At 40.4% G+C, this 144179-nt stretch overlaps 2 protein-coding genes across 2 annotated transcripts; one reads left to right on the top strand and one right to left on the bottom strand.

Moving 5' to 3' along the window:
- Positions 1-55869: 55869 nt before the first annotated feature.
- Positions 55870-58410, top strand: SAYSD1 (SAYSVFN motif domain containing 1). Its single transcript, XM_053973008.1, has 2 exons — positions 55870-56256; positions 56336-58410. The coding sequence occupies exons 1-2, from the start codon at positions 56098-56100 to the stop codon at positions 56624-56626; spliced, it is 450 nt and encodes a 149-aa protein (XP_053828983.1). The 5' UTR covers positions 55870-56097; the 3' UTR covers positions 56627-58410.
- GLP1R (glucagon like peptide 1 receptor) lies at positions 57015-143891 on the bottom strand. The gene is given in 16 exon segments (XM_053972437.1): positions 57015-57054; positions 61323-61501; positions 66483-66524; positions 67372-67510; positions 69988-70076; positions 70776-70845; positions 74987-75047; positions 83347-83506; positions 84969-85122; positions 88528-88634; positions 91081-91190; positions 112928-113038; positions 114272-114368; positions 142057-142362; positions 142364-142516; positions 143859-143891. Coding segments are annotated over 15 exon segments (1800 nt in total). The 3' UTR covers positions 57015-57054; positions 61323-61333.
- Between the last annotated feature and the right edge of the window lie 288 nt (positions 143892-144179).

Below are 144179 nucleotides of genomic sequence, written 5' to 3'. Positions count from 1 at the left end.
GCCAGGCCTGTCCCTCTCCTAGGCTTGGAGGGGACCGACAACACCTCAGGCAGGCAGGGCCACGTCTGTCCCACTGAGGACAGACAGACTCCTGTGCCTGAGTCCTGCAAGGCTCCTGTTGCAATATGGGCTCACCACCATGATCCACAGCACTTGCCTGTCTCACAAGATGGGAGAAGGAGCTAAGAGAGAGGTCCTGGGGCATTCTTTTCATTGGAGTCCCATTCATTTTTGCCTTTTCCCTTAGCTCATGTAATTTTTCTGCTTTGCTGGGCAACCTGTGTGATTGCTCACATCAAGCCATCCTTGCCCTCTACTGGCTCCCTGTAGAAACACAGGAACACATCAGGCAACAGCTCCATCTCTTCACCTAGTCAAAATCCCTGGACAGAAGTAGAGGGTACAATGACTCCCTGCAGTCTCTCATGGGGTGGGGAGCAAACCTGTGCAAACACTCTGTAAGCAGCTTCCTACAGCATCTGTAGCAGTAGCGTCCTGGTGAGACAGAGCACAGCAACCCCTTCTGCTCATTCTGTTGTGATGTTTGCAAGGGGAAAATCTGTTCATTATTAAAGTGGAATCTGATTTCAAGCTATTTATGAACAAACCAATTTTTTTATGAACAAAGCTCTGCCAATTGCTGTTCACTGTGTTTCTTTCCTTCATTTCCAAGGAAATTACAGTCCAATTGGTTTGTAAGCTCAAGGAACATAGGCAAGAGTGGTCAAAGAAAATTGCTTGAATGGCTACCATGGGCGTGCAAGCAGGCTGGTAATATTAGGTGTTACTTTTAACTCTGAAGGGTCACACAGTACATGAACACACTGTAGGCTTGCAATGTTGCACTGAATCCTGCTGGAAAACCAGTGTTGGGGTTGGATGCAGTGGTTGCACCAATGGTATGTAGAAATCTGAGACAGTGTAGAAAAATAATTGTATTAATTTGAAGGACATGTGTGTGACACATTAGCTTGGCGGCAGATTACTGGATAAATGGAGTAGCACACCAACACCACTGAAAATGTAGACCACAGTTTCAGTGTTCAGGCTGACATATTCACAGAATCACAGAAGCATAGAATGGTTTGGGTTGGAAGGGTCCTTAAAGATTTATTTAGTTCCAACCCATCCTGCCATGGGCAGTGACAACTCCCCCTAGACAAGCTTGCTCAATGCCCCATCCAACCTGGCCTTGAACGCTGTCAGGGACGAAGCACTCATAACACAGTCCTGTCTTGCAAGGTTTGGATGGATCTTTCATATCAACCGCAGCTGTAAAATCCAATAGATTTGACTCCTGGTAAAATACACTATGAAAAGACTCACAGACTTGCAATAGTCATCTAACTACTGCAAACTGCTCTATATTAACTTGTTAAATAAGCTACTGTTGGTCATTTTAATCTTCTAAAATTGAAAGTATTGAAAATAAATATGAAACTATATACAAGTAATAATTTTCAGAAAATAATTGTTCTCTTCTCTTAGTTTGTTTGTCCATAATACCAAATAGCAATGTACACCTCCAGCAATGGCACAAATAAATAGAAAGCAACAATTCTTTTATGGGAGAAGAAATGTTCAAATGGCAACTGTAATTCAAAACTTGTGATGCCATTTGTTCTCTTTAACTGTCTATGTTTAGATCAACTTTATCAAAATAACTTACTTTTATAAATTTTGATCTTGTCTTAGAACAGCAATTGGAAAACCTGGATTATTCTTTGAGATAGTGTCAATGTGCACATTGCTGGGGGTATATGTGCATGTCATCTGCCAAGATCAGACATTTTGCCTTGCCCAAATCCATACAGCAGTGCCATTGGGGCTATAGTCTCCTTAACCACTCCAAGTTTCTCTTCTAGTGCGCTTTTCTGCAAGCCACTTTGATCAGTCTCCGGCCTCCACATTTAAGATTGAATTCCCCTCCACCTGTTTGAATCTGCTTCTGTTTTTTGTAACCTCAGAATCTCAAAACCAACTAAACATCTGTCAGCACCTTGAAGTTAGCAAGGTCTTCAAGATGAGCTTTCTTCTTTGGTCTTTGTCTGAAGAAGTTGCCATTGTGGTAGTATATCACCCTTGAGCCATAGACAGGGAGCCTCAATGTTGCTGTTGGATCATGCTTCAGCACTAAGTCAACTTGATTTTTTTCTCTGCTCCACCTGGAAAGACATCTCTGTCCTGCTCATGACTTACTGCCATACAAGCATTTACCTTGAAACTACCTGATCTATCAACATCTAATTTACAGTAGCAAACCTGTCCCATGATCTTGCCACACAAATTTATGTCTGAGACAGATGTGACCAGGACTTCACCAGATCCTCTCAGCACCTAATGCAAATCATTTTGCATTCCACATACTCCTTTGGTCCTGCATAAGTCTTTGCAGTAATATATACTGTCCTCTGGAACATGTTTTGGCAGAGCAGCATGATAACTTTGCATCCCAGACATCATTCCCATGAGGCATTGTCCTTGGATGCTCTGGTGGCTCACAGAAAGCTTATATACCTCTAAAAGAAATTAAGACCTTGGTATAACTTTCAAGATCTGTTTATTTTCTGTCATTGCTTTTCATATGGATTATAAGGAATTTGTGGAACTGATTTACTACCACAATCAAACCACAGTGCCCTTGCGTCCTGTAGAAGTGTTTTCTCCTCTGAACTAAAAAGACAAATGTAACTATCTGAGATATTCCATCCAGTTACCCAAAAGGCCAGACCTTCCTTGTACTTTTGAAGACCTTCAGAAATGTTCCGTACTATCACTGGTGAATGAATGCAAGTGCTCAGCTATTTACTTCATGTTGATCCTTACCTCCAGCTTCTGGTCTCCCACCCTTTTCAACTAAAGATGTTTCTCTCAATATTGTGCTGCACAGAGATGTTTCTTTGCTACTGTCTTGTCTGCAGCATGGAAGAAGCAGTAGAGAATTTGTTTTGGGATGTGAATATTCACATTACCATAAAGCTTCACTACAGAAAAGATTTTGGTTTTGGCTTGAAAAGATTTGGCTTTTGGTGAGTTTGCATTAATTATCAGAACTTTCATGGGAGAGGCAGCCCACTGGCCAATGAATTACATAGCTCAAAAGACATATTAAAAAATGAGTCAAAATATTATCTTATCTATCAAATAAACATCTCCTGGATTTCTTGTTTTCTTGCCTGTAATAAGCTCCAAATGTACCCTGCTTTCACAGGATCTAAGAAGTGACATCTTAGGTAATTTAATTTTAATAACAGTTGAGAAACTGCATTTTTCGCCCAGTTTTTGTATTCAAATTGACCCTTTGGTTACTAATTTCTTCAATTACAAAGGAAGAGAACTGATTTTCCTCTGTAATTCACAAATGAGGCATTTATTCACCAGTAGCAAGGGTTCCTGAGATGAAAGCAAAAGGCATCTGGTCTATTGAAGTCAGCAGAACTCCCACTGCCTACAGCATTGTCAGAATTTCACACTAAGGATCAAGCATATCCTAATCTGTCCTGATCTTTTATGCAAAAGACTGGTAAAACAGCATTTAAAGTTTTATCAGATTAGACACATACATACTCAACAAATCAAAGGCCTTTTAAAGATAAAACTTGTGCCTCTATGAGGCCTGAGTCATAATGTCTGAATGTTTGGAGACTCTGACTGAATTCTGCTGAGAGGGATACCTTGTTCAGGCTTATGATCTGACTGGAGCTGATGTCTGAGGAATCATTCTGGCAGCAGGAAAGCACAAGAGGCAGTTTACCTCAACATCTGATGTAGCAAAAGTTTGGCAGGTCTGATTCCCCACTGACTCCTCAGATTCACCAACTCCAATTAAATTAGGTATTTTGTTCCCTCTCTTGTTGCTGTCTAGGTATAGTAGGGAGATTTGCTTATGTGTTCTATAAACATGTATTAATAACTTAATCTTTGCACTTGCTAGATATAAAACCATCAGTTGCTTGGAGCAACTCAACAAGGTCATTTCCAAAGCAAGAAAGTTTCTCCCTTTTATCCTTCCTACCAAGGCAGTACATTCCTGGTTTCTTTCCTTTGGGAACAAAATACAGCATGGAGAGAAACAAATAACTAAAATACAGTGTGGGGAGAAAACAAGTAACTTTTTTTTACTTGTTGAAAATTTGTTTTTGCTAAGTTTGACTGATAACAGCTCTGAACTTGAGAAAGGCCATGTTTCAGCTCCCACTGTCAGATGCATAAGAGGTGCACACTTACCACCCCGTAATTGTACAGTGAAGATATGTCTGGCCTGCATACTTTCTAAATTTTTTTTTCTCATCCTACATCCAAAAGAAAGGGCTGAAAATAAAAATGTCAGAGCAGAGAGTATCTTCTTGTTCTGCACAATCAGGCATATTCCATGGGCATCACAGGTACCATTTTCACAAATACATCCAGCTTCCCTTTAAAACTAATGAGGGATTTCAGCTCTAGAAGAAGGCTGTTCCAAATTCTCATTCCTTTGGGGTCTGGAAATCTGTTTTCCGACAGAGATCTATTCTTGACCTGTTCTTACCTATTTTTAGTATGCTAACCTTATCCTTTAGCTTAAGTATTCTCTTCCTTTCGAAATGTTATGGCCCAGTGTATTTACTTACAGTAAATGTAACCCCACTTCACTATTTTTTGCTTATTTTGTTAGACTAAACAAGCTGATGTCCTTCATCTTCTCCTTAACCTGCATATTTGCCTTTCTCTGCTCCACTCCAGTGTGCACAGCAGTAGTCAGGAATTTTTACAGATTAAAGCTCATCAAATAAAAGTGCCTTTTTCACACCAGGAAATTCAACAAGGAATACTTTATTACAGCAATAAACTCTAGGTGCTATTGTTATCGATGCTATTGCTATTTTATCAAGAGCAATAAATTGTACTGTATCTACTTTTCATATTCAGATCAACAGATGCATTTAGTTATTTCTTCTCCCCTTTCAAGGGAAATGCATCAAAGTCAAAGCATCATTTTGTGTCTTCAGTTTACTGATTCTCATTTTTTCCAGCTAGAATCATAATCCTGGAATCAAAATCACTTGGTTTTTTATGATTCACACTGTGTTTTCATATTTTTAACAAACTTCAGTGTATGAGAGCTGACATCACATTTCAGGTCAGACTTAAATCTGGCTGAAATTTCCTGAGCTTCTCTAGGGGAACAAAACCAAACCCTAGATATTCCAGGAAACACTCCCACAAGCAGCAGAATGGAGACTAAAAGCAAGAGTTGATTTCATCTGAAAAACAATTTGTTTTGTGTCTCAATTAAGAAGGCAGGAGAGAAAACCACAGTAACTACAGCTGCAAAACTCTTGATGCAAGCAAAATAATAGCAAAGAAGTGTATTTTGTTCTGGTATGCTTTACACTGAATGGGGATTGACTGGAACTATGTTACCAAAGAGCTGCAGCGTTGTGCCTCGTCTGGGAGGTGCTGACAATACTCCATGTCTGGAGAAGAGCCCTAAAGTAGGGGACTGCAGCTGGGGCTGGGAACACAGGCTGAGCACTGAAGGCAGGCCCAGAGAGACTCTACACATCTGAAATGTTTTTTCTAAGAGGCTCTGAAGACACCCTAAAAACAGGGATACTTTCACCGGAGGGGTGAGAGGAGCTGCGTTACCTGCAGTACCTCGTGCCACTGATGCACAGACACTGGTGATCCTCCTCTCATCCCAGATCCTGAGATCAGCTTTCACAATGGGGAAGGCTGTAATCCCCAAAACACTTGGAGACAAAGCAGCCAAGCTTCTTATGTCAGTCCTGTACGTGCTGCATGACTTCCGTGAGCCAGGAATATGGCATTTACCTTTGGTGTGAAATCTCTTCAGATCTGCCTTCACTTACCAAAACGTCAGTTTCCAACCCCTGTGATTGCAAGGGAAACCTGAACACAGACTGATGCATTGGTATTTGCTACCTGAAAAAATGGCTCTCTAAGCTACTCTGCTCACCTTAGCAGGTATCTGAGTGTTAGCGCCTCATGGTGACAATGAAATACTGATGAATTTTAGGAAGAAGAACCAACTAACTTGTTTATCATCCTCATCCCACACTGTCTGTCCCTCCCTCACAGCTGCTTAAATAAGCAGCTGTCCTCATTCCAGCTCTATCTCCTTTTGATAATTCTGCAATACTGTCATATTTTTTTCAACCTAGTTTTGCAGCACACTGAAGTATTCAAAGTATAGAGAATTGATAAATCAAATTGCACTTCCGCATAGAAATATTATTTTACCACCTTTCTCAAATTTATGCTTAGTTCAGTAAATAAATACACATTTAAACAGAACAGCAGCTGTGTTTTCTCTTTCAATTTGATATGTTTCCAAATCTAAACACCTTGCTGTAAAAGTGGATCTAATTTGCTAAAACAATAGCTGATTTAAGTAAACATCAAGCATGGCTGCACTGCCAGGATCTTTCTGCTGATGACTTTTGTTAATGGAACATCATTTTCCTGTCATGAAGTGCTTCAAGTGACAAGGACAACAAATCTCTGACACCTCAGTGTGAGAAACAAAAACTGAATTTCACTGGCAAACAGATGAAAGCTACTTCTTTCTTTTTTTCTTTAACCCCACTCAGTGAATGTCCTGTAAGGAAATCTTAAGGCTATACACTGAAAAATATTGATAACACCAGGAACTTCTTTCCACCAAAATGTTCACCCTGTAAACCTCTGCAAAAATAAAAAAGTATTTAAAGATGTATCTGGTTATGATATTATCCAACATTTTTCTTTATGCCTAAAACTCAAGACAAATGAAAATATTTGGGAGTGCTTTGGGAAGAAGGGAACATCAGAATCAGGGAATGATTTGCTTAGGGGAATCTGTTCTTCCAACAGCTCCCAATACCTCCAAGTGAAACTTAGAGGCCTCCTTTACTTCTATACCTAGCACAAGGATAATCTGAGTGTTGATATTAACCCACATTAGATCATCCTTCTAGTCCCGTGGGGATAGATTTTTGATCTTGGTTGTGAGAGAGGTTTTGATAGGTTTTGATTGTGAGAGATCCTTATTCCTACAAGGAATTTCAGGTCTCAAAAAGACTTTTAGAAGTGAGGATTTGGCTTTGAGTCTTGTAATAACTACTGAGCCTCCATCATGAAGATACTCATCAGGAATTTTTTAAGATATGTATATTTCAAAACATCTGCAGGAAGAGAATGCAACAGACAGAAGAAATATTGGGAGAGACTCTAATGGAGCTTGAAAGGAGACACCAGCTCTTGCTGAGTCCTTCCCATGGCATGTGTGACTCCTGCAAAGACTGTGTTTGTTTCCTTACATGTCCCACCTGGCTTGAGTTGCCCACCCTACATTATTTTAATTATGCAAGGCCTAATTAAGTTAGAGCAAGGCCTCTTTGGAGTGTCAGGTGCAGTGAGTCCTTGCTCACTGGGTAATTTAGAACACATTCTAGTACATCTCTGTGCCTCAGTGGTCCCAGCTGAAAAAAAAGCAGCAGAGCACTTGAACTTTGCCCTGTTGTGAAGTGCTTTGAAATCCACTAGATTAAAAGAGCTTTGAAGCAAAGAGCAATGATATGAATGTTATCTCTTTACTATGTTGGCAAACTCTTCATATGCATTGCTAATTTCTGATTGCTTCTTGTCCCCACCTCCCCCGAGTGACAACCATGGAAAAGGCAGGCAGGGACCACATATCTTATCTGCAGTTTCGGGTAAAGACAGATGGAAACAGAAGGGGGAGAGCTAGAGACAAAGCAGGGAAAATCACCCATTGGTTTGCATCTCCCTATGAGATGACTCTTCACTGGCTCCTGATGCCCATCTACCCTGGACATCACCTGAAGGTTAATTTCAAGCTGAGAGAGCACCACAGCCCTTAGTACTACAGCTAAACTTCCATGTAGTTGTCAGTGTAACTGATAGAGACAGTAAATTATGGCTCCCCAATTTAGATTGAACTTGCTGGTTCTTGCCATCTGCAGGAACATGTCCTGAGCATCAAGTGATTTAGAGCAATGCTCTGAATAATCAAAGGAATAATATGTGCACCCAGTGCTATATTATACTGATGCATATGATAAATGAATTGACCTGTAATTTCCTGCAGCACTAGCTACAGCAAGTATTTCTTTTTGTAGATTGTATTTATGGAAACCTGACTGTAGCAGGTCAGAGTGACTTGATACATGGCTGATGTAAGCAAAGATCTTTTTAAGGTCAGACAGGCTGGGAAGAAGCTTTCCTCCCATCAGGCTCAAACATTGTTCTGTCACTTCATCTTCTGCAACTATGAGAAATCCAGGTGGCTGGTCACTGTCAGTTCACACCACAGTCATGCAGGGATAGTCACAGCTGAATTATTTGCATCAGTCAAGATTTATCTATTCAGAAGTGCCTTTGAAAGGATCATCCTAGGTCAGTGATGGTAAAGAAGTAGCACTGGTACTCAGTTGAACACAGGCAAAATTTGGACCAGCTATAAGATTCTATAATTTTTAAGAGCAATCTGATAGTGAAAATTAGAATAATTTCCTGACATTGCTCTAAATAATTTCTTTTTTTTTTTTTTTTTTGAGATAGACAGTACAGAGATGTATCTGTGTATAAGGAGACTCATACTTTTATCCATTTGGGAAAGAAGAGCAAAAATATATATAAGAAAAAATAATAGGCTAAAGGCAAGTATCATCTACCAGCTGCTGTCTCTGTGAGGCTAAAATAAATTAATAATATTTTTGATTGCAGACAACCTTTTAAAAAACATAGGTGCTCAGTATTAGTTGTCATAATTCATAAGATAGCTTACATAAAATCCCCAAAGTCCTTACTGAGCCCAAGCTCAGGCTCCCAGCCACACTCCTGTGCTGCTTCTGTGCCCCACCAGGACCCAGCTGTGCTATCAGGTACCTGCTGTGGACAGTCTCTAGAAAACAGGCAGCAAGATGAAGTATTACCTGAGTAAACTTCAGTGCAACTATCTTTATTTAAATAGTTCACTGCAGTAATTTCCCCTACCCACCCATTTTTCCATTTGTCTCACAAGCAGAGGCTGGGGAAAACATTCCCCGCCCTCAGACAGAAGTCATTTTTTGAGTGTGAGTTGTACATATTTTGAAACTTTGTATTATGAGTAACTCTCTAGAGCCCCGTCATGGTCCAGCCCAAATGTCCAATTCCAGCAAATTTCTGATATGCCACCCTACATCTCCCTGCACTTCCCTTTAACTGCTCTTCTATTCCCTTCTGCCCCTGAACAGACTGCTGGGAGGGTTATGGTAGTAATGGGAGACAAATGGAGATACCCTGATGGGTTGGTTTTGTCATGTGCCCGGCTCTGAACCCTGCCCTTCCTCCCCTTCCTTCCTCCCTCCTGCTTTTCATCTTGGTGCAAAAGGAAGTGGCATTTGGCTGCAAAGTCTTCTGTTTTCCCTCCTCTAGGGCAGGATTAACCAGTCTTCCTCACACTCCAATCCATCCTCGAGCACATGACAGGCAGCTTCATCACTCTCCACCTCCCACCATTTCCCTCTGCTACCACATCCTCCTGCCCACAGCAAGCAAACAGTCACCATCAGGGTGTATCCTGATGTGTTGTGACGTTGCTGCATCTTGTTAACCATAAAAAGCCAAACCCAGTGATTCCACAGAAGAATGTCTCCATTAGAAACTGAGAAAGTGCACCAGGCAGGGTGTCTGAAAAAAAAAAAAAAATTGAGAGATGTTTCTGTTCCTTTGCTACAGCCAGGATCTGCCAGATGTTTTTGCAAAGTTCACAGCACCACCTATACAGATGCTCCTTCCCTCTCCCTCTTTAACTGTGCCCAAAAGAAACCAGACACGAGGCTGCTGCCATAGTCTCAGCACTGCAATGATAAAAGCTTACCAGCATGTATGCAATAAGCCGTCTTTCTTCTACCACCTCAATATAAAATAGCCCCCTTCTTGTTAGTAAGGATTATCAAGAAATTTTGGACTGAGATCACCACTGCCTTACTAAGAAATATACAATCTCCACCCAAATGGAAAGAAAGGGTGATTGTTCCTTGGGGGAGGTGACTCAAGGTTTGGTGGCAATGCAATGTGCCTTTTGATCACTACGTTAAACAAAGTCTACAACAGAGAAAGCCAGCGTTCCTTCTGCAGAAGAGGATATTAACAGTGTTGCAAAACACTTGCACAACATTTTTGACTGACAGATGACCAAATGCTGTGTAGGAATAAGGACCAAAAAAAAAAAATAATCATTAGCAAATATTTGAAATATGTCTGTATTATTAATCCTGCCTTAGTGATTGTTAGATAGTGGTATGCAAAATCAAGGAATCAGTCCTGCTGTGGAGAGAAATTCAACAACACAATCACAAATAAATGTCACATAAACACCCAGTCCACTGATGTACAACTTAGACATATTGGAAACATTATTCTGTGATATATCTCCATTGAAGTATTTTAAACCTGAAGTAACGCAAGCGACTATAATGTTATAATGAAGCTGAAATGTTCAGTTAAAGGGGAAGGACCTTTCCTGGTCTATGTACAGAACATCCCAAAATTTCAGTATCTCAAATTTACCCGAAATTAAGACAATGTAAAAGTGTATCCCTGGTGACATAGATCTTCCAAATCTTTTGACAAAGGCACTACAATTCACAATTGATATCAAAAGTTGCAGTCATCAGGAAGTATGATAAGAACTGTGAGGAAGGTGGAAGAAAAAGGAAGGAAATTTGAAGGGAAGTATTTATTCCAGATGAAAGTCATCAGCTTGTCTGATAATAGATTTCAAACATAAAAAATGTCATCAAGTGCTCTCCATGTCCAGTACAGGCAGGACATAAAAGTAAAGACATCAGTACCCATCTGAAGGACTGAAAAGAACTTTCTAAGTCTAGGAATGAGCTACAGAGCCCATTTTGGAGACACTGATTTTGGAGTTTTTTAAAAGATCCCTGTGCCCAGAAACATCTAAGTTCAGACATTTCTATCTGGATCAAACAAGCTGTAGGTGACACCTTGAGGTCCTTATAGATTTAAACTTCTGTGATTCCAAAATATTCTTCTGAAGTTTCAGATTTGAACATTTACCATTTTTTGACCTTTTTTCCCCCAAAAGAAATCAAATATTTTAAAAAGGCTATTTCATGCTGTCTTGGCTTGACAGAAGCTCAGAAAATACTGCTGTGAGGCTTTTCCATAATCAGGAAGATCTCTTAGGTTATTTATGGTTGCTGTTCCCCAGGCTGAAGGCTGCAGACCATGGGATGACTTCTCAACAGAAGCAGCTGCAGCAGCTGCTCTTCTTCCTGGACTCCATCTGTAGCTCCTGTCTCCCAGGATACAACTAATATATATATATTAGTTATTTATTTAATCTAGTCATCACAGCTGGTACAAGCAACATATATGAAATGTGCTCCAAAGTAATAATCTAAAACCAAGTAGAATTTAAGCCTCACAGATTATATTGTTGCAGTAAATTCTTTTTCAGTCCCCAAAATTGCACAGTGTCTGAGTGACTTCAAAACTTGAAGGATTGGGAGGGTGTGATAAAAGAATTACATTTACTGAAGGTGAAGTACCTGTCTAGCACTAGAGAGGGCTGATGAAATCTGACAGGAGGTAGGAGTGGTCATTCTGTCCTTAGTTGCCGTGTTTTTTAAGTTCAAGTCACACCAAAAAGAATGGGCAGTGCTTCTCAAAATTCTGAGGAGCTAAAGTCTGTTTCCCCAGTCAACAAAATGACTCCCAGGAAAGTACATCTCATGTACACATACATCATCATCTCAAAAATATATGTGTTTGTGGAGGAGACTCAGTGATCCAGCTGACAGCTGATCTAAAGATGTGGGATTACAAGGTGTGTTGACCTGATTGAAGAAACTCACCACCGAGGAAATCTTGGAATAGAAAATGTCAAATTACATCATTAAATCTTTAATTAAAAAACAGAGATCCAAGAATGTTTTACATCTGCTATTCTCAGCCTCTGGAGCATCCAAATATCTTCTATAGATGGTAAAGCTCATGTCCGTGCCAAGCCGTGTGTGCTCTGTTCCTCATGCTCCCAGCCCAGCCTTGTGAACACTGCAAGCATTTGCCATAAAGTTGGTGAGAACAGAGCAAGGAGCCACGCCAGCTGATGAGCACCATGGTCTAGGAGAGGGGCTAATTACTCAGGAGAAGTAGTACTTGGTCGGGGTGTTGTTTGGATAAGGGAGCTTGAGTCAAATCCTGTGCAAGGAGTGCACCATATCCTGCATTCATATTGCTCTTACATCTGGCAAAACTACAGCACCAGTACAAAGGCTGGGAGAGGAATGTTTGGTCACTTCAGTCCTGATAGCTCACAAAGATGCTAGCACAGCTCCAATGTACAAGACCAGGGCCAAACACTTAGCACAATGGTTCCCATCAGTCAGCAATGCTGGATGCAACAATGTCTGTAATGCCAATGTCTGGCTTTCAGGTCTACATACAGTAGCAGGATCTGAACTGTTTCTGCTGTCTTTCCTGTCTTGTACTGAATGCATCAATGGGAGAGACCACAAAGAATTTGGAAAATAAGCTAAGAATTATTCTCCACTGAGTCATGGTACTGAAGCAACAAGGACCTAAGTGAAAATCCAAGCATGCAATAATGTGGTTAAGTAATTAATGCAGCTGTTAAATAACACTTATTAATGGCATTTCTATATTATGATTAGCCACCATAATACAGTAGTCTTTAAGCTGCTTTACTCCAGGTTCAGGCAACTTTAAGCTCCACAAAAGATGCAGCCCAAGGAATGAGGAACAGAATTGTTTTGTGATACCTGTTCCCTTAGCTCCCTGTGGACTCCCTCACCCACTCATTCTTGTGTAAATGGTGGTAACTCTGGAAGGGTTGTTTTAATTTCTAAGAGGCTCATCAGTGTGTTGGTAAGGAAGATGCTGCCCATGCTCAGGTCTCTGTACCCAGAGCTCCGTGGCTGAGCAAATTCTCTGTGTTCATTACAGCCTCTGCCACACCAGAGCTGGATTTGAATGGAGGGTAAAGGACTCTGAACTGGTACCCTAAATGAGCACTCAAGCAATTCCAAATCAGGTCATAGTAAAAAAAAAAAAACAAACCCAAAAAAACCAGACTATTTCAATTATGCACTTTCATTTTTGGCAAGAACAGGAATGAATAGACTCTTACAGCAGTTTGAAAATCACAGAGATAATTGTGTAGTACAAATATTGTTTCAAACGCCTCCTCCTGCTTTTCAGTAAAGATTTAAAATTTATTAGTTTTTCTTTCCAAGAAGGTTTAGGTGATATACATCTTTTAATGGAGGCTTCATTATTTTCAATGCACACTGTATATACTCTGCAACCATTTTTTTTCCCCCAGACTTTAATGCTCTTGTTCCCCATACTGTGTTTTCTTTTTCACTGATTTTATCCATTATATTATATTTTAGCCTATCGTGGAACCATAATTTTCTGATTCCCTCCTTGATAGCTGTGGAAAGCAATTCTTCCCATCAACTACGTTATCATGACTTTCTGCATAATGCTGAGAAGGACTAAGCATGATGCCCTTTCAGAAGAGGGGGTATGTGTCATTCATTGGCATATAATAGCAGAATTTTTATGTGAAGTCTGTGGTGTCTCCTCAAATCATAGGTAGTTAATATTTAAGCAAACTGTATTAAATCTTTCTTTGTTGCACGTAATTACGACATTCCTAAGGAAGGAGGAAAAAAACCCAGGCCATCAAGATGACTGAGGGATTTTATGACTAAAGTTACCTCTTTGTGTTGACTTTGGCCACAGCTCTTGTCTAGACCAGACATAAAGAACATTTTTTTTTCATTTTGTGTTTACCTGCTCTTCTCATGCACATTTCTGTGCAATTTACCAGACTTGAAAAAGAGCAAGTAAAACCCCCAGTCCAGTGAGTTTCCTGCCCTGTTCTCATCATAGACAGCATTTGCAGCTGCTCTTTTTTGCAAAGAGTTTTATCTGATTTTGTTACCTCCAAGAGCAAGTTCTCTCAGAGTGATGCAAGTTACCTCTTCATATACTTCAGCTTTTGGTGAGAGCAATGTCCCTCAGGATGAGTTGGCTCAGCATCTAGCAGTCTGTTATTTCCTGAGATTGTGTACATCCTCACATTTCTGCAGGGGCTTTCTCCTCTGTCAAAATATTGTCAGCTTCACTTCAGGAAAAAAAAAAAAAACAAACTACAAAATCCCCACCTTGTTCCTCTTTGCACTGCAGAAGAACAAGGTCTGAAATGCAGCATATTTTGGAAACTGGACACTAATATTGCCTGTCCCACATATAGCAAGTTTGAAATGGCTGGTGTGCTCAGTCTCTTCTACTTACAGAGCAACTCTAGTTTTAGTGAGACTTAAATTAAAACTTTTATCGTAAAGACTCAGCAGAGGAAGTTAGCATTAGTTTATACTTCTTAAGTAGTCTGATGCTATAAACCACTCCTCATTAGCTCCTATGTCATCCAAGTCCTCACCACTTGGATCCAAGCTTCATGGGGAAAAAGAGCAATGAGAGCTTCACGGTTTTAACAGCTGCCTCTTAAGTGAGTCACAGGGTGACAAGAAATAACATTTGGTGACAGTCTTGTGGTTGGGACACTGTCTCAGATTGCTCAAGTAGTTTTCATCCACTACTAAGGAAGTTATCATTGAACTTGCTTATTCCTTTAGAAGTTGTTTTTCCGGCCATTTGTGAGCTCTGAGTCAAGAAGTGGAATAATTTCTAAAGCTATGACAGCATCAGAGTACCATTGTTTGATAAAAAAGTCATGTTACTTTTACACCACAAAACCGCAAATGGTTTTCTGAGCACTTATGTGCTGTGAGTCTGACCTTTATCCTTTCCCAACTCAGTGCTTTGCCCCTTCTCCATCAGGAATTTTTGTGTGTGTAGGTGGTTTGTGGGGAATCTTCTTTTCCCAATGCAGAAGCAGCATTAGGAATGTTGGTCATATGTCAGGTCAGCTTACAGTTTTAGAAATGGCACCATCCAACCGTAGTAAACAATGATTTGTAAAAGTTCCAAAACTATGTATTTTGGAAATATGTGAGTATAATGAGAGTAAAAGGTGGGAAAAGTAGGGGGAAAAAAACTTGTTCAGTTCCTCGGGACCATTTCCTTTGTATACCATGGCACAGGTAAGTGTTATTAAAATATGGTGTGCATTTTATTGTTCTGAGCTAGAAAAAGAACTTAGCTGAATTTTCAAAACAAGACCAGATCAAAAAAGGGTGTTTGGGCACCGTAAGAGGTTCCACAGGGAAGTGATCACATCTGACAGAGTTCCAGAAGCATTTGGACAATGCTCTCAGGCACATGGTGTGACTTGTGGGTCTGTCCTTTGCAGGGCCAGGAGTTGGACTTCAATGATCCTTGTGGGTCCCTTCTAATTCAGGGTATTTATTGATTCTATAAGTAAGCTGGGAAGAATATTACCAATTATTTAATAATAAACATGATAGGAAGCAAGCCGTTCCCACAAAACCTTAAAGACGTGGTGATAAGAGGAGAAAAAGTGCATGCATTACTTTCTGTATTATCAACTCTACAAAAATTCCAATAGCATGTTCCAGTGCTTCCTACTTTTACCTCCTGAGGAAACTCTACAGTAGCAAATAGCACTGTGCTACCTCTAATACTGCATTTGCAAATCCACCTGGTGTCTGATCAACCCTGCATTTTCATAAAAGTTGTTATGAAGAGGCTTAGTGAATAAATTACACTCAAATATAGATTGCATTATAAATTTTACCTTATGGTGTGGACAGAGGAGGAGCACTACTTTAAAAACCACTGAGTGTGAGTTGTTTGCTGGATAAGTGGGTGTGGGTTTAGGGTAAGGTTTTAGCATATGTTGCAATCTCTTTTGTCAGTTGTGTGGGCTGAGCAGATGAAGTGGCTGGTCTGAAAGCCACAAACATCATCTGTGGAGAGAGTTTAAACATCCTCACCCAACACACGCTGATATCTGAGCAGCAGAGACCAGTGGTGCTGTCAAAAGAAGAGATAATGAAAAGAATAAAAGACCTAAAATGTGTATTGGTTGGTATACTGGCATCCTAAAGATTTTTGTTGCCTTTGTATTCCCTTATATGAATTCAGAGCCACATCCTCTGGACCAAACTTTTCTGGTAGCTCCAAGAATAGCATGTGTTCTTTAATTTTCATCAAATCCATGCACAGCTATCCCTGCATTCCTTCAAAGAAAGCCCTTCCCAGTACTTTAATGCTTCTTAAAATATCCCTATGTAAGGTCAGAATTAGCTAGTTTGAAAGAGATGGGAATTGAAGGTGAGAGGGTGAAGGTTTTGTCAAGAGATGCCTTCTCTTTTCTTCATTGCCATGATCTGGACCTTTTAGAAGGGAGCACAAATGCACAAAGGAATCTGCAATAAAAAGCTGTAAGGAGCTTTTCCTCCTCAGGTTTCTTTTCACCTGGTAAAGCCATATAGTCTCAAGTTCATGTGGCTTATGAAATCTCTGCCACAACTAACACAGAAAACACAAAAGAGAAGACTGATACCTGGCAGCCACCTTTAATTACAGTAGATTCAACAAACTGGTAGCAACATCTGAATTATTCTAAATACATGCCCCAATCATATATATATCTCATTTTTCTGCAGAGGCAGAAAAACCCTACAGTGTTATCTTGGATTGTAGGATTCAGAAAACAAGAGTAGCCAAAGAAGAAAACATGAATGGATTTTTTTTTTTTAATCCCTTCACCTATGTACAGATGAGCAGCTTTTGGTTTTTAGTATTTGCTGTTAAATTCAAAGGAAGATATGGTGCCCATCTCTTGACTTCCTAAAAATATCCAGCATTATCAGGTATTGACCACAGTTAAGGAAAGATGTGCTGCTTTGCTCTCTGCTGCAATTGAATAATATAGGTGAGGTTTTCTTTCACTTGAAAATTTACGTTATTAATGATGTTACACACTGAAACTGTGTGTAAGGCTGTCAAGTTTGAGAAGACAAGGAGACTTGAAAGAAAAGTATGCAAACATGATGGAAGGAAGAAATAACAAAACCTCTCAGTGCTATTGTGGCAATAGTTCATTAAGACAGTACAAACATCTGAAGGATATCAGATCTCAGAAGCAGACAGATAAGAAGAAGGTTAGCTCACATGCACCTTGTGACTTTGCTAGAGCCAGAACAGAACACGCATATGGCTGGGTAAGGCAGTCTGGAAGCAGAAAGAGCATCTTTTGGGGCACACAAAAGCATAGAGGAGCTTTACCATAGCTTGATAAAATCTGAGTCTGGAGAGAAAATGGGCAACTGGTTCTTAAATACATGAGTATGGAGACTGGTCAATGGGAATGACAGCTTGGGGAAATAAGATTGTTTCCTGCTGCTGTGACACTTACAAGCAAAATTGGACCTTTCTGTCCTTTTATAAAGCCATCCAAATCAAACATGGAAGATAAAGTATTTTCCCAGCCCTAAAGTAGCTCAAGCTTCAGCTGGTTGAAATGCTTCCCCCAACTTCAGACCATCTATAAAATTTTGCAGTTAAAATAAACAAATTCTTCCCTGTCTGTCTCTCATATAGGAGATAAAAATCCTTTGTCTGCTTGTTTTAAAATGCATGTAAAGCTGCAAATATGCCTTTCCTCTGAAATAGGCAAAACATTCTTTTATATTCATTAGTTCATGGCCAGGTTTCATTAATTTGTGTCCTTCTCAGTAACATTCACCCTGAGAATAGAACAGAGGCTCTTCTTACTGTGAAGTGTTCCTGAGAATGACAATCTCCTTTTCCCTGGGAGTTACACAATGTCTGTACCAATACAAATACCCTGAATGGATGAAGATAGGAGTACTGTCCTTTTCCTCTCTGAGCAACATTAATCTTTCCTGGTCTGCTCCTGGCACTGCTGGTTTGGTCATTTTCAGGAGTGATTGATCATGAGATGGTAGAGCTCAGAGGGTCTTTTACTGTCTGGCCTAAGGCTGGATGTCTGATACCTGAAGCTAGAAGGGCTACATGGGCTCAGTTGGGATTTGTACTTTGACTCCTGCTCATTGCGCACTTAGTTGCTTGTAAGAGTAAACATGGCAGGGACTTCTGCTGCCCCTTGCCAGGACAGTCCCTCTGCCGCAGTCTGGACCTTCAGGAATGAAAAGGAGCAATATTTCCTTGGAATCACCAGTCATATCTATGACCCATGCTTTCCTGCACATGCTGTGCAAGCTAGGTAGGATTCATCCTAGTTGAGGCTGTTTTGCAAAGATATCTTTGCTCTCCTATAAAAACTGAGCAGAGGAACGAGCTCCTCAGGACCTGTTTGGACAGTTGGAATGGGAGGAGTTGCATAAGGACATCTTCAGCTAAGCTGGTCCCAATCTGCAGCCATTCTGCTACAATGGAGAGATGTGGACATGTGGGGATGTAGGAAGCATGCCCTGCTGAGAACTGGGGAACAGAGCAGTTAGAAAATAACCCTTGCCATGAACCCTCTGACTCTGGGGATGTGTGGCAAAAATGTACCAGAGGTGAGAACAAAGCACAGATGTGGGGGTTTGCTGTCGTTGTTGTTGTTGATCGTAGAACTGGTCATTGAGTTACTGAGTTCATCTACTCCTGCTTTCAGACACAAGGTTGTGAAACCCAAAAGTCAGTGGGAGTCTGCATAGGCAGAAGCTGTACTGCAGCAGTGTGAGGTGAGGGAGACAACTGAGAATGGCAGATCAGTGCCAGGGTTGTTCCCTATATGGCTACTAAATGTCTGTAGTGTGTTTCTTGGTATATGGTTTACGGTAAGAAGCTTCAGGTGCTGTGTTCCTGCTCTGCTGTGTATCAAATGCTATTGCTGAGGCTGCACTGAGCTGCACTGGGACTGGGCCAGAAGGAGGTAACTAGCTGGGATTCATTCAAATGCTAAGCATTTGACTAGCCAACCCTGATATGGTCTGCAAAACTGCTGTCAAAATTCCCTCCCTTTCCAGTGACTGGCAAAGGTGGCAAACATCACGCAGGAAGCCTCATCCTGCCACTGGCAGCACATGCCCTCCACAGTGGGAGTAAACAGGGCAGGGTCCTCTCAGGATGGGGTCCCCAAAAGAGATTTATCTTAGCCAAGGACAGACAACTTTTTATATCAGGCCCTAATTTAGTTTTTGTTTTTAGGCTGGGAATATCTAATGGGAAAGCTCCTGTTTGCCAGAACGAAACCTAAACTGCATCTGGACTAAAATGCTGGCTGCCTGTCTGTGAGTGGTACCTGTGCACAGCTTGTTTTAAACAGCACCTATTTACGTTTTCACTGGTTGTTTTTTCTATTTCTAGAACACACTACCACTGGCAATCATCCACTAGCACTGCTTCTTTGGGGGCTTTGCTACAGTGAATCATGCTGGGAGAACATGTCATGTTTTTGATTGCTGGAACATTGCTCTTCTGCACTATGGGATTTTTAAAGTGAAAATATTTTCAGCTTTCCCAAGCCCACAAAAATACTGTTTGTCAGTGCCCGAGAGAGTGTTTAAACCAAACAATTTAGTGCAACGAGGAGGGTGTTTTGACTTATGGGAAACAAATTTTAAAGGCAAACAAATTTTAAAGGCAAACAAATTTTTATAAATACACATATGCCTAGACACACACCCATACATATATACATATATACATATATACATATATATAGATGAAAGACAGAAATATACATGGTTCAGGCAAATCTAAAACTCTAAAGCTGTGTCTTAAAATATCCATTTATAGATGTGATAGCACTAGGTTTTCATGGTTGACTACTATGAGCTGAATTTTTATAAATAATGTTTGAGGCCTAAATAAAACTTATTTCTCTCCTGTTTCAAGCATATGCCAAATACTTCTGATTCTTGGGAGACTACAAAAGGGATAGGCTTCATCTAGACCTTCAGAAATCCTGCTACCAGACTGCAGAGTTGCATTAAATGTTGGGGGTTTTATGTTTCTCACTTTTAAACACTGAATTATCTCCTTCATATTTTTTGAGCTTTACATATGCGATTCTTATGGGGTTTTTTACCACTCTAAATTATTCTATAGATCATCCTTAAAAAATGCCAAAGCTGTCTCAGCATTAGTTTTGAACAGCTGTCTTTTACTTCTTGGTACAGCTCAAGTTGCCTTTGTTTTACTTAGACCTCCAGGATCTTATGATGAGAGTAGTGCAGTCTCTGGTCTTTTCATGCAATTTCAAAATTATAAATATCTGCATCTTTTGGGACCATTGTAAGGAAGAAAAAGAAGGTGGCACATGACACAGTCAGACATGAACTCACCTAGGGATATGCAATGAGCACACAGCCCTCTGCACCAATGACCACAGCTTTAAGTTGTGGTAATAAAGCATGTTCAAATTACTTTTTAAATTCTTGAATTCTCAAACTAAGAGACATTAATTAAAACATCATAAACCATGGTTCTTGAAAAGGAAATGGAGAAGGCACTCACTTCTTGTTTTTACAGCAAATGTAGTACAGTGCATTTGTGATGAAGCTTCCTGACCGCAACAAATTCCCAGAGGGAAGATTCTTTAAACACAGCAACCACAAAATGACAGAAAGTAGGGATTTTCTAGTCTGCATTGTAAAGAAGTCTCCAAAAGTTAATGGCCACATTTAAAACTAATGTTATTGGAAATGCCTAATATTGTATGCATGAGCCTGGATGAATGTATAGACTTGTTTGGAAGATGTTGAAGAAAAATGGATGCTCTGTGGTGTGAGGTTTGGTTAATACAGGAGAATTACTTCAATGTAGCTATTAAATGGCAGGTTATTTGTTCATTTGTTTTTACTTTTATTGGATTTTTGTGATGTTCTAGTGAGAGGTGCATGGACTGATACAAGCTCTTCTAAAATACTCTGATGTTCACCCGATGGAGGTTGGCTAGGATGTTGTGAGAATTATGCAGCATCTACAATTAAGCTGTGATCTAAAATCTTTCTCTTGTCATGTCATTCCCCCATTCTGCAAAATTAAAGCAATTTTATGTAATTCCCCATTTTGTGAGGAATCACCATGTAGGACTTGCCTTTCCTTAACAGCAATTTAAAAATTGCTTTGCCCACTGTCATAAATTATGTGTCTCTGCATAGATATGAAGGCACTCCTGTGTGGAGTGGAACAGTTGTACAAAGTCACTTCAACAAGCCTGACTTCCCTTTCTGTGTGGTAACAATTCTGCATATATCACAAACCTAACCATATTTTAAGCAACCTGTATATCCCATAGGTTGCAGGTGAAATATCTTAGGGTCAGTGGTAAATTAATTTTTTTATTTTATTTTTATGGTCCTCTGAGGTTTCTCTACTTTTCAGGGAGGCTTTGGTATTGCTTGTTGTTGCTGTTGTTCCTATTTGTTTTTTTTTTTTTTTTTTTTTTGCCTTAATCCCTGTCCTCCATATTAGCTCTTCTTCCTTAACAGAAAAAATAAGACTGTTTACTAAATGCACTGATTTCTCCCCATGACAACTCTTATTATTGTTTTAAATCACTTGTTATTGTTTTAAATCACTTGGAACATTCTCAAATTAGATCAGACAATATATTAGACAAAATTTAGGATAGGTAGTGCTCTTGCACTTTTCCAAAAGAAAATAACTAGACAGAATTGAGGTACTTTGTTATGCTTGATAAAAGTGATGTGTATACATGCCAATGCATCCCAGTAGCATTGCAAAGGATCAAAAAGGAGGCTGAAGGCAGCTGCTTCAAAGGGTATGCATGCATTTTTAAAAGAGACAAACTGGACTTCTGTTCTGCCAGAAAAATCAACAGCTGAAATTATTTTCATCTCTTGTTCTGAACTTTTCAGCTGTATTTTGAGTCTTTTCACTGTTTCCTTCTTGAACATGGCATTTTTTGTTCCTGCTTGCTTCCTATTCAAGTCCAAGCAATCTGTACTCCAGGCCACATCTCTATTAGCAGCTTTCCTGAGAACTCACATTTAATGAGAAATGACCCAATGCAGGGAAGAAATGGTAAAAATGTTTTGATTCCCTGATTCTTATATAGTGCTATTCCTAGAGCTCTGGCTAATGGATGGTATGGAAACACCTTGATTTGTAGACTACTATTCTTAGCTGACTTTTGGAATATGAGTATGATTTTTAAAATAAACTTTCAGCTAAGCACATGTGCCTATTACAACACAGAGCAAGATAACGTTGCATGGAGTTGCTATGTCACCCTGGTCTTAAGCTGTAAATTCTTTTGATATGATCAGTTATTTCTCCCAGTCATCATGAGGACTTATTTATCATTGGTATTTCCTAATAGAACTTATTTATGTGTGATACTGTGGATTGAGAATAAATAATTGCAACTTTTCCAAATCTATCCATTTACTTCTGGTGTGAGATTAACAATTTCAAGGCACATTCAAAGGTTATAGAGCAGTTCTTGGCTTTACAAGAACAAAATGTCATGGAAATGCCACCTCTCAGCTCCCTCTCCATCAGCAATAGCAAATATTTGATCAGTGTGTACTTTCCATTCAGCTCAGCATCCTTGGGCTGGTTTGGCACATATGCTCTTTTGGAGAATTCTTACATTTGTGATAACGTGATCAGAGAAGGGTCAAGGGGACCCTGCCTTAGTATTTCAGTGAGATTGGTTTAGATAACAAAACAAGGGGAAGACACTGGTAGACTTTAATGAAACCCACTACAGGCCATTGTTATTTAATAGAAGTTAAAAGAAGTATTTTTAAAGAAGTTTTTTACAGTGAGAGTGGTAAAACACTGGAAAAACAGGTTGCCCAGAGAGGTGGTGGATGCCCCATCCCTAGAAACATTCAAGGCCAGGCCTTGAAGGTGTCCCTGGTCACTGCAGGGAGGCTGGACAAGATGACCTTCAAATATCCTATCAAACTCTAAAGTCATCTTGACTCACCCCACCCTAAGTTGGGGCAAGTCATCCTTGCTTTCTGTGATTTCTTCTGGATTTGTATAAAAAGAGAGAAATCTCAAGTCCTGATCCTCATTTTCCCCCATATTTTTCCCCACTTTATCTTTGGAGCAGCCAAGCCACAGCTCCTTAGTAATGTTGGTGTTGTCCCCATGTCGGTGCTCTGGCATCTGACCAGCCAAGGGGTGCCAGAGGAATGTAGAGCTGTAGGTTCTGCAGGTCCTCAGCTGTGAGGTATGGCACAGCAAGAACCACTGGACATGAATTTGCCCATTTGCTCTTGAACACAGCTGTTCAAGACTCACCAGGAAACCCCATCACCTTTTGCCTGTGAACTACCCTGAGCTCCCTTCCACCAGCTACCAAAGATACAGGGCATGCATCTAATGGCTCCCCACTAAAATCTGCACAGAAGAGCAAGAGAAGAAAATAATACTTAGTGGGAAGCCTTCTATAGGAATTCTGCAGGCTCTTCTTGCTGGAAAGCCAAAGGAAACAAAAGCATAAGCAAAAATAAAGCCAGTTGCTGTTCACCCCAAATATGGGCAAAAAGTAGGAGCAGCTATATTACATGCTATTGCCTTGAAGGAAGAGAAAAAGACTTATTCTTTTAAATCTGTGCAGAGAAACTGAATTCCAGGGAGAAAGCACTGATAACAATCTGCTACAAATCCAAGATTAGAGTCCAGACAAAGTAGACTTGTTCTCTAACAAGAAATTTATTATCTCACACCACCCATTCAAAAGAGCTTCTGACCAGGTAATTAGAGTCCAAAATTCCGCTTTCAAGGTTTTGTCATATATTACTCCCTGTTTGTTTTTTATCGTGCAAGCTCAGACACTCCAGTGATAAACTGTTTGCTCTGTGGCCTTGCTGTGGTACATGGAAAACTTTCCATGACTGTACTGCTGTGGAACAGAAATAGCTAGGCATGTTTCAAAAGCAGCTTTTGAAACTCAGTTTGGATCCTGATGAAAAGAGGGATTGTTCAGAGGCTCATCACTGTCCCATACAATTTATTTGTTTCTCTTTAAATGTGTTATGTGAAAGAGCGTGAAACGTTGGGAAGAGATATTATTTTGTATTCTCTCAATAGCTTTTAGAGGTGCAGAAAGCTGTGCATTTCTTGAAAAACATTTATTTCAGAATTTTTCTTTTTTTTTTTTTTTCCCAATGCAGTACTGAATTGGATAGAGATATCTTCCCATTTTTCAGGAATTATAGTAATATTTATCCATTAATTTTACCATTATGTAGTAAGAAATCGAGTGTTTACCTGATTTTCCTTCTGGAGTTTTCTATAGGCAAAATTTCCTGCTGGTCCATAGTGAGTCTGGGTGCTGGTATTTCAGATACAGACAGCTGAGAGGAGAAATCACTATTTTCTGCCTCAGTTGCTACTGTTGTAATGATCTGACTGTATTCTTCCCTTCTGTTCAAAATTTCTTGTGTGAGCCACCTCACTGCTTCATGTTTCTTCCCCTTCTTTGAATGACTCCTTCAATTTCCACCATATCCCCTTTTTTGTTTCACTGGGGCATGACCTGTAGTGCTAAAAAAGTAACAAGTGGCTACAGCTAATGGATAGCTGATTCTATCCAACTTGAGATTGTATAAAGTTACTCCTTGTTCTCCAGGCAACTAAAATTTGCACTAAAATAGTTATTTTTGTGAGTTTTTTATTTAAGAAATAATCCTTTGTGTTTTATATGGGAGGGCAAGAACATTCATTACTTAAATTTTCTTCTTCCAAATCATGTTGAAATTTCTCAGGCCTTTCTTGTCATTTAAAAAAGCTTATTGGGCTGATTAATCCTAGCTGGGCCAGCAAGCCATACAGGAAATTCTGATTATCTTTGGAAGATGTTTCTAAGTGGTTTTGTTTGTTTGATTATTAAAGTTAGTAACTTAATTTTCTCCTCTCTGCAGATGTATCTTAGTGAGTTTCAAGAAAATCCTAATTTTAGAAATGAACTGTAGTCACTAAAAGGGCTTAGGGGAAAAACTGAACCATTCTGTGGTTGGTGAGAAAATGTGGAAATTTGCACCTTCAAGGAGTGGTCATAAAAATCCTGCTGGATTTGGGTTTCCACATGAGCTAGATGCTAGTTTTGTAGTAAATCTACTAATAGAAATATGGTCCCCACCAGCAGCCTCAGTAGGTACAAGACTATTTAGACAATAGACACTAGACAGTAGAAACTTCCTTCCCTGCAGATGACTTCACACAGAAGCATTTGCAGAAATTGTCTGCATCGTGATTCAAGATTACTGTCAGATAAATTTGAAGGCTTGAAATTTGAGTGCTTACTTATGTCTATCCAAATTACTTCAGCATTACTCTTCTATCACTCCTGTTGTCTGTAACGTCATAGAGATGTAAGAACATTGAATTCCACTGGTCAAACAGGAAAAAGCTGAACATAGGTTATTCCTTTATAAGGGACCTCTTCCATGCATTTGTGCATATGTCTGTGTCCTCTGCCTTGATGCATATCTTTTTCACATAGATCATCTTCTCTTGTTCTGCTGTACATGCACAATGCCTGTATTCCCTTACTTAGGCCTGAATGTATCTCTCATCCAGCTTGGACTGTTTACCTGTATTTCATACAGTTCTGAAGCTTGTAGGCACCTCACAGTAACCCTGCCTTCAGGGCTGGAAGGACTCTGCCTCAGAGTCTGGCTTCTGTGCTTTTCCATACACATGCTCTCACAGCCAGAGTTTCCAGAGATACCCTATCAATAGCTCAGTACCAAGTCCTATTCACAATGAACCATGGAAAGCAGAGTCCTCAGCTAATACCCTTAGGGGGGAAAAATACTTGAGTTCTCCAGAGCTTTTGAATTGGAAACTTGAAGGTCTTGTTATGATGGATTCAAGGTTTCCAGCTGTGACACTGTGACCCTCTGTTTCATTTCAGTGATGTCACTTCATAGGATATAAGCAACTTAAAAAGTTTCCCAGGACATCATTACGCTGTTTAATAAACAAATGAACTATGTCTTAAGATTGTGGCTCTGAACTCAGAACAGTTAAAATTATTTTAACTGTGTACATATCCTGGTTTTGTGAGCAACTCAATCAAATCTGAGAAAACATGAGGATGCTGGTCAGGTGTCTTCCCCACTAGCTCCTGTGGGCTTTACCAGATGGTTAGAGAAGACATGAACAAAACACTTAAGTTTAGCAGTAGTTGAAACAGATTTGGGGACATCAGGAGGAAAAATGTGTTGGAGGATACGAAGCCTCTGCAAGGATGAGGAGAAAATCTTGCCAAAGAGATTCCAACAGAATTTCTGAGTTCTGATTTTGGCAAACACTTTCCCTGCACAGGAGGTGCAGACACAAGTCTCCCTTTGAATCTGGTTGTGCCCAATATAGATAAATAAAGTAAAGCAGGAAATGGAGTGGATTTGAGATTGAAATAAGCTTTATGTACGGCTCTTGCCCTTGTCCAGAGGAGATGTCACATGTTGCTTTTTGGAAGGTGGAGAGATTCCTAGGAAACCCAGGCCGCTGTCTCTGCACAGGGTTCAGTCGATGGCACCAGTGCTCCCTCAGGAGCTGCTGGCTGTTGTTTTGCAGCTGTTTGGAATTAATGTAAACAGTACAGGTAGATGGCAATGATACCCAAGGTCATCTATGTACCTGCAAGTCTTGCTGTTAGGACAGTAGTTAGGCATGTTTTGAGTTTGTTTCTTCCACCTGTGGCCATGATCAGGAAAAAAGGGTGCAGCTGGTAGTAACATTTCATGGTCCAGCAGAGAAGCTGTGCTGAAGGAGAGAGGAAAGTGGGGCTGGAAAGAGGTAATGGTGTAAGGATTGGATTGGAAGAAAGACCTGAAATGGGGTGCGTTTGCTTTGCTTTTGTAAGAGCAAGTTGCATTTCTAGAACATGCTAAAGGGCTAGTGAGGGAAGAGAAAGGCAAGGATAGGGAGGACAAGGCTGCATGGTGAGAGCCTCTACCTAAAAACAATTACTCCTCACTTATTTCACCATGTTCTCTAAAATATTTTTCTTTTCCTTCCTACATGCAATCAAAAAGCAGTGTTTTGTGAGAAGAATTCAGCTGAATATGAAAAAAATACTACTGGGAGAAAGGGTGCTATTTTAATAACTTATTAATAACTAACTTCCTTGAAACAAATGAAACAAACAGGTAGGGTTTATTTTCAGACATTACTTCCTCTGAGGAGGGCAGAGTTTTAAGCGTGGTGCATCATGGAGAAATGGATTGTCTGGTTAGAAAATCTTGATCCACGTAGCCAAGACACCTGACAAACATCAGAGACTGTGTAGTACAGAGAGTGGAAAATCACCAGCGTGTTCCAGAGCAAGACCAGGTTTGGGGTGAGGAGGGGTGAGGGATGTTAGTTAACCTTGGATGAAATTATAACTGAATGTGCTGGAGACTTTCTGCGACAGAAACTGATTGTATCTTGTGTATAGCTAAAAATGGATGGTCAGAAATGTTTCTCTTCTGCTGAAGTTTTTGCCTGGAGCTGTAATTTACTGCAAATCAGGGGAGTAGCATTTTTTCCCCCACTAAAAATGTAAGAAGAAATACAGAGACGTTTTTATTGTAGGACAAATTTCCAGGGATAACCATGGAGTCATGTGCTCTGGTGCTGTCATGATTAAAATTTTCACTGCTGTCAAAAAGCACATTGTACTCTGGCAACATATTTCTCCTGACACTATTCCCTCTTTTAGGGATTACTGCTTTGGTTCTCTGTCACATTCATATGCTGAAAACCAGATGGAGCATCCTGCAGGAAAATGTTCTGTATAAGGGTTTTTTTAAGGCCTGCTGTGACCACAGCTCATTGTGGAAAGAAAAGTGATACCAGAAGAGACATCATAAATAATATGAACTAAGTTTGGAGAGGTAATACACTTCATACTGCAGGATTTATACCAGTCCCTAGAAGCTAGAGATTGGATTATGATTTAAAGTATGTGGGATAAGAAGTGAAGTTCTCTTACACTTGCGTACTGTCAGTTTTATTATTGTTTTTTTTTTTTTTTTAATTTATTAATCCATAAAATGAATTCCTAAAGGAGGAGAATTTTCTTTTCAAACACTTTTAAATGCCTTTTGATTCTCTGCTGTGTTCAGAGATCCAGACGATGCTTTTGTTGATCCAGTTTTAGGTTTAATTTTGTTTTTAAATTCAGTGAAATTACAGATATGACTCAGGTACAGACCTGTCTAAATGTGAACAAAACTTGGCCCATAAACTGCAAAATTTGCTACATTTATTTTCAGCTGCCTGTATTCTGAGGTACCATGTATGCAAGCCTGTAGATGTATCAGCAAGGAAATGTCTTCTTTTCTGAGAAAGTGAATGTCTCTTTGTGAATGGCTTCACATTCTTGCTTACAAAGCTCCTTTGCTGGAGTTGCTGTGAAAGGGTCACTGAACTGAAAAAAAACGTAATTGCCCAGACTTTTATTTACTGATTGTCAGCTGATAGAATGCAGTTCATTCAATCCCAGGCTAATCAAGTCCTGAAGAAACACTGCTATGAACAAGTTCTGACCCAAGTGTTTTCTCATTTCATTTAAGCTTTTATAAAATCCTGTTCAAAGGACATTCTAATGGAAATAAAGCTTAATTCCTAGTGGAAGTTACCCAAACAAAACATTTCGTAGAAGCAGACTGCTTTCAAACTGCTTTCACTGATGGGCCAAGATCAGAAAATTTTTCAGTATTTCAGTTTCTCTTCACCCTGGGAATAACATTTTCTGATATTTAAAACAAAATGTACTATAATAAAAACACAACAACTAGAAACACTCTGAAAAGAGAAGGAAATGCTTTTTCCTCCCTAATACTATTTCAGGGTAAATTCACCTGTGTTTTCCTTCCTTGCTTTCATGTAGAGTGAAAGGGCTTCTTCCAATCATCATGTTTTGTAATTCCTAATGAGGCTGTTATGCTGGCAGAGGCATGCAGGGTGGATGAGAGCCTCTTTTGGCTCTCCATGACCATTTTGTAAAACACAGTCAGTAAATCTGATTAAAAGTAGCACTGGAATTGCAGAAGCATTCAGTTACTGAAAATATTATAACATCTCCTGACTACAGATCAAGTTTTCTGCTTGTAAGCACATTTTACAGTGGTGATTTGTTCAGACAAACAGCTGAGTTTTTATTTCCATGTAACATTTTTGCATTTGTCAAAGGTTGTGGGGCTTCTTTCTGTATTTATGAGTTTGGAAGAGCCTGGCCTCTTCTCCTGGTACTTGGCAGTACTGCCAAGGTTTATACTCAGTCTCATTACTTATACCTCATCCTGAGTGAAGAGGGATTATAGCTGAAGTGGGTGATGCTAATGTGTTTGTTCTTTCAGAAAATACCAGCTTGCACCATCCAAACTTCAAATTACATTTAGGCTCTCCTTATATTAGCCACTGCCCTTTCCTGTACCTTTCTGATCTAACTGCAGACTGTAAAAAGCTTTCAGCTGGAGCAATTTTGGCTTAAAAGAAGACAATTTGTGAGTCCACAGCTGATGCATACAGCTTGGTCTGGAAACGTGCTAAGAAAGATTTTCTTCTCTTTTCCATTTTTTCTTTTGTGGTGTTTAGTGGTAATGAAAATAAGAATAAAAGATGCTGTGATAGTCTACGGTTTTAGCTGCATATTTTAGGGTTTCTTGAATAGATTTAATTTTTAGGTTTCTCTCTAAAGAAATGGGTTGGGGTTTTTTGGTCCTGAAGCCCTCAGAACATACTGAAGAGATATTTCTTATTTAAACTTTTGCATAGAAATTGTTTATACATAAAAGTTAGTCTTTTTATATTGCTGGAGTTCAAACCTAATGCTGTGTGTCCACCAGTCATTCTATTCCAAAAAAATAACTGTGCTTTTCATTTGATCTGAATTTCTGGGTGACTGGTTTTTTTCTGAGGCTGACTCTCAAGCGTACAGCATGCCATCATCTTGCAGTGAAGCTTGGTATGGAGTTAAATGTTATACTGGTCACTGAATTAACCAAGCTTTTCCTGACAATTATTTTCTTCCCCTGGTAATCACTAGTGACTTTAAAAAAACAATCTATGTTTGGATTCAAAAGACCATCTCTCAGAGGAGTTAATGTAATGGCTGTGTTGTAGAAGGCCAAGTGTTCTTTCCTAGTTTAGTCCTTGCTTAAATACTTTCTTCAAAGCTGAGTATGCTTGGATGTATTCTTTGGTATTTGAATGTTAGGAAATGGAAAATTAAAAATAATAATGTAGGAAATTCCCATCTGGGAAATCTGTTGTGTATTCAAAGCACCTTTAGTTGCAAGCTTGCACTTTGTGGCCTTGACACATATTGTACCTAAAGATCAAGCCTGGATTTGAGCTTTCCCAAGGTTTTTAGTGAGGGGGTAGGAGGCCTGGGAGAGGATTAATTCAGCTTTGCCTAATTCCATTGCTCTCAGTATTTCTGGTGCCTAATGCATGGCCTTTTCCAAAGATGTTCCCTTTTCAAAAGGAGCACAGAGCTTGTCTTGGGTCTAGATTCAGGCCCAAGACCACGACTGTCCATTTGACTCCTGTGCAGAAATTAACATAGAAGTGAGCAAAGGTGCAAAAGGGATGGTACTCTGCCTTGTCTTCAAGAGCATCAGAAATGCTCAGTGTCTGGGGCAGGGAATGTGCAGCCTGTGGAAAAAGCAGTGGTAGAAGAGTTTGGTGAAACTTTCACAACAAGTGTAAGAAAGTTATTTGGCTCTTTTCTGGCACAGATAAAATAATCTTCACTGTTCAAAGTGCAAGTCTTACAGAAATTTCAATGTTGTGAGCTGTGTAGGCAGGATTTACGAGCAGCCGAACAAAACCCTAAGATCGTGATGATCTTCCTATGGAAGTGTGGGTCTGGGAGAGCTGCAGCCAAGGAAAGTTTGCAAAAACATCACACAGATTTATTTGAAGCATGAAGCCAAGAGGGAGAAGGAGCTCTCAGGGCTCAGCTACTGGCTGGAAGGAGACTTGGCATCATAAGCAAAGGAAGTGCTTCCTTGAATGCTCAGTAGGGCTTTGCTTATGTATTTTGTAAATAAATGCAAATGTCAGAAAGAGAGGAAATCAGTAGTTGATATAAAATTTGTAAACTTGTACTTTTCCCTGAGACCATTGTGAGTGAGTGCATGTGTTTGAAGCTAATTAACTAATTAAAATGTTTTACAGGAAATGTGTAATTTCTATCTCATGTATGTGAAACTTAAAAAAAAAAATGGTGCAATTGGTCTTGTTCTTACATCTGTAGTGTTGATCATGGCTCTGAGCTTTCTGGTGGCATTCAGCAGCCACAAAAGGACAGTGCAGCTGGATGACCAATTTGCAATACGAGTGCTTTGCTCCTTTCTTGCTCATTCACTTGCATTGCATTCAGGACTAGTAAACATCTTTTTGGAAAACGTTCCTAGAGTTTTGCTTTCACATTTCTGTAAATGCCTGTGACACTTAGTGTTACTGATTCTCCTGCTTTTCAGGTCTCCATTCCTCTGAGCATTTTTGTGGCCCTCCTCTGGACTCAGTCCAGCAAATCTCTGCCATGCCGAGAGCTCCGGAGCTGGACTCAGTACTTCAGGTGGGGGCTCATTTATCTGTATGCAAAAGTTACACCCTCTTGGCTATTTTGCATTAAAAACTATGTGATTTTTTTTCCTTCTCAATTTACATGTAACCTCAAGTATCTGTTGATGTAGGAATATTGAGAAAGTTAATTCCTTATTGCAGAGGAGAACTATATTTCTGCAATACCTAAATCTTGCAAAATAATCCATACGCCTTGTGTGCTAACCCTGCCACTGATTTAAGAAAGTGGCCCAGAATACAACATGCATTCCACAAACCCCGTGGCAGGGCAGAAGCAGCACAGCAGCCATCTCTGAAGTGAACTGTGTTCCTTGTACTTGCTGCTGGGTCTTTGAAGCAAATAAAAGCATAGAAGAAAAAAAAAAAAACCCAGACCAAAAAAGAAAAAAAAAAAAAAAAAAAAAAAAAAAAAAACCTAGAAGAATATGATGGTTAATCGACTTTGTGGGTGTCTATGAGCAACTAGTGTGAAGCAGAAGTAAAAAACATTATGTACTTTTTGGGCATGTTAAGCAAGGTGATTTTTGTAGAAATACCCAAGTAAGTGACCATGATAAAGTTTTTTGTACAGCTGAGATCACCTAACTTTAACAAAGCCTTTTGAATTTAGACAGGTAGCAACAAGGATTAATAGGTTGGTTAGAAGAATTGAATGGATTAAACATTTCCCTGTTATTCCTTACAAAGAGATAAAAATATCTTGATTTCTACAGCCTGGTTGGCAAATGCTTATAAGGGAATTGGAAAGCTATTGTAAATGGATTGAAGGGTTATATATCAGGAAGAAAAAGAAATTATATAAAAGGCTAATATTAATCCCAGATTGAGTGTTTATTGTCTAGTTAATTTAGGCCAGAAACTGGAAGGTTCCTGAATACTCATAGAGTGAAGCTCTTAACAGGACTGGAAGGAAAGAGGAGTTTAAATTGTTGGGAGATTGAGCATGATAAGCCCCATGGAAGGGATTGTGTAACTAATTTGGAGAATTCCTGAAGATAAGAATCCATGTGTAACTGCTATGTTCAAAAGGAAACCAGATCAGTGCTTGCACTGTATTTATTTTTTGGTAATCCTGTGCTAAGACTTCTGCCCCTTTCTTGTAGGGATCAGCAGAGATTTGTCCCCCTAAACTATGTAACAAACTTTGTTTAAAAGTTTTCCTGCTTATTGAAGGGATCTAGGACAGCAGCAGTGCCTTCAGTCTCTCTTTTGCTGCCTTCTGTCTGTTTTGTCTACAGCTGTTTCTTAGCTCCTCATTTGGTTATCAATATTGGGTGGGTATTGTGTGGAAAGTGGGCACCTGCGCATCTGTTGTGTGATTTCCTGGGACTGCAGGAAGCCTTGCTGCAGGATCTGTATCCCAGTTCTCCTTTCCTGCCAAAGAGACAGTTCCTAATTTCTTTTTCCATCAAAAGGTGTTGGTACTCAAGTAGTGTTCCCCCATCCTGTGTTTATACAGACACTTTGTGACTTTAAAGGCTATTTATTTTTTTGTTTTGAACATTTCACAGGCACACTGCTGTTTACTCAAGCAAAGTTCTGGAGTACAACTGAGTACTTTTCATGCTGTACTGATTGAATCCAAGTTTGTTTTGTCTCTGTTATTCCTCCTTTCTGGTGCATAAAAAAATGTCATGGGAGACATGCATTTTCTGGATTCCTTGAATTTCCTTGTGCTGCCATGTTATGGCAGAGCTCTGTATATAAGAGACATGACAGCAGGAGAGATCCTCCTGCTTAGGTTGTCTAGAAGTGCTATTTACTTTTTTTTCCCTGATGACTTCAGCACAGGTAAAATAGCAATGAAATTTCAGAGGGTAGCAGTCATACGTTTATCTATCAGTTTACCTTGCTCAACAGTGCATAGTTAATTCCTTTTTTTTTGTCCTGTAGATTGCTGTTTAAAAGCACTCACTTTGTAGCCAGCTACTGTGTGTGCTTTAAGCTGAGAAATAAAAACATGCTGCCAGCTACAAGGTCTTGTTGCTGTACTTTTCCTTGTGACCTTTAACAAATTCAAACCATTGTTATTGTGCACAGAATCCAGCAAGGCTATAATCACCATTAAGAGGGTGGTTGGTTTATGTTTACTTTGGGTTTCACTATTTTAGGGCAGACGGGAAAAATATTTATGGTGGGGTGTTTTCTTTTTATTTTTTGGGGTTTTTTTTTGCTTGTTTGGTGGGGTTTTATTTTTGTTTTTTTGTTTTTTTTTTTTTTTGTTTTTTTGTGGGTTTTTTTTTTGTTTGTTTGTTTTTTGGTGGGTTTTTTTTTTTGGTTTTTGGTGGGTTTTTGGTGTTTTGTTTTGTTTTTTTTTAGGACAGAAATAATCTTTTCTGTTTACATTTGTGGAGTAAACACAGCCAGGTCCATGCAGCAACTGGGACTCCTGTGCCACAGTACATGACTATGGTGTACTTTCTCATCCCACATCTAATTGACCTGTGGATCAGTGGATAAACAGGTTCCATCTGATTGAGTGAGATGTCTAAACAGTTGGTAACTATTGCTGTAGAAAAAAAAAAAATTTCTGAAGTGCAGAAAGAATTCTAGTTCACTCATATCTTGTACCCTACATCCCAACTTTCTGCCGGTAAAAATAAATAAATAAAATACATTTTAAAAATCTCTCCAGATTTAACATTTGCATCTTTTCTGAGGTCTCCACTAGTAGGTTTTCCCCCCTTTTTGCTGTTTCCTGCCTTTATTTGCCCAGCAGACATTGTCATCTTCCTGCAAACTTGTGCATGGGCAAAAGGTATTGTGTGGAATGCCCAGTTCTGAGCACTGTGTCCTCCAAGACCCAACTCAGCAAGGAGCTCCTGATTCCCTGTCACAGCCTTTGCCTTCACAGGGAAATTTGCTGGTGTCTTCTATCACCATGCAGATCTTGCATTGTAGGAATTTCAAACCTTGATCCATCTGTCAAATGCGGCCAAAACTGCTCGTTGTGTTTGGAAACCATGAGAAATGTAAAGCTGGACCAACCTACATCACAATGGTATAAAGCCCATTTAATTAGCAAAGTAGCCTAAGAAGACTGGATTTTCAATTGTAATGCATACAGGCAGGTATGTATTCATACCCCAGCTCATAGAACATTAGCTCTGAAGATGTGCTGTTACATGCATTCTGCAAATAGATAATTGGGGAGAAGGAGGAAGGAGAGAGATGTTTGTATCATTTCATGGCAAGTAACCATGTCATTCATACCATACCTGGGTGTTTCTGACTTTGTTTTTCACACGAGTGCTAATGAAATACTTTGTGGTAAAAAAAAAAAAAAAAAAAAAAAAGAAAGAGCTTGGAAACCCAGTATCCAAAGGGTTTCAAAACTTTATTGTATGTGCCAAATATTTCCAGCTGTTATTGCCTTCCACTTATTTCCCACAGCATCTTGGCCTGGGTCTGCTAGTGATCTTTCTTCGCTGATGGCATGAGATGTTAGCTGAGCCAATGTTTATGCTGCTCAGAAAGATAGTCCTAAAGCCTTACTTCATTAATGATTTTAAAGCCTGTTAACCTGTTTATCTTCAAAGGATAGAAGCTTTTAATGCTAAATAAAGTGGCTGGCATTTATAATGATTTTGATAATGAGTACAATTGGATATCAGACTCCAGTGTGTGTTATAGACCAGAAGCCATCACACATTCTTCAGTTGCTTCTCCCTGAGAGGAGGGAGATTAGACTACAAACATGGGTCTCTGAAGCAGCATTACATCTGCTCACTTCAACCCATTGAGAATTTCCAATGTACAGCTCCTTCAAAAGAAAACAGTTGCTAAGATATTCAGTAGTGGAGAATTTGGTGATGGTTTGCTATAGCTTCTGTGATCACTCACAGATTGCCTTGTGGCATAGCATAATTTTGTGAGTGGCTTAATTTAACTAAATCTAGATCAGCAAGGGATATCTTGGATACTGTGGAATCAGCTGCTTTCTATCATGAGATATTAGAAAGTCTTATAGGCAAAGCAATTGCAAAATCTGTTTAATTTTTCTGTGCCTTTCAGAAAGCCTACTGCGCTTTCTGAAAGACTTGATGTCAAGTTACTTAGGTTACTCAAAACCACTGCCTGGTTGATTGACTGTTCTTTGTTGTTTTGGCTTTGAAACATTCATTAGAATGGAAGGAAGTTTTTTCCACCATTCACATTGGTGTTGCTTGCATGTTATATTTCTTTCTGTTTTGGTGATGAAAACATCCTGCTGGTTAATTGTTGTAAACATTTACCTAGCACTTTGCAGTCACTAATGAATTAATCTCTGTAATGCTGGGTAAGTGTTATGTGTATTTTAGAGCTCAAGAGTGTTGATGAGACGTACCTAAGGCCCTAAAGTGTGCCAGTAGTGTAGATGAGGATTTAATTTGAGAACATTACTGTGACTCACTGTAGTTAATGTGCAAGCAGTGTCAGTCTGTGGGTTTGTGTATGAGCCAGGATTTGCAGCATTACAGAGATTACATCTTTCTCATTGTTCTAAAGCAGCTCTTTCAGGTTGTGTTCATTTTCCTTTGAGAAGTGGACATTTTTTAAATCTTGCTTCTATATCACAGAAAAGTTAAGTTTAATTTAAAGGAAGTTTGATTTGCAGCTAAAGCAAACCATTAACTGTTTCAATATCAGTCCTAGAAGTTAGATTGGAAAAGGTGAAAATCCCCACTCCCTCTCCCACTGATGGGACACAGAGAGATAACATGTTCTCTTTCCCACTTCCCTGTCTGCAGGGACCTCCAGAACCAACATGTGCCCCCACTCTGGGGGCCTCAGAGGGGCTCCCCAGTCTCACACAGCAGAGCTACCGGAGCTATGGGTAGCACAGCCAGGAGGAATCCCACATCCCATCCTGTGTGTGATAAAGCAGCCTGAGAGCGAATGGACCAGGGCCTGAGCAGCACAGGCAGATTCTGCTCTAAAGGTCTCTTTGCACTCTAACTCACAAAGGTATCACCCCACTTTGTCTGGAAATATGAGAAAAACACCCTTGTTTCATTCCATGACTGACAGATCGCCATGCAGAAAAGCTGGCACTTGCTCAGTTACCAGCAGCTCAGAGCATAAGGCACCATTAAAAGCTCTGGTGTTACAGAAAGAGCAGCTCATGGGGTATAAAGTTATTTTATTTTATGTTTGCAGTCAACAGTTGTATTTCTGTTATTTAAGTTTCCTGGCCCAGGAATACTACTACACTCACAGCCTGGACTGTACCAGTTAAGTGTGCATGACTATGGCTGTGGTTTGGTTTGGTTTTTTTTTCCCTTCACAGATATACTTTACATTGCTTCACTCTTTCAGAATTTAAGGTAGAACTAAAAGTTTGCTGCAAGAGATACACAGGGTGGGGAAGGGGAAATAATTTTCCAATCACATATTACTTGTTCTTTCCCTTTTCCCTCATCACCATGTCCAGATGTTACAAAATGAAACTTAGAGCTCAAAAATGTAGATGTCGGGGTTTGTAGCTCAACGCCTCGTTTAAGGGCTATTTATCTGAGTGAAGTAACAACGCCAACTAGTGATCAGATCCCTCATTGAGAAGAGATTTGGTATTCTAGCAAAGAAAAAAATAATAAAAATGTATGTAAATCACAACAGCTTTTGTGACAATCGCACTACTCAACTAAGGAAAAGACTGTAAGTATTGATTTTTGTTTAATAGGACATTTCAATTAGTAACATAACAAGCGTATCATTAGGTTAATGACATGCTGTCCTTGGACAATGCATTAGTACACTGTTATGCTTTTCTTTTTTTCAAAATTAATTCATCCCACTCATAATTTGATCACCTGTGCAAATGACACCAAAAACTAAAAAAAGGAGTATGTATTATCTCTGTCTTGTTTCACAATAGTATCTGGGTTCTTCTTTTCTAAAACATAAATGTGCTTTTGGGCTTAAATAACCCACTCTGGCTCCTGTTTGAAAGTCCATGGATATTCTAATAACAAGGGATAATCTTCCAACATCACTAAAGGCTTTCTTCTTTCTCTTCTTCAGTCTTAAGTTTAAGTGTATATCAATATTGATGAGGTGCTCTGCCAGAGTTGTTCTTTATTTTTGTTGTTTCTTAAGGACTCCTTTTGCATCAAGATAACTAGGTTTTGGGATACATATGTAAATATTACTGGCTGTAATCTGGATGCCAATATCTAAATTGGCATCTAAATCATCTTTATATATTAAAGACATAAAACTGTAAAGCAGCTATTTGGAATTTTCATTTCTTTTAGGTTTTTGGTGTGGTTGTTTGCCTGGGGTTTTTTCCCCTTTCAAAACTGTGTCCTTTCTATAGTGTTCACCTAGCCCTCAATTGTTTTACAAAACTCATGTGCTGATTGACAAGATTTCAGTAGATGATGCAGGGAAAGGTACTAATTGGGAAGACAGCTCTCTGGGATCTACACAGCGGTTAAAATTACAGTATCTTTTTACTCTGCCTTTGCTAGATATTTTCAGAGTCTGCAGTATGCAGGTGCTGTGTCTTCAGAATCTCCATCTTGCACATCTCTTGATGTGCCTGATGTTGAGGTGCACTATTCTTTCAATATGCAGTGTTTTTTAGACATTCCCTGGACTTTCTCCTAGAAATTGGTGTGACTACCTACCTACCTGACTTTTGAAAAGCTAGATTTGCCTGTGTTATCAGGTACTTATAATTATTAATTTTGCATTCACAACAATTTTGAGCATACCTATGCCATTCATCATGTTTCATGGTTTCTTCAGATAGTAGTTACCCTGTATTTTTGGTGAAATCAGCCAGTTTGTGTATAGTTCTTAATCCTTTTAATACAACACCTGTATTTCATTTTATCCAAAGGCAAGCCAGGTTCATTTCTCTGATGCTTAGTGAATTTTGGATCAATTCCTTGATCTCACCTGTTTCACTGCAATGCTGAGATTAGGAGCTCTGATTCGCTTTGCCCTGCAGAAGAATGTGGGTCACGCTTAAAGAAAATATTTTGGGGGCTAGTTTTGATTTGTGCTAGAGCTCCAAATCCTTCTTCCCCTTCTGGCAAGCTTCTGTACACACTGTCCCCTTTCACCATGGAATAAGCCAGACAGAAAGCTCCCTTCTCCTTCCTGCAACATCAGGAGTTAAAGCCTGCTGCCTTTGTCTCTGATGTTGTCCAGTGCCTGTTTATGGCACTTCTGAGTGTTGGATTTGTATAAGCATCCTTATCCAACATGGTACTTCACCTCTGCTTTCACCTCCCTAACAGATACCTTCTGACCTTTGATCTTCAGAGCACCATATACTCCAAGGCAATTCTGAAATTTCCCATGTGTTTTGGAGGAGTGTGAGGATGAATCCCATTCTTTGGCTCCTCTGTATCCCTACAGGGTTTTTGAGTTTCTCAGTCACTGCTCTGGCTCCAGACCCTGGGGTCTTGGTTTTTCTCCTCCTACCTTGCTTGTTCAGTGCTGGCAAACCCAGAGGGCACACCTATATAAGCCAAAGTGTGTTAATTTATTTTTTCATCTGGGACTACTTCGAAGATCATTTACTAACAACCTACACAGAAACAGCTTTCTAGCACTACTGCTGAATTTGGAAGTCCTTCATGTTGCTCAGTTATCTCAGACCTGTTTTTTTTGCTTTTTCTCCATTTGACTCCAAGCTCCATGGTTTGCATATTGCTTTTATTTGCCACTTCAATTTTATTTAATTTCAGCTCAGAGACATCAAACACTGGCTGCATTTCTGGATATATGTATTTCCTGCTTTCTTGCCCTTTGTAGCCTGAAGGCAGTCTAACTTCATAATTGAACTACAGGCGAGATGGGAAAAGAGAACTGTTTGTTCCATGAACTCAGCAGCATTAACCATTAACTATGCCTCTGTTTATTTTTAATGAAGGAAGAAGTGGAAAAAGTAATAGCATCTGTTTCTCACCTGTATTGATACATGGCTTTTAAGGAAGTGGGAAGCTTGAGAAGAGAGACAGAAAGATGCCAGTGTTGCTTTATGTGATCTTTTCCACTTCTACTCCTGGAAAAAGGATTCCAAAATTTATTTCCCCCACCCCAGTTTTTGTCTCTTTCTTTCTTCCCTTTCCCATTACATTGAATTACCAGCAAATTTTAAAAGAAGAGGAGGGAATAGAAAGATGAAGCAGTGTTCAATCCACCATTCTGCTCCCCACTGCAGCCTTTCTTCTTCCCTTCCTGGCAGAAGAATGCAGCTTTCTTGCTTTTGGGGTTTTTCAGTTGCTAGGAATTCAAAATATTTGTGGCTTTTTAAAAAATAATTTTGGAAATTGCGTCAGTGCTGAGGCCCCGGGGCTGGAAATGCCAAGTGTTACCTAAGTGGAATAGTTGGCAGCCCAGCGTGGCACTGTGTGATAGGAGATGAACCTGGGGCAAGAGGAACCAAGCACCAAGGGTAGAAGGACCCCAGCTGTTTCTGAGTCACAGTCAGGCAGAGTAGCAGCGCCCTGATTGCAGAGGGCTGCTGGCTGAGCATGAGAAGCAGCCCACACACAGATCTTGGTGGCAGAGGGAAACCAGGCACTAAATGGAGAGGTGAGCAGATGAGGATCAGGAACTTTTGGCTGTCAGGAAGCAATGGGTTTTCTGAAGAAGGACCAAAATTGAAGGAGATTCAACCAGCCTTAACCTGTCATGCTTCCTCCTCTCAAATCTGCTGCTTGCCACAGGAGTCTGGGCAAAAACCCTTATACTTTTTTTCCCCCCCCTGCACAAAACTGTCCTGCCTGGTGGATTCAAAAATGAATGATGAGCAAAGTCAGGAAACAAGAAGACTTGTCACAGGACTCTGGAGAAGAAGAGCTCCTCACTGTGAAGTTAGTGGAAAAAAACAGAGCAGACGCCCCTCCCTCCCACTGGCATAACATGCAGTTCTGTGGAGTAACACACAAACCAAGGGAATCCTGCCATCTCTAGGGAAGGCTTTAAGATGTTCAAATTCATGTTTTCCTTGGCACGTGAGGAAATGTTGTTTGTTGTTTTAAAATGAATATTTCAGTAGTTCCAGCAGAAGAATTTATAAATCTCATGTACAATAATGAAGAGGGTAGTGTCTGTGCAAGTGTCATCTATGAAAAAAGAGTCTGGAGTGTCCAAATATGTCCCATTTACTGTAAAGAGTTAAGTTTGATAGTTTAGTGCTCTTTTCAATATATTTTAAATATATTTATGTATTAAATATATTCATGTATTATTTTAAAATATATACAATATATTTTTATATATGTAAATATGTAATATATAATTTATAATATATTTGTCTGCTTTGTTTCTTATTCAGAATTTGGAAACCTATTGTCAGTAGAAATGACCCTTCTTCCTTGAAAAGGCCCTTTGTTCTCTAAGAAAATAATTTGGTATTGTCAAGAAATTCTACTCAAGCAGAAGGGAAACTGGGTTTTAAATTTTTTTTTTCCTGTGCCAGGTGTCCTTGCTAAAAGCTTCACTGCCGTTCGTGCAATGGTCCGGCTGCATTGCTCCTTGGCACTGCCTGACATTCTGATAAACTTTCGGTAAATCTGCACAGGATTAGTCACTTCCAGGGTGAAAATATGTTCAAGAATATACTCATAAATATTGCTCAGTACCATTTTGCAACAATATACATAAAGGAATTCTCCAGTTGCCATTATAATGTCCTACAACAAACACTAGGCTGCTTGTTCATACTTACCTCTGGGGAAATTTTTATGGCCTGTGTTGCAATCTTCTCAAAATCCAAACTAGAAATTTCCCCTTTTGGTTCAGTGAGGTCCCCAATGGCTTGCCGCATTCTGTTACCAAGGGGTTTTGGGGTCCAGGGCCCCATTTCCCTCTGCTCAGAGATGGAACTCAAATGTGATGCACATAGAACAGTTGGTCTGTGTTTTTCCAGATGCCTTGGAGAATACAAGTGTAAGGCAGACTTGAGGGAGATGGTAGATGTACTGCTCTGACCCCTTCTACCTTTCCAGGGATTTGCAGAGGGGAATGCTAACCTGGCTAAAGTTTTCTGCCCTATTTCTTCTTCTAGGCAAATTCCCTTCTCCACTCTTCTCCTATGATGAATTAGAGACAGATATCTGGATTGCAGAGACTTTTATGAATAAATGTGGCTATCCATACTATGTGGCTACATACTCTTCCTCTACTATATTGCTATTTTCTTTCGACAACACTTTTTTCTTGTTGACATCTGGTAAGTGCAGACTGACCTTTTGAAATCCTGGATAAAGGAGGAGCTCTGATTCTTAGAGAAGACTTTGGTTGACCACCAAGCTACAGGGAAGGAATATGGCAGATTGGAATATCACCAAAGCAGAGCAGGTAGATCTAAAAAAGCACAGCAGATTTGGTGATCTGAGGCAAGGTGGGAAAGGTTTGCAGGTAGGTGAATGCTCAAAGTAGGGGTCTTGAGAGCCCTAGAAAAACACTTCATGACATCATATTCCTAAGCTCCTGAGAAACACCCATCTGGATCTTTTGGGATAGTGGGTAGAAATGAAAACCTGCATCACTAAGGTAAGAAATATCTCTGCTTTAGTGAGAAATGTGGATTGGGAAAAGAACCTTCACTTCTTTCCATATTTCTATTTTTAAGGGTTTTTTTTCAAAGTAACACATAGAAAAACTGAAGCTTTTGATACCACATTCTGTCCTGATATGCACAAACATGACTTTCATTGACCTTTTGAGGGAGGGCTATGGACTTCACTGATTATAGAAGAGAATTGCATAGGCTTGGACTAGGAATGGTAAGTAGCCATGAGGGACTTCAAGAAATTTGTTACCTAGCCAAATGAGCTAGGTAATGATGAGCAAAAAATGATTAGTTATCTCAAGGTTGGGGTGTGGAATAAATAAAGACACAGTAAAAATATATAAATCAGTAGGATCAAGACAACATCCCAGAGCCAAAGAAATAGCAAAATGCCGGGAAAAAAGTCAACAAAACCAGAAACGTCAGAAGGACAACAAAAGGTGTGAGAAAAAAAGGATTGAAGATTGTGAAGTCAAAGTAGGACATTTATAATTGTGTCAGGGACAAAAGGTCTGTCAGAGACTACTTTAGCCAAGGGGAAGTTGTTCATGGATGCCCTAGATAGTGCTGGGAAACACTGCAGTTTCTTCACCTCAGCATGCACCAGGAAGAAAAGGAAGAGACCTGCCAGAACCAAAAGGACTGTTTTATAGCCAAAAAAATTGGAAAATTCCTGAACACTGTGTCTACCCAGCGCTGACAGAAAAGTATAATGGCTCACCAGGGCAGTGCCAGGGCAGCTGGAATCCACTTCACTTTACTATCCCCAAAAGGTGAAGATGGGAAGCAACAACAGGAGGACTGGCAAGAGCCAACTGCAATATCTTTATTGTCCCAGCACCATATGGGTCAGGGTAGCTCCTTCTTCCTTGTCTCCATGCTTTATGCAGAGTGTATAGGAGTTCTGGAGTTTTGGTTTTGGTTTTGTATTTTTTTAATGTAAGTGAATTTAATTTTGTGCATGTGTATGTGTGTAAAATCTTTGGATTTGAGTCCTGCTTCTGCTTGCTCTCCTTATGGTCTCTCATTTGTTTAGGATGACTACCTGCTCTTACAAAGGCAGCACAGAGTGCTCAGAAAAGGCTGAACTTTATGCTCAGCCCCAGCATCCCCATTTGTTCAGGCTCTGTGTTTACCCAAAATCTCTGGGGCTCAAATAAACAAGGTGATATTATATTTATAAATAAAACTGTGCATGATGAACTCATGCATCTGATGGCAGAAAATAAGGTGACATTTGAGGTTGCAAAGCTCATAAGCACAAAATGAGAAAGGTTAATGAAATTGCACGGGGCAAGAGGGTTCATTATTACTGCGTGTCCTGGACCATTATCCGTGAAGAACCTGATAGCAGAACACTCTGTTTAACCACAGGGTAGGTAAGGTTCAGGCATGCAAAAAGGAAACCTATGCTTTTTCTGCTTGTACACAAGCCCTGGTTTGGGGAAAGCACTGGTAGGCACCAAAAAGTCACTAGGTGTGCTGGGGATGCTGCTGTCACCAGACCCTTCTTTATGGTGGCGGTAAAGCAAAGGCATTAAAGCTTCCATTAGCATGGCATGTACAGCACAAGCTTCTGCTTGCTGGATACCCTCTTTCTGACCCTGAAGCCTGCTAAATCTGTAAGCTACTTAATTGCATGACTTACTGAGAATGTCCACTTTATTTCATAACTGAGCTGGTCTAACTTTAGTTTCTCATTATTAACTCTTCAGTGAGCAAGGCCAGTCTCAGAAGAAAGGGACTTCTATGCTTTCTGAACATCTTTTCCCTGGAAATTACATCAAGATTCTTCAAGTCTTGCAATCCAAATTGCTGCTCTTTGACACTTGTTTGGCAATTGAGAAGGTCAGGATTCAAAACAGCATCTTAGAGGTGAAAGGCTACATATCCTGTTAGTGGGAAAAATCATCTACAAAAGCAATGGTATTTGTCAAGAAACTAGAGAAGATCTGACATCAGGAAAAGCCTTTGTGAAGTCCACCACATTAACAGAAATGTATTCACCTTGATTTAAATCATTCTTTTTACAGTGAAATCTAAAAATGGAGCAAGACAGGGTTATAACTTAAATGCAGGAACTGTGACAAATAACAATTTATATGAGGAAATGGAAGTGCTACAGGGATTGGGTTCCAGGGCAAACTTGTCTTGTGAAAAGGATATGAAGTTAAGTAATGGTCAAATAAACCAGGGCTTTTGTTTTGGTTTGTTTTCAATATTGCTTAAAAAAAAAGAAAATATAGTGACAAAAAGGAGAGCAGAAGTAAAGGTCTGACATTCAAGAAAGGCTTGCTTGTGGTTAATATACCACAGAAATTGCTGAACAGTTTATCCCTGTGAAATTATTTCCTCTGGGTTATTGATAACATGATGAAAATATGCAAATTATTGATACTTTGCCTCTGAATCAAACCTGCAGGAATGCAGGAATGAAAGGCTAATATAAATAATCCAGCTTGATGGGGAACATTTTCTGAATTTTTGCTCTTGAACCATTTCACTTTTAATAGTTACTGGGATTGTTCTGTTTGTTTGTTTCTTTTTCTTTGCTTGCTCTGCTTTTTTCATGCAGAACAATAAGAACTCAACTAAATTGCACTCTGGTGAGGATTTCTCCAAAGATATCTGAACTGTTGCAGCTTAAACACTGAGGAGCAGGAGAAGAGAAGCAAACTGCATTTTTCCCAGTGGTACTTGGTTGGTACCAAATGACTCCACAGTCATTCTGCCACTCTTTTATTAGGCTTCAGCAGCTGGGAAGTTGTATGTGCATGAGAGGTCAGGCAGTTTGCTGAGCTTGCTGTTTTTACTCTGAAATCATGGCCCTCCTGCTCCATTGAACAAAGATGGTCAGGAGTTCCTGGAGGAATTTTCCAAATAAAATATGCTTTTTTTGTTAGCCAAATATATTGCAACAATGTTTCAGCAGAAGATGTTTCCTGTAGCGTAATTTTGATTAACATGTTGAGAGAGACCTTCAAAGAGGCAGAGGCTGGGTAGGCACAGACTGCATCACTGTGTCCCATGAGGTGGCCCAGTAGAACTAATGTAGAGACCCCAGTCTCTGGTAAAGCTGCCCACTAAAATCAAGGCTTACCTTGAATCAAGCAGAGCTATAATTTGAATGAGAGATTTTTCTTTATTTTCTTTCCTTTCCCATGTAAACGCTCCAATTACTTTAAGGCATTTCTTTTTTTCTTTTTTTTCTTCCTTCACCAAAAATAATCTCATCTTCCATTCAAAAAATACTGAGTTTGTCCCCATATAGAAAAGGAAAACTATAAGATCAGAAGTTTCATAGTTTTTTACTAGGTTTTAGTGCTAGTTATGTTACAGGTGTGGACCAGAAGGAGACCCATGTTTGGGTCTTCAAGCTTCTACCTGAATTTTCATCCCAACAGACAGCTCAGTTAATTTATTAAATGTAGGTATTTTTAAATGAAGGAATAATGTCATCAGCATGATATGAGCTGCCTTTACCTCGCTGCAGTCTTTGACCTCTAGCACTTTCCCTAGGGATGCTTTTGCTATATGTAGCATACCCTGATGGAATGAGCTGAACATGGAAATCTCCACACATTTGACAACAAGTGTGTGGGACAGCAATGCCCAGGAACATTCCTTTGCAGGTTTTGGAAATGCTTTCGAGGAGAAAATCCCCAAGAACTCCCTACTACCCATTTTGTGGCTTTGACAAAACAACTTGCCTTCCTTACATGTTCCTAGAGTTCGAGAAGGATTTACTCTTTAGCAAGCTTGTGGTTTCGGATTTGTACAACTGAAGGTCTTCAGGGTTTCCCCCACCTGGTCAGCAGCAGCAGCGGCCTGACTCCGGCTCTGTCCTGCAGATTCCCGGGAGAAGGATGGAAGAGCCCTGCAAACCCCTCCGCTCCCAACAACGCCTTTTTGCTACCACCTAGTGGGCATGGAGAGGTGTGAGAACACGGACTCGTACAGAGGTGGATGTCACGAACAGGGAAAGAACGTGCAGAGCTGCGTACAGATATTCCCCCTAATTTCGATTTGCTGTTCCAGGGACCTGAGCCTGCATTAACAGACACAGTTATAATGAAGCACCTAAGCACTGTCAGGTGGAAGTGGCCTCCGAAGCCTTATGGCCCTAATAAAAGCTGAGGAGGGGATGGGAGGACCGAGGCTGTGGCCAGGGAACGTGGATTTCATTTTTCTTCAATCAGACAAGACTGGAGAACAAGAAAACACAACAGGAAAAGGAATCAACTCACTTGTGAAGTGAGGCTGAGATGGCAACTAAAAACAGACCCAAACTGTGATAGGTCTGGTGACAGGGTTCATTTGGCTGTAAATCCTACAGGTAGTGATGCACAGTAAATACAACTTTAGTGCAGAGGCCATTCTGTTCAATCTCCTAGGAATTTTTCCCAGAAATAGAAACAAATACTGAACTGAGCCAACCATATGAGACTTAGCACTGGGCCTGTACCTTCCATGAGGAATCCTGGGCCAGATACTAGCTAATTTATGCATATGCAGCACTAGTGATTTTCATGTACCAGCTGATGCCTACTGAGAACCTGATCAGTTCTGTCCTGCTGATTCCCTATTGGTTTTGTTGGTTTACTGCATGCTAAAAAATTTGGGAAATTGCATGAAGCAAAAGTAATCCTGGGATAATTATGTGTTTGTTCTCCCCAACAAAATCCTAGCATTTCATGTACGTTATCTGTATTTACATCACATTTTTCTCCTGAAAATCACTTTTATTCAAGAACATGAATGAATATTAATACCCAATGTTTTAAATCCACAGCCAGCAGAACAGTTTCTTTTAATTAATACAGAAGAATTTTTCCTAGCACTTCAATTTAAAATGTTGATACTGAACATTAAAAAACAAGAAGAAGGCAAGAAAGAGGACAGAATACTTAGTAAATTTCCTCTGGAAAGAAAACGCAGTAGCTGGAAAACCTGAAACTGAACTCTGAAGTTCATTTAATGAAACAGACCTTACATATAAACAAAGACTTAATCAGTTTTTGTCTTAATACCTCACATGAAGTTTTAAGTAAAGGATTTTCTTGGAATTGGTCCAGAGCTCCATTTTCAGTATCCCACAGGCTAGAGACAGATATGCCTTTGTGTAAATCACAATATTATAAATCCAATATATTTCACTCTCTTCATGCTTGTGAAGGAATTAAAAGCAACTATCAAATCAGGTCTACAGCAAATAAATTGACTTCCATAAGTACATAAATAAAGTTCCTGCAATTTTACTTTTATTTTATAACTTATTTAACTCAGAACCAAAACCATATGTCCATCACAGAAGGGAAGTGGAAATTAGAGAGGGAGTATATATTCATTTAATAGAATTCAAATTTTACCTCAGTCCCTAATCATGGAAATAAATCCCTTCAGGTCTCTGTAGTCAATCCACCACTACATCCTTGGGAGCTCAGTGTCAGAATCACCTGTGTGCAGCAGGCAAAAGGGAGATGTAATCCTAATTGTGCAGCTCCACAGTGTCAGCTGTATGAAGTGGAGATGAAACCTGTTGGGCTCTTTGGCTCATCAGTCAGAAAGTGGGTTTTAGAAAATATATATTGAAAATATACGTACACATGTGTACATGTGATAAAAACCATGTTTATTGAAAGCAAGGTGTATTTGGAAAGGTGAACCTTATCTCACATAAGCAGAAGTCACAGATTTAAAATTTCACTTCCTTTTACACTCCAAAGGACAAATTAGTCTGAATTGAAGAATACAATAGTCACTTGCAAAGAAACAAAATAGAAATAAAGCATAAGGCAGTCACAATCCTCCTAAAATGAAATAAAAATTATGAGCCAAAGATTCTGTCAGTTTTTTCGCAGGAAAGATAAAACCAGTGAGATTAACGGAGAAATCTTTAAGGTAATAATCTAAAATGGCAGCAGAGGGTGCTGTCATTTCTCCTTCGGTTCATGGTGTCGAGTGACTCCGCAGCTCTCTTGCCCCCCGATTCGCTACTCAAAAGAATCTTAAAAAAAAACAAACCCAAACAACCTAGCAAATTTTGAAATTCAGTGGAATATTTCTGGAAGGGAATTAGACACCACGAATAGAGGAAGAAAATATACACTGTTATGGATTTAAGGCCAGAATTCAACAGTGTATATTTTCTTCCTCTATTCGTGGTGTCTAATTCCCTTCCAGAAATATACTTCCAGTATACTTCCCTTCCAGAAATATACTTCCAGTACTCTCCTGCAAGTACTTTGATTGTACAAAACTGTGGAAAATTTTGTTGCTGTCTGTTTATATTTAATTTAGGAACCTAAATGTTAGACCTTTTAATCTGTAAATATTTCTCTCTCACGAATTCATGCCTTGTCTGCTGCATATTGTTGTCATTACTAGACTGCTAAAACAGAAATGATAGGATAGTATTGTTAAAATGTTTGCAATATCCTGCCTATGAAAGCCACTTAGTCATCCTTTGGAAGAGCTGACAAAAGAATGTACTGCATCCTTTCCTGCCCTCCGAGATTAATAAATGATCTAGAAATGGTCCTCAGTCTTTTCTACCATCTGAAATTTCTGCTTAGCCACTACATACAAAGCATGCTTTTCTTGTTTTTTTCCCCTTCCTTTCATAGCTTCGTTGCTCAAATCATGACCTATGAAGCCACAGTCAAGACAAATACTGAAACTCTGGTCAAGTTTGACTGCAGAGAGAACCCAGACAGGAGGTTAGATGCTGAACTTGCTGCAATGCTGAGTGTCCCTCAGGGTCAGGACAAAAATGCTGAAACACAGTTTACAGTTTCTAAACCTACCAGAGACAGGATGAACACTCCACATTTCTTACTGTGCTGCAAGAGCCAGACCCAGTTCTGAGCTTTACTTGCCATAAATTCAGAGACAGCCCCATTCCAGGTTGTCTTTCCAATCTAAATTATAAGAAGTTAATCTTGCTTGGGTATTAATTGTCCTCATGCAATTTATGTTATTTTAGAAAGCATAAGGCACAAGATTTGTGAGGCATGCTTGCAGCCTAATAAAGGGAATAAATTGGATAGGTTTGTCATGGTTAAAAAAAAAAGTTGCAAGGTTTTCATTGCTGTGTCAGTTTATTTTTAAGGGAAGTAACATGAAGATCTTTTATATGAAGCCCACAGGTCTCACCAAGCAGATAGCAAGGTATGAGCTCAGTTTGGTCCACCAGGAATGTAATACCAACTCCAGTAGAGTCCTGGCAAAGTCGTCACTGACTTCAGTGGGGTCAGGTTTTAACCCTACAGGGTCACATCATTTCAGGAAAACTGAGGATCTGGTTTGGTGTCTCGGTTTCCTTTGGACCCACCAGATTGTCTCCAGCTTCATCTCTGCTACTCTTACATGAGTTCCCTTGTTCTTATCTCCTCCCTGTACTCCTCCAGTCCCACCCACTGGTCTTCACACTCCTGATACTGTATCTCAGCCTCTAATGAGAGGAGACTGTTGCTGAGTCTCTGCTTGATGTGCTGCTTGATATGTGTTTCTTCAGATCTCACAGTCAGACCCAAGCCAGGAAAGTAAGTTCAAGACAAAGTGGTAACTAGTGGAAAACTAAGGATTTTCCACTTTTTGAGGATGTCAGAGGAAGGTATTATGTATTGGATTTTGGAGTATTGAACTTGTGAGTTTTTTGCAAGTCAGGGCTGGCAGTGTGTTTAAATCAAAGATTTATTAATCTGTTCCAAAACCCCAAGTTACCATTTAATAGCTTTCAGCAGTTAGCAAAGGCTGTATTTCTGCAAGTCCTTTTTGGATTCAAGACTTTCTTACATCTTTCTTCTCTTTGCATTTTGTTTTACATAGGTTTTTCTTCCAGATCTTTATTCCATTTATTAGAACAAATACTGGCATGAAAAATACTCTCTCTGTGAATTATACCCTATTAAATTTAAATTTAAAAGCAAGGAATTCTGATCTGAACTACGATTGCACTTTTTACATTGGTTGTTATCCAATTGGGTTCCTGTGTTTTCTATACAATCAACAAGATAAATTTGTTGGTATTTATTAATAAATTAAAAGTCATCATTTGGGGATAAGATCTAAAATAGCATGTAATCTCCTAGAGCAGAGCTGAAATTTAATTAGACCATTACACATAGATCAGATGCAGTCTGGAGTCTGACCCAATTCAAAATTGATGTGACATAAATAGAGCAGGTACAGTCACCTAAACAGGGGTGAGGGACTGGGACAGAATTTAGATTGCATGATTGCAATCCAAGACAGGCACACACAAGATCTTTACTCTAGGGATTGGAACTCTTTTTTCGTGGGTGCTTCTGTGTGCTACAAAAGTGCTGACATACTAACTGAGCAGAACATCCTCATGTCCTATTTTCTATGAAATTAATAAGGGATTCTCAAACCACTCATCCCTAGGGGTGCTAAACTGCTCTGGTACCTGGCCGAGATATCTGATAACTCTGGATTTAGCACAGAGCATTAAAAAATAATGACCACTTCCATTAGAAAATGAATGGGTGCTTGGGGAACTTTGTACTTGTGGTGATGCCCATACTGTGTGATGCATCACCACAGGTGCACCTCCTCCATGGACACCAGGTTTTTCACAGGTGATTCTGGTGATGCCCCAGCCTTATTACATGAGTGTGATATAAAGCTTATTGCTCCTGCCTTTCCCTCAGGATTCTCAAACCCATAAAATTCTTTCCATTACTGGAAAATGAATTTAGGGATTAAGTTCATTACCAGTGTACCCATTTTATATTTATGTGTGCCATCCACTAATTTTCAGGGGTGAGCCCCAGCACAACCTTTGTGTATTACTGAAGGGAGCTTGAAGCTCAAAACCTCTATAACAAATGACAATCAGTTATTTTTAATATTCTGTATCAGATTGGAAAGAAGCACTTGGTATATCACATGTTCAAATATCAATTTGGAAAAGCCTTTTTCCCACTCATGCTGAATGGCTCATTCTCTTGGTGCACTGTCCAGTTTATTCTTTTTGTTGAAAGCATTAGGGAAGGCCTTATCCCTAAAGCTTGTAATCTATCACTCCTGGTGGTAAACATCATAAATATTCCAAAATCCAGTGTAGGTGTTGAGACAAAAGGAGATAATGAAGAGAAGAAATTGCCAGAAAAAGCAAACTGATAATATTTCTATACAATCTAACAGCTTGCCAGAAGTAATAGTTTGGACTTCTTTCATTTAGAGCCCAGGAGGAAGAGGAACGCCACGATATCTCCCTCCTTCATCTTGTAATCTGCTGAATAATTTGTGGTAATTCAGAAATAGCTCCAAGCCCTTACACCTGGTATACCTATTGCAGGGGCGCAGTTGAAGTCTCAGCCCTTGAAACATTTATAGGGAAATTATATTTATCAGCAAGAGCCTGAGGTTCCAACCAGCTGGCTGGAATTCACACTAACAACTGCAATGATAGAGCAGCTCTTCTGCATGATGATTTGTCCTACACAGGGCAGAGGATTGAAGGCATGAGCAAAGGTTGCTGCAACACCTTTCTAGGGCATTCTGCTCCTCTAAAAATGAAACCTGTCAGTGTTCTTCTCCCTCTTGTTTTTTTTGGTAGATGTGGATGTGTAAAACTGACAGCCAACATGAGCATTAAAGTTTACAGTGCACTCTCAATGAAAGGCTTCTGAAGACTGTGTACGTGTGTAAGGGGGTAATGTAGCCCATTTCTGTCTTCTCACTCTTTATTCACTGTCTAGCATCTAGAATTTTCTGTATTTTAAACTACAGTGGATTAAAGGAAATAGATGTGGAACAAGAACTCAGATCTGCAATTGGTTTTAAGATCTTATCTGACATTGTTTTTGCTTCATATTTCCTGTCTGGGACAATGCTATTACAGCATCTAGGTGCATTCAAGAGCTGTTATGTCTAAGTGCTATACAAACCTAGTATAAAAAATATTCACACCAAGCCCAAAGAGCTGTATTTCCAACTTCACAGTATTTGATAATAAAGTTACAATTTTTTTTTTCCAAATAAAGGTTTGAGAAGAGGAGACTGATTAAATCCAGCAGTATGTTGGCAGACAGGAGAGACAAAACATGTTTCTTTTCATTTGAGTTATGAGGAATATCAAGTGGCAAATGGCTTTTTTCCTACCATAGCTATATGATAAAAGTCAAAAGACAGTATTCTTAATTTTTTAAGTTTTAAAACAGTTCCCAAAACTTTGACTTTGGAATCAGATCAAAGTTATGAACATGGCAAAACAATCCCACCTAGAGTGCTCATTGGGTGTTATCTTCCAAAAGTAGTAAAATAGCTCATCTCCCGTTTCCGTTACAATGATTTCACTAAATATCTGACACTTACTTCTGAGACTGAACTAGTGAGGGAGATTTTCTCTGTTTTCCCTCAAATGGAAGTTTCTCATTAAATGATGAGGAACATTTCAGAGTTGTGACAAAAATATTAATAACTCTGCTTTGTCCAATTTTAAATATGCTTGAATATAAAGCACTTCAGCATATAAAGCAGGAACATAAGTGCTAGTGTCTGAGAACTCTTTAGCATGCACTGCTGAATATACAAATGCACATGTTTCAAAACCACACAGACCTGAAAATTTGCAATTGAGAAGCTAAACGAGTTCAATAAAAAGACAGAAAAAAATTCTTTATGTCTAATGGCAAAGTACCCCGATGCTGCTATTTTAAGAAGGAAAATTAATGACCATTTTTTACAAAGAAAGCAGTTCTTCTCTGTAGTTTAGAACTGATTAGTAAATGGATATGCAGAAAGCTCTCTATGGAATTAGAGAAATATGAATCTGTGCACTTCAATCTATTTTATACATGTTCTGCAAGACCTCAACAACTAGAGTTAATGCTCCCTTAGCTACATTGAACTAATTAAGCTAGGTCATTTTATTAATAATGGGTTGCCCTTCTGTCTGCATTTATGGCACTTAGCAAGTCAGTGTGAGTGTGAACGCTTATCTCATCAAGGAGAGAGCTCCTGACAATGAATTAGATTAATCCATCAAGAGAATTAATGTGACTTGATTACTGTTGATATCTGAAGAAGCTGGCATACACAAACAGGTATCTGCAGCTGTAGGAGGCAAGCAACAACACTGCAAACAACTGGGCAAGGCCCCAAGCCTGTACTATTGAGCAAGGAGGTGGCTGACACCAAGACCTGGTGACAGGCGGCTGATGTGGCACATGCAAAGGGCGCCACAGGATCTGAATGTTGCTATCAATGCTTAGGTTAACTCACCTGTGTTGGTATTTTACCACAAATAGTTCTAATGTCATCTGTCATGTAAAAATACCTAATCTAATTAGTTTTCACTTCTCTTCCTTTCTTAAGGGGCATGAAAGAGTGAACATATTTGAAAATTAATTAGGAAAAACTCTGCAGTCACTGCCCCAAAAGTATAAAGTCAACTGCACTTTGGGTATGGCTTTGCCATCTTTCTTGTTCTGTCAATTCTTTCACCTCCTTCATTTCACTTGCTGATAGAGTTCCATAGACAAAGTTCCTAATGGCTTGGAACCTTCGTTCCTTAAGCTGATGATACTTGGCTGACAACAGAATGCAATGATTCTTCTCTGTCATAAATATTAAAATATAACAAAAAGTTGATTACTGGGATAGAGGAAAAGGTTTTAAAATCACTGAAGTGGAAATGTATGAAGAAAAAAGGCTCTCTTGGCAGAGAGAAATACGCATGTGAACTGATTTGTATTATGATTTAGTATGAAACAAGTTTAAAAAAAAGAAGTTTTTAAAGTGATCTTAATGCTGCCTCCTAGAAGTTGATGGGCAGTTCCAGAACTTCCTTCATAAAGAAAGCAGCTTTAGAGATCTATCAATAGCACCCAACATTCACCATTGGCTGTGGCACAAGGGAAGAAATACTTTAGTCTCACACCTACAAACCCACTATACTCAATTTGTTTTTCTCATATATAGAGGAAGGCATAAAGTGATTCAAGTCCCACAGAAGTGTTCTTCAGCCTTTCCACATCCCCTCTGCCCTTCTAACCACTGAGGATCCAAAGATTAAGCTTGGTGAACTGCCAAGTTCTTCTGTAAGCACTGGAGTAGGGAACAAATTGTTCATATGGTTTGTTAAACAAACAAACAAACAAAATGAAATGTCTATACAATTCAGCTGTTTGTTTAAAACAGGATATATTGAAGTAATTCAAGGCTTTATGGATAAAAAATTGTTTAGGTATTTATCCACAGTGTAACATTCATTTAGAGATTAGTTACTGGAATGCTCTTAAGCTTCAAAGGCATGATTCATCCACTCTTCTATGTATCCTAACTACACATAGCAATACAGGTAGCCCTATAAAATAGCCATAAAATAGCTATATGGATGCATAATAGCAAATACATACTAAACCTGGTAAATCTTGAGTAAAATCTGACTACATAAGTATCACCAGGTGCAGCTTGCAAAGGTGATATTTTATATATTATTCACATAAAACTATTACTTTGACTAATGAAGTCTATAGAACAAGGAGCTATTTCCATGAACAGTAGAACAAGAGGAAGAAAAATAAAATAAAATAAAATAAAATAAAATAAAATAAAATAAAATAAAATAAAATAATAAAATAAAATAAAATAAAATAAAATAAAATAAAATAAAATAAAATAAAATAAAATAAAATAAAATAAAATAAAATAATGTCCTGTGCAGGCTATCTTAAAATATTTTTGACTGTTATTTCAAAATCAAATTTCCACAAATAAAGAGAAAAATTTTATCCATTGCGTCACTCTCTGCAAAATCGGAAGGTTAAAAGAAAGTCATTTTGTAACCAAGCATAAAATAGGCATTTGAAAAATTATTTTGCTGGGAAAAAACACCATTTTTTCCACATTAAGATAACTTAAGAACACCCAAATTGATTTTTATTAGACTTCTCATATTCACTTCTGAGCTGACACATGCATGAGACATTCAGCCCCAAAGGTCACTTCTGAGAAGGCTATAAGTAACTGGAAACAGCACTGCAGGATGAAATGATGGTTCATTGCTGACTATTACTGCTAGAGAGTGATAGATATTTTACTCCTGAGGCTAAGAGACAGATTCTGTAAATAAATTTTTATTTCTTGGCAGTGCCGATAGCCGGAACATGATGTGATAGAGCTGTTTTTCCCAATGTTATTAGCTGACTTAAAGAGAGTGTGGGATGGATGCTGGCAAGGCCCGTGGGCCTGCATTGGAGGGAGCCCACCACAGGCTTTTCTCCAGGGCCAGCAGAGAAGGGCACAGGGCGAGCCCGGGCTCCTGGCACCACATGGTGAGCGGCCAAGCCCAGCGCGGTGCTCTCCTCCTCCTGCTCGCTGCCCTGCCCCAGCTGCTCAGCGCTCTACTAAAACCTCTGCTCGAACTCCCAAGGCAAATGGGGCTGGTCAGCCTGGCTCTGAACACCTCTTTCTCCCTCCCCGGGCTTTGGTCACTCCATGCTTTATTCTCTCCATCCCCTCTTCCTTTTGGTGCCAACATTAGTCCCTGAGGTTGTTCAGCCCAGAGAAGAGGTGGCTTGCGGGAAGTTGTAGCCAGGTGAGCGTCAGCCTCTTCTCCCAGGCAACCAACGACAGCGTAAGGGCATACAGCCTCAGCTGCGCCAGACGAGGCTTAGGTTGGATGGGAGGAACTTCTTCACAAAAGAAGCTGGATTAGACGCTGGAATGGCCTACCCAGGAAGGAGGTGAAGTCACCATATCTACAGGCGTTCAAGAAATGGCTGGACATGGCATTTAATGCAATAATCTATTTGATTTGGTGTTTGGTCAAGGGCGAACTATAATTCAGACGCCTTTTCCAGCACAATGATTGTGTGAAAACAAAACACGAGAGGTCTCTGGTGAATTACAGCTTTTCTGCAGAGCGAATCGCCGGCTCTGTTGTCCATCGCGGACGGCGAGGAGAGGCTGCCCAGCTGCCTGCGGCTCCCCGCGGTGGGACCCCAGCCCCTTTCGCAGCTCCCCGTTCTCCGGCCCCGCCTCTCCCCGGGCCGTCACGGGCCTGGCGCAGGCGCGGCTCGGCCATGGCGGCGGCCGTGGAGCGGCGCCTCGCGCAGTTCCGCGCCGCCCGTAGTAGCTCTGCCGCCGCTCCGCGCCCCGCCGAGCCGCCGGGAAAGGCCGTGGCTCCGGAGGCCACCGAAGGACCGCGGGCAGCCGCGGAGGGCGCGGGGGGCGGCGCTCAGGTGAGCGCCGAGGCGGGCGGGGCGGGGAGTGCGGCGGCCGGCCGGTGCCTGACGCCGCGTCTCCCCGCCGCCTCCGCAGGTCCGGCCCGGCGCTGCGGCGGCTCCGGTGTGGGCGCGCCCGCTGCTGCTGAAGGTGCTGCTGTGGGCCGTGCTGCTGGCGCTGTTCGCAGAGCTGGAGCTCGGGCTGCCGTACTTCGTCCTCTCCCTGCTCTACTGGATGTACGCCGGCACCCGCGGCCCCGCCGAGCGGCGGCCCGGCGAGCTCAGCGCCTACTCCGTCTTCAACCCCGGCTGCGCCGCCATCGCCGGGACGCTGACGGCCGAGCAGCTGGAGCGGGAGCTGCACTACCGGCCCGCCGCGGGCACGTAGCGCCGGGCCCGGCGGGGACTGCGCTGTGCTGGGCCGGCACAGCAGCCGCGCCGGGCCGGCCCCGCTGCCGCCGCCCCGAGGAAGGGCCGGGGCTTGGGGGAATGAAAGGGGGTTTGTTCCTGTGCAAAAAAACACCTAAGCCTTACTGCTGGCCCCGTGTCCCACGGCGCCGGCCGGTACCGAATAAAGCCGTAGCAAAGCCTGCGCTCTGGTCTCGTTTCCTGGGGCCGGGCAGCTGTTTCGGCCGCTGTGGAACTGCCCCGAGAGGCACGGCCGTGTCACAGCTGCGGCTGCCAGCGTGTCACCGGGAGGGCTTCAGCTCCCGAGAGCTTTGCCACAGGTGACAGGCACAAAGGCTGGCGTTTTGACGACACCTGCAGTAGAAGGGCCTGCTGCTGCTCTTCCCTGCACCGGCTGGAAACCTCATTCTGAAGCAACGACAAGAAGCAATAGTTATACACCTAAAACAGGCTGCTGCTTTGGTTTGCAGTGGTGCCTTTCATCTAACAGAAACATCAGATTAAAATCCCCTTTTTGCTTCATATTACAGTTTTCATAATTGTAAGCTGAAAAATACTTATTCCTGGCAAGTGTATTTGTATGATCCACTGCTGTTTTTAATATTTAGATCATTTCATTGAGCCAGACCTGCTTACAGCATGGAAAAAACATGGGTGTGGCATTTGAGAACATGTTTTAGTGTTCTAAAACATGTTCTATGATGGTGATGCTACATAGACAGTTGGACTTGATGATCTGTAAGGTCTTTTCCAACCATAACAATTTTATGATTAAGTCATCGTTTTGAAGAGCAGCTGCTAGAACTTGTGTCTCTGAGGACAGAGTTAAGAAAAAAAGTCACAAATTGGTCTTTCAAATTCTTGAATTGGTCATTCAAATATCTTTTCTAATTTAATGCATTGTTAAACACATTGTTAAGGCTTGACTCAACACAAGTTTGATCACTGGTTGTAGAAACAAAAGAAAGTGGTGCTTTGAATTTAACTGACTAGTAAGAGAGTAATACATTAAAGCACATGTAGTATGTTAACACTGATAAGCATCTCTCAGTTGCTCTCCATAGTATTCTCACAGTTTCTGTCTTGGCCTGTTATGTATATTCCAAGTCCTGTTATTTGAAGGCAAAAAATTCTGTCATTTGCACATATTCTGTCTCCTCCAGTAAAACCCCCCCAGAGTTTTCATTATTCTTACTGATTCCTTTTGACTCTATAACATGCTGCATTTTGTATTTGATTAACATAGGCTCAGCAGGGTCAAACACCTTTAAAGTAGTGGACACACAGTTGAACATATAAAGCATTGTTTCCTTGAAAGAACCACAGACTGTGAATCTTTCCATTCTTAAAAAGTATTCTAGTAACAGGGTAAGAAGTGGCTAAGATGATACTCAAAACACCTGTAAGCAATGGAATTTTGTGAGTTAAAACTTTATTCACAACAATAAAAATAGACATCAGTATAATATTTATGGGGAGTTAATAATCTGACATCTTGTACAGTTCAGTTCTGTGGATATTTTTTAAAACAAGGAAATACATGCAAATAAATATTAAATATATGGTAAGATCAATGAAATTATAAAAATTCATAGCAGCAATGCTGGAAATAAAGTTTTCACTTGGTATACACTCTAGCTGCATTATACCCAGGTGGATTTATAGACTCTTGTATTTAATGCTTCATGAAACAAGTTACCACAGTAAGTGAGCATGAAGCCAAAAGGCACAAGAAATAAAAATTGACACAATTCGTCTCTTCCAGTGCTTTGTGTTGGTTTGCTTATTTCATGCTACTCAAATAAATGTACATTACACATTGTGAAATAGAGATGGCATGAATAACAAAGGTTTGTAAAAGGTTTTACTGAAGTAGATAAAGTATGATGGAGAAATTGGCATTGAGGCCTTGCTCAGTCTCTAAGTACACAAATGCTGTAATTCTGCTTGGTGTTAGTTACTTCCACTGAGTTGTTTTGAGAGGGGATTTAAAAAGATTTGAACTAGTGAGAGCTTAATTAGAGGGGTGAAAAATTTCCTCTACAGCCTTCTGCTTGGCTAAGAACTCACTTTGTTAACTTACTTTTTTCTTGTGTTCTAACAAAGCAGAAGCTACCAAGATAAGTTAACTGTTATTTCTGTGGGCCCAAGAGCCCTCAGTTCACAAATGAGTAGGAGGGACAAGAACAGCTTACTAACTCAAAAGCACATCAAGCTGTTGAATCTTGCTTATGACAGCAACTAAGTACAGGTTTGTTACCACACATGGAATTGCTCTCTATTCCCATGTCTGTCCTCTTTAATTTGTTACACACACTTGTTTGGCCAGCACTGCAGTGAGTTAGGAACACTTCTATAACTTCCTGTTTTCACAGCAAAACTATCATCTTGCCAACAGCTGCACAAGCAGCAGAAACCTTTTTTCCCAGGTTTGCACACAACTAAGCAGGACCAGCATCCACTCTAGAATATTAATGAGTGAAATTATTCCCACCAGTGTACATTAAGCCACAGCTGTAAATTACATCTGTCACCATGCTGTCCTTTCACCTGCCAGTGACAATCTTTAGTACTTTTTTCCTATTCTTAGCACTTCAGGGTAAACATTAGATAGAAACATCAAGCATACTCTGTAAACTAATTAATTAACTGGTAGGACAGCAGTTAACACCTGCATGTAGTAGACAAGTATTGTACTGATGGTCACACAACACAGAAGCTAGTTATTAAATATACAGAAGAACCTGAAGTGCTTCATTCTAAAGTCAGCTTTGCAACTGATGTTAAGAGAGGGAAGGCCTGAAAGCAGCCTGCAGAGAAGCCAGCGTGCTGAAGACACTTAAGCCAGCTTGAGAACTGTGGTGGATTTCTGCAAACGTCTTTCTCCCTGGAGCTCAATTACAAGCATTAGAGCAGAAGGTGGTAACACATCCTCTTTAATTCAATTCTAACCTTATGATTGCAAAACTAATCCATGCTGTTGGCAATCAGGATTCTAATACAGTGATTAAATAATCTCATGCAAAGCAATCTAGCTTCAGGCAGGAAAGATGCTGAGTTACATCCCAGAATATCCAGTCCACTTTCTTGGCAATAGGGGCTGTGAATGCAAGTGCAAAGAGACTTGAAAATAGGGAGTGTTATTTCTGCTGAGTCTTTGTAACTGCTTTGCCATGGAAGTTACTTTTTATTACAAGAAATCTGTGAGCAGGGAGATTTTCAGAGCTCCTCTTTGGCACTTTGCCTCTTTGTTGTAAAGGGAGCCCAAGTAAGAGTAAAGCTGTGCAAAGCTTGTTATTAAGTGATGCAACCTATCACATCCTGCTTCTAGAGGTACTTCTGCTTGTCTCCAGCAATCTTGTCAACGTCAGGGACAAAACATTGTCACACACTATGTGCTGTGTCATACACTACACAGTGCAGATGCAGCCACTGCACGAGACCTTGTTGTTTTAAACAGACAGAAAAAAAAGCTCATGGAGTTCAGGATTTTTTGTTCGGAGTTGTTGGTTTTGTTTGGGTTTTTTTTTTTTTTTTTTTTTTGGAATGTCGCCGATGGGAAGCTGGCAGGCTCTGAAGGATAGCAGCCCACCCCGGGAAGGGGGGCGGGAGCTGTCCTTCGTCCTGAAACCGCGCCCTGCACCGGGGCCACCTCCCCCTCCGTGCTCGAAGGTAATTTGTGTCACAGGCGAGAAGGACCAAGGCCGGAGGGGAAACAAAAGTGAGTACACACTGCCAACTACTCAATCTTTGCAATGAGGAGAGGTCTGCTGAGACCAGCAGTGGCCGCAAGCTGACTTCTTTCTGTGTGTTTGCACCCACAAGAAACAGAGTAAAGCTCAGACAGGAAAGGTTCCCTTGAAAGACAAGTCATCACTCCATCACTGTGAATGCCTGTGTGCCCACCAGGTGGGCAGCCTAGCACTGACAATGGAAGGGCTGTGCATGCAGGGCACATTTCCATCCATGTCAACAGAGATAACGTGCACCTATTTCTAGCAGAGGAGGTACCTAACAGATACTGTATTTTTGTTTTGTTTGGGTTTTTTATACTTTAAGTGAAGCTTGAAGATAGCATTCAGAAGTGCTCACTACACTACCTGCTGTATATTTATAGACCTTCAGGATGCTGTTCTTCACCTACCCAGAAAACAGATTCGCATATTTTCAACTTTAACTTTGGGAAACCCCTGCTACAAAACTGATTCTTCCCTGAAACGCAAGTTGTGTCACACTAAATTATTTTTTTCTAAAAATGGCAATGGTACCTTACCCTCTCCCCAGAAAAGTCTAAATGTATTTTTTGGCAATAATCATATTCTATATCCTTGTAATTTAATCAGTCGATCACTCAGCTCACCCACTCAACAGTAATAAGCCATTGACCCTATGGTCTCAGACTGGATCAATGCAATGCTTAAGTTTTGGACCCCCAGAGGCCTTGTGTGCAAATAGGAAGAAACTCCTTTAACTTACTTTAGATGTGACCAATTTTTCCTCTGATGTGTTGATTACATTAGCAGATTGCTTTCCCTAGAAACCTGTCCAACAACCTGCAGGCAATGAGCAGCACATGCTTAAGTTTCTTTCTGGAGATGGCAAACGTAAGCCACTTGCTTAGGTATTTAAGGGTTTTCAGGTACATTATACAGTTCATTGTTCTCAGTCTGATTCACCTGCAGAAATCTCAGCTGAATGTGGCCTGACAAGTGGCAGCATAGACACTGCTGCCTACTGTGCCCCCACTGCTGATGCTGTTGGCCGGACACTTCAGAGGTTTCATACTGCTGTCTCTCTGGACATACAAGTGTTCCAATCTCCAGCGCTCCCAGCTTTTCCGAAACTCCATCTGAACCTAACAGAAGCAAAGAAGGAAACAAAAGGAATGAATCAGCTGTTTAAATTACTCCATCAGAAAATAGCAAGGATACCACACTATTGAGAAATACTGGAAGTGCTTTAAACCTGCAATATTATTGCTTCCAATTATCCAGTTATCTCATTAATCCATTGTAGGCCATTCCACATTTAAAGTAATGATGAAATTCATTTTTACTTGTAGAATAAAAGCTCTTTTATGCACCAGAAAATCTTACCTTCATTATTTTGCTCTAAATTTTATTCACCTGCAATACTGATTGGACTCTATGCCCTACCATTACTAACAATTAAGCTGACTTTGCTTATCAGCCATGAAACAGCTGAAAAGACTGACTTTCTGCTCAATATTGCACCACAGGTATTCTTAAGAGGTCTAACTTCTGGTTTGATTTAAACATAATTATGTCCTGGATTACTTTTGTTCTTTGAATATTTATGTGGGTTCTTTTTATTTCATACAAAACCAAATGTTTATTCAGAATTGAAAACAACAATTAAGCAAGTTAGAGACTGTACTTGTTCCCCTTTTAAATAGCAATTACAGTATTTCATTCCAGATACTAGCTTTTCTTAAAGCTACAAAGTATGCTCATCTAGTCACAGGTTCTGGGTTCAACTGTGTAACCTCTGCACAGGTTTGGAAGTTTATCCAGGATTTTGTAACTGCTAAAGAAGAACAGAATTAGATCTTCCTGTTCCATGGGCAAAGTTCTTGCCACTTGACTGAAGTAAGAACCTCCATTAGCTTTTAACACATAAGGCAGAGGACATAAAATTTCACACTTGTTACTCTAGATAAAGGCAGGAGTGCAACCACAGTAATAACTTCATTATAGTGTGTACTTCAGCCTGGAAATAAGTTCGCTGTAGGTGGGTCACTTAAGGGAGCCATCTCTGGAGAGATGCTTTTTCTTTTATCTTAGGATCTCATACTGAGTACCAAGAGACTAAGCAGGTTGATGGCAGTTTCAGCACAGGTTTGTCATCATGGCCAGGCTGTTGAAAGCTTCTTTTTCTGAGGGAAACTTCCTAGGGAACCAGCTGCTATATGTCGGCTTTCTTTGCTTGTTCACTGTGAAATACTGAATTTGAGAGGCAGTCCTAAAATAGGAGCAAAGCCTTACAAAACTAATTGTCTTCCCCCGGTGGGTGCCTCTATCAGTGCTTGTCAGCTCTGGCCTACAGCCCTTGTATTGAATGTCCTGGTGGAACCAGATGCGTCTCTGTGCTTCTGACAATCTGTCAGAATCCAGAATCTGACCTCCACTGTCACAACCAAATGGGTGAGAAGGAAAGATGCTGAGACAGATGCTTGTATGTTAGCATGGTAAGGGGGCTTGTTATGTCAAAAGGTGCACAAACACACCAGAGAAAGACAGTGTGTCTTGGCACAGAACAATGAGGGAGAATGGTCAGACAAAGGCAGAAATGCAGGAACCATAGAGTCTACAGGAAAAGAATTGACCATATTACCATTCCAGTACTTGGCACCTTTTGTGGGCATGGAAGCATAAGGCAGCACTGGGAAAAAGCTGTTGTAGGCATTTACTGGCAAATCCTGAATGAAAGCATGACTGTAGTGACTGACTAAGTCAATGAGCAATAGAAATAGGTACCTTTAGGTCAGTCAAAGGGAGGAAATGATTCTTTACTCCAGCTGGACATGACAGGCTTCAGCTATGATACAAATGGCCTGTAAAACTGAGATAAAGTGAATGGAAGACCTGAACAAAAGACTGTAGGAATGGGTCTTAGGATCAGATATGACTGGCATAATATCAGTTTTCTCTCCAGGGGTTAGGAAGAGGGTAGGGAGCAGGTCTTGCCTGTATGGAATTGAGTTTTTGCCTAAATGCCTTTGAATGTATAAGCAAGGGAATTGGTTAAGATTTATTTTTCAGAGGCCGTTTCTGAGCACAGAAGTAGATCTAGAGATCCTTATCCTAGTAACTTCCCTGTGTTGATAAGATTCCCCAGAAATAAGCTATGCAGGAAAATGATACCAAAAACAAAGCTCCCATTATGTGCTGACTTTGGCTGGGGTAGAGTTAATTTTCTTCACAGCACCTAGTATTGGGCTGTGTTTTGTATTTGTGCTGGAAACAGTGTTGGTAATATAGAGATGCTTTTGTTATTGCTGAGCAGGGCTTGCACATTGCCAAGGCCTTTTCAGCTTCTCATCCCACCCTGACAGCAGGCAGGCTGGAGGTGTGCAAGAAGGTGGGAGGACATCTGCCTGCCAGTGGGAAGTAGTAAATGGATTCCACATTTTGCTTTGCTTTACCTATTTAGTTGTCTTTATCTTGACCCAAGAGTTTCCCCACTTTTATTCCTTCAATTCTCTTCCCCATCTCACCAAACTGGAGTGAGCGAGTGGCTGCATGGTGTGTAGTTGCTGTCTGAGGTTAAAACAAGCCATGTGAGAAAGGGGAAGAAAAATTTTTATGTAGGGTATTTTTTCTTTTAAAAGAAAAAAGGAAAGGGGGGGAACTTGAAAACAGTGGTCATGGAGGCTAAAGCTGGAGAAGATCTCTCACAGAGAGCTCTTGATTGAGCTTTATGTAGCTAATGGGGAAGGAAGCTGACAGTGTGGCAATAAATCTGGAATCTAATTATAAAGAAGCCCTAAATTTTGGCAAAAAAATCTCAGCAAGTGATAGTGAAAGGAAAGTAGGTCCAAAATGGGACAGAATTGAGCTGATGGAAGAGTTGAATTAATAGTCTGTATAGAGAATGAAGAGAAATTAAAAGCAAAAGAGAGGATTGGCCAGTATTTCAAGAACTCAGAAGTCCTGGCAACAAGACAGATTTTTTAAAGTAGAAGAGACTAAATCACACTTCCATTGTGACAAGAAGGCAAAAAGGAGAACCAAGGCTACAGAGAATGAAATCTGAACCATCTTTAACTAAGTGATGGAAAAAGGCAGCATCTCTGTGGTTTAAAGTATTTCTTATAGAAACAGCACTAACTGCAGAAAAACTGGCCATGTTAAGCCTAGCTCATTTTGCAAAGAACATTGGTGGTAACAGGCAGTCTCATGAGACCCTACTGTTGGCTTCAGAGCAAGTTCAGACAAAATCCAGAATCTTTCAGGCAAAATAAGACTGAAGTATGAATAAATTCCATTTTTTCAGAAGTAGATATTAGAAAAGGACATTGATATCACTTCTATCTTCATTTCTACTATTGATCTGGGCACCAGGACTTGCAAAGAACTTTCATTCTGTATGGTTAAAAAAAAAAAAGAGTCACTGAGTCAAAGACAAAAATAAACCATAGACCACACTGCAAACAAGGATAGTCTTTGGACACACACAGTGTGTCAGAAGATAGTTTCTCATTTAGCTTAGGAAAAGAATTCTCATATAGTTTAGAAGAGACTTTACTTAAACTCTTTGTAAGGGCTTTTTTTATGGATGCTGATGACCAGGCTTGACAAAATCCTACTCCCCTCTTTGAACAAGAGTTGGAACAAGCTAAATAATTCATTCTGAACTGCCAGTGAAGCTGAACTCATTGTATTTAGATTTTATGAACTACATTACAAAGGCAAGAAAATTATAGTAACGAGATTTGGAGCATTTCTTAGAAACATAGGTAAGCTATTACACAGTAAGCTCCCTCAAATGAAACAAGCATGCCTGTTTGAGGGCTTGTAATAAAGTTTGGGTTATGATGTAACTTTGTGAAATTATTGAGCATTACACATGAGAGGTCTGGCTGCAGCTGCACAAGGGATGTATGAGCAAATGCCAAGGTGAATCAAAAGAAATACATCATCCACCAGCAGACAGTGCTGCATCTCAGGATTGAAGTACACCTGTAAAGCCATACAAGAAATTTGAAACAAATATTCTCTAATTAATGACACGCAGCAAATGACATTCATTCCCAACAGCCAAGCCTGCTGCTACTCACCTCCGATTTTGGTAAGCAGTACAATTAATAGATTCACTTCAATAAAATCTTACCCACAACCTACTAAAGTGAGCAGACTCCTGCAAGGCTTAATTCAGGATGCCTGCTGCTTTCCTCTTGACTCCAGCCTGGCCATAATGATAGAAGTAGCACATTTTTCTATTGATTCCAATTCCTTGATGAGGCCTCTCTATCAATAAATGATCTTGAATTATCATGTCATAGTTAAAAGTAGATTTATTGTGAGTGTAAAACATATTGATGTGCACTTAACTTAATAATGTAGTGACTAAATGAGTAGTGTTTGCTTCCCTTACAAACCTGGCTGCCAAATGAATGAATAATAATCACTTAGAAGGTAACATGAGAGATTCCTGCAATACTGAAACAGAACAATATCTTTTCCCACTACAGGACTGGGATTCAGCAGAAGCCACAGAAGATGGAACTTGCAATCAATTAACTCAAAGCCAAAGGTACACTTCTTCTGGGTCTGTGAGTTTATCCCTCTGTGAAGTTCAGTTTTAATGAGAGAGTGATGCAGATTTAATGAGAGAGTTCAAGCAGCTGGGTCACAGGGAAACCAAATGAAATCAAACTGTACAGCAATAGCCATGAGGATTCTCCAACTTCACCAGCAAGCTGAGCTGAATTAATAGAATAAAATGGGCTCCACTCCCACATTCACAAAAACAAGCAAATAAAAAGCAAGTAAAAGCAAAACAAGCACATAAAATAAGACACATTAAGAAGAGCAGCTGTAATTCTTAATTAAAGAATCCACCAGTGCAAACTACACAATTGTAAGAAAGACTGTGAGATTCCACATCTACAAATAGTGACCATAAATTATACTGCCTGAATTCCTTCCAAACACATTTGTCTGATGACTTATCCCACAGAGCTCTGCAGGGAAGGATCTGTTTAAAAAAAAAGTCCTGAACAAGGACAATTTAGCAGTTCAAGATCATTTTCAATTTCCTTTTCCTATAGTGTATGCTGATAAGGCAAATTGGAACAAAATAGTATCTCTTACCTCATTATTGATGAAACAGTAAAGAATTGCAACCATCAGCCCCTGAAATCAACAAAAACCAGAACAGTGAGCAGAGCAGTTTCCTCACTTTGCCAAACTCAGCTGCAAAGGGCTAGAGGCTCCACACTGACATGTCTCCGATAAGACTGAAAGGTGGAGAATCCTTGGTCCCTGTCAACTCTGAAGGCAGAGTAGAGGTTTGACCAAACTTTGTCTCAAAGCACATGGTCTTAGGAAAAAGGAGTTGATGTTTTCTTCAATCTGTTATTTTTGCCTAGTGATTTCTTTCCCCTTCTTCCTTACAAAGCAAAGGTTTCAAGTCTTAAACACTTCATAAGAGAGTAATTCACAGTGGCCTTAAACACAGCTCAGTGCTTGATAAACAGGGAACAACTGAGTGTGCAGGGAAACAGAATAATGATTTCCTTACACAAGGATATTAATTTGAAATGGCTTTACCTAAGGCAACAGTTAAATAAAAAATCACAATAAGCCTACGCCCCCCTCACATGCAGTTACAACTGGAGACAGCTACCTTTCCCAGCAAGATTTTCCAAGGAGTATCAGAAACACTGAAGAAAGCACAAAATGTGCTTTCAGCAATGCCACTGTACAGTTACAGGAAATCACAGACAATTTTGTTATTGCCCTGAGGTGAACCATAGGAAGTAAATATTAATATGTGGACAGGAATACCAGATTATTGTAGTAAAGTTGGCTGTTAAAAATTGGTCCTTACACTTTCCCTTCCACTGTCATAATCCTGTAACATCCAGTGCTAAACTGAGAAATATAAGGAACATAAGCATGCAATGAATGAAAGAGAAAGCAGGTCCTCAAATAGAAGTTAAAAAATATCTTAAGCCCATGGACACACTGTGAGTGCTACCTGGAACGAAGCAAAGGAGAGCTCAGTAAAAAGCTTCACAAAGCGCAGCATCCCTCTGGCATGCTCGTCAGTAATAAAGGCAAAGATGACCTCATGGGTCCCCAGCAGTGGGATCAGAGTCAGCGTAGACTTGGCCAATCTAAGAACACAAGGAAATTAAAAATCTATCAGTGCCACTGAATAGACCATTGTTGATCCAAATGATCACTGGGAGTCACTCTTTCTGCGTTCTGTTTCTGACACAGTTTCAACTTTCATAAATCACTGCACCACTTTGTGATGCAAGGTTCTCTTCCAGAGGCTGCAGGATAAAAACCTCCTTAGTTCCTACAAGTTTTAACCTCCCCTACCACTTCATTGCAGACCATTTATTGGTGAGAGCAAAGCTCTGTATCCAGCTACTGGCTGTATTTCACCTGGAAAATCTTCCAAACTCAGTAAGAAGCCATGTGCTTTCTTGTACCTGTGATGTCTTTCCACTGTATTCTTTTCTCCACCTGTAATTGGAAAAGACAACCAAAACCTACCTTCTTGATGATATGAGACATAATCTATCAATAACTGGAATATTTTAAAAATATCTTGGCAAAGGGAGGAGTACTTGGTATTCCTTCCCACTTCTGTGGTGTGTTAAATCTTCTAAACATTATAACTATCTGTAACTGCAGAACACTTTGTCAAAGCAATTAAACTGTCTTAAAATGAATGATGGCAAGTTCAAAGACACAGCTAGCAAAGGATGAAAGACAAACTAATCTGAAAGAAATGATTCTTCACCTGTGAGAAAGTTCAAGATACACAACCACAGGAAAAGATTCACAAGAATGATCCTTAACTCTCTTTCAATGGACATACATGCCAGCCACCCAACAGGATACTGAGAGATGCCTGGGGATCATGTGGGAGCTTCCTGGGCCACAAAACTCGCCAACATCTCACAACAACCTGTCTTGAGTCAAGTCAGTAGGTGCAAAATCACTCAATTAGCAGGGCTGTCAGACCTTTGTAGATCTTGTGTGCCTGAGGGCTATTGGCTGCTATTCTGAATCAAGTAACCATTCCAATTGGAAGACACCTCTGGAAGTCTCTAGCCCAACTCCAGTTCACAGCAGGTTACTCAAGGCTGTGTCCAGCCAAGTTCTGAGTATCTCCAAGGTCCTCCAAAGCCCCTCTGGGCCTCTCTTTCAGAATCAGACCACTCTGACTGTAAATTTATTTTCACCTGACATGCAAGGGGAATTTCTCTTGCTGTAACTTGTGACCTTTGCCCTTGTCCTTTCACTGTGACTCTCTGTAAATACTCAATTTTCTGTACAAGTAGGCTTGGAATCAAAGCCTCCAGCTCAGACAAGTCCTCATCTTTGCTTTGAGCTCTCAAGACACATTAGGATTTCCAAAATTTCATGTGAGGCAACATACACGACAACTCTACACTCATAAGAAATCGCCAAAATATGTGCTGTGTCTTGTTTAGAAGACTGCAGCATTGAAATACCCAATGTAAAATAACTAAGTCCAGTGACAGCAGCAGTCGAGCTACCACAGCATGTAGCTCCACACTTCAAGAGCTAACTTGTTATTCTTACATTGTTTTTTAGACTGCAATATGGAAGTTAAGATGGAGAAATGAAGGATGCAACCATGAATCTTAGCAAGGTGATTAAGTAACAGGGAGAATACAGACAAGGATAGATTGACTACAAACCAAAAATTTGAAAGCCCTGACATTTCTCTTGAAACATGTCATACATTCAAGATTGAAAGTTTTGCCAATAACAGCTGGCAAATAGAACAAGGAGCAAAACTCAAGAAGATCCCATCTTGTCTTACTTGAAATGAAAGCTTTTATTTCTATCAACTCATATTTTTATGTTCAAATTGGAATAAGATAGAATATTTCAGCTGGGAGGAACCTATGACAACCACCTGTTCAAAATTTAAAGCAAGTTCTTAAGGGCACTGTCCAAATGCCTCTTAAACACTGACAGGCTTTGGGGCATTGACCACCTCTCTAGGAAGCCTGTTCCAGGGTTTGACCATCCTCTCAGTAAAGAAATGTTTCCTGATGTCCAATCTGAACCTCTCTTGGTGCAGCTGTGAACCATTCCTGTATGTCCTATCACTGGATACCCTGGAGAAGAGCTCAGCACCTCCCTCTCTACTTCAACTCCTCAGAAGGCTGTAGAAGGGAACAAGGTCATCCCTCAGAGGCCTTTGCTCCAAACTAGACAAGTCAGAAGTCCTCAGCCACTCTTCACAGGACATTCCTTCCAGCCCTTACACCAGCTTTGCTGCCCTCCTCTGGGTGATTTCAAGGACTCTAACATTCAGTACTTGCATGTGCTGCAGATATTCATCCAGTCTAATGAAAGACTGTAGAGTGACAGACATCTAGCCTTCTATTTATAGCACAGATGGAATACCTGCCCTGGTTTCCCTGAGACTTTTCTGTGGACTGACTGTCCAAGCATTTACACCAATGCGTGACACCATACCTGTGCATTACTCAAGGGCTGTGGTTTTTAATCACCTTTGTCAACGCACTCCTTTCACATATGTCCTTGACTGCTTTTATTCTGATGAGCACAAAAAGCGTCAGATTACCCTAAGACATACCTGCATTTTATGTCAGTTTTGCACATCAAATTAGCCTGCAGTTTGGAGATGATGATGCATATAACTCTGATGAAGATGAGGAAGTTCACCTGGAGAAATGGAAGAAGAATGAATCACCATCAATAAACTCATGTGCATAAGTACTCAAAAAGGCTGGTTTGTGTATGCATGTGTAGCTCTCTGTGCATCCTGCTATGCAGCAGCTGCAGTATTTGCCACAGAACTCAACTCCTTGCTAAGGAATTGTGGTCTAAATGTGAATGCACAAGCCACCCTTGAAAACACAGGCACTTCATTACACAAAGCAGGGGACCCCACTTACTCTCTGGGGAGTGAGACACCGTAAAGGTATGGGTTAGCCCATTTGCCTTGTCTGGAGGTCTGAGCCTGACACAGTATTGTGCCTGCAGAACATTTTGACACAATGCCACACATTTTGCAGCTCTTTTGTAGCCCAGTATCTGAAATAGTATCTTTGGTCTCCCTGAACTACCTTCTATACCTCCTGCTCACAGGGGAGTTAATGGGACTACAGCAGCATGCTGTTCTGTTATCATGTCCTACCACCACAACATGACAGCTTGTGGCCAAATTAAAGAAAATGCTAGTCTGGAATTTCAGTGACAGAAACCAACTTGGCTTCATAAAATCACATTTCTGAATGAAAATGTCAGTAGCCTCAAAGGTTATTAGCCTTTGGACATGCACAATGGCCACATGTGCAACTTTGTACCATATTGTGCTGTTCTCAGGGAAATATGCCACCTCACAGCACACGTCTCACTCACCCCAATGGCGATGAGGATGGGCAGTCTGATGATCAGCCAGTAATTCATGTTATAGTTTCTGGTCCAGCAACTAGTAGGAGGACAAAAAGGAGATGAAGGAAAAGTTTCAGTACATTACTAAAATCTCTTGCTTTTCATTCTGTTCCAGCAATGCAGATGGAAAATAATATTAAGGACTAGATACGAGGAAAGCACATCATGCTGACATGGAAACAGATGCAGCTGCTTCTGAGAAACACTGAACGCTTTGTACTATTGCAGCTATCATAATCCAACTGGATACTACTCACCAGCCTTTCTTGCCCACTAATGGCTAGCTCTCCTCCACAATTTGCTATGAATTATCATCCATTAATTGTGAAGATTTACTCCATTAAAACCAAGGTCAAATTTGTCATTTGGCTGAAAGAAGAAGGGGGGGAATCTGTTTGAGTCTGATCTTTCCACTGTCATTCTTAGCTTCCTCATCCGGCACTATTTTTTATTATTCTTCAGTCTCCAATGTCAGATCATCTTATTTAATTGCTTGTTAGTTTTTATCCCATTACTTACCATCATTTTTGTCATAACAATATTGAGATCAGTCATCTATTTTATCTGTCCTTATTTTCAAAAAGGAGTTACTAATTTCAACCATTGGAAAGCAATTGCAGCTGCAAACTCCAGCTCCTTCAGTGCATATGCACAAGGTTTCAGGCCCACTGGGAGTTTTAAAAATTATAAACAAGTAAAATAAAAAATGGGAGCAACAGTTCCTAACTTTTGCTGACCTGAGCCCTCTGCCAAGTAAGTAGCATGCGGCAGCAATGCAAAATAAATACTTCATTTACCGCATGAGTCTCATTTTAGCTTTCAAAATTCCTGTCTCCTTGAGCAATATGGAAGAAAAATGACAAGAAAAGTCATGGCAGCCACAGTTTGGGATCGCTGGTCTGAAGTGAACCTTAAACTGAGGGTTTGTACATCTAGTTCCTTTCCTCTGGCCACAGCCAGCCACCACCGCTGCCTGATGGGCCATGTCTGTGAAGGATGGCCCAGATGTTAGGGCAGTGCTCATGTGCCACTTTGCTTGTTGCTGCAGTGACAGCATTCTTAATATTTCTGGGAAATCACTTTGTTAGCCTCCTGCTCAGCATTACTCAGAAGCAACAGACACCAGTAAAGCCAGCAGGTTTCTGAGCTACACGGGCTGGGAAACAAACTAGGAAACAGCACTACATAAAACATAGATTCCTTCCCAAAAAAAAAGGTTTCTCTTATTTTCTAAATCTGTTCTGCCAAAACATACATATGCACAATTTTCCCTAAGGCTTCTTAACAGACCTATGAAAGTTCAGCTTGGGTGATGCTGCTGGAGCTGAAACCCTCCCCAGCCTTGTAGTGGGACAGTCTAAGAGAAAAGAGCAAACCATACAGCACCTGGGAGAGATCCATGATACAAGCACACACCCACATGTGCTCACTTACTAGAGAGGAAAGTGACACAGCTTGGCTGTGACAATTCCACATTCTCTTGCAGGGACTGCATGTCCAAGAAGGGCTCGGGATATTGTTTTTCCTTCAATTTCAGTTTAATGCATACAAAAAGCATATTATTGCCACCAGTAGCTCTACAGCTTCCAATTCAATTGCATTTTAGGTACTGGACCATAAAGGTGTGCAGACTATGTGCAGTCAATGTGCCAGAGCCAGAATCTCAGTTATAGAGCTTCTTAATTGGTACACATGAGTGGGAGCCAGCTTCATGGAGCCTTTGAAATTAATTTTATTTGAACACCTCAAAACTGATGGGATAATAGGCATAGCTGGAAGTGGAGTTCTAATTTTCTCACTAGCTGCAGTAGATGCAGAGGAAATTAAAAAAAATTCTTATATTAACAGAGGCTGAGACACAATTCTTTACATTAACTCTTGTACATTTCTGTGTTAATTTGCTTCCTGTGGCACACATCAATTTTAGCTACCTTTAAATTCATACAAATATGGGCAATAAAAAAACCATTACAGGTCAATTAAGGTGCCATGGCTATTGAAGCATCCAGAAAATAAAACTGCTAGATCTCTACATGATTTCTTGCCCATCTGTGCTTTCTGTGATTGCCACACTGATAAATACACCAGTATCTATTGTGCTTGGGATCTATCCCTACAGTTCGCTCAGCACCTCTCCGAAGATGCTTGGCAACTAATAGCTTCAGACCCATGAATGAAGAATTTATCCAGTGAAAAAAATGCTAGTGGAATGTTTCTGCCTTTGCTTATCAATCCAGTATTCATCTTCTAAAAGCGAAAACACTGAATTTTTACATTGAATTGCTACAGGTGAATGGGGAAAAAAAAAGGATTGAAGGCTGTTTTGCTCCCATACTTAATTGCAGACAGAAGCAAAAATGTGTAAGTATCAGCTTTTTAGGCACAGTCTAATAACTAAGAACAACAGCTTGCCTTTAATTGTATTTGTTATCTAGACAAAATATTTTTGAATAACTCACTTTTTAAAACACTAATTGCATTCTAAAGGAGTTTATACTTGCACATGTAAGGAAAGAAGAAACTGGTGTGCAACTAACCAAGTCTTGCAGGCTTCAGTCCTTTACTCCAATGGCTACATTCACAGGACTGCCTCAGATTCCTAGCCCTGACCACATTTGTTTCCTGTTATTCTTCATAGCCAGGGAAGTAGTTAAATCACAAATGAAATTTACAGCCCGCTGCACGGTGACAGAGCTATGGCAAACAGCATGAAAGATATCCCTGGCTACTCCAGCAAATGCTTGCCTAAGGCACAGAAATCTTGCCTTTCAGAGCAGCTGCTGCACATAGTTATTTATTGCTGTATTTTACAAATATTTAGACAAGATTTAGAAAATTCAATAATGTGCAAAATTGCCCCTTTTAAGGTCTGCTGAAGGCAGTGAGTGACAGTTTTCCTTAATAGAAAATATAAATCAGCTCTGAGCACCACATAATGTGGGAGGCTCAGCATGAGCACTTTGAATACATTTTCTACATCAATGAGAAGATATGCCCATGGAACATCACCTGTTCAGAGACTGCATGGTCTCTACACCTATTCTGATAATTTCAACAAAACTTGCAGTACATCAGTACAGCCACAATCCCGCTACAGAATATCATCACGTCAACATTGAAAAGGAAAGTCAAAAATCCTAGCATTGCTTAAGCCAGAAAAGGCAGATTTATCTGAACTGGTTCAGTATGATGAGGAACACAAAAAAGCTGGGTTTTAATACTCAGAAGCACCAGAAAACAGTTTGGGGGTGGCTCTGGCTAAACTGAATTTTCACACTGAAGCAACTCTCCAGCAATAATTGTGTCTGGGAAAGAAAAAAAGAAGAAAAGGATCCTCTACACAAGTGTTGGCCAAGTAGCTTGGAAACTAAGAGGAAAACCCATTAAATAAAAAATTAAAATAAAAATAAAAGAGCATAGATTTACTTCTTTTCACAAAGAAAACAACCCAAATATTTCTAGGCAGCCACTATCTCTAAAAAGAAGAAGCCAATTTCTTCCCTGAAAAAAAAAAAACAAACAACAAACAAACAAAAAAAACCCAACAAGCTAGTGCTATTTGTAAAATAGCTATTTATAAAGCATATACAAAGGAAATTTTTCCAGAACAGCCAGCATTGTAAAAATGCACAAAAAGTATTTTGTGTTTCACAGCAGTCTTGTGCGTGACATAGTTGACTTCAGCAAGACTAACTTAAGCAGACAGAGAATGTGCCTTTATTTTAGGAAAACCTAAATAATGGGAGCTTAAACAAGAAAAGGCAATCACTTCTCTGCTGCTAGGCATAGGCTAATCACTACAAATTGCAGGCAGAATCCTGTGGGAGGTTGCTGTCTTCTTCTGAAACAACTGTAAAGGCTATTGCCAAAGGCACAGTATCAGGAGTGGTCTTGGCTGGGTAGGATGACTGCTATTGTTGATACTATAAGTACAGAAAAACAAAACATACCTTTCCTTGACCTGAAAAAGAATAGATTTATCCAGACATGCAGAAAATTCTGATCAGAAGAAACATATTCTCCTTTCTGCAATGTTATGCAAGACCTTCAGACAAAACAAGCAATTACGTGAGCTTTCAGTACATTGCCAAAGCAAGCCACGCTGAACAGAAAGCAAACAGTGACCTGCTGGTGCATACATACAGCACAAATGAGATAAAAATCAGAACTAAACCAACCCCTCATCTTCATAAAGGTACTTGACAGTTCCCCAGAGGATAACAAACAGCATTGGCACACCTGAAAAGAGAGGAGACAAGGCTGACATTGACATTGAGACTAAGAAAAGCAGAGAGAAGGACAACTCCCTCTGCCTCCCCAAATAATGATGAGCAACATAATTAACTGGTGTCAGGGTTGCAGCTCCTATCCAACACAGACTGCCATGAACAGTGGGCTCCCACCTAATTTTCAACAGGCATGAAAAATGAACAACACAAGTGCCCCATAACAGGCATTCACCACTTCTGTGGATATTTTCACAGACAGGCCAAGGGAATTAAAAATTTAGGAAGCTCTACTAGCCTCTGTACTCATTCTAGAGAAGGGTGCAGTGTGCTCTGACCAAAACCTTTGTGTCTAAATTTCTGCTTGGGTGTCACTGTATTCAAGCAGGTCCAAGTTCAGGCTGTCTACTAGTGTCGAGGCTGGAGCACACTCAGCCCCACATGCTACCCCATGGCAGAGGGAGGGTGGGCACACCCAGCAAGTGTCCTCCCCCACAGAGAAGACCCAGTTCTGGCTGTGGTACTGTGGTACTGGAGTGGCTGCAGCAAAGACAGCAGAGGAAGCTGGCAGCGAGGAGAGGCTTGGCCCTACCCTCACCTGACAGCGCATGGGCTGCGGCTCGTCAGCTCATCTGGTGTGCAAAGGGCAGAGACAAGCCAAGTACGCCAGCACTCATTATCTGCTTTACAGTATCAAAGGCTCTCTAATTAATTTCTTTCATTTATGAAGAGCCTAGGTCATTAAGAATAATTTTAAAGTCCATCTACCAACCAACACTCAGTACAGAGAATGACAAAAATGAACACAAGCAAGGAAAACAGGTTGTGACTCAAAAGGCAGGATGAGGAATTTCTGCTTAAGGACAGATCAAGATGGTCTAATTCCTCCTTGGACAGTGTCTGATGCTGCATGTGCATTGTACAGAAAGAGCAACATTTAGCATACTTTGTTACTTTATTCTTAAGAACCGGTAAAGTAAGGGACCATAAGAACATCAGGCGGCAGCAGTAAGTTCTGCACAGGGCAAATCCACAGTTCATGGCAGCAGAAGCCATAGGGAAATTGGTCATCCTCCACAGTCTGAATACCTCAAGCAGTATCTTTATTGGGTATTATCAGTAAAAAACCTTCACTTTTGTACTGTAGAATCCTCTGCTATCAGAACAGCTTAATACTACAGACACAGAATAATAATATTCTCCTCAATCAGTTACTTTAAAAACAACACGAAAAGAACATATAGCAGCATGGAAAAAATACCAATAATTAGAATATTAGCAAAGATAATGAATTGAGTAGAGATTATTTGGGCAAACAGCTACCATGTTCCATGGATTTACTTGATACTGAGAATACACAGTATTTTGGGAGCAAAGTTAACAAAAACTCTATGCTGCTTTGATAGTCATATAAAGAGATTAAGAACAAGCTCACTGCACATCACTTCCAAACCAAATGAGACTTTGATTCACAGAAACAAATTATAGTTTGAATTATTCCTTTCTTGATTTTGCTGAGCATTAAGACATCTTAATATGAAACTTACAGGATAAGACACAAACACTGAGAGCACAAAGGCTGTATGTCAGTGGATATATCATTTGATACATCAAGTGATAATAATGATTTCTGGATATCTCAGTCTTCTGGCTACATCAGAAATCTCTCCATGTTTAATCAAATCACTTGACATTTGAATTGAGAACCTATTATTAAGACTATATTTCAAAAGAGCCTAACTAGAAGGAGGCTGATATAATAGAATTGCATTAGCTATGCAAATATTATACAGATAATAGGCAGCAAGTATAAAGTAAGTTGTTCAACATTCTCTGCTCACTCCCACTTGTGATGCACACCTGGTGTCTTGGTATTGCAGCACCATCAGTCACAATGTTTTTCATGCTGGCAATGCACATTTTAGTCTAAGACACCAAGACTTAACAGTGCACACATGAATTTGCACTGATGTTTAAACTTTACTGCATGGATACTACCTACTATCCCCATTTGGACATCTGCCAAATTCACAAAGCCTTGTCCTGAGAAATGGATTGCTCTGGAAACTTGTCTGGGACACAGTCTCAGCAGATGGGAACACATGCAGTTTTCCAAAGCCCTAGTGAAGATCTAAAGAGGAGACTGCCCCAAGAACATTCCCTTATTCACTTCAAGCCTGTAGAAGTCATTCCATCACAGCAAAAGAGCAAATCTGAAGCATCTCTGCAATAGCTACAGTTTGCAAGGATCACTGAGACTCTCCAAAGACTAATTAGCAGTCTTGATATCTAATTAGCTTGCTTTAACTGGCAAAAAAAAAAAAAAAAACAACATATATTATTCTAGTTACTTCACTCAGTCAAGAGAATTCTGTATGATTTGAGCAGGCAGTAGAAATAAATGGAATACAACTCATAGAATAAACACCACAGATGACTATGTTTCATTAACAGCATCAGTGGTGTATTCCACTCCTGGGCTTCCAACATAACACTTGATGCATTTGAGTTTCAGTTTCACCTTTCTCCTGCTGCTGCTATTCAAAGCACATCAGATACCCAAGAAAAAAACTGCACTCATTTATAGGAGGCATTTATTTAAGGTGTTGGCTGAACTCTTCCTGGTTTTGCTTTTTTGTCATACATAAAGCTCTGAGATGGATCTTTTCCGAGATTAACTGACCAGAGAAAAGCCTCTGAATTCTGGAAATGGCAATGTGTACTTTTTTTTTCTGTACTGCATCACTGCTGAAGATGCCAGAAATTAATTAATTAATTAAAATTAATCATAATTCTTGCAGGTTGATAGGTGACCCAAAATCTTTGAACACTACATGGTGATTATCAAATCTGTCAAGTGTACTAGAAAGTAAGCCTACTGACAGCTCAGCTAATAAAGTTCAACTTCAAATGACTGGGCATCTGAATTATAGGCTGCAATAATAATATATATTATGGATGATGAGAAAGTAATGGAACTGTCAAATCAACATCTTAACATCCCACTGCATAAATAAGCAGCACAACCTACTTAGTTTCACTCTAGCTTATATATTCTACACCATGTCCTGACAGCAGCATGCAAAAATCAGTCTCTTAATTTAACAGGTCTGAGATATTTTGATAACAGAACAGAAAAGCTTGGGTTTGTTCTGGAACCCACAGTGTCCCAATTACCACAAGAGGTGTCACCAGGTGGTGCTATTCCATGCCATCATCTTTCCCTTACTTCCACATGCAAGCAAGTTTCCATTCTTACAGACACACCGTATTTGTATCCTTTTATTGTACCTCACTTTACATGGAGGCAATTTCAGGAAAAAACACATGAGGAGCAAGGAGGCTCCCCTCATCCTCACGTGCTGATTAGAGATTCTTCCTGAAGTAGATTTGTCTCTGAAGGACCAGAGCACTGCCATCCTCCTGAAACCCTTAAAGAAGGATGTATTCTAAATACAGCATTTTAGGGCTGTTTTCAGTACTTTAGCCATAACCTGACATCCCTTGTTTCCACGTGTGATAACTTCAACCTCTGAGAATATCAAGCACATAAACTAGAAGAACAAGCCCATTCTTCTTTCTCTCAGAAAGCATCCAAGATGCTCTGACTTGATTAGCTGATTGATGAAGGAATGCAAGAACAATGCCATGAGGAACTGAGAGAAATGATAAACAAGTATGACTACATGTAAAAAGAGTAAAAGGATCGATGATGTGAAAAGATTATTTTTTTTTCTTCCTAAAAAAGGGAAAGCATGAAAAAGTTTAATTTAGAAAACCAAAGAGGGAAGAGGATTAAGAGGAATTCCTGACATGCATTTCTTACCAAGATCAGTCTGGACACAAAATCTATTTTTACATCCTTGAGTGAAGCAGAGTTTTCATTTGAAAATAGAAAAGAAGTGGTCAGAGCAATGAATGCATCCTCCTGCCACAGTGAGTTCATACAGGGTTTCTAAAGGAAGGTTTCTTACTGGCTCTGTTCCAGTCATATATTCCTTGCAATCAGGATGTAGATTTTGTAGCCCCAGCCAGGCTTCCTGCTTTTAATAGCTTCATTCCTCAAAGTATTCTTCCTTAGAGCAAGTTTGGATTGCCAAGGCTTGGAAGGAAGCAGATTATTTATTTTTTATGGTGATTTTCCTGCTGCAAGTGCAACTGGGTGTAAAATAACCACAGAAGCTCAGAGAATATTTAGCTGTTTATTAACATTTTCTTCTTAGCTTTTACTGCTGAAAATGGTCTCCTTGTCTGGACATCACTCAGAGTCACAGTGGGATGTTTTTGTTGTTTCCCCATTCTTCCCTCCTCTTTACTCTTAAATGTGGACCGGTCCCTTTTCCATTAAAATCTGCTGATACAACAGCTTTACAGTATAAACTGCTCTTCTCCAGAGACTACTCAGTACAGTACTGATAGCTGTAAGTCAATGTCAGGCTCAGCAACTCCTGCCTTGGGCTCAGACATGATGAACACTGGGTTGGTGTCCTAGACACTGATTCAGACCAGCCTACACATACTGAGAAACAAAACAAAAAAGTAATGACCTTGACCTCTGTAGTTAGGTTGCATTTTTTTTTTTCCACCCCTTAGGTATAAATGTTTTCTCTTCTCTCTAGAAAGTGAGATCCATGGGCAAGGATTTCTCAAGGAAGCACCAGGTACCAGCAGTGCATAGCAACAGATTTTCTTTTCTGCAAGTGCAAATGACTATGTGAATCAACAGCTGTTGTAGCTGCTGCTGTGCTGACCATCACAGTGAAGGAAACCTCTCACCTACCTGCTCTTCCATTAGCCTATTAAAATGTTGGGGTTTTGATGCTGCAAAGTGTTTCTGCCTTCTTTTTCTCCATCAGCATTGAAAATGGAATATACAATTGTTTTTGCAGTAAGGTATGTGGAACTTAAGGTTGACATAAATGTATGGAAGTCTGCTTTGACAAAGAAATAGAAGACATAAGCAAGACATATTCCACATTAAATGAAATAGGAAAAATGTAACACTGCCACCTCAAAGCCTGGGATGGCATGAAATCTCAGCAATGAAGTGGCCATTAGAAATACAGTTACCATACAAGTAATAGGGAAATATTAGAGAATCCTATTAATATACATGATGTTAGTATAAATCTCCCAATTTATGAGACTACATTAGTTTTCATAGGTCTATCAAGATTTTATGACTTTTCTAGGTTTTTTAAAGTACAATAATGCAAGACAGACTTTTCCCTTTATAAACACTTCAACAACAAAGGCTAATTAGTCATTTGAACTGATAATACATGGACTACTGTCTAATAACTGACTTTAGAATTGACCTGATATTATCATGTAACAAAAATATATTTGGAATATCTTGGAACAACTAGTCTACTATGGGCTGAATCTGACAGAGAAGGGAAAGAAAATCTTTAGTCATAGGCTTGCCAAGCCTGGAAAGAGTGCTTTAAACTGAAGTTACTGGGGAATGTGATCCTTAATCCATCCCACTCCTACCACCAGCATGCCAGTGCCAGTACCTGCAGGGCTATGATATCACTGGCATCACAGAGACATGGTGGGATAGCTCCTCACTGGAGTGTTGGAACAGATTGCCACAGGCTCTTCAGGAAGGCCAGGCTGGAGAGAGCAGGAGGGGTGTCACCACATCAATGGTAGCTGGAGTGCATGGAGTTCCACCTGGGGATGGGTGAGGAGCTGACTAGGAGCTTATGGGTCAGGTTAAAGGGAGGACAGGGACAAGTGGCATTACAAGGGAGTCTGCTGTAGGCTGCCTGACCAGGAAGCCTTTCTGTAGACAGACAGGAGCAGCATCACAGTGGCAAACCCTGGTCCTCCTGGGGGACTTCAACCACTCCCATATCTGCTGGAGGGATAGCACAGCAGAGCATAAGCAATCCAGAAGTTTCCTGCATCACACTGATAAACTCCTTCTCCAAGTGACAGAGGAGCCAATGAGGAGAGGTGCCATGCTGGACCTTGCTCTCACCAACGAGGAGCTAGTGGGGAACATGAGCTCCAGGGCAGCCTTGGCTGCAGTGACCATGAAATGGTGGAATTCAAGGACCTTAGGGCAGTGAGGAGGGTGCACATCAAGCTCAGTACCCTGGGCTCCAGGAGAGCAGACTCCAGCATGTCTGAGAGTGATCACAATCTGCAGTTATAATAGTAAGAAATAACAACATGAAGTGACTATGGTTTTGAGCAACACAAACATGAAATTTTCATACATAAATATTAATCAAATTATGAGAAATGAACAAGTTAAAAAAATGTCCTGTAAGAGGACAATTCATTAATAGAAAAAAGGGTCAAAGTATCAAATTAGCTCTGGCAATCAAATAAATATTTTTTTTTTCCAGCTTTATTTTTACAGTTGATTAACTATTTCAAAGAGCGGGACAACAGTTCAAACAGGAACCTGCTGTCTCTCTCTCTGAAGTCTCAGCATTACACTGAGGCTATCATGCAGCTCAAAAATCAAATTAAATAAAAATTTTCTAAGCATTGCATACAGCAGAAAGTCACCTGGTGAGGGACTTGAGCATCCAAAAAATGGAATCACCAATGAAGAAGCAGAAAGAACGGGAAAAATTTTGGTACCTTTCCACTGGTTAGAGATGAAACTGTTATCTGGTATAACTAATCTGGGAGCACTGAAATAGCAGATGCTTCTGCATTTGAAGGTGGAGAATCACTGGCAAGGTTTGCACATGCAGACACATATGGAAGAGCAAGAAACCGTACAGGTAACTGCTGAATGGCACAGACAGAGCTTTTCTAGAAAGCTTGAATGAAATCCATGTATCTAGTGCCAAGTTCTTGCATTGCTGCTCATTTCCACAAACTCATTTAGAAATTCAATATACAATAGCAAAACCACCTTTGTAAAGGAAGAATAAAACCAAAATAACATCATCTCTTTCTGCCTTCTGCATTTGCAGGAGACAAACTCTAAACAGAAGTGATTCAGACCAAAAGCAGCCTAACCCTTTCTTATAAGACAACACAATCCCCATAGGATTTGACTAGATATAATTTTGTTGTAATTTCTTTTCCATTTCCTTCCATGACCTCAGTCAGTGCTTCAGGATAGCTCCCCCTCCCCTTTCTTTTAAATTAAATTGAGGATCTAATTAAAACATATAGTTGAAATGTTAAACAAAAAGGTGCTGCTTTTGCTGCATGGCTGACATGAAAGAATATGGAAGAAAGAGAACTTTAAATAAAACTCTCCTGCAGGAAACTGCTATTATTTGCATTTATTTATTCCTATCAATATGTCAGAAAACCTTTTCTCCTTATATATCACAATTTTGTAGAATTGGGTAATTCACAATAATATGCCATTTATGCGCATTTTTCCAGTGAACTATTTTGCTAAAATATTCACAACTGAAATCCATAGAGAGAGGAGGAGAGTCAAAGCCATTTAAATGTTCAAACTACTGTCTGTGGTACTATATCTGCTAGAGGGATACACTTCTAGTATTTACTTGGATTTACTTTCATCTTTCCAAAAGTGGCATGATTCCACCAAAAGGGGAGGGTAGAGAAGAGGAAGGGAGAGAATGCAATAAAAGTACATGCAAGATCACTTCAAAAATAGGATTAATCCCAAACTGTAATGTGTTTTCACTGTATAGGTGAACTATACAGTGAAAGAATCAAAGCTTTACCCTTTCTACAGAAGGTGACCCTTACTCAGCCAGCTGATTTCAAGGCATCACAACCCTTGATTTCAAGCACACACATGCCCATGGCACATGCACCCCGACCTTTTTTCCCAAACAATCCCTATTTGACCTGCTCTGCCCACTTAGCCAACCTGACACCTCTCAGCTAGCAGCCCCTTGGTCATAAGCCTTTTTGCATCACCTCCTCTCATGCTGTCACCATACTGTTGTCCTCACACAGATGCAAAACATCATTGCTATTTTGCAGCACAAGTCGTTCATATGTCTTTAAATGCAATGGGAAACTTTCAGGAGATGAAGCAGGGCAGTCCAGAGAAGTCCACACCCAGCTGGAACCACCCACACATAATTTGTCCTGGGAAGCTAATGTCCTGAAGGAAAAGTAGTTTGCCACTGGTTTGGTGAGTTTCTGCAGTGTCCCACAGCCTCTGTGTCACGAGCATGCAGGAGGTGTGACCACACCCTTCAGCCCAAACAAGGTAAGGGATTGGGAACAAAAAGGGAATGCAGAGTGCAGGACTTGAAATGGGCAGCACTAGGACAGACACACAAGTTTTCCTGTTATCCCCTCTGCCAGTGCAGCCACAGGAGGACAAATGGAAAAAATCAACTCACCCCAACCAATGCAGAGATAGAGGCGGAAAATCCTCTGCTCAGAGAAGACCGACAGTACCAGCAGTGTGTACAGGTACATGCCTTCCACCAGCAGCCAGTAGTAGTTTGCAGCCACACAATACTGCATCATCACAAAGACCAAACGGCAGCTGAGTGATTCCTGTGACAGAAAAAAGCACAGCCCAAAGTAACCCAAAAGGGACTGAGAATAAAAGGATACTAACTCAAAAGACTGCTTCTCTTTACTATTCTTGCTCCTCAAAAAGAGAGCTTGTTAAACTAACCATGTATTTTATAGCTGAATGGACAGATGCCAGTAATAGGTGCTATGCACAGCAGACAGATGCTTTCAACAACACTACTCCTTAAAATAAGGGTACATGGTCTGTATTTTCCCCTCAATAAGCTATGGATTTTATTTTGAAAAGTATGAATAAAGATGAAAAGAACAGTTGAAAGATACTGTATCAACAACAGTCAGTGAATCTTTCACTTTCCGGATACTCTATTTTGCAGTTGAGAATTTCTCTATTAAAAAGAGTGGATGCTGTAAGGTTAACTATTTGCCAAAGCAAAAGGTATTTTCATAGAATAGCAATGTTGCCCAGCGCACCCCATTTAAGTGCAAATTCTCTCATAGCTGGTAAAATACAGAGATGATCAGTAGGACTTTAGATAAGTATGAAACCTGATTACCTAATTAATCTATCCATCAGACCTGATGAAACCACTATTTGAGTAAACAGTGTGTAAAATCAAAGTCTACACTTTTTGGAAAGAGGAAATAACTGACAATACAATACAAACATTTCCAAACCATTTAAGATGTGATGTTATTTTCTGGCAACTGATAAACTGCAGATGAGAAAAAAAAAATCAACCATCATATGAGATTCACTAAGTTGTTTTAGCACTTCTGCCTTAGGCAGTGTCAGAAAAGGATGGGCACTAAGGATGCATCAGGAGAGTTTCCCTTACCACTCCAACCCTGTACTGGAGCAGCAAATGCCATACCCATGTTTTAGTCTCAAGAGCTATACAGATAATAAAGCTACTTTTCTTTGAGGTTTCAAGTACATTTTGCATTCCAAATCCAAATGGGGAAGGGCACACTTTCATCATTATTTACAAAAGAGTTGTATATCCTCTCTCATCAGTTAGAAGTATTTAATTGGCCTATTCCTCCAAAGCTTTTCTAAATATTTTCAAATTTGCATTTTAATCAGATGCTTCCTTTTTTTCCTGTCATCAAGAGATTATATAGAGATGACCAAGAACAACCAACTTAGCTGATGGTCAACCAACTTACCAGATGGACAGTTCTATCACAAAAAGTGCTGGCTTAGGAAAATAAATGCCTTCTTTTCACTGCTAGAAAGAAATTAAATTGCAGCTTAGAAAGAAGATACGGGCATTGGTGTACATATATATATATATGTGTGTGTGTGTGTGTGTGTATGCAAGTGTGCAAAAAGATCAGCTTCTTGTTCCTCTGTCTGGTGGAGGGGCAAACTTCCCACAGGTAGAAAAACATGTTATGCCATCAACTAAAGAATTCAATTACCTGCTGTCATGCAGGCACACTCCAATATCCTATGAATGACCACAGTGTCTGCCCTTACCTGGAAGGCTATAAGTCCTTCCCACTGGTACTCTTGTGTGGCTGTGCTGTACATCCACTTCACCACTGAGTCTTTAATGAAAACAGATATAGCCCGGAGGATAAAAGAGGTGAAGAGGTTCAGGTGAATGTAATTCCTCGTGCAATGCAGATGTCTGCAAAAAGAAAAATCTAGTCACGATCCACTACCTACATAAAAGATGCAACATCAGACACAGGACTGAGAAAGGGAACAACGAGCCCTGTAAGAAATCAGGAGGCACCAGAGGAAACCCCATAACTTGAGAATGGCTGTAGGGATTTCAAACTGTCTTTGGGAAGAAAATACTATCAAGGAAAATACATTAAAAATTCAGCCCTTAAAGACAATGTCTGGGGAGAGGAAGAAGATAGGTGCGTTAAGAAAAAAAAATGTCAAAAGCTTAAAAAGTGTAAAAATAAAGTTATTTTCAGAAGCCTTGTCTGAAAGGACTGAAAAAGTCAAGTTCCACATAATACTGAAGCTAATTGCTTTGAATTGACCCCATTGTCACTGTGCAAGTTTACCTTGGCAAAGCTCAGGACTGGTATGCAGCGCAGCTTCTGGCTGTGCTCAAGCCCACAATGAAAAAACATCCACCTGCAAATTACCATTTGACAACAAGAGAAAAATCTATATTCAAACTGCCTTCTGGGAGAATTGTAGATACTTTCTGTAGAAGTAAAAGGAACAGATTTTTCACCTCTGCATTCAGACTTGAAAACAAAAAAACAAAGGAAAAATCCTCTTGAATTTCAGCAGCCTGCTGCAAAGACAATAAAACTGCTACTTGTCAAAAAAAAAGAAAAAAAAAGAAAAAAAAAGCATGTTAAGGAATAGCAAAAGAAACTGCAGTCATGTAAATGGCATCTACTTGCAGAGTGCTGCCAATATTTTACCAGCCTTATTCACAAACATTTTTCTCCCAGCTCTGCAAGGGTACACACTTTACCAAAAAGGAAGTTACACTGGGTATGATTTTTAAGATGCTAAAAGACAAATGTAACATATGGTAATTGGCAATTATTCCAGCAAGACTTTCAGTGAACTTATACTTCATATGTCTGGTTTTTACAGCTCTATAAATTTTGGTAGAAAAACTGACTTGGTCTGAAAGTTAGAGGTTTGCACTGAAGAACAACTTGTTTGTCATAGGTCAGGTAGAATTTTTGTATCACTTTTAAGTCACAATTTATTTCAAAACTTACCTATCAATAATATTTACGTTCCTTAAACTCAAAATTCATTTGTTGCTACCCTTCAGAACTGCTACACATTTCTATCTGATTGAAAAAGTTATGTAAATTAGGCAATTGAAGAAAATAGGTTGCAAGTAGTTACTGAGTATTTTTGCTACAGGCAATGCAAGTTATTCAAATTGTTTCAGTCATGAAGTTATGGGCCTAATTCAGCTTCCACCACTGAAATTACAGACTTTCCTTCCATTTTTTTCAGAGGATCCAAAATAGGACTCTAGAGAGATACTGTTTCCTATGCTGTATCACCTTTAAAGACAAATATAAAGGTTATTCTGTAGTCTAAGAACTCTAAGAGGCACATCAGTATTTGCAAGTCATTGAATTAGATTTTGATCCCCATTTGTTGAGGCTGAGCAGCTCCAGGGAAACGAGCAGAGATTCCAGTCAGAATCCAGAAACTGCAATTCACATAGGGGTAGGTCTCATATTTCATGAGATCCAAGATGACGTTGTCTCCCGGTAAACAACTGAGACAGGAGAACACAAAATGGATTGATAGCGTAGTTTTAACAAGACTCTTGGTACCTCTGATGTCCCTAGAACCTCACTTTCAAAATGAGAAGCACACACTTGTGTACAGTTCTCCAGTCACTGCTTCACAGTTGAAGGAAAAATGCTAAAGCGTCACTCCACACTCCAATTCCCTCTCTCCTACCAGTCGTTGGTGACAAACTTGCTCTTTGTTCCCTGCCAGAAAACATGCTTTCTTCCTTCCTTCAAAAAGTACATGGTTGTGCTCTGTGACCTTTACATTTGGGCTGCTAAGATTACTCAAGAAGTGTCATTGATAGGTGAAATGAGGAGAAAACAGTTATCCTGGGAGACATTTGGAGACTTCAAGACCATCTGGTGCTTCTTCAGAAAGGTCCCAAAGTTGCACAGGTACAACACATACAAATCATAATTATCAAATGGTATTCACAGAGAGTGAGCATTTCTCTGGATTTCTGCAGTCATTTTAAAACTTCCTTGATATTGCCCACTTATGCTTCTCCATTAGAAGAAGAAGGGACAATATAATGCTAAAAAAGTATGGTTCAATGTGAGAAGGCTTGCATCACTTCAGTTTTGGAAATCAGAAGTTAAAAGACATGACTGACCTTTTTAAATATATAAGGGAAGAAAGGAAAGGGACTGCTTGCTAAAAGTGTAGTGCAGGCACCAGAGGAAATGACCAATAACTAGCAAAGGTAATTCTTCAGTCAGGGAAGGAAGTTTAAGGATCAGAGGATCACTGAAGGTTCCTGACTTGACTTCAAATAAGAGTACCAGGACATGGAACATTAAACTTTTTTAGGAGGCAGCCTCATCAGGACATAAGAGGGATGGGACCTGGCTGTAGGGATCAGCTTCAAGGTAGAGAGACTTCCTTCCCACAACAGAACAGGATCTCGTCTTTGTTTTCTAAATATCAGTCTCCTGTGCTCAGCACCCCCAAACTGAAGGAAAGTCTGGCTGGAATCAAAACATTTCTTGCATTTACAGAGGGAAAAAAAAAAAAAAAAAAAAAGATCCGTATTAGAATCCAAAGTTGTGTTTTGGTCTGGTGGGTTTTTTTTTTCTTTTATTCATTTTTTAACCTAATACACACAGTTATCTTTGGCATGGGCAACCAAGAGTGTCTCAATTTTTATATGTTCTGTTGAATTTGTAGGTGCAAACCTGGATGAACTCAGTATGTCACTATGGCCAGCTGTCAGCAATTTATTTCACAAACATTTCAAGTTTCAAACTGGACTCTCTTCCATATTGTGAACAAAATAAGAATTTCTGAAAGTTCTTCAAAATTATAAATTTTGTCAAAAATCCATTTCTGCACATCTTGCATGTGAAGGCTGGGACATAGGCCAGAGTGAGATGTATGCTCTGGTTAATTCCAAGCAAAGCAAGATGAAAATTTTTCTCTTAAATGTCCTCGCCCATCTCAGACGTGTGCCTCATCTTCAAGGTGAGACCATGAAGAAATGCTTGCATCTCTCTCTTTTACCACCTCTTCCAATAGAAATTTCATTGAAATAAAAACTTGCCAAATAAAATATTCCAATTGATAAAAAGTACCTATTCTACATGTTCATATGGGTAACTGCAAAAATTTGGCAATTTTACTTGCATTTTGAGAAGGAATTATTTTAGGAAGGAACACAGAAGTGACAAAAGATAGAGAAATAATGAGGTGATGGAAGGAGGGAAAAAGTAATCAAATGTTTCTGTTAAAGTCTGATACTGTCACATAGAAAAACATAAAATCTTTAGTCCACTCTCTTCAAAGCTTCACCAGTTACCTGAATCCAAGAAGAATGGCAGTTGCTATTACAAGGGCAGAGAAGGAAAGAGCATATCCAATGGTGTATATGATGGACAAATTCAGGAGCTGTTCTTCTGGTGCATCCTGAGAGCATATAAAGAAGAAAAGAAAAACAAAAAAGTGGAGGGGGAAAAGAGAGAGCTCATGGCCTTCAGTTCTTTTCTCCCAGCTACTTTCTAGCTTTCTTAATCATTCTCCTTCTTTCAAGTTTAAATGAACATGTCATATCAGTCTTCCACTTTCCATATGCTCTAAAAAAATAAAAATTTAATCTTAATTCCTCAGCTACTCCCAGGTATTGGCTCAAATAGTTGGGTTTTGCAGCCTGGCTAGAAAAATAGATAATCTGACATTATTTCATAATAAAGTTGGAGAGACATGAATTACCACACAAGCAAGTCTTAAAACTGATGGCAGGAACAACAGACACAACTCAGACCCACAGTAAAAATGGAAGACCTAATATTTTCAGACTTGAGCACTTCAAGCAAGTCTCCTTACTGTGATAATGGGGGGGGGTCCTCATCTACACTTCGAAGTGCTACATCTACATTTCAAAGTGCAACAAGCCAGGTCCTGTTTGATGATTTGGAGGCAAAGCATGCCTTGCATTCATATAGCTAAACCCTTTTCTGCCCCCAAATAATCTGTGTTCTGCCTCAACTATTCTACCTCCTGGTTACAAACCACAGCCCAACAGCATCTGATGACCTAGGTGTTACCACACTGCTTGAGAGGGAGCAACCTGCTGCAGACAAGAGCAGCAGGGGCTCTCTTCAGATTCACTGAAAACATGGTTATTGAGACCCTTGCTTGAAAATTCTGGCCAAAATCCTTATTGAGAAGAGAATTACTTGAAAAGGTACAGGCAGCTCTGAATTTTAACACAGTCTTACTGCTTAGCCTCCAAGGCACATTCATATTCACTGCTCTAGTTCATCTCTAAGCACTTATCTTTGTCTAAATAGACTCAGGGATTTTATTTCCCTTCTTCAAGCTGCTAAGTCTGCAATTGACTCCTGAGACCTGTGCTGTACAAAGGAATACATTCCTTGTACTTCATAAATTCAGTACAGTTATTCAGATGCATTTTGCACAGCCAGGAGGATTTAAGGTGAACACACAGGCTGTACCTCAGATTTGCTAGCTTAATGCTTTAAAGAGAATGCTATGAAAGTTGCCTTATGAAAAGCAAAATCTCTTCAGTATCAAAGCTTAAGCAAACAACTGAAACCTGACAATTTAAAACACATACACAGATGAAAATGACATCATACACCTAAATTTATAAAGATTCACTAACACTTTGGAATTTGTTTTAGTTACCTTTGTAATATAACACATGGAAAACTCAGAAAAACAACTTCTTGTTCCTACATGCCAGATACATAAACCGAAGTTACTATGGGGCTCTATATACATTAGCTGGAAATTGGCTGGAACAATAGCCAAACACGGCTGTTCATATTTCAGGGAGTGACACCATGTACAAAGGGTTTCAGAATCCAGATCAGTTAATGAAAAATTGGAGGCAGGTGCCAAATTGAACAAGTGTTACCATTAGGTATCTCACTCATTGGCATGTCCCGGCACAGCTCTGGAAGAAATCATAAGGGCCAACAAGGAAAAGTCAAACAACCAGGCTTATACACAGTGTTAAGACAATGTGTTCTGCTGATATAGCACAGAACACAAAAGGGAAACCACAGAGGGCATAGATCCTGCAGCTCTTGGGACTTTCATAAACTTGAACTGTTTTGACTAGGTAATGCACTAGTTCCCAGTACTCCAGGATAGAGAGAGTGCACTCAATTTCTGTGAGGAAAAGCATCACCCTGGGAGGTTCACAGTAGTAGTGGTATCACGTGTCATGGGAACGCACACAGTGCACTGGCTGACGCCAATGGCGGTCAAAAATCCTCTGAAAATCCCTGTGCTCTCCTTCATTTAGTGCCAGGCATCTCAGCTCCCTGCAGAGTAAAAAGCACGAGGGCAAGAAAATAACACTGACAAGCCTAATTCCATCACGCACAGAAAATGAAGGTATAAAGACAAAAAAAAACCTTGAACAAAAAAAAAGGGCAGGTATTGCCCCATGCCCAAAGGTGAAAAAGCAAATATCCTTCAATTCAGTTCATCTTAATCACCTTAATAGCTGCTAACAAGACAGACAGAACAAACGGTCACTATTACAATGACGTGAGAATGGAAAAAAGGCAAAGGAATAACAGTAGGTCACTCCTGCAGCTGAGCTCCTTGCTCAACTTGCACCACAGCTGGGATGACCTGAGTCACTTCTCTGGCTCTCACGTACATTTAAACGTGCTCTCATCTACCCTTCATGTTCCCTTTGTTAAAGAGGAGAGACCTGATGTCCCTTAGCATTAGGCTCACTGAGGTGAGTCAGTCAGGATTACTCTGACAGGAGAAAAACGCGTGGGCATCAACAACTATTTTGTCCCTCTCTTCTGCTTTGTCCTAAACAACAGCAGCAAGAGAGAGGGGGAGGGGAAATGGGCAAAATTCTTACCTGGTCAGAGGGCTCACACTCAGACAGGTTCCTCCAGGGCAGGGTTGAATTCTCCTTCAGCAGCCAGGTCCCCTCCAAGGTGCAGAAGCGGTACACCTGCCCATGCAGCACTGCCAGGAGCAAAATGAGCCATAGGGTCAGTGGAAGAGAGCCTACTCGACCAAGGGGCAAGGCTCACATAGCATCTCCATGCAACCCTCCTTCCTCACCCACGCTCTCCTGGCTGGAGGGGGAAGCTGCAGCATGGCAGGGGAAGTGCTGCACCTGCTCCCTGCCTGCCCCCAACACTCTGCTGCTTGTCTTCAGGGCCCTGGAGCAGCTGTCAAGGTATCAGATGGCACCAGGACATGTTCCAGGACAGTTGCTGACCATTCCACGCTAACAAGAGACTGAAATATTTGCTGCCATCTTTGTGTGGATTTTACAACATGCATAAATTCCAGCTCACTAAAATACTAGATTTTGAAACAAAGAAATTCTAGGAATGTTAAGCTTCAGCTACAGATTCTACATGGAAAAGAAGGTGCACAAAGACTAAAACTGCTTTTTCTTTTCTGAAAGCATGCAGACCCAGAGAAACCTCAGAACAGGTATGCTAACACAAGCTTCCCAAAATGTAAATGCTTATACAAACATTTGTGCTACAAAATGAAGCCATAAATCTTTTCCTAAACTACCTATGTACTCTTTCTATTCCCTCTGTCTACATCTTTGAATAACAAAATTAGCAATAAATTAAACATCTTTCTCAAGCAGTAAGCTGCTTGATCTTGTAAAAGCAAGTGCATTGAAATGGCTCCTAATAATTTATGTCAGACTGAAGCACCAAAAGAAAAAGTGCAAAGGGAAAGCAGCACTCACTTATAGTGTACGAAAAGAAACTCCTTCTCTAGTGTCTGGAGTACTGGGAAAATCTAACAACTTAGACAGTTGTACACACAAGCAACTGGAAGCGTCCTTGTATGAGCTGCTTTGCAAATGAAGTGTCTCACTAATCACATTTTTGACCTATTAGTAAACTGACCTATTCTGTATAAATGAATCTACCCCTTAAAAAGCGATGCTGGGTCAATCCCTCAACCAGGGTTAGTCTCTACCCAGATAATGTTTGGAAAAATACACTTACAATACTCTGGGGTATAAGAAGATGAGTTAGGAAGATTCAGTTCTACATGGGCATCAATATACCTCCCAATTACAGCTTTTGCTCAAACCCAGCCTTGCCTGCTTCAACCTCATCCTGTTGTCAGCTCCCTCATTACTGCAAACTAGAATCTTTAGAATTTGGCATTTCTGTTCAATGGGAAAATTTTAAAACTTATTTGAAATTCTAAGAACCCAGTAGGCTATTTACATGTTAGCTGACAACAGGTAATCTGTTTGATAATTGTCAGTAGCAGACAACTAATAGGTACTCTAAGTAATAAATGTTAAAAAAATATAAACATTAATATTCTAATAAGCAATTTTTAATGAGTATGCTAAATAATAGCTGATAATGGTTCTGGTATTATAGTCTATTTGTTTTTGTAATTGCTATACTGAATACATCAGTAAGAGGTAATATAAAGATGATACAAAAATTAAGCTATGCTCGTGGAGGTTTTTTTCTTACTATTAAGGGTATGTGTTCACATGAAAACAGAAGGAGAGATTAGGTACAGCATCTGCAACACACACAGTCACAGCCACTAACTGCACCTGCTCTCATTTACCTGCTGCCAGTGACAACCACTTCCTTCGGTCAGCGCATTGCTATGGTGTCACTCAAGGGTAATAAGAATGCTTATTTAGGAGCATCAGGAATAAAAGAAAGACTAGGGAAAATATGGGTCTTCTCAGGAAGGATAGGGGAGACCTGGCTGCAAAGGACAGGCAGAGGACTGTGAGGCTCTCAATGGCTTTTATGCTTCAGCCTGGAGAAGGCTCCAGGGAAACCCTACAACAGCCTTCCAGTTCCTGAAGAAGAAAAGCTCGAGTGTAAATTTAGATTAGATATTAGAAAGAAATTCTTTATTGTAAAGGTGGTGAGTCACTGCAACAGGTTATGTTGAGAGGCTGAGGGTGCCACATCCCTGGAAGAGTTCAAGACCAGGCTGGATGGGACTTTGAACAACCTGGCCTAGTGGAAGACATTCCAGTCCAGGGCATGGTGGTTGGAACTAGATGATCTTTCAGGTCCCTCCCAACCCAACCATTCCATGATTCTATGAATATACTAAGGATCTCACACATCATTCCCCCTCTCATCCACCCCCCTCACAATTAGTGGTCAGCAACCTGAAGTAAGCCATTCAAAATACCTGTGCAAAAGCAGCCCTGGGAATCAGTAAATATTGTATATTTGGAGCCAATGAATGTGAAATCCAGGAGGTTTAAGTTCAGAGGGTCATAGGACTAGAAAATTTTGTCTGTCTGCCATTAGATGAGCTATAACCAAGCATTACAAGACAATAAAAAAGTTATTATGAGGCATAATCTCAGAAAACAAGAAATTTGACTATATTCCTGGGGTGAAAAAAAAAAAAAACACAAGGGAAAAAAAAACCCCACCCTGCTAAAGGAGAATTAATTAAAAAAACAAGTGAACAAAAAAACCCCAAACCCCAACATTATTTCACATTCTCTAAAACCCTTTGTGAATTCACCCCCTCTGCCAGTATTTCTTAGTGCAAGGTCTAACTGGAATGAATGTTTAGCTTCAATATATTTATTTTCTCTCCCAATCATCATGACACACTTTAATTTTCTTTTTTATTGATAACACTTTTTAAATAATGAAGAGGAAAATCTAGCGTATCCTGAAGGCTGGCATATATTAGAGAACTGAAAGGTTTCCTGTAAATGAAACATGGAATTTGCTATCAGACAGAAAGACAAGGCAATTCATTTAAATATGAAGAAAAAATAATATAATGCTATTACACTGGACAGGAACATTCCTGCCACATCTAGGACTCACAAACTCTCAAACTAAATGGCTCTCACAGACTTCTAGGGTCACATGCCAGCTGTGTCAGGTTGTCATAGACTCACTGATTGCCGAAACAGGGGTGACCAGTGCAGGACTCAGAGGCAACTGAAGACAAGCTGGGCTATTTGTACCCAAAAAGAGCCTTAAAATGTAAAAGAATAAATCAAACAAATTCAAAATAGATGAGACTGCACATCACAATGTGAGAGCCTAAATACCTGATCTATGGAATAATTTAATAGCCAAAATGCTTATGAGATAGAAAATGTTATTAATGTTTTAATGTTTGTTTTAATGTTTTAAAGAGCATTTATAAAAATGTTATAAAAATTTCCACTTTGACGTACCATTAAGATTCTAGTTGATACATGGGACAACACTCATGAAAGAGCTGAGAGAGTGCAGAATGCAGGACATGAAAATAACACAGGGCTGATGCACTGCAGGCAGCCAGTTACTCTCAGAAATGTGAAAACAAGTCTCACTGTTGTGGAAATGGAATGCTTTCAGTAATGTGTCAGACTCCCCATTACCCACACAGCATCACTCTGTGGAGCTGTGAAGGGCTCAGAAATTAATAAACACCACACACGAGACCCTTCATGCCTTGCAGCTTGGCCCATCCAACACCAGCACCATGCAGGGTCTCCCAGGCAAACCCAGCCCAGGGGTGCGGCCACCTTCGAGCGCTGTGTGATCGGTCAGAGAAGCTGCCTGGAGGAGACTGCCCAGAGCCCAGACTTCACACAGCATGCCCACAGAAAGGTGTACCTCTGAAACAGAACCCTCCCAAATTGCATCAGCCCACAGTCATTCCTACTTTCTCCATTTCCCAGAAGCAGAAGGCGAACAGCTTCCATCTACTCCTCCTGTGGACAACAAGCTCAGTCACAGGCAGCCACATGCTACTGCCCAAACACAGAAAAAGCTGTTAATGTCCAGCAACTCAGAAGAGATGAGCTGAATGCTCTTCCCCAGTCTTGTCTCAGTGATGTGAGGGACAGAGTAAAACACCAGCAACTCTGCTTTGGTGTGTCTCCAAAATAACCTATAAAACCCTGGAGACTTTAAATCTTCTCATATACAAAATTCCCATCTTTGTTGCAGGTCCAACAAAATTCAAGGAATCCACTAGCTTTCAATCAGTAATGTTTTGACTCAAGAATTGCAAGTGTCTTACCATTCTTTCTGCTCAGAGGAAAGCATGTGGCTTGCAATAAAGCTACCTAAAAATGTTTCAAAACTACTTTTTCACATGTACTTTTTATGACTCTCTCTGCACAGGTGGTCATGGCTTAAGATAGAGATCTTCAACCTTCTAAAACAGATAAAGGGATAGTATATGTACACATTCTGTCTTTGCTGAGGGCCTGGTCCAAAGCTCACTAGGAACCTAATTTCCTGCAACTTTCATGTGGTGCCATTGCTGAAAAGAAAATCAGTTATTAATAGACACTGAGACAAACTAACAGTGACATGCTAGGAGGTGGCGTGTATGCCATGACAGAAAGAAGGCACCAATACAGATTCCCCCACAACTGCTGAGCAATTTCAGCTTCTTGCTTGCAGGTGGTTTACTCAGAGGCAAATCACATTTGTCCATGCCTGAATTCTGCAGTGACTCAGGCCCTCTTACCTTTAATGCAGTCAAAACACCAAGCATACAAAGACCAGCAGCAGTTCTAACAGACCAGAATGAAGAACAATATTTTTTTTAAAGGTTCAAGGTGGCTCTTGCCTCCTTGCTATCCTGCAATACCTTTTTCCTGTCCTGTTATGTTTCCTCCTATATAGAGTCAACGTTTCAAATCATTCCACTATATTCTAGAATTGGCTATCATCCTCTGCAAATAAACAAATCCACACCCAGTGCATAGGGAATCTGATTTTATTTACTTTTTAAGCTAAGTGCAAAAAATTGCAAAACCTTTGGAACAGCAGCTTAATGGCACAAGTTTATTTAAACAGTATCAATCACACCTCATTAGAATTACATGCTAAAACACAGACTGATGCCCAAAACTCTCTCTAAGCTGATAAAAGGTAAAGAGCCAGCATTGAAGCTAATAACATCTAGCTACTGAACCTGTAAATCAAATCAAATTCCAGAAATAGCTGAATACTTTTACGTATGGAGAGCATGGGCAAAAAACAACTTTTCCTTATTAGTCCCATTTTTACTAGAAATAAAAACAAATTGAGTATCTTCTCTATTTGAAACAGCCAACCTCATCTGCATTTTACAACATCAGGGTGTCAAGGTCAGTGTGACATTACTCACCCAACTGTCCCTGAGGATAAACTGGAACATTATTCATTGTAAAAATAAATTACAGCGTGTCCTAGCCAATCAATTCTATTCAGGCAGAGAGATGAGAGAATGAGAAGAACAAGAGACTGCAGTTTTGTCTGTCTGCTCTGTGTCAAGTGTTATAGACTTGTCTTCTGTTAACATCCATTCTCTACTTCCAGCAGGGAAATTGTTTTGGAAAAGGTAACAATTTTCTCTATAAAGCAGGGTCTCTGCAGTATGAGAGCATCACTACAGTCTTCAAGACAGACTGGTTTGTTCCTGAAACGAGCAAACTGCCATTTGATGGGGACAACAACTTACCAGAATTCAGGAGATTGCGCCCCCATCAGCAGCTCTGTTCAGCTATCACTTGCTGTTACTTGGGCAATGCTCTCCTGAAAGGAATCGCTCCTGGCTGTAAAAGCTGCTGCTAAGTGTCACTCAGCCCCAACCCCCATGCTGCTTTCTGCAAAGACATCCTAAACCCAGGACTCATGCCTAGGAGTATGCAGCTAAAAGCATGACATAAGAGAACAGCCTGATCCTGAAGCCTCCAGGGAGCTGGAAGAGCCCCAGCTTGCACCACTGTCCAAGAATCACATTTATCAAAGTGCTCCTTTGTGCTGGGCTTACCACCACATCATCTGAAATTATATTACCTCAACAGGCAGTTTAACTACAGGTACTTTATTTAGTATTCTTTCCCACCATTCCTCTTCCCTCATAATGTATTAGTCATCTCAACTCCTTTGCTTTTGTAATAACAAAAAGAAAAAAAACCAAGCCTGTGCTTGCTTACTTACATGCTCCCTTGCACCATGGGGTGGCTGTTAGGTGTGCAAGCTCACATCTGTCCCTTGGTAGGAGTGTGAATGCATTTACTTTTCTTTTTCCTCTTGTTACTCTTCTTCCTTGCTGGAGGGATTCTCTGATCTTTCAAGCTAGGAGCTAGTGATGAGGAACATTCACAATAAGGATGTTTGAGTCTGTTTCCCTACCTCTCACCCAAACTATACACACTACTGAAAATTATTTTCTTCCTGCAGCAAGAACTTGAAGTGACCACCTGACATGACCTCATGCAGACCTAACAGACACCTTTACATGGTGCAAGGGAAGATCCAACCAAGCACAGGCCACACTGCAGGCTGCACAGACACCCCTGCATGTCCTGGAAATTCTCAGTGCCAGAATCCTCTGCTGTGCTATCAAAAGCACAAAGTCACAGACACTGCAGATGGAGATGATGTTTGGCATCACACATGGAATATTGCCTGCATATAAATTCTTATTTAAAAGCATTTCTTTTGAAATTACATTAACACAACAGCACTAAAGATTCAAGAATCAGGAAGTGTTAAACTAAAGCTACTTAGACGAGTTCTAGTTCCACCCAGTAACAATATTTCTACATACACAGTCATACATTTTTTCCAACAGAATCCACGGTTTTATTCAGGACGCAGAACAGAGGGAGATAATTTAATGTGAAATTACTCATTCTTACTACTGTGAGATGCAAGCCATATTTAAGCAGAATGAATCTAGTCTATATCAAATACTGCATCTTCTTATTTGTATGGTCCATTCAAAGACCACCAACAATTCAGCTCCCCAATGAACACTAAAGGCTATTAGTTCATATCCATAAAGAGATGATCAAAAATAAAGACCATATTTTGGTAACATAATAAAGTCACATTTATACAAAAAGAAAATTTGTTCTGAATGGGCATATTCAGTTCTCTTAGTGCAGAGATCATGCTTGCCAGGTCTGCAATATCTTGCCTCACTCAACACAACTTTCTCAGTTAATGAGGCAATGATCCTGCAGAGAAGAACCCCCTTTACTACATCTCACATGCAAATCCATTCCTCATACTGAAGGTATAAGATCTGTGAAAAAGAAAACAATCACAGAACACGGCTTCATAATTAAAAACTACTTGCATAATGGTGGCCAATAAAGGTTATGGAAGCAAAGAAGACCATACCAACTCACAAAGTATTCCTTAAGTCACATCACTGGGTATGAATTAGCATCTCAAAAATTAAAATAGCTTTCTGGAAAAGAATATTGTTTTTAACAGAGCATTACCCTAAAAGGTGCTATACCCTCCAAGCATTTAATTTGAGGAACTTGTATTAAGAAAAGGCTGCCATTAACTATGCTAGACAACACTGACACTTGACATAACTTTTTGAAATAAACTTTAAAAAAAAATCATAAAAGTGCAGCATGCATGTGGGCATCAGGTTTAATAAAGAATGTTTATGAACTATAAAAGATGTGAATTAATGCAATAAAAGAAGGCAGCTTATGAAAAACAAGTATTTATGGTAATGGCACAGCTTTGTCAACATTTGATAAGATACCAAGAAGTACCATTAGAAGTTTTGTTCAGAATAAATAAAAGTAGATTGGAATACATTTATTGCAACAACAAATGTGATTGGAAGTTTAATGCAAAACAGACTTGTAAAAATGCTGTTAAGAGGTTTTGTGTTTTTAAGTTATTGTATCAGTTAATGTAATTAATAGAAGCCATCCTATTTGAGGATATTAAAATGATGCCAAAAAAAAAAAAATCTGCAGTGAAAAGTTCTCTTAAAAGGCTGCAAACCACACAATTAAAGTTGTCTCCAGGGCAGAGAAAGGGATCTATTTTACTACGCCCATATTCCAAGGCCTTATAAAAATAAGCAAAAAAAACCTCTCAAAACAAGCTAAAAAGAAAGGAAAAAACTAGACAAATCATTAGGATAATACTTGCTGAGCTAAAAAAAAACCTTTGAGCAAAGACAACAGGTAACTAGTGTGTTAAACATGCACAGTCAGGAGGGAGAGGGATGTACACAGGCAAATGAACACTGGTTGGTTGATGCAGCTCCTGTGCAAAACAAAAAGCTCCAGAACATGGAGCCTAAAACAAATGCCAGATGCTGCAAGCAAACTGCCAGTCCTTGGCAACATGGAAATTAGTGGTATTTGGTTATCTGCAAAAACAATGGTATACAGAACCACTGATTAAATAATCCTAAATTTATCATCTCTCACAAGACAGGTGAAAAATCCTAAACAATAGGAACTTTCAGAAAATAGGTCATAAAATTTATCTCAAACTATCAAACTTCATTTAGGGCTAACTATACTTCTGCAAGAATCTACACAAAATAATGTGGACACTTCAAAGCAGAACAAATAAAATAAAGCATTTCATCCATTTTGAAGACTGAAGACACACCATTGTTCTCTCCCCTAACTACATTCCTCTCCTTAGTTCTCCTCTTCAGGTTCATTCCTTCAACCCTTCCAGCTGCTGCAATATTTAGTTCTATGCTGCTGCTCTACCTTCGCACTCTTGCCCCCTTTCCCTTTCCCCCCACACTTTCCTACTTCTCTCTCAGCTCCTACTCAGGGTTGCCATTTCTCAAAGCCACCATAATTAAAACTGCAACCTAACTCCAACCTCTCACATCTCTTTTCTCACCAGCCAATTCCTCAGCCTTCCTCATCATACTCCAAGCTCCTCCTCCTCCAGCCAAGCAGTGAAGAGGGGCAAAATCAACAAGGAACAGCTGCTTTCAGATCTGGACCTACTGCAGCCAACAAGGCCACAAGAAGCCCTGCTCAGCCCATGCACCAAAAGCACGTCTGACCTCAACAGCCACACATTTCAAGAGAAAGGAACACTACTCCACACTGATATGGCTTCTGGAGACTGTAGTTGCAAACAATCACACATAAGGAATTCATCCCCACAAGCAGCAAGAGACGTATCACCAGCATCACAGGAGCCACACTCCTCTTTCTCATCCACATGCTGAAATACAGAATAAAATTTTGACAAAATGTTCTTGGAAAACATCAGCCTTAAAACAGTTCTAATTTGTTGAATCTCATCATGCCAAGCACTACAAATCTATAAGGTACTAAATAAAAGTTCTAACAAATAATGGAAAAAAAAAAAGAAAGGACCGAGCAATTTTATTATGGAAATCACCATCTTTTCTGTCAATAGTGTCTGGAGGCCACTAAAGCTGCAGGTATGTCTGGATTTACCTTTCCTTTACAAAGTCAATCTTTACACCAATCTCAGTGATTCTTACCCTCCAACCCAAAGCTGGGACCTGTCCCTGATCTAAAAGTCAGGATCTCTTACACTCTTATATGGGTAATTTTCCCCACATTCTTGATTCCAATTTAAATTTCTGTTCAATTTTCATTGCTTGAGAGGTATTTGGATGGACATAAAATCCCTTTGACTTAAACTCTTCTCTTCCTGCCAAGGAACAATCCCTTCCCTTGAATGTTCACTGCCAGTGATACCTCACATTTAAAAAAACTTAGGCCCACTGTCATTCATCAGTCACACCAACACAATGTTTTCCACATTTTACCCGTGCTTTCATTCTGTTTAAAGGAATTGTAGGTGCCCTGCCTCATTAAACTCCAGGACCATTACCAGGCAGTTTTTGCGCATGTAAGTCAGTTTTTTGCCTTCAGAGGAAATATGCCATTGAGCACTTGATCCTTTTCTTGCCTAATTCATTCCTGTTCATTCCAATTGTCAAAAAGTAAATTAGAACCAGACAGTCATATGAGTCTGACCAGGCATCAACCAGCATTATTTTTGTCACCAAACAAGTCATATACCCAAGTTCTCTCATACACATTGCCCAGAAAAGCTTTATTCTTATACAAAGAAAAATTAAAGTGATGTATGGGAATCCTAACAGTTAACATTTGGAGCATGTTTGAGGAGGTTTTGAAAATTCATAGCAGGGACCTGAGTGTCTCAGGAAAAATCTAGTCTATGACAGAAAACTCTCAAGGGGAAAGTCACCAATAAAACATGCAAGTAGAAAAGAATAATACTTCTAAACAAATAAAACTGTGTGCAAGATTAAGAAGTATAATCATTGTAAAGATTAGTGTATTTTCAAGTCAAAGATGCATATGCAAAATGGCATGAAATGGAGGATATTCTATAATTAGACATGCATTCAGACACCTTTTAAGTCAGTCCACATTTTTTGCAGGACTGCTCTGTCAAATGAAATTATAAAAAATTCAACCACAAAGCTACTAAGTTAGAGGCAAAGACTCAGCTGCCTTTACGTAAAGCATTTACTTATATATATATATACACACATACATATGTAGATTGATTTGTATCTTCACCAAAATTTAACTGAGGATATTGGAAAAATAAATAACCTTTAAGATCACTACCACATCAGAAGCGTATCTGTTATGTGAGAGGACACACATAGGTTGGATGTGAGAGGAGTCTTTCCCACCACCCAAGGTGAAGTGCCAGGAATTCCTGAAAAGGGGAGGAAGAAGTGAGCCATATGGGCAAGTTGCTCTCCACCTTTGCTGTTTTAAGATCAGGTATTCATGTTTTAGCACATCTTCTGGGACTTGGGGGGAAAAAAACCCCAAAACAACCAATATTTTACTAATTAGCAACATTTAAGTAAACTGAAAGTTAACAATCTGTTTTCAGCAAGGCATTTAATTATTTAGCACACACAAACACTATTGTTTATTCAGACCCTTAATTAGTTCACTTTACTCATCCACAGCAATTAAAAACTGCAAGTTCTTAAAGGTAAGTAAAGTGAATAAAGATTTGAGGTCCCTCTGTTTAAGAGTGCACTGGTACAGAAAACAAAAGCAAGTAGATAACTTCAGTTATGCAAGTATGTAATGAGAGCACAGATGAAGTCTAAGATATCAAACATATTTAGCTACCTGCTAGACTAGCATGGGTAAGGCACAGAGGCAGTCCAGCTCTTCCTTGCAGCTGGGTTTAATGGTGTTCATTTCTCACTGAAAGGCACTATTCATGGCCAGATCAGCTGTAGGACACGTCTCAAGCACTCACAAAATGAAGCTCAGCTATGTCTTTTCTGAGGTGTGCCTTGACATCCTTGACAGTGCATTTCAAGGAATTACTTTAAACACAAAACATGATACAGCTATAACTAAAAAATTTCTGGAAAACATACAGTCCTGCCAACTGGTCTAACTCCCACAGACACAGCAAGCTGATATCCTACAGCAGGCTTCTGCAGCAGTGCAAAAACCGTAATTCTTCCTAGAAGGGCTCAGGTGACCCAATCTATACCTGACATATGAACATCATGCTTCCATCACACATATGAGCTTTGCAATGTCTGACTATGTGCAAAGTTTCCTTTGATGTATTTTGGCCACAGCAGGAAAGGAATCAGAGCACAGAGCTTTTCCTAGAGAGATTGTCCCTATAGAAAGTCACATCTCAGCCCAGCTGGAAGGTCATATGTCACTGCTCTATTGTATGCACCTCAATCTGAAGTTAACCAGCAGTTTCTTTAAAAAGCTGTTTCTTTTACTTAAGCAAAATTGGTAAAATGGAGAATGGCATTACCATGTGGCCCAAAATAAATGCACGTTAATAACATCTATCTGTTAATGATTTTAAAAATTATTTCTGCCAACAGCCCCTATATCTACCCTTGAGATGAGCAACATATGTTTCAGAATTCTCTGGTATACTACCAGATGGAGACTGACAAACAGAGGCAGAGGTGAACTTGAAAGACTAAGATTTTTTTTTTTATTATTACTTTAAGCAAACTGAAATTGCCAATTAGCTAGAGACAGCTTCTGGTGCAAGGAAATATATATTTTGAATTGTGTATGGGTTAGCAAATGCAAAGAAACATGGTTTTCACTGAAAAAAGGTCATACCTTTCAGCATTATTGAGAACTTTCTGGAAGCTTGGTTTTATTAAAGCAAATAAGGGAAGAAATTTAATAAATGTCTAATCATCTTCAGAGTATCCAGTATTTGAAGTGAAATTTATTTTCTTGCATGCAAAAAGGTAAGCAGGTACTTAAACTACACACTCACAAAGACATCTGCTGTCTCAGTTTTAAAAGACCATCTCAAACTGCGAAGCTGGATGATTAAACAAAAAGTGTAAGAGATGAAACCAGACAAAGTTGAGCTTGGTCCCTTGAACCAAATGTTCCTGCCATGCACATAACTTCAAAAACTGTCTGAAGGACAATTCTCACACAAATGCCTGGGTCCTCAGCTGTAGGGTTTTCCACAGAGCCCTCTAGAAATCAAGAAGAGTTTCTTTGGTTTGCTTTGCACAGGCAGAATTAGAGCTTCACCACCGCAGCACTGCTATCCATAGGAGGTTTCACAAACAAAATCAAACATCTTTTTTGTTTGTTTGTTTTTTTTTTTTATGTTTTTGCTTCTTTCTGGCACTATGGCACTCTGTCCCCAAACTCCCTCCCCCTGAGTCTGAACAGTGTGCAAATGGAACTGAGGGAAAGGGAACAGGATCGGGACACTGGATTTAATCCTGCAGCACAGCACATGCCTTGGGAGTGCAGATGCTTGAGCACCAGCCCTGAGTGACTATGTTTGATAGCAAGGGGCTGAGAAGAGTACTAAATCACATTTAAGAAAAGATTAGCTGCAGAAACTTTTCCAATGGTCCAGGCACCCCAGGAGCAGTGACACAAAATCCTGCTGAGGCAGAAGTCTATGTGTGATTCTCACCTGTGTCACTATACAGCATGCCACAGACACAAAGCACTTGTGGCAACACCTTGACAAACACAACAAGGTTCTGGTTTCTTTCTCAGCCCTTCTCCTTCTCCCAATCAAAGATAGATTTAGTTTGGGATCAGATGAATTCATTTCAAACTTTTTGTTTTCCTGCTTGTGTAGCAGGGAATGGAATCTTCAATATTGCTGTACAATGATACCATTACAATTGTGTAATTGAGTAAGCACAATTAGGCTCTTGGGAAAATAAATGCACCACACAAGAAGGAAGGTATTAATTAATGATTTAAGCAACAGCCAGGACTAACTTGGGCACTAATGCTGGGTGGGGACTGTGCAGACAATTTCCATGATCTCTGCTGCACCACAATAAGGTTAGCCTGTATCTCATAACCCTAGGGAAATTGCTTTAAACAATCATAAAATCCTCATGGTTAAACTGCTAACCTCTGGTACTTCAGAGTTCCAAGGTAACACCCCACTTCCACCCAAGCCGTATGCAAAGCCCCTACCTAAAGACACATCAAGAAAAGAAGTTCTGCCACCAGAGAGAAAATGGGGAGTGCTGGAAGAGGGTCTCAAATCTAGGTTACAGCAGGGGGAAATGAGAAACATCTGACCTCAATATATTCTTGCAACTGACAGTACTCTGGAGCAGCAACACAGTCCAATCTCTGCATTTCCACACCCCCACGTGAAGCTCAGCTCATACAATCTTTGTGACTGGGCAAAATTATTATGTGAAGTATAGCTGTGGTGCCAGATATCTCCACGATTTAATCAGACTGATTCAATCTCCAGCAGCCAGAGGAAGCCACAAGGTTACTATCAGTGGTCATCTGGTATTACTGCTGGGTTAGTCTGCCACCAGAGAGACTTTCAGGTCTCTCACATCACAGGCTGGAAACCAATGCTGTTTCCAAGAGTCCCCAGGCTGTACTTTACCTGATGATCTGGGAGAACAAAGGAGCAGGTGTCACCATTGCAACACATAACAAAGTAAAGAGAGGATAATACAGATAAAGTGAATTATAGGAGACAAGTGATTCAAGCAAAGGTGAATGACAATGAAAGTTATTAGGTAAACAAGAAAACAATTTCAAACTAGGAGAAAGGTAGATTTAGAGAGCATAGGGAACTACAAAGCACTGAGGCCTCATGGACAATATCAATTAAGGCATACAAGCCACCTGGCCCTTTACCTGGCACAAGAAACATTACAATTCAATGAGATCTTGGTAGTGCAGAAGTCCTCCAAAGGCCTGTGTATGGTTCTTATGGAAGACTTCATAGTAGTACAGCCAAATTATTAAGTCTTATGCCTCCCTCCAGGACTGAAAAGGATCCAATGCACTCCTGGGGCACAGCTTCTGGCTTAGTTTCCTCCAAAGAAACATACACCAAAGTTGCTCAAACGAAATCAGTCGCAGCAAGCAGCACAATCAGAGGTTGCTTCAAAATTCACTACTGTGCTATATCAAGATACCAACACATACAGAGTAGCAACAATCTAAGTCAGGTGCCAGACCCCTCAAAACTAGAGACAGGTTCTAAGCTGAAACAAAAGCATTCCAAGATTTCAGATTTTGAGTGGAGATCTGAGCAACAGCCACATCTGTGTTGATGCAAGTCCACAGCCAGCCTTGGTGCAGTCCAGTGCATATAGGAGCAACTGATGGGGCTACTGTTCACCTAACTCTTGTCTGAAACTACTACCTCTAGAAGGTTTTTTAATTAGAAAGGATTTAGTGCTATTAAACAATAAAATATCAGAACCCCAGAGGAGGCATAATTACAAGAGGAATTGTGCAGCTCCACAGTTTCCAAATCCACATGGTGTTACTGGCAGCTGGCCTTCAATTATGAGAAGGTAACAAGAAAAAGCACACAGCCAGTGACAGTGAGGCAAGGTGCCCATCATCCCTTAAAGGAGCCCCTACTGCTCCCCTCAGAGCTTCTGCACTGATTTGGCTTCGAGACAGCTACGGCCCCAGAACTCATCATAATCTCTCCAACTACAATGTGGATAGCAAGGTGTGCAAAGTTTACCTGGTGCAACTTCAATGTTATCATAACCTGAGTGGGCTTCACATACAGGAGCAAAAGCAACAACTCTGTCAGCCACAAGTATAGAAAATTTGCCTTCAACAAGCTCTGGCTGTGGGCCAAGATCTGTGCTGGCAACTTTGCAGAACAAATTCATTTAACAATAACCTCCCTCCTGCTACTTCAACATCTCCCCACAAAGACCTGCCCTAAGTGGGAGTTGCATAAGAACAAATAAAAGCCAAACAGAGCTAGAGTGAAATAGCTTTCACAGATTTGAGAAACTTCTGTACTTTGCTCTTTCAAAGATGTATAAGCAGGCAAAAAAAAAAAAAAAAAAAAAAAAAAAAAAAAAAAAGGCCTTGCTTTAGTTTGGGTTTTTTTGGGGCTAGGGAAGCAAAGCATGCCAAAGTTAAGCATGTGCTTGTTTTGATAGTCTACACATTTCCCTTCATATTTTCAGCACTTAAAAATAACACTTGAAAACCAAGAAATCTTCCCAAAGAGAAAATGTAAGAATTTCCCTACAGAGCCCTGAACAGAATACTTTGTTTAACCAAAATTAGATTCCCTTCCATGTTCCATTTGCCCCAATGATCCTGCTTCTTGCTGTCAACAAGCAAGAAAGAACTCCCTCACTAGATGCATAAAGCTATTTTATATAGCTCTCAAAGGACACAGATGACTTTATGAACTCCTGCCATGTACTTGCAGCCCCGCAGTGCCTGGGCTCCTCATTTGCTAGGATACCAACCCCTGTGATGTGAGACACATCAGCCACCTATTTCTCATTCCAGTGACAATGATTTAACCTGAAGCAGAGGCTACTCTAAACCTCAGTTACTTTGGCATTAGTGGAATACTGATTACCCAGATACCCATAATATTCTTATTTCACAATTTTACTTTAAGAAAATAATATAATGACCAATATACTTGAAGCAGATGAATGCTAATACAGCTGCAACCACACCAATCAGGAAACTGATCTACATGAGATAAGAAAAAAAAAAAAACACCAAAACTCAAAGGAATGAGGATAAATCCCTGCATCTCAGTTGGGTGAAACTTCCAATCTGGTTTGCTGCATAACTACAGATGAAAAAAAATGACAGCAGTGCAGTGCCACTGAAAAAGAAAATAACCCATTGAAAACATATCTCAGAAGTGCATCCACAAATGAATACCCACCATTTCAGTGCAACCTATAATAAAAAACTTCCTTTAAAAAAATCAGGTTTAATTTATTTGCCTGTCACAAAAAAAGTCTGTAGCAGTACTGGCATACATGGTTTCAACCATAAAATCTTGGTCTAATGTTGTGATCTTTCTTCTATTCAATTATCGTGAACATATTCCCAGCCCTCAGAGTCCATCCTTGCAGACAGCATGCCAATAGTGACTCTTTCAGGGATGCTGACACACCTGCTAGGCAACACAACAAAAAGAAGTTTTAGCCTCAGTGTTTCTAAAGAGATCTGACACGAGTGGGACAGTATTGATTGTCTCTGCTGTGCTTTATAGGCTGCCTTTGCAAGCAGCATTTTCAAAAAGGGCTGAAGACAAACATTGCAATCACAAGGGAAGTGGTCTTGTAAGGAAAAATCTTGCAAGTGCACATATTCCTTAGCACAAAAGACCTGTAAGCCCATCCTGCATGGATTTTTCTGGCAAAAGGCTGGTCTTGAGTCTCTGTATGCACACAAGTCTGAATAGGCACACAGCACTGGACACCAGATTAACTCTCAAGTTTCTCAATGAACAGATTCCCATCTCCCTGCAGTTGTTCTTGTACCCTGAGATAAATGAGCAATCCAAAGAACTGGAGAAATCACTACTGCTGAACCATGCCCACAATGCAGACAGGGATTCAGAAGCTGCCACATTAAAGGAACAAGAACAACATCACACCTCAGTGAGCAGCTCTGTGGTATCACACAGGGACAAGAACTGACATCATGTGCAGTTGGACTACTCACATACCTGCTGAACACGTAAAAAGTTCTTCATACCATTTTCAGCTTGCCACTCTGCTAGGCAACCTGCTGGGCTACATCTGCTGTTGAGATTTGCAGAAGGGCTGGCTCAAGACTGACAGCCACTACGATAAGAGTGGTACGCAAACAGCAAAAGCGATTAAAGCATAGTTTGCAAAACCTGAATTCCCCAAGGAATGCTCCAGCATTCCAAACATTTACCATGCAAATTCTTCTCCCCATCTTGTATTCTGGCTGATACCAACAGAAATTTGTATCATCTGACAATAATTGGTTACCAAAACTTGTCTTATAAAAAAAATTAACAGAAGCAGAGAATCACAAAGCAGTCAACACTGGACTGAGACTCTGGATATTTCCAAATACAGCAAGGAACTAGAGCAAGTTGCTCAGGTTCATGTCTAGACAGGCTATGATCATCTTCAAGGACAGAGACTCCACCTCCTCTCTGGGTCACCTGTCCTAGGTATTTGACAAACCTCACAGTAAAATAATTACATTTAAAGGAAATTTTCTATATTTCAGTATGTGAGCATGCACATTGATAAGATTTCCTCTGAGGCTTCTCTTCTCCAGGCTGAAGAACACCAGCTTTCTCAGTCTCACCTCATAAGAGAGACACTCCCATTCCTTGATAAACTTCACAGTCATTTGCTGGACCTGCTGAAGTAAGTCCATGTCTCTCATACTGGGGAGCCCAGAACCAGACAAAGCACTCCAGATATGTCACCCCCCAGAGTAGAGGGGAAGGATCATCCTTTTGAACTGCCACCAATGCTTTCCTAATACAACCAGGAAGCCACTGGTGTCCTTTGCCTCAAGGGCATATTGCTGCTCATGCTGAGCTTGGTGTCCACCAGTACCTCCAAGGCCTTTTCTGCAAAGTTGCTTTCCAGCCAGTCAGCATTGATACACTCAACTACTCCTCCCCAGGGTCAGAACCTCACAGGATTCCTGTCAGTCCATTTTTTCAGCCTTTTGTCTAATTCACACTTCATCAGTTTGTCAAGAAGGATGTTATGGGAGCCTATGTCAAAAGTCTTACGAAAGTCAAGATAAACACTTTCATTGCTCTTCCCTCAGCCACCAGGCTGGTTCTCTTATCAGGTCCATCATGCATGATTTCACCTTCATAAACCTATGCTTACTACTCCTAATCACCTTCTTGTCCTCTTAGTGCTAGGAAACCATTCCTAGGATTATTTGTTCCGTTACCTGCCTGAGACTGACAGAAGGCCAATCACTCATAATTCCCCAGACTTGCCTCCTTGCGCTTCTTGAAGATAATGGTGACAATTGCAGGAATCTCCCTCAATTGCTATGACTGTTCAAAGATACTCAAGAGTGACCTCACATCAGTATTAAATCAACTCATTCACCACTCATCAGTACATCCTACCAATTGCTGTGGACTTGGGTACACCGCATATAAGTGTTCCATATTCTGATCCTCATCCAGTTAGAGTAAGTCTTCATTGCTTCCAACTTTATCACTGATCACAGTGGCCTCAGATTGCTGAAAGTGAGTTTTACCAGTAAAAGCCATGATAAAGGCAGTGCATACTTCAGTCATTTCCCCATCCTTTGCCAAAGATTCTTCTGCTGCACTCAGCAGTGGATCACTTTTTTTTTCTCATATCTGTTTAGAAGCCCTTTTTGTTGCTCTTCATCTCACTTGATAAGATTCTGGGTGGGCTATGGCTTTCCCAATGCCATCCTTTAATGGCCAGTGTTTGTTTCCTGGATCACCCTTCCCTGCTTCCAGCTCTTCTACATTTTTATACCAAAGTGGTTAAATCATGAAGAGACTCAGACTCAATGCTTCCTCCATTTCAGTACCCCATGATAAGCAACATTTGGTTTCAAGTGACTCAATTCAATTTCCAGGGGATTTATGGGGGTATACCCCAGCAAGCTTTCTACAAACTTGAAAACCTGATTCCTAGTCAAGGGAGCAGCAGTCTTAAATATTTGAGTACACTTGGCTGAAGCACTTCATACTTGATGACCTTCCCTGAACATGTTTTGAAGGTACTTCCCAAATAACATCTCATCTTTTCCTCCTCTCCATTTCCAGGAGGTGAGATGGAAGTCCTGCACTGCTAGAACCTATTTCAAGTTCCAAGTAGGGGGCTGAGCAAGAACAAGTAATAAACATCCTTTTGTGACCACTTTAAATCACAGGGTGTTCAACTTTCTATTGTTCTAGATCTTCTATTACAAAAACATTACCTCTTCATCACAGCAGCTCATTAGCATTCACTTTGAACATGACTCCACAAGATGTCATGGAATCCTATCAGGTGATAGTAGTTCAGGCTCCTAAATTGCATACCTGGCACAGATACAAATTTCTTGTCTTATACTGGACAGTGAAAGGCCTCCTCGTTCCGTTCTTATTCCTCGCTGACAAAACAGAGGTTGAGGTATATGGACAACTTGCTCAACAAGGGAACAAATCCAAGGGTTTAATGATTTTCTGAAGTGTTTTGCAATTGTTCCTTGCAAGGAGTTTACAAAATGCTGCTCTTCTCACTGAAACAAACACCATTTTCAGGATAATTAATTCTTAAAAAAACTTATTTTCAAAAGTATGAAAGACATTGCACATTCAAGTAATTTATTAATCTGCAGTATTGCATTAAACCATGGCTTTTTCCAGCAGTGGTTTCAAGAGCAGTTGGAAGTCCAGGGTTTTAAAGACTGAAAATAAACATGTTTAGAGGAAAGAAGTTAAAGTCTGTAAAGGGTTTTAGGTATTCAGACAGAAAAGCATTTTTGGAAAAAAAATTCCGCCATACCCAGTCCAGTAATTTTATGTTAATTATGAGGTAAATATTAATTTCATACACTTGAAAAAGATTGTTTATCCATTCCAAAAGCATAACATCTTTAACAATTGAGGAGGATTAGCAAACAGCATTTTAACTTCTGAAGTCACTTAGGAAAGCAGATAAGGCTGAAGAGGTAACCAAGGGTGGCCTCTGCAAGGAGGGACTGGAGCCATCCCATGCTGGACACAACTGGTTCCAAAGATCTACTGCAGGGCACAGCTGAGCCCCTCAGCCAAGATCACAGAATCAATTAGGATGGAAAAGACCTCTGAGATCATCGAGTCCAACCCATGAACTAACATCACCTCATCAACTAGACCATGGCACCTCAGGGAAAACATGCAAGAAAGAACCAAACACTGCCTGGCAGTGAGGGGTGAGGAAAAAAGTGTGAGAAACAGCCCTGTGCAGAGCACTAAGCTCAAAGAAGATGGAGGTGAGTTGAGGAGATGCTGCAGGCACCAGGACAGAGACTTCTTCACAGCCTCTGGACTTCCACAGTGGATGAGGTAAACTGACTGGTGGGCTGCCAAACACACCTTGGCTGCTTTCCCTCCTCAACAAGATAGAGCAGAAAAATGAAGATGTAATATCTTACTGGTCAAGATAAATAAGTAACGGGAAAAACTGGGACTGGATGTTACCACAGAGGGTAACAACTACAGGGAATCTTTTGTGGTTGTAAAGCAGTGAAGGGCCAAGGGGTGTAGTAGTGTTGTATGCATAAATTTTTAACCTTTGTCAGTGTTGTGGTGACATTTTGATTTAAGTGTGGGGATTTACACACACACACACCACCAACCCTTCAAGACAATGACAGTTTAATAAGTAAAGCAAAAGCTGCACATGCAAGTAAATCAAAATAAGGAATTAATTTACTGCCTCCCATTAGCAGGCAAATATCCAGCCACTTCTTGGAAAGCAGGGCCTCAGCATGGATAACCAGTATGTGGGAAGACACCATCATGAATGCCTCTACTCACTTCTCCCTCTTCTTCCTCCTTTCCCTGAGCTTTACTACCAACCCCATCATAGAGCAGGAATATCCCTTTAGTCAGATCAGATCAGCTGTCCCAATTATGTTACCTCCCAACCTCATGCAGACCCCCAGGCTTGCTGGCCTTGGGCAGGGCTTGGAGCAAATGCTTTGATGCTGAGCAAAAGCTGTTGTGAAGAAAGTTATCTCCAACTCAGCCAGACCCAAGATCATCTCCACCCCTTATTTAATGCTATTTGTATTACGCCCAGGTCCCACAATTACACAATACACTTAAGTAATCTCCAACTATCCCATCCCTTCTCTTTGTCATTCCTGATATCCCTCCATACCAACACAACATGTTCTCCATACATACACCATACACTTTCCACACATCAATCAGAACTCTATATCCTCATTAACTAATACCCTCTGTCCTTTCACAGAGGCCAAAGCCAATTCTCCACACCACTGTAGCTGGCTAATAAACTGTTTCATTTAGACTTCAAAGCATAGAAAGGTCTTCACAAAGAACAAGCTGTACAAGTCACTGGTTTGAAAGACAGAATGCTAGACAAAATTATCTAATACACCTTGCCTTCAAGTGTACATGCACATAAGGCTGTAAAATCTAAAGGTGCAGTTTAGTCCTTCATAGAAGAAGTCTTTGCAACCACTGAAAATGCCTTCATCTCACAGCGTTCTGAGAAATAAGTTTATCTCAGGAAGCAGCACAAAACATTTTCACTTTAGACTTTTCCGTCTGTATTTTCTACAAGATGATGTAGCAGTTACCTTTGTTACTTTTATCTCTGTTTTCCAACTAAGCCATTATCATTGTTAGATAGCCCTGCGTGCTTGCTAAAGGCTAAGTTATTAATAGTCACCACTATCCAAGCAGTAAAACCAGATGAAAGCAAAAAATATGCAAACTAAACGCAACCTTTAAGAAGTCTGTTCTCTCATTTTCATATTCTCCTGCTAAACAGAGATAAACAATCTAGCATACTAATATCAGTCCCTACTTTTATGTTACAGAGAACTGACTGCACTCACAGACATTTAAGCCAATCTTGTCCTTTCTAAGACTGGGCAAGGAAAATAGGACTGGTTTAAAGCTGTGCCTATAAGGAAAGGCTCTTACCTGCATTAGCCCAGGGAAGATACCAGGGGCAGCTGACATTCACGTAGGTGCCAGGCAGTCCATCTGGCCAGCAGGCATAATCATCAAATGTTCTGTTGCAGAACTTGCCTTCTGCAGAGAGAGAGAGAAGGGAGGCTCATGACACTGCCTTGTACTAATACAGCAGGAAGGAAAAGACTGAAGAGCAGAATATAAAAGGAAATACAGACACATGCATTTAAGCTCTGAGGTGGAATTATATAACATTTATTTATTCAAAAGAGGGAGTTTATCTTCACACAGGAAACTGTTGTTTCAAGGAGGAACTAAGGAACAGTCTTACACTGACTCAACAGACAAGAAAGTAATGGATTAGTATTAATTTATCTATCATTTTTTTACATCCTTACTTGTCATAGTTTAAAATCATTTTTACTATGAACACTAAAGATAATTCCTCAGAATGGTTCAAATACATGCAGTTGGAAAGTCTACCTTAATATATAGGTCCACCAATGAAATACCCACATACAACCATAACTTTGCATTACAGCTTAATCAACATGAGAATACTTCTACTTCAGATTCATTAAACTGTCATTCTTAGAGGGCAGTACTCAACTGCTCAACAGAGTAACGTAGCAGAGGGAGATGAATGTGTCCCTGCCATTGTCATCAGCTACTGCTCTCACTCTGACATAATAATGTAGTTAAGACAAGGAATATTTACAGTTTTGAAGTAATTCTTCACAGGCACACCTTTAAACACATCTTCAGTTTGTCACAAAAGCACTGAAGCAGAGGAGAGGCTGCAGGGTGTCCAATTGTGAGCATTATTGACAGGTCACCACTCGTCCTCTAAACACCACAATGCTGGCACTCACAGATGCTCTCAGCATATTACAGCAGCTCAAATACTAAGACAAGTTCCTCCTACATTCTCCTTTAGTAATTTGCTTTTTCCAAAACCATTTCAGCATTTTACAAGGCTTGGAATAGCTTATACCAACTTTACAACCCACAATCTCCTAGTTCAATGTGAACAGCATGGTCCCAGATTTGCTAACACCTTGACACCTAAAGAAGTTCCAGGTCTATTACATTAGTGGCTGTTTGATATGGTACAGCTACCACTTGCCACTGCATAACACTCTGGACCTAAGGACAAACATCTTTACAATGAAATTGCTCCATAAAACACTTCCCCCAGTAGAGGGAAGAGCCTCACAGAGAGCAGGCAGGAGCAAATGGAATAAAGAAGCAATGGACCAGAAAGAAGTATTTTCAAGTTCATAATCACTCCCTTGCTACTGTTATCATGCATTTTAAAAATTAATACATCCTGTCCCTACCAAATCAGCTTACCTGCCACAATGGGGGGTGTCTCATACAAGTATTTCTGACACTGGAGCTGATACTCCTTCCATTTCTGCACAACCTCAGAGAGAGACCCATCTGAGCTCTGAAAGAAATCACAAGTCTCAGACATTGCAGGGATTTAAACTGTAGGGTTTTTTACACAAAGTCAGCAGGTGAGTGTGAAAATGACTACAAAAGGCCAGAACAGCACTGCTTATCACAAAGGGCAGAAGATGATGCCATGTATTTGCCTAATTTCGACCAAAAAAAAAAAAAAAAAGATCCCCTTCTATTTGCACCACAAGAAAAAAAAAACAAAACACCCACAAGCTATACTATATCCTCATTGAAACCCACATTGAGCTAGCCTTACTCTCTTGAACATGCCTCAGTTTTGTGATTTATTATCTCATGAGAAGACAGGGACAGCAGTAAGTCCTTTATTAGTAGAGTGTTTCTTTTTTTCCAACAGCAGTATGGAAACAGCAGTATGCTTTCCCATAAATGAAAACAAGTTAATTCACCGTATTCAGCGCATGTTCCTCAAGCATTCTTCCAAAATGTGGATGAAAGCTTTTGCAGCCTTTTTTCCTTTGATGAACAGCTTTTCCCTGCATTCTGCATATTTTTCCTGCAAATGCAAAGAGATGTGGAGCCTCCTTTTTGCAGATTTTTGACAGGCTGCAGGTACCACCACCAGCTACCCCAAGTAGTGACAGGACAGGGGAAAAGTATGTACAAACTTGATCTGAGGACAAAGGAAATTAGCTGTTATTAGAGTGAGTAGCTAACTCAGGGCTGGCTGCTCACTCAACCCTAGCAGATGTCCTACCTGGCTCACAGAGATCCAGCTTTACTCACTGCATTTGAGTAGAGACATTACTCCTTCTCCCCCCTCTTTGTATTTGTATAAATCAAGTTTAAATATCCGGATTAGGAGGCTGTGATTAACAATAAAAGTAACTCATCCTTCTTTTTCCAGAGAAAGCCCCATGGATGTCTCAGACATACAATCAAAAGCATGAACTAATGGTACAACACACTAACGCTGCTGAGTGGAAGGAAGTTCATTTAATCCCAGATGCCAATCAGTTTATTTAGTGAAGCATGAGAGTAAATAATCCTTGCAGTTTCACCCTCCCAGCTTCAATTGTTAATTTTTATTTTCCACTTGTGCTTCTAAACCTTTTCCAGATGGTTAGAATAAAACCAGAGTATGGGAAGAATAATTTTAAAATTAAGAAGTAATTTTAAAACTCTACTGCATTTCAGGAAAGTCAAACTGAATTCTGTCCACTACAGCCAATACAACTAAAATTTAGACACCAGGGCAAACACCTTGGTATAAAAGAACAGAGAAGACCTCTCAAGTCCTCTTCTTTTATATCCTTCCAATTAAAAACCCATTTGAAAATAAATAAAACAAGCACCATATGCATAATGCTTCTGCCTGGATTAACCCAGTACATTTAATTACAAATATGGTCTTGCATATGTGATGAGAAGTACAACATTTACTAAATATCTGTATTTCAAGAGTAAGCACCTATAACCTGTAGCTAGGGCCTCATGGCCATAATTTTAGAAGAATTTAGTTGGCTCCCCCTGAAGTCAAAACAAGCCTGTGGATCTTGGAAACTCTGAACCTGTTTGCCTGATTTAAATCACCTTATCTATGCCAATAAATGCTACAAAGTCTGTCTATTGTAAAACAAATGGATTCTACTGAATGGAAAAACAAACCTGTAGCACAGCAATCTATGCTCAGCATACCTGAAGGGGAAAGAAAACATCACCTAAATTAGATCTACAGGTGTGTGTGGAGAAACAAATAATCAGTAACTAAATCACCATTTACATATCCATGTAGGCTGAGTAATGATAGACGACCTGAATACAGGCAGAGAATCAGTTTTCAAACTTAAGTTTCTCTCAAGCATCTTTACAAAGTGACTTTTAGGTTATATATATTTTAGAATCAGAGAATCATTGAACGGTCTTCATTTTACAAGGGTGGTTAATTGAAGTTACACAAGACTGTTTCACTATCCTCTCATCACCAGGTTAACACTCTAATAAAGGAATTAAAAGGAACATTTTCAGGATGAATACTTAAATTAAAATTCAGTATAATTTAAGAAGTTAAAGATCACACATCTTCCCAAAAAGTAACTATTGATCAAGCATGTTGATGACTACATCAAATTAATCCAAAGTTAGCTTTTAAAATCATTACAAGATACAGATGCATACAGAGTTTCATTTAGAAACAAGATTCTATCTTTTAAAATATCCTGACAATATCCTAAAAACTGCTTACAGTAAGAAAAGTAGCTCTTTTGGAGTCAGGGAGCTTTAAAGGATTTTTTTCTAAATCAAGCTTTCATCTATTGCCTTCATGAATGCAGGAACAACCAGCTTTAACTACAGCTTAAAAGCAAGCCTCTATTCCATAATTTAATGAAAAAGTAAAAGCATTCTACTTATACTGATTTTTCATAATGTGAGAAGACAACTCTACAAAGGAGACTAGCAAACTATACAAGTGAAATATTTAGACATGCCTTTCTGTGGAGATCACCTATTTGGTAGACAGTTTTCTATTATCTGTAGTTTGTTGCAATAAGACAATCAAATATAAATTCTAAGACTACATAATTTGTTCTCCCTGTGCAACAGTTCACTGTTATTCAGCTAAATACTGTGGTTTGTTATCTGACAAATGGACTTCAACTTGATTTTAATATATGCTACTTTCTATTTCTCAGAGCTTATGGCCCACACGAACAAGAATCACAAGTTACACAGTGCCACAGGTTTACCATGTGTGTAGTCATTCAAATATGAGATACTGTATTTTCTTGAGAAGTTATTTAAAGCCTTCTGCAACAAAGCACTAAATGAAAGTATGCAAGCCAATCCTGGGTCAGTACCTGAAATTTGGAGCAAATGGAAAATGCATAGCTTTGTTAAACTCAGAACTGTTTTCATTGCTGAAAGCATGTAGTTGTGGGTTTACTCAGGGTTATTTTCCTGTTATATTTAACCATGGGTGGAAAAACAGCAGCAGTTCTGCTGTGGTGAAAATATCACAGAAGGATAGCAGAGGAGAAGATGGAAACACAGCTGACTGGTTAAGGTGGAGAAGCTAAAAGGCATGAATGGATGAAAGACATTAAGGAGGTGAGTGATGATGCAGCCTAAGGAACATGAAACAAATGAAGAAAAATTAGGACAGTCTAGAGGACAGAGACTGGGAGCCTCTCAGTGTATGTATACAATTAAGTGCAATTCATCTCTAGTGAGCACACTCCAGATTAGCACATTTAACAGTCTGAGGTCAGAATTCTTTACAAATCCTTAACGCCTTCATAGGAAAGCCCTTTCTATAGCCATCATTAGTCTTCACAGGCCCTACTGTAAAAGTAAGCATTTTAATCACTTTTCAACACCTTTGAAACTATTCCTGCTGAAACAAAAAGCAGCATCCACACAGATCCAAGGTGATCAATGCCACAAAAGCAATATTCTAATACAGTGAAATCTGAGCACACAGCGGATAAAGCCTCGAGACAAAATGTACCATGGAATAGAATTAAAGTGGAAAGGAGAGTTCTCAGAGCTCAGAGGCAATTGGTGCTCCCTAGGATTATCTTCTCTCCTCCCACCACCACATATAAGGTCTCACATGCAACAGAATGAGAAATTCCTCCTTACATTTATATTTCTTTTGTCTTTGCTTGTCTGTTTTTTGAACAGGACCACTTACGCTACAACATTTTCATGTTTTTAATATTTCAGGATAACAAGCAAGACCTTACCTTGCTGCTAAGGGCTCACATGTAACATTACAACCACTGGAACCTCCAAATTGCTATTCTGAATCTTCAAAAGCAAACTGTAAGAAACCTGGCATTGAACAACAGTTTGGCACAGCCTCGGTATTCTTCCCTTGGATAGTAATGCTGGCATATCTACCTTGTGAGAGGAGGAATCAGATTATATTTACTGCCTTTTAGCTCAGAAGGGCACTAGTGAGTTACTTTTAAACTTCATGGCCCTTTTTTGAAAAGCCCAAAGGAAGACATTATTTCAAAGCTACTCTACTCAAGATCAGCACAGCAACTAAGTCCAAGAAGGTGAAGATTACACATTACAAGCCTTATGCTCATTCTGACTCGTAACATTTTCTCTGGTATAATACAGATCTTAACAAATCATCACTTAAGTAACATAAGCTATAGGTTTGCAACAATACACCAGAGCAGAGCGGGATGATCCCCTCCCTTGCATTGCTGGTGATGCTGTGCCTGATGCTCTCAGGACATGCTCGGCCCTCCTGGCTGCCAGGGCACCGCTGACTCATGTTCAGCTTGCTATCAACCAGGAGCCCCAGGTTTCTTACTGTGCCACTGCTTTCCAGCATCTCATTCCCCAGTCTGTCCCTACATCCAGGGTTTTCCCATTCCAGGTGCAGAAGCTGGCACTTTCCCTTGTTGAACTACACACGGTTAGTGATTGCCAGCCCTCTGATTTGATGAGGTCTCTCTGAAGGGCCTCTCTTTAAGAGAGTCAACAGCTCCACCCAGTTTTGTATTGTCTGCAAACTTGCTTAGTATCCCTTCCAGTCCTGAGTCTAAGTTGTTTATGAAGATGCTGAAAAACAACAGGCCAAGGATTCCTGCAGAACCACTAGTGCCAGGTCCCCAGTCTGATGCCAGCCCTTTCCCTGTAACCCTTTGTGCCTGACCCATGAACCAGCTGCTCACCCATAGCATGATGTGTTTATCCAGTTGTGTGCTGGACATTTTGTCCAGAAGGATCCCATGAGAGACAGTATCCAAAGATTTACTGAAATGTACTGTACTGAACTTGGTATTAACAGAGGTCTTTGATTCACTGCTCACCCCGTGATAAAACAATCCTGTTGAGGATCAGTCCTTCAAGTACAACACTTCTTGAAGACCCAAAGACATTCTGGAAGTGTGTTAGTGTGGAAGAAGGCTTTATTGTTCAATCCTCACTCTCCCAAAGAGATGATATTCAACCCCATTTTGTAACTACTTAGTTCAACCTCTGTGTAATAAGTTAATCTAAATCCATTATGTGCAACATCTCACAGTCCAGTTGCTCTCCTTTAAGAACTGAAGCTATGCCAAAGGAGAAGGTACATCAAAAAATGATGTCTCTACTATAGATAATTCAAAAGAAGTATGATTAAAGGTACCCTTTCATAGGGGTAATAAATTAGATGATACTTCAGGACTGACATTCCCTAAATTTCTGTATTTATCAAATTCTCTTCCCACATTACGTTGCCTAGTATCAAGTTTAATGTAGTCATTTGACATTATGTAACACTAAGTGACCCTCTGAGATAAAGTCATTACTCTCAGTCCCTTCTGTAGGGCTGCTTGACTGATCAGATGATATAATATTAATTATGCTTCCCAAGTCATATTTTACAAGATATTTTGTCAGTGGTTGGATCACTCTGTACAAATTCCTCACCCTTCAGAAAAAACAAACAGGATCAAAACAACTTATCTTTCAGAGGGAAGCCAGCTTCTAGGAGCTTTTCCTGTAAATGCTTCTGTTTCTTAGTTACTAATGAACCAATTATTTCAGAAGCTCAGGAGCGTCAGAAAAAGAAAATTTTCAGCATTGTCCCTGCTAGTGAAAAGCAAAAAATGAGTTCCCTCAAAAGGAGCTACTGAATTCAGGGAGAAACTCCCTGGTGACACCTGCCAGCTGTTCTTGCCCTTAGGCTACAGCAGCAGCTTAGTGCTTTTAAGTCCTTGAAGAAAAACAAAAAGTCTCAGGGCTTCAGTAAAGGCAAATCTTGAGAACAGTGTTTCACCATCTGTCCAAGCATGGAAAGCCCTCTGTTCTGTCACTGACTTCTAGTTCCATGACATCAAGCTTTTGAACTCACAGCTGCAAGAGGAAGCACTCATTAGACACATATGATCAACACACAGAAAAGACATTCCTCTGTCTGCCTCTTCAGATCTGCTTAGCCCAGATTTCTTTTTCTTTTGGTGGTGTTTGTTGCTGTTGTTCTTTTTGTTTGTTTTAAACCAGCAGCTGAATCTCAGCATTCCTCTCTCTCTCTCAGCTGAAAAAGACCACTGTACCACACAGTCCCTCATCCTGGCCTTCCTGCCTTTTTCTTTTCTCTTTTATACACCTACACAGCTAAGGAAGGAAAGTTTGTCTGTGCTTAATCCTACAGCAGCCTGTAATACCACCTATAAGGGCACTTATCACCACCATCCCATTCCCATCTCCCACCTCCTCCATTCTTAAGACCTGTTCTTACTAGATTAAGGAAAAAAAAGAATAAGCACAGGCATCTCCTGAAGGTTTAGAAATGCAGAATGCTTCTGCACAGAATCTCAGATAAACCATTTTAAAGAACAAAACCAAAACTGATTTGAGGCATACTTCTATTTCTTGGTACTTCTGCACAGAGAGCTCCCAGTTCAGCTGACTGATTGTTCCACCAATCATTCCAAATAAATGAACTGTCTGAGCAGGCAGGAGAGTTCAGCCCTAACCACAAGGGTTTCCATTCCAGGACTAAATACTCCAGGTCCATCCTGGGATCTTTCATTCGTGCTTTGAAAATAACCAGTTTTCCCAACCCTGAAAATTTTGTTTTGACAAGGTGCATCTCAGTGAGAAAAATATCTCTTGGCCCTTTAATTTTCTGGATCAAGACAAAGTATTTGGCATTCAGAGACATAGATGTCAAAGCAAACTTTTAAAGACCTAAATCAACTTGCATAGTATACAGTTTCAAAATAAAGGGAATAAAGTAAAGCCCAATATTTCAGCATGCTACAAAATTTAGCATTACCTTATAGAGAAATAAATAAATAAAATCAAACTCCTGTAGGTCAAGTAAGACAGTCTGAAAATGTAGTGCAAACCTGCGTTTATAGGGTTCAAGTTTCTAATGTTTGTGTCTCCCGTGATGGACAGATCTGGGACAAGAACAGTTACCTGCAGAGTTTTTTTGTCCCATGAAGAACTTCCCAGGGCCAGAAAGATTTTTGTCTTTGGTGACTCTAGGACCCATGAATCCATATGTACACTGTTGAGGCATGTACATTTAGATTGGCAGTAGCTGTTACCAGAAAATGTTATTTTCATTACAATGTCTTTCATCCGTTCTGGTAAGTGTTCCTGTCAGGGATGCATTACATGAGCCACTCAAAAATGCCAGAAGAAAATTACTGAGCAACTATGCAGAGGGACAGAAGAAAAACGCAAAATTCAAAAGCAACTATAACTCACAAACTCTTGGAGAGAAGAAAGCAATCCAACAATTTTAGTGGGAGACAGTGTACAGCACTCATGAGAATTGCATTATCATACAAGGAAATTTTACTGTGCACTGCAAATCTAGACATATGCTTTCTGAAGTGCTCTTTAGCAGAGGACTGTTATTGATGCAGTTGTACAACAGAGCAAGCAAAACATAATAGTTTAGCATGTATTTTTAGACAGATACACAAGGTATAGCTCTAGAAACATCAAGAAATGAACAGAGTTGAAGAACACTATAAGAGGAGAAGAAGCTATAAAGCTGAAAATAAGAGCAGAACTTCATATACATACACTCACAGATTTAGAAACAAAATTCAGCCTAGGCTACTGGAAGAGCAACTCAGCATTTCATTCACTAGTAACACAGAATCATAGAATGATTTGGGTTGAAAGACATTTAAAGATCATCTACTTCTAATATCCCTGCTGTGGTCAGGGACATCTTTCACATAAATCAGGTTGCTCAGAGCTCAATCTAACTTGGCCTTAAACACTTCCATAGATGGGACACACACATCTTCTTTGAGCAACCTGTTCCAGTGGTTCACCATACTAACTCTCATACAAAGTAATTTCTTCTTTCTATCTAAAATCATTCTACCGTGCTTTAGTTTAAAACCTTGTCCTATGACACTACAAGCCCTGGTAAAAAGTCTCTCTCCACCTTTCTTATAAGCCCCATTTAAGTACTGAAAGGCCAACATAAGGTCTCCTCAGAACCTTCTCTCCTCTGGGCTGAACTAAGTGCTCTTAGCCTTTCTTTGTAGAAGTCTCAGATCACTTCCACAGCCCTCTTCCAGACCCAATCTAACAGGTCTATTTCTTTCATTTATTGGGGACCCCAGAGCTGGATGTAGCACTCCAGGTGAGATCTCATGAGAACAGCAGGGAAAGAACCCCTTCCCTTGCCCTGCTGGCCATGCAGCTTTGGATGCAGCCCAGGATACAAGTGGATTTCTGGGCTCTGAGTTCACACTGCCGGCTCATGTCCAGCCTCTCATCCACCAGCATCAAGTCCTTATCTGCAAGGTTGCTCTCAATCCATTTTTACCAAATGTATGGATACTGATGATTTTCTTGATCAGGTGCAGGACCTCACACTTGGCCTTGTTGAACATGGGCCCACTTCTCAAGCCTGTCAAGGTCCCTCTGGATGGCACCCCTTCCCTCCAGTGCATCAACTGTACCACTCAGCTTAGTGCCACCTGCAAACTTGCCAAGGGTGCACTCAATCCCACTACATCCACTAATAAAGATATCTAAAAGTACTGGTGCCACTACAGACCCCTGAAGGACATCACAACCATGTACTATCAAATGGAATAAAGGAAAAATGAGGGATATATACAGCTGAAAAAGCCAAGGAGGTTTAGGATGAAATTCAGATGCCTGAACATAGGTACCTATAGTTCCCTTCAACATAGATGTGTCCCTCATGTTGTCTCCTGCCACACCTACAGAGAGGTACAGGACTCCCCTATATCCTACATCATATCGATTAGTCCCACCCAGGGTCTTGAATACTGTAAAAATTTTGAGCAGCTCTAGATGTCTACATTTGGGCAACTGACTCATCTCTAAGCTGCTCAAGCAAAAAAAAAGTAAAGAACATCTGTCAAAGCTGGACTTCTGGCTCCTCTTGCTGAGATTTAAAATGCAATTAGTTAAGCTGGTTCTTTAGCACATACTGAACCAAGTGCATTTAAAAGGATTTTTATCTTATGCTTCTAACTGATTTGTTTCTCTGTACCAGCCAGCAACTGAACAGTCCCAGTGCTGGCTGAGCAGAGGGACAGACTGAGCTGGCAGTTCCACAGAGCCATGGAATTGCAACATTTGAATTTCCAAGTTAAAAAAAGTTACCACAGAAAAACATATGAACATCACTTCATTGTAAATAATCTGTATTTTCACTAGGCAGGAAATACTCTAAATCTTTCCACTTTCCGTACCAAAACATCCCAACAGAGTTAAGCCCCCCCAACTTTTCAAATGACTATTTAACAATCACCCTTCTCAAAGAGCTGTGGTGCAAAGTGTAGCTAGTTTTTCCAAGATCACAAATCCTGTAGCACTGTAAGCCTGGTTATCACCAATCTGTCATCTCATCACTGCAATCAGCTCAACAAGAAAAAAAAAAAAAAACCAAATAAATCAGACACGTTTATCTTTACAAACCTTTTCTCACTGAAAGCATTCCCATCTACACTTCTTTATTTGTAAACAGAGTTCTCCAGTTAAAAATACTCAATAGAAAAACAATCACCACAAAGCTATTTAAAAAACAACACCACACACAAACCCAAAAACTTCAGTTTACAATTTCATGGGTTGTGCATCTACTATCATTTAGAGATTGCCAGAGTTAAATGCAATCAAATCTGTATTGCTTTTACCAGTCCTAGTTGAGGGTAGCAGTTTATTTTGGTTTTAACAAATGCAAATTAACTCCCTCAGCAGCTCATTGTCACAGTGGCTCAAGGTTCACTGTTGAAATTATCTGCTATATGGCTTGTCCCTGCCAAGGCAGTTTTATGTAGCACCTTTACAAATGGCCAGTGCTTTCATCCAGTTATGACACATTTGAGAGCAGAGTATACAGAAGAAGTTCCACCAGCGAAGCTCATTCTCCAGACGTCATCTGTTTGCCTTCCAAATCCTAAAAAAGTAAAAGTACTTGACAAATTAATCCAGAAGAGATTTACCTCTCTTTCCTGCAATCCCTCTGAGCCAGGGAGCTGACTACAGAATTACAGACAGGTCAAGTTGAATCACAGACTTTCCTAGGTCAAGTTGAATCACAGACTTTCCTTACTCTAGGACTGCAAAGCACCTTATGAACCACCCTATTCCTGTGCTCAGGCTATTTCTCCAATCTGCTGCATTAACCATGCATACCAAATACTAATATGCAGTCCCTCTTGTGCAGTCAGTGCCAGAATCTCTGGCTACAGCTGAATCAGTAGCAAAGGATCTATGCATTAGTTCTGCAAAGCAACCCCACCAGCTACAATGATTCCGTCCCCAAACAGTAGCAGAAGAGAGGAACTTGGAGGCAAGACCTAACTTCTGTTTTTTCAAAAGTTTATCCCTACCCTGTCTTCAGACCACTTCTAGCACACTTTGATTTTCATTAACTGGGATCTCATTAGATCATTTTATCAATACATGGGAAATCAGTGTATTCTCTTTGTGCACTCTCCTCACCAGCCCTGGGGCTGGATCCTACTCCTTTACTTCAGTCAGACAGCACAACCTTCAGTCCGGCAGGTCTGCTGGGGGCAACAGCCAATTTGAAAGACAGTCATAACTCTCCTCATTCCTTCTTTCCTTCCCTTACTCTCCCCAAGGTATATGCAGCTAAAGAGGATTGTGGTTTAAGCTACAGAAGTGAACTGCAATTGTGCTGATGTTAAAGCTGATGGGACTTCCATTTCTTGCCACTTACCCTTGGGGACACCTTCAAAATAAAGAGGAAAATAAGCAGCAGAGGAAGATTGCTGTTCAAGCAGTAAGCACACTGGTTTTCAGAAAGCAAGAGACAGGATAAATTCCAAGGAAGAAGCAGCTTGGTAAGGCAAGCAAAGAAAAACATGCAGAGAGCTTCAAGCAAGCTGGACAAATGGAAACAGAGAAGAGAGAGCCACCCCTCCAGTCAAGTCTCCAAATTACTCATTTTGAGGAAGGTGAAGTGTACAAAGCTTCCCCTCCATCCAGCTCCAATTTTAACAGCACTGAGGGAAGCAGTGACCATGCAGTAATAAAGCTGAAAATGGATAGGCCACTTAAAGGAATTAAACTCATTCCATGTTAGTAGTTTCACAGCTACATGTTTCCCCATCTGACACTAACCTTAAATCAAACAGCACTTTTAGGAAAAGAATACATTCACTGAGAAGATGCTAGAGAAAAAACTTAGAAATTCAAATCGCAGAGGCTTGGCTTGACATGTATTTTCAGAGGAAAAGTTTTCCCTCTGAGTGAACTTGCTCTGCAAGACTTATGTTTTCATCTCAGTTCACCCTTAAAATGTACTTTTGAAGTACTGGGTCATCTTACAGCATAACTATCAGCATTTAAAGCAGCCTAAACCAGCACTACTGTTAAAAACAGTGATTTCTCGTTGCCCAGAGAAGGTGGTGATTTTCTCCCCCACGCCTCACTCCCCTTGTCTCCTTATGCCTTATGATGTACTCATACCATCAGCACTGCAAGCCAAACAGCCTTACTCTCAGAGGTAAAAATAAGCAGGAAAAATATTTGACAGGCGAAGTGTTGCTGTGAAGCAGAAACAAATGCAGCACAGCTCCCAGTGAGATGTAAGAACAATCTTAATTATCCACCATCTTGGAAGTGAGTAGTAAGTAAAATCCTATATGGCACATAAAATGAATTACCAGTACCAAAATCTTAAGATAGGAGTCAAATGTGTTACTCAAAAGAAGCAAAGACTTGAGGACTTCAACAATTGGAGAAACAGCCCCCACTCCCTACCATACAGCTCATGATTTTTCACCTTTTGCAACCACGGTGACCTTGAGGCCAAAGGACTCATGTGATAAATTCATCCATTTTCCACATAGCACTTTCTAGAGCCTCCCACCAACTCCTGCATCCATCTCACACATGCCAGCTTGACCAGAAAATACACTTCAGAAACAGATCTAATCTTGACTTGAAGACTCCAAGTGACCAAGAATTCACTGCACTCTTAGGCTAGCTGCTACTGTGGTTTATCACCCACAGTACTGAATTCTTCACTTATTTCTGGTCTGAGTTAAATTAAACATACAAATGACTTTGCTTAAAAGTAACTACCATGCAAAACATGAAGTATGTCATAATAGTTTTAATTAATAAGATGGATCTGAAGTAATAAAAATTGTATCTGCTTCAATTTTCCCAAGATAACAGGTTGGTTAATATTTATGAGATTAGGTAACTTTTCAGCCTTTTCACAAAACAAGTGGATGCATATCAGATTAAACAGTTAAGAGTTACTAGTGAAAACAAATAGAAATTGAATTTTTCATAGACTTGTACCATTAGATACCACCACTGTTGTGGAGCCCTGCAAGGGAGAGTCCAGGCTCCTCCACCCCCCTGCCAATAAGTTGCTTTCTGATAAAGGAGCCAGCTGTCCTTTAGCCTCAGATTACGCACACTTGCTAGACAGTTTCATCTTCATTAGCATTTTTGAAGCTGTTGGTTTGTACTTGTTGCCATCAGCTTCCTTACCTTTTCATTATAGATAACTGCTGGAGTTATTTTAGCCACCACTTCCATTTCTTACCAGAACAGTTTAAGTTCTGAGAAGACATCTGCAGAGCTGGAGGTACTGGGGACACTATCAGCATCACTATCTCCTCAAAGTTAAAAATACTTGTGCTTTTTATATGATAATGTTTTCTCTTCATGCAATTCTTACTCTTTCAGCTTTGCAGCTGCAGATGGTAGCTTACATTCTTTTTTCTACTTTTCCAGTTAGAATGAATTAATTGGGTAAACAAGTCAAAAGCTGTAGATGGAAGTGCTGCAGTATCAGGGCTGTAGATCACATCTCCTTTTAGAGATTGGTAAAAGCTTTCATGCCTGAACACCTTGCCCCAAAAAATACATCTGTTCCTTGCAGCTACCAAAGTAGCACACTGCTATACTGCAGACAACAATCCCTTTTTCACCTCAGGCATCTTTTTTGCTTTAGCATTGTAGATTATGACAGAAGAAAGTTCACTGAAACACTTAGATTTAAAATAGGTAAATAAGTCTCTATATGTGAAATTTCTGCTCAAACATCACTATATATGGAAAAACAGTATTACCCAGGTAGAATTAAAAGTACTAAGTAGAAAGGAAAGGAAAGGTCAGTTCCAAAAACAGGCTGGAAATGGCAGGAACATAAAAACCCCTGTGTTCTAACAACCTGCAGGAACAGCTTCTGTTCAGGTCACTAAGATGCATCATCCTCCTTTTTGGCAACCCGGATTTATTCACATGCAGTAAGTCCTTGTGCATGAAAACCTCCTGCAATACCCTTTATACAACAGCCTCCAATTATTGACATGAGCAACAATGAGGTTAAATCGTTTACAATATCCAAAATGATAGATCATTCAGATATATAGAGTATTTAAAAAACAAGGTGGGAAATAGACAAAAGGACACTTTTATTGGCTTTTCAAAAACAAAAGAAACAAATGCTCATCACTACAATATAGTGAGGCTCCAGGTGATCCCAGAATCTCTGTAGGCTAATACTATATAAAAAAGTGGGGGGGTGGGGGGGGTGGCAGGAACTTCCCAAAAATCTCCATCTTAACTGAAGTTGTTCAGAAATGTCCACTTCATGGAATTCAAGGGAGGAAACAACACAGCCAAAAAAGGCAGTAACTCACTACATAGAGGACAGGAAGACAACATTGGCCAGAGTTGGGACATGCTCCCTAGAGGAGCCCACTAGATGAGCAGCTTGAGCAAGCAGACAAACACACAGCAGACAGGCCAGTTTGTCTGCTTTGTTTTTACCAGAACTTTTAATGGAAAGGACACTAACCCACAGAACATTTCTCTTGTCAGATTCCTTGGACCAGAAATGGCCAAAAACTTAAGAAGGCGCCAGGGTGGAGGAGAAGACAGATGAGAGGGAAAAGGAGAAAATGATTTAGTCAAGACCAAAGTAGGCTGACACTCTCCATTCCCAACTGTTCAAATAGTTTATCTTCCAATTTGGATCATAAAACTAAATAAAAGATAAGTATTGCAAAATAAGCACAAAGCATTTAGATCTCAATGGTAGTGAAAGTTGAATATTTCCATGTCGGCTGCCTGTCATCCCATACTTGACGGTGTTCCAAGCTTGCTACAAAATTTGCTATGAAATTATCTTCTCATTTCCCAGTGACATAGTCTGCTGCCCATGCTGTCTTTCACATAACACTTTTCTTCTGTGCTGATCCCAGCTGTCCATTGAGCAGGATACAGATACTTTGGACAATATAATAAATCTGTTTTTTCCACAATTTGGTTTTGCTCCAAATATTTCCAGCATGACCAAAAAGAAGAAAGAGGGAAGAATAAGAGGAGCTATAAATTAAAAACAAACCAGAAAGCTCCAGAAGCTATAAAACACGATCAACATAAAGATCACCATGTAGATGTAGTTTGGGGATAAAAGAAAATATTTGGAATTCAAAATTTTTATCCAAGTTCTTTCCAGCACGCTAACTGGAAATTTAGTTTCTCCTTGATCTGTCAATACAAAGCTCTCTCTCCTTCCCCATACAGCCCAGGCATATTAATGAATGACTCAAAAATGTGAATTTTCTTTAAGGCTTTAGTTAAGCATTATGCTAAGCAGCTCAGCCATAATGGCAAAGTCATGATTAAAGAGAACTGTAAGTCCGTCTGTTAAAGAAAAACTAAAGAGTATTTTCAAAGACAGAGGAAAGCAGAGGAAAGACACAACACAGCAAAGCTTAAAGCCAAGTTGTGAACCAAGCTGCTGAACCTCAGAACTCCACACATCAATAGGCAATACAAAACATAGACATGAAAGAAACTAATCATTGAAAGCTTGAGCAAGTAGAAAGTTAACCTCATGAACTATAAATGATGTTTACATTAGTTTTGTTCTCCCAATATTACAGCCTTCAAGCTCCCTCAGTAGCATGTGTAGCACCTACTGACAGCTTGGTTTGTTATTAAGTGTCTGGCTCTGAAGAGTATAGTGTTTACTACAAATAGTCTCATTGAGGAAGATCTCTTTTGTGCAGCTGTAACCCCTTCTCCACCAGTAATCAATTATACAGGAACTGAGAGCATTTTCGGACAAACACAGTCCTTCAACCTCGACTCAATATAAAAAGCAATTTGTCCTCCACTGCTTTCTGTAGCTATTACAGATCCTTCTAAGGCATCCATCATATTAGTTTTCAAACACACAGACTTGGTGAATTTTAAGTGCACATGGAAGAAAGCACTACCACTCCTTCCCCGTAACAGGTATTTGGAAGGGGTCATCTCACCAAATGGATTATCTCCACACACACACACATTTCTAATAGCAAGAGTGACAACAGCTCCTACTTCCTATGCGAAATGCAAGGCAACTCTGTAATCCATTTCCCTACTCAATAATTAATATGTAAAACCACAGGAATGTTACTCTCCTGACTCAATCTCCCTAAAATGAAAAGTCTGAAATAGAAGTCTGGAACTGTAAATCTTTCCATGCAAGATAGTTAAAGAAAAAAGCAAACACTTTCCCAAAGCCCAAATCTGGACATTTCTAATCATCAGCTATAAGATGTTCCACCAGACTTATGAGGAACTACAAAGACATTTAATACAAATCTTGAGAAACCTCTGCTTCTTTTCTCACCTGTTTATTCTGTTCTATTCTATAGTTCTGGAAGAAAGCCTTTATTTGAAAGCACAAATACCGTATCAGTTAAAAAGAAAACTTATGAGTGAGCCACAAGTTACAGTTAGGCAGATTCCTTGTCACCAACAACCAGTGTCTTGGATGGCACCTCTCCCTCAATTGCTCAGACTAACCATGACTACTACAGCAACAAGATGAACAGCCTGCTCCCCACATTCTCCTCTCCTCATGTAAAGAAGTTCGAGTCCTAACCCCAAAGAGGACCCCAACTACTTCCTGCAACTGGAAGCACATACTTCCCACCCATACTGACAAAGGAATTAATTTTCTGTTAAAAACCATTTTATTCTGACTGGGTTTTCAAACAGTTTCCCTACAATACACCACACACCTCCCTCAAGACAAAACAAACAAACCAAAAAACCCCACTCCAAAACCCCTCTCTATCATCCTTCTAGGAAGAGCATCCTGGAAGATCACAGTAAAGGTCCAAATATAAGACTGCTGTTCACATTTGGAAAGTCTGTGACACCCTTTTGCAAAACCAAACAGAAGTCAAAGCTGCACTAACACAAGGCTTCTTTTACAGAAAATTAACAGTCTACTAATATAAAAGCTTCCTTTAGAATTAATATGTAGGGGAGGAGATTAATCCATGTACTCATTTGCCTACCTCCTTACCCAATTGCTGATGTGATCTTGTAAAGGTCCATTTGAGTCCAATCTAAGGTGGTTTTAAGTCTACTGGACAGAGATTTATTAGAGCTTTCATCTCAAAAAAAAAAAGCCCAGATTGGTGAAATACCACAGTAAAATCAGTTTATAGCTAATTAAGATGGATGAATGGTGGCAGAGTGCAAAAGAAGGCAGGAGCAAGGAAAAAGACAAAAGTTTCATTCAACCATTACAGGATGACCCACCAATCATTTAGCATAAGCAACTAGTAGGAAAACAGATCAGGAAATACAGAACTCAATGACCCATTGGCATTGACGTTACATTACACAAATAAATAACTAAGTGGGCCCTACTTGAGCAAGAAGATTGAACCTCCTTCCAACCTCAGCCATTCTGTGGTTCCAATGTCATTTAGGTATAGAAACAACTAAAAAATCAAGAAATGCAGTTTCCAACTCCAGCTTTGCTTCCTGCAATTTAAAACCATCTCTACTATTGCAAGACCATTAAGTTAAGAGTCCAATCTATTAAACTAACATTCCTTTATCATTACATCTTATTAGTAATAAAATCAGTTTTATTTTACAAAGTTTTAATAGCCTCATTCATTACCACCAGGTGTCTTAATTCCCAAAGAGCAATGAACAAATACAAAGCATACTGAATAGTTATAGAATTATTATTCTACAGTTTTGTCCTAGTACAAGTTTCTCCTCTAACTATCTGTAGTTAATTAAAAGATAAAACTGCTGCCCCTTGGAAGTCCATAGGGAGCAAAGCTGAGTGCAACTGAATGCAGATTTTTCAAGTTTCCTGTGTCAACTTTTACTCAATTCTATTAATAAACAGGATTGCCAATATCTAGGCTCAAAGCACATCTATCACAACAATAAATGTGTTGGAATTTCACTTTCTGAAATACTGTTTGAACAGGATGTTTCTGACTACCTTTATATCTGAAAGCCATCCATGCCGTCTGTGATACTCTCTATTTCATTTAGAGAGGACATACATATTAAGGATTTAGGGCTTTTTGAAAGAAGTCCACTGCAAACACATCTTAATTTATTTGCTGTGCAATTTATAACTGTGTCACTGTAAACAGCACGTAATAGCATCCTGTCTTCTCCGTTTTTTTCTCCAGAGTGTACTCTGCCTGCAGTGCTGCTGAGTTTAAAAGGAATGGGATCTTTTTGTTGTTCTTAGAGTGATGCATTTCAAATGGTACTTGAGGAGTTTGTCTTCATTAAGAAATGGTAATGAAAAGGGCAGTATATTAGAGAGCATCACGGCATCTGACAAAAGCAAAGACCAACTGCAATTTCAAGTAATTTAGACCAAATACTACACCTTTAATTTTCCCATCCCAAGGGATAAAAAACCAAAAGCTTAATTCACTCTGCATAACACACTTTGTACAGTAGAACAATTTTATTTGGGAGGAATAAGACTGAAGGAGGACAGTGGAGACTGACCTAAGTGATTATCACTGATCTAGTGATACATTGCTGTATAATCTTATTTGTAATCCATCCACAGCTCTACCAGTATCCTTTTAGAGGTGACTTAGGAAGAAGTGTAAGTGCTTTACAGGGTCTGCCTCCTTCCACAACAGCAGTAGCACCCCTGATGATTTTGAGGCATAGGAGACAGGCTGTTACCCTCCTAGATATTGGTGCTCCCTCACACTTCATGCTTGCCATTCAATTTCACATACTGAAGCAGAGTGAAAAATTCAAGCACTGATGCTTATGTTCCCCCTCTCTGAAAGGCACAAAATGTGGATTTCTATGTACAGACCTCTTCAGCTCAATGATCAGTCTGTAGAGAAGCCACAGCCAGCCATAAAGGCAACATGTTTCTGGACTTTACAAACATGACAGGTACTTTGCTCTGCCACTCTATTCCAGCTTTCAAGGTGCTACTCTGAGCCTGAACAACACAAAGATGACGTCGGGATGAGTAAATTAATAATTTCATAAAGTAGTCGTTGAATAGAACATGCTGTAACCTATAAACCAAGCCTTTTGAGTTTCCCAGATTTCCCCCTCCAATTAGACAAAGTAAGACACCTAATACTTCTCAATGCTTCTGTACACCCAACCCTTTCTGCATATCAAAACAACTTACAGCAACTCTTTGGTAGCTTCTGTACAACACTCTAGACATGTCAGAGGAGAAACAAAGTTATCAATTTCCATCCTGACGAAGATCTATGAAGAGCCTACTGCATTGCCAGGAGCCTGTACAGGTCAGGAAATGAATCTTGTGAAAGAGGACTGCAGATACCAGGCACATCAGTCTCTCACAGAAAATCTGAAAGGTAACAAGAACTACTTTTTCACATCGTAGCTTAGTAGTTACATTAAGCCCGTACTTCAGAATTTCTACCGGGTGCCTGCAGAAGCGGCAAACCAGCAGAAACAGCAAACACTCAAAGGGAGTAAATCTTCTGCCATTACTTTACCTGCAATAGTTCAGAGACAGTCTGCTTTACAGCAGAGAGAAAAAACATCTGCTGGGTTGCTGACAATACACATGGCACTCTGTGCCTAGGATTTATCATGAAAAGCTCGGAAAGAGACAAATATCACAGGAGGATACTACACAGAAGTCAAGAGAAAATTATTCTAATGTTTCCAAGCACTGAGGCTTTAGAGATGAACTGCAGCACAGAACAAAATATTAAGCCACATGCACCAAGGCTCTTCCTAACACGAACATCATATATTTTCCTGTATGCTTTTTGCATACATGACCTCAAACATAACAAGTGAGTTAAAAAACAGTCTCCCCATCTAACTGAGCACAAACCCTTTGTCCTTTCTGCTTTCCATTAAAAGCTGAATACATCATCTCGAAAAACATTAAAGACTTGGTGAGAAGATCTTTGCAATTGTAGGGACATACCATGCCCCCTCACCTACTATCCTCCTAATGCCTTATATAGTCACAGCAAACTTCAAATTAAAAAGGAGATGTTCTAGAATGCCTTAGAAGTTCAGTTCTGTTTTAGAGTGATTTTCAAGTTCACTTTGGTTTGTTTGTGGTTTTTTTTTGAAGGCAGTCACAGATTTTGACACCCATCAGAGGTGAAGTAATCTTCTGATTTGTTTGCTCTATAAGGTTCTTAGAGAACTGTGGCCCTGTTGCTACAGTTGAGAAGTCACCTACTTGTCATCTGTCCTTTATGTCCCACAGTCACACCCTATATTGTAAGTCCAATTACACTCATTTTATAAGGGCTTCTTTCAGATGTCAACAAAGACTGAATTGCTAAAAGAGATGAGCATATGCAAAATTTGACTCAGTCTGGTTACACGAGAAATAAACTCTCTGAAAGTTGTAAAAGAGTTGAGCTGCAATTGAACAACTGGAATATGCTTTAAGCAAAAAAAAAAAAATCTGTTTTCACAATGAAATAATACATAAGGATGAATACAGAGGAGATGTTGGTCACAACATGAGCACTGCTGATACCTACGGAGCAGAATAGGAGTAGGAATATTAGCAAAAGAAAGAATACAACAGTTGTTTCCTATAATATGTAAAAGTTTACTGTTTGCAGAACTCAGAGGAAAAGGAAGATTAATGCTACATATCATGAAATAACCTGGTTTTAAGAGGTTCAATCCACCCATTTCATTGGAATTACTTTTGTACATCTCTGGAGTGCTTGGTAGACATCAGGGTAAAGCTTGACATCCATTCCTCAACTTGCTTCACAGGTAGCTGTACTGCCTTTCAAAGCACCAGAGAAATACCCACCCTAAGCAGAGCCAGAGCAGGGAGGGCTCTTCTGGCAGCTGAAGTTCTCGTCTGCTTTTGGCTTGTCCACATATAACAGCAAGTCTCAGCCTACTCATGGTGCCAAAAACACATACTGTGGTGTAAGAGGACAGTCCCATATGCTTCTGCCCTGCACCAGAGACACACTCGATGCAAAAGTCTCAGTGGTCACCATTCTTCCCATTTAGAGAAGGACTTAGAGAACAGCACTGCTCTCCCTCGGGCTGCTCACACAAGTGTTTTGGTTTACTTGATGCCAGGCCTTTCAGTGTGATTTGACTTTCACTGCGTAGCACCAGAACTCCAGATGTCAGAGGAGTTACCAAAGCATCCTAGTCAGAAATGAAAGTCTTAAAAAGAGCAAGACTTCAGAGATTATCCTATGCAGATGTGTCCATATACACACTCCATATCCCCCTTCCTGTTTTCCCTAAACTCATTAAATCTAACAAAGAAACTGCTTCATGGGGAGAAGGGGCAGCTGGGAAGGTGGGGGAGAAGGAGAGAAGCAGTGCAGTTTTACAGAATGGACAGGGAAAAATGAGCCTGACAAACGGTAAGATGTGAGCAGATATGCCCCAATTACAACAAAATTTAGGTAACAAGCTAACTCATGCTCACTCGTTCTCTAAAGATCCAGAAGGTAGTGGGAAAAGGCAGGACACCACAAGAGACACAAGCTTCTAAGTTGTGTTCAAAGGATTCATAGTTTCACACATGCAACATGGCTCTTCTACAAAGGTCCCAACTTTTTAGCTGCTTCCAAGGCACAAGAGGAAAGCAGGTTCCTTTTCCTGAACTTGTTGTACAGTGCAGCAGAGAGCACATAGGTAAAACAGTAGCTATCAATGATAGAATGCAAGTTTCAAAAATTGTCCTGAAATTATCAGAGAAGGCACTGGGAGAGTGGCAGGGCATGTGCACAAGTGGGACAAGGCAAGAACAGAACGGGTGAATGCAGATGAGCTCAATGAACAGATGAGCACAAGACAAAAATATGGTAATTCTAAAAGCCAGCATAAAACAACTGAGGAAGAAGATGGCAAGAAGGCAAACTAACAATGAAATGCAATCAGTTGCAAGAAAAATAGCAGTCAATACCAGACTACACTCAGACAGCAATCTATTAACAATCAGTTATGGTGAAACAGCAATAAAATGTAGTCAGTAAAATGACCAGCTGAAGGAAATACTCTTTTTCACACATCTAAACTACTATTTCCTCTACACAGTTACTATATTTTTGATTGTTCATTCAATTAAATTAAGCCTCTGTTTTCTCTATACAATAACTGCAGTATTTACAAGACTATGAAGAAGCCATATTTGATCTTGAGGCAGAGGCTGCTTGTTGCATCCTGGGTTTTAGGTTCAGATTTGGGGTTCTGGTCTTTGTTAGCTTACCGGTTCCATGTATCCTCGTGTATCCCCTGTGTCTTCCCCCCCCACGGAAGTTAGCCCCAGGCTGATGGCCATTGGGTTTTCTCCCCTGCCACTCCTGTGACCACTCTCCCGCCCAGTCCCCAGCAGTTCCGTGCTCGTCACCTCATTCTTGCGGTCCCACTGGCCCTGAACCCCCATGTCCACCCCCGTCGTGTCCCCATTGGCCGTTGTGGCAATGTCACCGCCATGGCATCTGTGTTCATTGGGCGGAGAGCTCCAGACCTCCCCTGTCCCACCCCTATATCCCTCCGTGGCACCCCAGCCTCGGGGCCAGATTTGTCCAAGCGAGGCTGGGAGCGGCCGCGGCTTCTCCATCGCGGCTCCTGTGACCAATAAAGCATCCAGCCGCGACACGGATGGGTTTGGACAATTTCCTGCCTCTTCATTTCCTTCCCTCGCGCCGACGACAAAGCGTGGCCAGCCCACTCCGGGGCGCAGCCGCAGAAGCGCCTGGAAGTAGTGGTGGCATCGACCCTGACGAGAAGCCGAGGCGCCAAGCCGCGTTCTTGGGAGTCGGTCAGGGCGGGAAAAGTGACGCACTGCCAGAGCTGCTCACAAGGTTTCATGTAAACATTTGGGAAAGAGTTGTTCATATTATCATGGTCCCACTTCAGCAAACTGTATCAACTCATTCATGTACATCAGAGGCAGTGGTAGTTTGGCTCTTTGGGAAGACAAGACCATAAAGATTAAGGGGAGGAAAGCTGGTAGAAATCGAATCAGGTTCTCCACAAAGATGTGCCACACTGTATCCCTGGAACACCGCCTTAAAGGCTTACTGAAGTCCCAATCAAGGGCAGAGAGTTTCCTTTTGCATGGGTCCATATCCCTGGCAGTAAGAGTAGACTCATCTACGTTCCTTCAGCAGTGGAAGCAGTGGGCTTTTCATGTTTATGTTTACAAACATAAATGTTGTAAACATTTTGTAAACAAAATGTTGCTGCAACTTCTTTGGGAGTTTCTTGTCCTCCTGCCTGTGAAGATCGACACGTATTTCCTAAGCTCCTCCACATTCACAACAAGGCAAGGGATCACTGGAATGCAGCAATCATAGCCCAGTGTGGTTGAAATTCATAAATACCAGTTTCCAACACTGAACAAAACGACGCATCAAAGAACAGTATTCAGCCACCACCACCAAACTTTTTTTCACCCTTCACAAGTTCAAATTTGCTGCATATGAAACTATGACATTCGAAGGGGCTACCTTCTATTTGGCAATCTAGAGATCCCTACATGCTGTTTACCCTATCCCTCTTCTAATGGGAAGCATTGGATACAAGCGCAATAAACTCGGTCTTTTTTCAGTAGCTAGATAAGGAAGTTTTATTTAATGAAATGAGTTCCTGCCTAATGCTTTAATTTGGGCTCACGATATTGTAGAGCTTAAATAAAAGGTGTCGTATCTATTTGGCTGACAGTTTTTTTTTTCAAAACTGAGACATACCTGCTATTGTGTACACTCACTTTTTTTAAGACAGAAACTAATAGAACTGATGTACTGCACAAGGAAACTTGAGCAGGCAGCCTTGGTGGCAGTACATGCACTGGTTGATTACAGAAACACAAAAGCTGTTCATGAAAGGAGATGGTAACAGCTTGCATTTCCCTACAGCACTGCAGAAGGAAACAATCAGTTTTGAAAAGAACTATTTCCAAGTTAAAAACTAGCGAAGGCCCTGTGATTTCACAGATAACAGCTCCTGATGTGTCCTCTCAAGTAACTGGCAATCAATCAATGCAGCAAATTAAAACCCTATTTATACAGGCTCACAGAAACAGGATATGATACAATACCTTTAAAATCTGACAGAAGGCAGACAACTGTTTATGTTCTGTATATCAGGCCCAGTTTCACTGAACTTTATCTCAGCTATAGAGCCACAGCTTTCAGAGTGCAGGAGGTTTAGTTTTGCAAAGCTCCATCACTCCCATCTCACTTTGAGAATACAAGTTCTTCTCACAAAGGAGAGCTACGTGTGCTTGTACAGCCATAATAGCTGTCCTTCCATGCCCAGCTGTATCTGTCTACACTTTTCCTCAAATACTTTTGTCCGAACTCTCAGATTGTCTCCTAGTTCAGGGGGTGAGGAAGTGATGGTGGTGCAGTCACAGCTACAGAAATAGGGGGAAGGATTTAAGAGCTGTTTCACTAACTTAAACTTTCCTGGAACAGACATCAGAGCTTTTAAACAATGCCAAGGGCATTGTTTTGTTGTGTGAAATACAGTCCTTTCCTTTGGCCCCTGGAGATCACAGAACTGTGGAATGGCCTGGGTTGGAAGAGATTTTAAAGACCACCTAGTTCCAACCCCTCTGCCATGGGCAGCAACACCTTCTACTCTACCAGACTGCTCAAAGCCCCATCCAGCCTGGCCTTGAGCACTGAAAGGGATGGGGCATCCACAACTTCTCTGGGCCTGTTCCAGTGCCTCAATACCCCCCACAGTAAAGAATTTCTTCCTACCATCTAACCTAAAACTAGTCTCTTTCAGTCTGAAGACATTCCCCCTTGTCCTGTCACTACATGCCTTTGTCCTAGGCTCCTTAAGCCTGAAATGCCAAGTGTCATCCCCACCCCCCTCCAATATAGTTATGTTTGAGATATTGTAACAAATATCTTATTAATTTGTATAATCAGATTTGCTATGTTAGGCCATCTGGCTTTATAGCACACACACTGTAACTAGCTTTATAAAGTTTACAGAAAATTTGAGTTTTCTTTACAAAACAAACAAGAAAATCCCCACATTATTTTATGAATACATAAAAGGTTTTAGTCACTTGGGATAGCAATTTAATTCACATTGAATTATATAATACAATCATCTAATTTAAGTTTTACACCATAATAATATAGTAATGAACTTAAATAGCCTATAAATAAGTAAGTTTTTAAGAACCTGGCCATATTCCTGGGAAAGCAGGTCATTACCTAGAAGCCAGCCAAGTATCATTGAATAATAACTACAGCAAGATGGCCCAGTGTCAGACCTTGTCCACCCTTTTCTCCAGTGCTCTCTATACCTCTGCCAGTATGTGCTGCTGATACTGGTCTAGCATATTTTAATTTTCAGAGTGCGGGCAACAAAAAAAAGACCAAAGAACAGTTCTGTGAAGCTTTTGGGAGCAGAAAATGGAGAAAGGAGTAATTCAGAACCTCCAGCCAACCTACTAATGGAGGGATTTTTACCCAGTTGGTGTAAAATTAACCCCTTGGTTATCCAGCCAACCAAGATGCAGTCCAACTCACCGTCCTCACTTCTGCAAGGAGTCACTAGTTTACAGGTTCACTTCTCTTTCTGTTTTTCAGACAAGCTCTATCTACAGTCATTTTCCCACCCTAATGACTTCTAAAGAACACAGATCTATAGGGCAGTGGTAGACAGGAACTATAGTTCAGATTTCCCAGCATTAGGGCATGTAACAGAAGACAAGAAGTCAAAATAGGCATGGTCCTGTAAGCCTGGGCTGGGGCATGCAAACACTTTGGGGACCTCGGTGCCCTCAAGGCCAGAGTACAGCAGACTAACAAGGCATTTAAAACTGGCCCACTCACACAGCATCTTTTCCTCAAAGCTTATCAGGATTCAAAACTAGCCCTCCTGGAGACAAATATCCAATCCTATACACTCATGGTTAAAGAACCAGGTGCTGCATGCAGAGGTAGAAAGCAGGCACGGCAGGCTCCGGAAGGGTGAGCAAGTAGCAGTAACTAACTATACATGCCCCTAGCACCTGCAACCTAACAAAGTCCTGCTGTTGATCCTGAGAACAGCTGGATGCTGTATCTAAATAAGCCTCAGTAACAAAATAGTAACTGAGAGCACCAGAAACATACACACACCCACACTCATTGTTGATATTTACCTGTGTGCTTTTCTATTCCTGTACCAGGGCACTTCAGAAATAAGAGGTGAAAAGAGCAAAATATCTATAGCCTTTCCACAGAATTTATCTGTTTCTACTTCTACCCAGACCACCACTATTATTTCCATTTAGCCTCAGAAACAAAAGCAGGGGTAGTTTGAAGAACAGGACCCCCCCCCCCCCGCCCAAATCACAGCTATGGTACAGCTCTTTACTGGCATTTAAACTACTTCTTCAAGATTATCTTATCAAACCTTTGAACAAAAGTACTACATAGAAAAGTAGGATCTGAAATCTAAATCCAAGCGAGGGCTAGATGGCAGTGAACCAGTGGCCAGCTGCCTGTCAGCTCTCTCAGCAGCAGGGCATCACTGCTCAAGGCCAAACAGAGAAAGGACGCAAGCTTGTCATTAGTAATGAGATTCTGCAATGCAGCCGTGTGCTACCAACTCTTGGTCATTTTACTACCCTCAATGCTGTAAGGAAGATCCAGACCTAGGAATTACCCATCACCCTGCACTTAAGATGATAGCATGTAAGCGGCACCACCTCAGATAAAAACTCCGGACTAAAATTTCTCTTCCTTCTACGTACATTCTCAGCTTTCTCTTCTTCCTCTTCCCTTCTTCGCTTGTTTGAGGGGGTGAGGGGAAAGACAGAAAGTCAAAGTAAAACATTAGTCAGAGCACCAATAAAATTCTCCTTCCCTCAACTTTGTATCACATCATTTTGCCTTCCTCTCACACCTGTCTTTCACAGATTTTACTACCTGCAGTCTGTGCAGTGCTATTTTCAGTTTCTTTTAAATATAACCTTTAACACTATTCTAAACTGAACCTGAGAAAAGAATTCAGATAGCCAAAATCTCATGCTTTTGTACACTTATGACTGAGCAGAGTACTTAATTCAGTTTTTCAGCATACAACAAGCACAATCACTGCTCTAGAGAAGTTGTCAGATAAGACCCTCTGGTGTCAGAAAAGGCCATAAAAGTACTTGTTTTACTGCAAGACTGAAGTTATAGTATTGAGGCCATGGAAGCCTCTTTCTTCTCACCTGCTCCCAGTTCTTCATGCCGGTAAAGAAGGCCCCTTGGCTCAGAAATATACTTCACTTTGATTTTCTACTGCTAGCAGCTCCACTATTAGTTTGCTCAGTGGTGAAAGCTCAAGTAACTCATGGATTTAGCCTGTCAAATACCAAATAACTGCACAGATGGAAGCTTCCCCAGCCTGTCCAGGCCCCAGTTTCAGTGTTTGATCATCTTAAAAATGAAGTGATTTTCCTAACTGGAATTTTTCCTACAGCAAATTGTGCCTGTTGCACCTTTAAGGGCCTGAAGTAGACAGCAAGTAAAACAAACCTGAAAACCCAATCTGTCAGACAACCCTACAGGCTTATACTCAGTTTGGTATGAAACAGATCCTCTTAGCAGTGTATTGTAGAAATCTGTAACCCCAAAAGCTTTTAGCAACTGGAAAGAAACTGGACAATGTATTTGGTCCGTCATCAGATACACTGTCCTTTCCTTGACCTCTGCAGCCCACAACACCGGCTTTGAGCCCATCCTTGCTCTCCCTATAGCAATAGCCTCCTGCTACCACCCCAACGCTGTATCCTCCATCCCTCTCCATCAGTTTCTCTCGCCTCGCTGTCCCCAGTTCACCAAACCACAGCAAACCTTCTCTGTCCATCATCCCTTCCCTGGCCCTTTCCCTTTTCCCCACTGCCTGCTCTTGCTTTTCACAGATTATATTTTGCTTTCCCACCCTCAACGCTGTATCACAGCCGACCCTACAATCCCCTGCCAGGACCCTGCTCTGGTTTTCCCACGGCACCACGTTTGTTTGTCATTACAGACACGCGTGTTATTTCCTGTGGGTGCCGGGGGGAGCATTACCTCGAGGGCAATACCCTCGCAGTAGCAGCGTCTCCGCTTCCTTCCTCCGCTCCGTTCACCCTAAGCCCACGCCCGCCCACCGAGACCCCCGGCGGGGCTGCACGGCTCCTACGCGGGACCCACGCACAGAGAATTCCCCGCGCTCCAGCCCCGCCGTTCCCAGCGGCCGCCGCTTCTGCTGCAAGTGTTGGCGGGGGCGCCCAAAAAGTGACGGGTTTAAAACTTCTGACTTCTCTTCGAGGCGTTCCCGGAGCCGCGGCCACGGCAGCACCGCAGCGGAGCGCAGCCCCCTGCAGCCCCCGCGGGATGCCCGGAGGGCGCCCGGACGGGCGGGGGCAGCCCCGCGGGGCAGCGGCGGCACCGCGGGACCCCGCGCCCAGCGCTGGCACTCACCCGCCTCACCGGGAGCGACCTTCCCGCGGACGCCAGCAGCAGGAGAGCGAAGCCGAGAGGCGAGGAGAGCATGTCCGGGGGCGGCCCCCCATGCGCGGGGCCCGGCGAGGCTCCGGCTCCCGCTCCCCGCGGAGGCTCCGCACCGGGCACAGCGGAGCGGCAGCAGATGCGCCGGGGACTCCGGCGGCCGCTTTTGTAGCGGCGGTGGAGGCGGGGAGGGGCCGGCCCAGGTGCAGCCCGGCCCGGCCCGGCCCCGCCCGGCGGAGATGAGGAGCCGCCGCGGGTGGCGGTCGCTCCGCGGGCGGATGGGTGTCGGGAGGTGGCAGCGCCGAGGGTTTTGTTGGGGAGGGGAAAGGAAAGAAAAAAGTGGAAGCAGCGCCTCTACGATCCCGTCCCCCACCTTTTCAACTTCTTATTCTATTTTACTCTGAATCTGTTCAAGCTTGAGCATTTTGGTGACCTTCAGGCCGTTCGTGACGTCCAGGTTTTATTAGGTTTAATAATAGTGAATGCAATTATCCATTGATAACCTGAATTTGCAGAGCTGCACACAGAGCAGATCAGAGCTTGGTTTCTGAGTTGAAGACGGGGCACAGGTCAGCCCCGGCAGTAATATGATATGTAAATCTCGAGAATTATGCTCTCCTAGCAAATGAAGGCTCTGCATCTGCTTTGTGCTAGATTCATATTACTGTTCTTATTTATTCACTTTGCACTGACTCGTAGAACTAAACCTGCTCTATAGCAGCTATATTCGGTGACATTCCACACCACAATCTGGAAGAAAGCCATCAGAGCTAGAAGGAAAGCTCAAAATTGAACCAGGAAGTGGGGAAAATATTTCACGTTGGTCAGTTAGATGCAGCTAGAATATAAACAAGTAAATAGCTTAAATATTAACTATGTGTATTAATTTCAAATAGAACACAGCATCAGTCTGATGCTTTGGAAATGTAACTAGTTAGAGCATCAATGCTGTGAGATCATGAAATCATTAAATTCCTCAGAGGGTGAATTGCCAGGGCAGCACTTATATCTCAACAGCTAACTCCAGACAGAAAGAATCTGCCATGGTGGTTTGGATGATTGAAGGCAGAAAAGATATTTCCTTCAACTTTTCTAAAATGAAATAAAATAAAGATTAAAAAAAAAATACTATGTTTAGGCCAGGCATCAGAAACCTTTAAATAAAGAGAAAGAAACCTCTATCCACCTGGATAGCAATGCCAGCCTTAGTATGGTGCACCTATTTCATATGCCAATCTTTACTGCTCTCTATTGTTTCTGTACCAGGCTTATAAATTAAGTTTTCCAGTTAAGACTTCTGCTCCCGAGATGATTCCCAGCACCTGTGTGTAGCAGAGGGCTGGCTGCTTTTGCCAGACCTTAGTAGACTCATGCCTCCATTGAGAAGCCTGATCAGGGCTACAACAGTGACATATATCCTGTTGGAAGCAGGAATTTTACTTTGGAGATTAACTCTGCTTTCCAGAAATAATCCAAGGTAGCTCTTCAGGCATGATGATGCTGTACCAGGGCATGATGACCAAGCAGCCAGGCAGACTAAGACTTAACTCTCACAGCCTGTGTACTCTCTATGTTATCCTTGTGAATGGAGATGTGCATGGCTGATACCAAGAAAGGATGAGATGGCTGAAGGAGGAGGTGCTGTGGAGATTGGATCGTTCTGTTTAGGCTCCAAAGAACTCATAGAATAGAGAAAAGTTATATAACCAGAATTCTGAAAGACGCCATGGAAAAAAACCCACTCTTGCCTTAATTAAGGGATATTTAAATATTACTCTGCATATGCTAATAAGCTCAGTGAAGTACATGCTGCCGCATACATAACTACATTACTCAATTCCCCCCTTAGATCATGATATACAGAAGGAGGAGAAGGGGTATAAGATTGGGCCGTATACAAGCAGGGTAGAAATATCACCAGGTTAGGAGGAAGACCCACAAAGACCTTGGAGACCATTGCTGGGCTACTCTCTTCTCCCTCCTCCCAAGCAAGGATGCCTTTTTTGATAAGCTTCTGCACACAATAATTGTTATTGCTACTATTAATATCTCTATTGCATCAAGTGCATTTATCAGCCTCAATTCTGAATCTGGAT

The sequence above is a fragment of the Vidua macroura genome, chromosome 3, assembly GCF_024509145.1.
Source record: "Vidua macroura isolate BioBank_ID:100142 chromosome 3, ASM2450914v1, whole genome shotgun sequence".
Taxonomy (NCBI): Eukaryota; Metazoa; Chordata; class Aves; order Passeriformes; family Viduidae; genus Vidua; species Vidua macroura.
This window is presented reverse-complemented; position numbering and strand designations above follow the sequence as displayed.

Bases quoted from the DNA above. Each gene is read 5' to 3' on its own strand.
- SAYSD1 (XM_053973008.1), top strand. From the start codon at position 56,098: ATGGCGGCGGCCGTGGAGCGGCGCCTCGCGCAGTTCCGCGCCGCCCGT. The intron at 56,257-56,335 runs GTGAGCGCCGAG...CCGCCTCCGCAG, and splicing joins GCGCGGGGGGCGGCGCTCAG to GTCCGGCCCGGCGCTGCGGC.